Source organism: Hypanus sabinus, chromosome 27 (genome assembly GCF_030144855.1).
Source record: "Hypanus sabinus isolate sHypSab1 chromosome 27, sHypSab1.hap1, whole genome shotgun sequence".
Taxonomy (NCBI): domain Eukaryota; kingdom Metazoa; phylum Chordata; class Chondrichthyes; order Myliobatiformes; family Dasyatidae; genus Hypanus; species Hypanus sabinus.
The window spans coordinates 16322429-16458705 of NC_082732.1; the positions used below are offsets into that span (position 1 = coordinate 16322429).

The 136277-nt window shown below is 42.9% G+C and overlaps 3 protein-coding genes across 7 annotated transcripts; 1 reads left to right on the forward strand and 2 right to left on the reverse strand.

Annotated features, from left to right (window-relative positions):
• Window positions 1–33474: 33474 nt before the first annotated feature.
• On the reverse strand, window positions 33475–68737 carry p3h1 (prolyl 3-hydroxylase 1). The gene is made up of 15 exons (XM_059951807.1): window positions 68063–68737; window positions 60899–61051; window positions 57537–57726; window positions 55198–55329; window positions 53371–53510; window positions 52464–52553; window positions 50805–50857; window positions 49668–49789; window positions 48961–49088; window positions 47177–47272; window positions 43626–43776; window positions 40647–40764; window positions 39383–39458; window positions 37545–37685; window positions 33475–34506 (listed from the first exon to the last, which is right to left on the reverse strand). Exons 1-15 carry the CDS (start codon window positions 68504–68506, stop codon window positions 34177–34179), a joined length of 2364 nt encoding a protein of 787 aa, XP_059807790.1. The 5' UTR covers window positions 68507–68737; the 3' UTR covers window positions 33475–34176.
• A 10287-nt stretch (window positions 68738–79024) lies between these two features.
• On the forward strand, window positions 79025–99257 carry c27h1orf50 (chromosome 27 C1orf50 homolog). Of its 2 annotated transcripts, none has more exons than XM_059951808.1 (5): window positions 79025–79511; window positions 82768–82883; window positions 94527–94613; window positions 97521–97652; window positions 98415–99257. In XM_059951808.1, exons 1-5 carry the CDS (start codon window positions 79457–79459, stop codon window positions 98604–98606), a joined length of 582 nt encoding a protein of 193 aa, XP_059807791.1. In that variant the 5' UTR covers window positions 79025–79456; the 3' UTR covers window positions 98607–99257. The 2 variants fall into 2 exon arrangements, with proteins under 2 accessions (XP_059807791.1, XP_059807792.1); XM_059951809.1 differs by lacking the exon at window positions 79025–79511 and adding an exon at window positions 82435–82595.
• Window positions 99258–105476: 6219 nt separating this feature from the next.
• Window positions 105477–122764, reverse strand: ap5b1 (adaptor related protein complex 5 subunit beta 1). Of its 4 annotated transcripts, XM_059951804.1 has the most exons (4): window positions 122708–122740; window positions 113132–113185; window positions 112696–112857; window positions 105477–110059 (listed from the first exon to the last, which is right to left on the reverse strand). In XM_059951804.1, the coding sequence occupies exons 3-4, from the start codon at window positions 112843–112845 to the stop codon at window positions 107429–107431; spliced, it is 2781 nt and encodes a 926-aa protein (XP_059807787.1). In that variant the 5' UTR covers window positions 112846–112857; window positions 113132–113185; window positions 122708–122740; the 3' UTR covers window positions 105477–107428. The 4 variants fall into 4 exon arrangements, with proteins under 4 accessions (XP_059807787.1, XP_059807789.1, XP_059807786.1 ...); XM_059951806.1 differs by lacking the exon at window positions 113132–113185 and having other exon boundaries at window positions 122708–122764; XM_059951803.1 differs by lacking the exons at window positions 113132–113185; window positions 122708–122740 and adding an exon at window positions 116420–117286.
• Window positions 122765–136277: the final 13513 nt, after the last annotated feature.

The window sequence follows — 136277 nt, forward strand, 5'->3', positions numbered from 1 at the left end:
ATATTTCACTGCATGCTACCCTGAGATTCATTTTCTTGTGGGAATCCATTGTAGATGCAAAGAAGCATAATGGAATCAATGAATCTATGGTCTCGGGAGATAGGTACAGGTCACTCCTGCCCAAAAGAGGTCCCAATGTCCAGAAATCTGAATCTGGGTACAGATAAGCGGGTAACAGTCAGGAGAAGGAAGGGCAGGAGTCAGAGGCTGGAGAGCACCCCTATGGCTGTACCCCTTGACTATAAGTACCCTGCTTGAGTACTGTTGGGGGAGTGGCTAACTTGGGGGAAGCAACAGTGGCCACACCTCTGGCACAGAATCTGGCCCTGTGGCTCAGAAGGGTAGGGAAAGGAAGAGGATGGCAGCAGTGATAGGGAACTCTATAGTTAGAGGGTCAGACAGGCGATTCTGTGGCTGCAGGAAGGAAGCACGGATGTTAGATTGCCTCCCAGGTGCCAGGGTCCGGGATGTTTCTGATCATGTCCACAATATCCTGAAGTGGAAAGCAAAACAGCTAGAAGTCGTGGTACATATTGGTACCAATAACACAGGCAGGGAAAGGGAGGAGGTCCTAAAGCAGACTATAGGGAGTTAGGAAAGAAGTTGAGAAGCAGGACCACAAAGGTAGTCATCTCAGGATTACTGCCTGCGCAACATGACAGTGAGTATAGAAATAGAGTGAGGTGGAGGATAAATGTGTGGCTGAGGGATTGGAGCAGGGGGCAGGGATTCAGATTTCTGGATCATTGGGACCTCTTTTGGGCAGGAGTGAACTGTACAAAAAGGATGGTTGCACTTGAATTCCAGGGTGACCAATGTCCTGGCTGGGAGGTTTGCTAAGGCTGTTGGAGAGAGTGTAGACTAGGATTGCTGGGGGGTGGGAACCAAACTGAAGAGACGGAGGAAGAGGCGGTTGGCTCACAAATAGAGAAAGCTTGTAAACAGTGCGAGAGGGAGATTAGGCAGGTGATAGAGAAGGGAAGCACTCAGCACGATGGTTTGAAATGTGTCTGTTTTTATGCAAGGAGAATTATGAACAAAGCGAATGAGCTGAAAGCGTGGATCAGTACTTGGAGCTATGATGTTGTGGCCATTACAGAGACTTGGATGGCTCAGGTGCAGGAATGGTTACTCCGAGTGCCAGGCTTTAGATGTTTCAGAAAGGACAGGGAGGGAGGCAAAAGAGGTGGGGGCATGGCACTGTTGATCAGAGATAGTGTCACAGCTACAGAAAGGGAGGAAGACATGGAGGGATTGTCTATGGGTGGAAGTTAGGAGCAGGAAAGGTCAATAACTCTAATGGGTGTTTTTTATAGACCACCCAATTGCAACAGGGACATCGAGGAGCAGACAGGGAAATAGATTCTGGAAAGGTGTAATAATAACAGGGTTGCCGTGGTGGGTGATTTTAATTTCCCAAATATCAATTGGCATCTCTCTAGAGCGAGGGGTTTAGATGGGGTGGTGTTTGTTAGGTGTATTAAGGAAGGTTTCTTGACACAATATGTAGATAAGCCTATAAGAGGAGATGCTGTATTGGGAAATGAACCTGGTCAATCTCTCAGTGGGAGAGCATTTTGGAGATATAGATCACAATTTTATCTCCTTTAGTGTAGCATTGGAGAGGGATAGGAACAGACAAGTTAGGAAAGAGTTTAATTAGAGAAAAGGGGAAATATGAAGCTATCAGGCAGGAACTTGGAAGTGTAAATTGGGAACAGATGTTCTCAGGGAAAAGTACAGAAGAAATGTGCCAAATGTTCAGGGGATATTTGCATAGAGTTCTGCATAGGTTCATTCCAATGAGACAGGGAAAGGATGGTAGAGTACAGGAACTGTGGTGTACAAAGGCTATCGTAAATCTAGTCAAGAAACAAAGAAGAGCTTACAAAAGGTCCAAAAAATTATTTAATGTTAGATATCTAGAAGATTATAAGGTGAGCAGGAAGGAGCTTAAGAAAGAAATTAGGAGAGCCAGAAGAGGCCATAAGAAGGCCTTGGCAGACAGGATTAAGGAAACCCCCAAGGCATTCTACAAGTATAAGAAGAGCAAGAGGATAAGACGTGAGAGAATAGGACCATTCAAGCGTGTCAGTGGAAAAGTGTGTATGGAACCAGAGGATATAGCAGAGGTACTTAATGAATACTTTGCTTCAGTATTCACTATGGAAAAGGATCTTGGCGATTGTCGGGATGACTTCCAGCAGACTGAGAAGCTTCAGCATGTAGATATTAAGAAAGAGGGCATGGTGGAACTTTTGGAATGCATCAAGTTGGATAAGTCACTGGCACCAGACGAGATGTACCACAGGCTACTGTGGGAGGTGAGGGAGGAGATTGCTGAGCCTCTGGCAATGATCTTTGCTTCATCAGTAGGGATGGGAGAGGTTCTGGAGGATTGGAGGGATGCAGACATCGTTCCATTATTCAAGAAATGGAGTAGGGTTAGCCCAGGAAATTATAGACCAGTGTGTCTTCCTTCAGTGGTGGGTAAGGTGATGGAGAAGATCCTGAGAGGCAGGATTTATGAACATTTGGAGAGGCATAATACAATTAGGAATAGTCAGCATGGCTTTTTCAAAGGCAGGTTGTGGATGGGGGTTTGATTGCAACATTTAAGGGAATTTGGTATAGGTACATGGATGGTGGGGTGGGGGGGGCTACAGCCCTGGTGCAGGTCAATTGGACTAGGTAGGATAGAAGTTCATCATAGACTAGATGGGCAGAAGGGTCTGATCCTGTGCGGCAGTTCACTCTATAATGCAGCATATGAGCAAGGCTATCAGCACATAACTGCCATATTAGTGAACCAGCACCATAATGTATCAAAAAGAATTAACTGTGATTGTGTGCACCATATGACGAGATACGGCGGGAGCACAAGCTGGATAACAGAAGCTCCATAAGCAGCTGTTTCCCTCCACGTCTGGCTTCCCACTGGGATATCAGAACTCTGCCTTTCACTGCTTCTCCTGCTCTTAAAAATGGGTTAACATTACAATGACAGGCAAAATTATTTGTGAAAGCATATTCAGTATCCAGCAGTTAATATCACTGAATCATATTAAGCCTAATGTCATGGAAACAAATCACCCTGCTCATTAGATTGCCTGGTACTGACAGGTTGTTCGTAGGCTGAAGAATTAAGGCCCTTTCAAGAGTTAGCTCCTTCATTTTCCTCATTTGGATAGAACTGGGCACGGTTATAGAAACATAGAAAACCTACAGCACAATACAGGCCCTATTAGAAAAATAGAGGACTATGGGTAATCTTAGGTAATTTCTAAGTTCCTCGTACCTATTCCATAAGGATTATGCATTCATCCTCCCAAAAACATGTTGCTGACAGAAGAATGTATCATTATATTTGGTCCTTGAAAATCATCCACAAAATATTTCACAAATTTCTTTATTATCTGGTTGCTGGGAATCCAGGTCAGCCAGCATCTATGAAAATGAACAAACAGTCGACGTTTCATAATTGAGTGCTGTAATCACTATCATTTTAGAAATAAATATGACCTCTCAGCCTTCTGCAAGTCATTTTTATTTGGGTCCAGTCATTCTCCCCCCCACCTGGTTCCTTATTACAAAGACATAAGTGTTCCTTAAACTTCAGTTAAATTTCTTGCATGTATTAACAGGCAAAGGTGCAACTGGTAAGGCGAAGCTAAAGGTCGATAAAGTGGTTAGGAAGGCTTATGGAATGCTTGCTTTTACTTGTCGAGGCATTGAGTTCGAGAGTCAAGAGGTTATGTTGCGACTTTATAGAACTCCGGTTAAGCCACGTGTGGAGTATTGCATCCGTTTCTGGTCGCCCCACCACAGGGAGGGAGTGCAGAAGTGACTCACCAGGATGCTGCTTGGTTCAGAGGGCATTTGCTGTCATGAGAGGCTGGACAAACTTGGGTTGTTTTCTCTGGAGCGGCGGAGGCTGAGGGGAGATCTGACAGAGGTTTATCAGATTATGAGAGGCATGGACAGAGTAGACAGGGAGTATCTTTTTCCAAGAGTAGAAATGTCTAATACCATAGGGTGTGTGTTGAAGGTGGGGGAGGGGGGTAGGGAGACGTAAGGAGAAAGTTTTTTACTCAGAGAGTGGTGAATGCCTGGAATGTGCTACCTGGTATGGTGGAAGAGGCAAATACATTATAGGCCTTTAAAAGATGTTTAGACAGGCACATGAATATAAGAAGGATGGATGGATCTGGACATTGTGTAGATAGGAGGAATTAGTTTTGGGGTTTTTTAATTAACGTTTTAGCTGGTTTGGCACAAAATTGTGGGCTGAAGGGCCTATTCTTGTATTGTACTCTTCTATGCTCTATGTTTTAAGGATACATAAAACCTAACTTCTTCAGGACTATGAGTTCCCATAAGACCATAAGACATAGGGAGCAGAATTAGGCCATTCAGCCCATCAAGCCCATGGCTGATCTCAGATCCCACTCAACCCCATACACCTGCCTTCTCGCCATACCCAGTTATGGGATCTGGATGCTCTGTTTATAGTGAATGGGGTTGGGTGTGCAAGTTTTAATAGATAGGGATGTATTAAAGAGATTTTGATTATACTATCATCAGGTAGAGGTTAGCTATAGCAAAGGAGTGGAGCAATCCCAGCTGGGCTTTGGATTATGTAAGCCCCCAAGCCAATGATTGGTTTCAATAGCCTGAATGTTAAATTATGAACAGGATTTATTTCCTGAAGACTGGTTCTCATTTTAATTAATGCACTATAATGCTATCCATTATTTCATCAATCCATAATAATCCCTAACAAACTTTACCATCGGAGTCTCCATCTCTCATTGCAAAAAGTTAAGGCCTCAGCAGCACATTATACATTTACATTTTGCAAACCAGCAAATAACCTATTATACCCACACTGTTCCCTGCTAACCAACCAATAATCAATCTATGCAATATGGTCCCTCCTACAGCAGGGGTGGCAGGTGTGTCCCCAAATTGGCAGTAACCTTCTAAAAATTCTCTTGCAAGCCATGATAAGTTTGAGCAGAGATTATCACTGATTAATAAATTAGTATCAATATTTATGAACTTTTTTAAGGATAAAGAATTAGTCCTGCTGCTTTTTACATATATTCATTGTTTTACTATTCATTAAATTATAACAGAGACAGATGATAATAAATAAAGCATTTTATAAAATCCGTTTAAAAATTAATATTAATCATTTTAAAAGACAAATTGAAAATAATGTTATTTCTAAATAATATTATTATTGCAACCATTTACTATCCAAATACTGATTGGTACTGTACATCAGGTGTGCGGTGATTTTAAAACATTTCATCCAATGTCAAGTGATTCACAACCATCTAGCTGGTATCAAGCTGGTGTGAGATGTTTCCTGTGAACGTTTTTCACTGCTCTTGGGTTGTAAAAACAGATCTGCTGCTTCATTTGTCATTAAAGATAAGTCATTATGCATTTTTATAATGGGTTGGGTGAAAAAGGTGGGGATACTGCTGCATGCTATCAAAACTTTTACACGTGCCAACTTAGGCACATGTGCCATAGTTTCACCTACCCCGTACCATAACCTTTCATTTACTGTGATATACTTTGATGAGGCACCTCATCAAATGCCTTCTGGAAATCTGTTTATTACATCCACCAGCTCCAGTTTGACAATGACAAATACTATCTCTTCAAAAACCCTATAAAATTTGCAAGTATGACTTCTCTTTCACTCAACCATGTGATCTTTGTATTATTTGCTTGGATTTTTTTAAGAGTCCAGCCACAAGGTCTTCCAGCATTTTCTCCACAGCAGATGTTAAGCTACCAAGCCTGATATTTCCTGCTTCTTTTCTCTCCAACCTTGGAAATTCTCCTGACTCATAAATGTAAACCATCCTTTTGCTTCTACAGATGTTGTTTGATGCACTGAGTTCTTTCAGTAGATTATTTTTTCCTTGGATTTTTACTTCCGTTGGAAGTTATTTATCCTGGGTATTCCAAAAGATCCTCTTAAATGTCTGCCACAGTGCCTTGAATATCTGATTGTCTAACCTAATCTGCCAGGTCACTTTGGCTAAGTTTCCTTTCATATCGCATAGTTGTTTTATTTAAGATTAAAATATTAGTCTTGTACACATTCTCCTCTCCCACAAATGAAGGTAAAATTATATCATACTATAGTCTTCACTTCATTGGAGTTGTTTCATGATGAGGTAATTCTTTAGTCCTATCCTCACCTACTCATGAGTAACCTTGGTAAATAACCACTGAAGCCCAGCAAGAATGGCAGGAGTACCCCACCTGACCAGCTGATCACCTGGGACCCACCATGGCTCATGCATATCTTAAATGGAGTGTAAATAAGTCATCCTTGACCCCGACATCTTGCTTCAGAGAAAGGTAACCAAGGACTTGCGTTATTCCCACATTGAGCACGTAGTACCAGGAGCTCCAGGGGCATGTGAGAAATGCAATTTCTTCCTGAAATGAGATTTTCTTGGGATTTAACGGCAGCTGTGGCTTTGTTTACTTTGGTTGTTTAATCCTAATACCTAGGAAACATCCAGTTTAATGAACTACAGAGCCCTCAGCATTAATTGCTCGATGTCATCTGTAAAGTCTGAGTGTTTTGATAAAATGAAATGTGCACTAAGCTTGCACGTACATCAGTTAACTTGCTGTTGGGACCAGAAAAAGTGCTTCAGTACAGAATATCTGCCCTCGTGAGCAGATAGTAGTGATATTTCTGTTTAATTGCAACACTAGTGCATCCAGATAATCACTCTCTCTCTCTCAGCTCTGCTCACTAAAGAGAAGGACATTGTTATCGGAGATTTTAAGGAAGGGGACAGGGTTATTCTGGGAGGTTGGCAAGTTGGTGCAGTTGATCCAAGGTTGGTTTAGTGATAGGAGTTGATGGTGGAGAGTTGCTTTTGTGATTGGAAGCCTAATGTACCACGGGAATTAGTACTGGAACATTTCTTGTTTGTCATTGTACATTACCAATTTAAGCATGAATGTCAGAGGTACTATATGATTATTAAGTTTACAGTTGACATATAGTAATAAGCGTAAAGGTTGATAAATCCACAGAGCCGATAGAGGTGTATTCCAGACTGCTATGGGAGGTAAGGGAAGAGGTTGAAAGATGAAGGGGGACTGAAGTTCAGGGAAGGTGAATCCATTGCTCAAAAAGAGCAAAATGAATAAGTCCATTGATTCCAGGCCTGCGAGTCTAACATCTGTCAACTTACTGGAAAAAGTTCTCAGGGACTGGATAAATCTACACGAAAGGCAAGGATTGATTAGGGTGCGGTAAACCACGTCTATCTGTATGGACACGCCCCTCTGCTGACTGCTCTTGTGGCTCCTCCCACAGACCCCTGGATAAAGGTGATTGTGTCACTGCTCCTCCCACAGTCATCCAGCATGGACATGCTCCATTTTACTGCCTTTCCATGTTTACTCTACTTCCAGTCTTTTGGAGTTATTGATAGTGCATCATAGGGGTAGTCAGGATGGCTTTGTTGCTGAGAGATCCTTTGAGAATAATGTGATTGTATTTTTGAAGTAGTAATGAGGGCAGCATGTTTGATTGGTCTAGATGAACTTCAGGAAGGTCTTTGACTGGAGTCCCATGTGGAAAGCAGGTCCAAAAAGTCAGAGCGCAGAGGTTGGAAAAATGAATCTAAAGCTGCTTTGGTCATAGAAGACAGAAGGTGATGGTGGAGAGTTGCTTTTGTGACTGGAAGCTGTGACCAGTGGGGTATCACAGGGATTGGTACTGGAACATTTCTTGTTTGTCACTGTACAATAACAGTTTAAATATGAATGTAGGAGGTACTGTTTGATTGCTAAGTTTACAGATGACATGTAAATTTGTGGTGATGTTGAATTTTAAAGATGATGGTCTCAGGTAACCAAACAATATTAATAAACTTATATGTTGGGAGACTGAGATAGAACAAAAATTAAAATTGATAAATGCAGGATATTCCCATTTGGGAGGTCCAATAAGGGTGGGACGTGCATTGTGACTGGCGGGGCCCTGGGGAGTATTGAGAAACAGAGGTACCTTGGTGTGTAAATCTAGAGATCCTTAAATATGGCACAGGTGGAAAAGAAGGCAAATGGTATACTGACCTTCATTAGTTGGGGCATAGAACAGCAGAGCATGAAGATCATGGTGTAACATTATAAAATTCTGCTGATGATGCCTTTAAGTGTCTCCTGATGGGGCAAAGTTTAAAGAAGATTTGAGAGACAGGCATTTTACAGAGAGTGTCAGGTACATAGAAGGTTCTGCCACAGCTGGTGGTAGAAATAGCAAAATCTGAGGCTCTTTAATTCCTGGGATCATTCTCGTGAACCTTCTCTGGAACTTCTCCAATGCCACCACAACCTTTCTTATATAAAGAGTTCAAAACTCTTTGCTGAGGACGCAAAATTTGGAGGTGTTGTGGATAGTGTGGAGGGCTGTCAGAGGTTACAGCAGGACATTGATAAGATGCAAAACTGGGCTGAGAAGTGGCAGATGGAGTTCAACCCAGTTAAGTGTGAAGTGGTTCATTTTGGTAGGTCAAATATGATAGCAGAATATAGTATTAATGGTAAGACTCTTGGCAGTGTGGAGGATCAGAGGGATCTTGGGGTCCGAGTCCATAGGACACTCAAAGCAGCTGCGCAGGTTGACTCTGTGGTTAAGAAGGCATACGGTGTATTGGCCTTCATCAATCATGGAATTGAATTTAGGAGCCGAGAGGTAATGCTGCAGCTATATAGGACCCAGGTCAGACCCCACTTGGAGAACTGTGCTCAGTTTTGGTCACCTCACTACAGGAAGGATGTGGAAACTTTAGAAAGGGTGCAGAGGAGATTTACAAGGATGTTGCCTGGATTGGGGAGCATGTCTTATGAAAACAGGTTGAGTGAACTCGGCCTTTTCTCCTTGGAGCGACAGAGAATGAGAGGTGACCTGATAGAGGGGTGTAAGATGATGAGAGGCATTGATTGTGCGGATAGTCAGAGGCTTTTTCCAAGGGCTGAAATTGTTGCCACAAAAGGACACAAGATTAAGGTACTGGGGAACAGGTACAGAGGAGGTGCGTGTGTGTGTGTGTGGCATCCTTTGGTCTCAAGAGACCATGGATCTGTGCCTGGAGTTTCCAGGGTGCAGGCCTGGGCAGGGTTGTATGGGAGACCAGCAGTTGCCCAAGCTGCAGGCCTTCCCCTCTCCACGCCACCGATGTTGTCCAAGGGAAGGGCACTAGGACCCATGCAGCTTGGCACCGGTGACGTCACAGAGCAATGTGTTGTTCAGTGCCTTGCTCAAGGATACAAACACACTGCCTCAGCTGAGGCTCAAGCCAGTGACCTTCAGGTTACTAGTCTGATGCCTTGCCCACCAGGCCACGCGCCAACAGAGGAGATGTAAGGGGTAAGTTTTTTACGCAGAGAGTGGTGAATGCGTGGAATGGGCTGCCGGCAACGGTGGTGGAGGTGGATACGATAGGGTCTTTTAAGATAATTTTAGATTGGTACATGGAGCTTAGTAAAATAAAGGGCTATAGGTAAGCCTAGTAATTTCTAAGGTAGGGACATGTTCAGCACAACTTTGTGGGCCGAAGGGCCTGTACTGTGCTGTAGGTTTTCAATGTTTCTGTGTTTCTGTGTTTCTAACTCCTCTCCATATTCAAAATGTGTCTGACCAATGCCTCAGCATTACATCCTTGCTTTTGTATTCTAGTTCCCTCAAAATGAATGCTTACATTGCATTTGCCTCCCTTACCATTGACTCAACCTGCAAGTTCACCTTTAGAGAATCCTGCACTAGGACTCCCAAGCCCCTTTGCACCTCTGATTTCTGAACTTGCTCCCCATTTAGAAAACAGTCTATATCTTTATTCTGAAGGGCCTTTTCCTGTGTCACAGGCCTAACTTCCTCCAAAAACAAGGACATCTTCAAGAGGAGGTGCCTCAGGAAGGCAGCGTCCTTTATTAAGGAATCTCACTGTCAGGGAGGAGGTACAGGAGCTCAAAGAATGACACTTAATAGTTTTAGAACAGCTTCTTCCCCTCTATCATCAGATTTCTGAAAGGTCCATGAACCCATGAACTCTAGCTCACCATTCATCTTTCGCACTATCTATCTATCTATCTATCTATCTATCTATCTATCTATCTATCTATCTATCTATCTATCTATCTATCTATTTATTTATTTATTTATTTATTTATTTATAATTGTAACTGATAGTATTTTTATGTCTTGCAATGTACTTCTACCACAAAATGATAGATTTCATGACATATGTCAATGAAATTAAAATCTGATTCTGATGGTTAAACCTCCTGTCCATTATTCTGCTAGAGGTGCTGTTGTACAGTGTTGTATGGTTTTTTTTATGTCTTGCTCTGTACTGCTGCCACAAAACAACAGATTTCATGACACATCAGTGATAAAAATCTTATTCTGATTCTAAGAAGCTATTTCACCAGGAACTGACTGAGTGTGGAGAGTTGGCTGGCCTCTTGTGACTGCTGCGTTCTTGAATAAACTCGCTGGTGTGGCAGTTGACGTGTTGACTATGGTTGTTGGTCATAATCCTAAGGAGAAGCCAGGTTGTGCATGGTACAATGGAATAGTTAAAAGCTAATCCTGTCACTTTGTTCTAAATATTAAACAGTTCAGAGCAACTGAACTCGGAGCTTTGCAACACAATCCAATTTATGAGAGAGATATCCTGATAAGGTCTATTCAGGAAATTAATATTCAAGTCTTAAAGACCACTATGTCCAGAGGAAGTGGGCCGAAGTGATATAAATTATGATGGTGACTATCTTTCAGAGCCTTACTTACTAATGTTAGCACTGCAGAAGTAGGTGACTATCTTTGATGGACTGTATAAAGGCTTCAAAGTTCAAAGGATATTTAATATCAAAGTATTTACAAGCACATATGCACACTGTAAGTCACCATATACTACCCTGAGATTCATTTTCTTTTGGGCATTCAAATAGAAACACGATAGAATCTATGGAAAGCATGCTCACAATAAGATGGACAAATGACCAATGTGCAGTAGACAAAAAACTGTGCAAATACAAAAAAGCAAACAAAATAATAATAATAAATAAATAGACAAGATAAGGTGAAGAGTTCTAGACCTTGTCCATAGTTTCTTGAAACAGATTAATGTTGGGGTGAGTCAAGTTGAGTGAAGTTATTCCATCTGTTTCAAGAGCTTGGTGGTTGAGGGATAATAGCTGTTCCTGAACCTGGTGATGTGGGTCCTGAGGCTTCTGTACTTCCTTCCTGATGAAGAGAACATGGCCTGGATGCTGGGGGTCCTTGATGATGGATGCTGCTTTCGTGCGACAGCACCCTTTGTAGATGTACTCAGTGGTAAGGGGGGCTTTACTCGTGTTGGGCTGGGCTGTATCCATTGCTTTTTGTAGGCATTTTAGGCTTGTCCTTTGGGCTGAATCTTCCATTCGAGCCTCTGCTCACAGAGGTGCATAATGGACAATTTTCAGCACGCCTGATGCATGGTAATGCCTGATGTCGCTCGGTAAAGACTCATTACTCCCAAATTAAGTTTACAAATTAGAACATAAGAATGTTATGACCCCTTGCCCACTTAAATCCACATTGTTATTCAACAGATTATAAAAAATATTGGAATATTATAAAAAATATCAGCAGATCAGGTAGCAGTTGTGGAAAGAGAAACAAAGCAAATGCTTCAGATTCATGATCACAAGAGATCCTGGAGATGCTGGAAATCCAGAGCAACTCTCATAAAATGAAGGAGGAACTCAGGAGGTCAGCCAATCTCTACAGAGAGGAATAAATAGTTGACATTTCAGGCTGAGACCATTCGTCAGGACTGAAAACAAAGGGGAAGAGGCCAGAATGAGAAGTTGGGTGAGGGAGGGGAAGGAGTTCAAGCTGGGAGGTGATAGGTGAAACCAGATGAGGGGGAAGGGGTGTGGGTGAGCGAGGGGGAATAGAGTTAGAAGCCGGGAGGTTTTAAGTTGAAGAGGTAAGAGCTAAAGAAGGTGGAATCTGGTAAGAGAGGGCAGTGGACCATGGGTGAATGGGAAGGAGAGGGAGCATTAGAGGAAGATGATGGGCAGATTAGCAGAAGAGAAGGGGCAAGCAGGGAGTCAAAATGATGGTGCAGAAAGAGAGAAGGGGGAAGATTACAGAAGTTAGAGAAATCAAAGTTCATGCTGTCAGGTTGGAGGCTACCCAGACTGAATGTGTGGTGTTGCTCCTCCAACCTGAACATGGCCTCATTGTGACCATAGAGGACGCCAGTCTGACTGTTACAAGGAAGCAGATTCACGGGTTTGGTAACTGAGACAGAAGACAATGATTACGAGCAAGCACATCAATAATTTATTGACAGACAAACGGTAGAACATTTGATCAACATCTAAGCCATCTTAAGCTAAACAAACTACGACACTAAACATTCAGTAACTCTTCAAACTCAACAAGTATCTCTGTGGTGAACTACATATACCTGTCTGGATACGCCCCTCTGCTGACTGCTCCTGTAGCTCCTCCCACAGACCCCTGGATAAAGGCGATTGGAAGCACTGCTCCCCCCTCAGTCTCCAGGATGTCGTGCTCCCCTTTGCTGCTAATAAAAGCCTATCATTCACCACCCATCTCCGAGAGTTATTGATGGTGCATCAATCTCATTAAGTCTTCCCATGTTACACAGCTACAAAACTAAACATTCAATAAACAGATACTTAGCTAAGTGTGTGTGTGGGCTCTCCAATGGCTGCAGTTCACTTTCCCAATGGTTCTTCAGCACAGGCCGTGAGCTCAGTGTGAAGGCGAGTGCCTGGAGCTAAGGGAAAGCCCCTGCAGTGCCCAAAACTGGACACCGGTGTCATGGCAGCCAATGGGAAAGAGTTGCTGCATCCTTCAAACAGGCCAATCGATGACCGGCTTGATAGAAGCGGCTTTTGACCGCTTCCGGTCCTTCACATTACACTGACATGTCGATATGGGAAGTGCAATTAAAACGGGTGGCCACTAGAAATCCTGCCTTTTGTGGCAGATGCAGTGAATGTTTCAGGTATTTCAAGTATTTTTCCAAAGCAAGTTCTCTTACATTGAACATAAGCTTTGTTTCTTTTCACCTATGCTGCCTGATCTGCTGACTGTTTCCAATGTTTTCTACTTTTATCTCTGGTTTCCAACATTTTCAAAAGGTCATTGTTGATCCACACTCTCAATCTATTACCTCCTGATTTACAGAGATTGAAATCTATCAAGATCAGGTTTGAGGATTTTTACACATTGACCGAGCATCCATGGCCGTCTGAGTGAAGAACTGCAAAGATTAGCAACCCAAAGGACAAAGAAATTTCTCTTTATCTTATTCCTAAATGACATTATCCCCAGACACTAACTTCCAAGTCATAGACTCCAAAACCAAGGTGGAAAGGAATCCCACAATTCTATCCACCCGAGGCCTCGAAGAATCTTAGTGTACACCCTTAGACAGATGAGCATATTCCCCGGGCTGACATTTAGGTGAACCACTGAGGGCATGCTACACGACTAGAGGTGCTTTCTTTTGGACAAACTGAGGTACAATCCACCTTTGTAAGTAGAAAAAAAATGGATCTTGTTTCAGAGAAGAGCGCAGAGCTACCTTGGTAATATTTATTTTCTATCAACCCTTAGAACTGATCGGAAGCAGCCTGTGAGTTCCTGTCTTGTCTCCCACATCTACCTCACAAATTTTTAATTGGTTGTGAATACTTATCTCCTCAGACTTTGCAGCTCAACATGTTTATTTTGTTGGCAGGGATATTTACCTGACACATCTTCACAGAAGTAATCCCTCACTGAACTGTTGGTTGAAGATACCCTGTAAAGAACCCAGTGATTTGCTTAAATCTGGGGTCGCATTTATTTATTTAGTGATACAATGCGGAGTAGGCTATTGCAGTCCATCAAGCCATACCACCCCAGCAACCCCTAACGAACATGATTAACCCTCACCCAATAACAAGACAATTTACAATGACCAATTAATCTATCCAGTATGTCTTTGGAGTGTATGAGGGAGCATCAGGGGAAAGCCCATGGGGAGGATGTACAGACTACTTACAGAATGGTACCAGAATTGAACTCTAAACCCTAGAGCACCCCGAGCTGTAATAACATCACATAACAACTACGCTACCGATCCCAACTGATAAAAGATCAGTCCACTTCCCCTTGTGAATCAAAATTTAAACTTAAATATAGAAGAATCCTGTGTTACAGCTGTTTAGGTAATTGAAATTTGCCTTTGCAGAAGTCACAAATCACTACCCAAGATTCAGAGTTATTTATCCCATACAGTGAAATGGATCATTTTACACTAACAGCCAGAATGTTGTGCTGGGGTTGTCCCATACTTGCCAACACAGATTCTGGTGCCAACAATTTGTAGTGCAGAATAAATTTCACTCTGGTGGAAGTTATGTGAAATAAAGCAAATAAACACAAAGTTTCAAGTTGTGCTGCTTGGTGCATGTGCAAATGATGCAGGCCTGCTGTACAGAAGACCATGACATGAGCAAGTCAAAAGATTCAAAGTACATTTATTATCAAAATATGAAAGCAAGTTGTCTCAAGACTTATTCTTCAAATTGCCAGGATGAGTCTGAGTTTAGATGTCCAGTGAAGACAATTGGCCCAATTTAATTGTGCTGAGAATAAGATTATTTACATTCATTGAGCACCTTACAGATCCTATATATTTATTATCAACACCGCCACACTTCAAGGATGTGTGCTTAGCCCAGAGCTCTACTCTGACTATACCCATGAATATGTGGCTAGGCACAGCCCAGATGTCATCTATAAATATACTAATGGCAGAACTCTGGTTGTCAGAATTTCAGATGGTGACGAGGAGGCAGACAGTAGCAAGATAGATCAGCTGGTTGAGTCGTGTCACAGCAACAACCTTGCACTCAACATCAGTGAGACCAATGAATTGATTGTGGACTTAAGAAAGGGTAAGATGAGAAACCACATACCAGTCCCCATTGAGGGATCAGAAGTGGAAAGGGTGAGTAATTGCAAGTTCCTGGGTATCAACATCTCTGAGGATCTATCCTGGGCCCAACATATCAATGCAGTTACAAAGAAGGCATGATAGTGGCTATACTTCATGTGGAATTTTTGGAGATTTGGTGTGTCACCAAAGATGCTTGCAGATTTCTGCATATGTTCCATGGAGAGCATTCTAACTGGCTGGTATGGGGAGGGCAATGTACAAGATCAAAATAATCTGTAGAAAGTTGTGAGCTCGGTCACCTCCATCGTGTGCACTTGCCACCCCAGCATCCAGGACGTCATCAAGGCGCGGTGCCTCAAAAAGGTGACATCTATCATTACAGACCCCCATCATCCAGGACATGCCCTCTTCTCATTGCCACCATCAGGTAGGAGGTGCAGGAACCTGAAGGTACACACTCAGTGATTGACAAACAGCTTCTTCCCCTCTGCCATTAGATTTCTGATTGGACGTTGAATCCAGGATCACTACCTCACTATTTTTGTTTCTCTTTTTGCACTACTTATTCAATTTAACTATATATATATAGATATATATATATATATATTACTTCTTATTGTAATTTGCAGTTTTTATTATTCTGTATTGCTATGTACTACTGCCGCAAAACAACAGACTTTTTCACGGCATATCCCAGTGATGTTAAATCTGATTCTGAGCCTGCAAAATGCTTCCATTCCTTTCAAACCAAAATATTTGTTTTTCATCAAAGTAAAGGAAAATGCACCAGTAATACATATATAGCCTCATACATCATCTTTTCCAGATCATAACATAACATAAATCTGTGCTCAAAATCCATTTTCTGTTTTCTCAAAATAAAATGTATTGGATGTCCTGGGTGGGTCAGACAACATCGGTGAAACACACAAAAAATTTAGAGGAAAAACAAACATTAAAATGTAGAGGAAATGTGAAAGGTGGCGAGATTAAATGATCAAATTTTAAGAACTGCATTTTTATGTATATCAGTTTTGGTTTCCTACGATACAAGTGATAAAACATCGAGTACTGTGTGTCCACTCTCTATATATCCATTGTCTCGGGATACCCAGAGAGAGGCTAAGCTGCCTGTATTCCACAGTGCACTGATACATTCAGCAGAGGAAAGGAAAGTGTTAATAATGAATAAAATAACAGGTAAATCACAAAAAGAAAGAAAGTTCTGCAAAGGGAGAAGTAGGGGAAAGAGAAAGCTTCATGAAGGTGAAACAGGAAAATGAAAGCCTTGATCAAAGAGATTAAGTTATAGAGTCATAGAAAAGTACAGCACAAAAACAAGCTCTTTGGCCCATCTTGTCTGTGCCGAACCAAAACTATTCAAGTTTAATTGCCATTCAACCATACATACAACTTTACAAGTTAGTGTTCCTCAGGGGCCAAAGTGCAAAACACAGTACATGCAGCCACACACGGCACATGAAGTTACAAAAGCACATACGGTCACAAAGTAATATTAGCACACTGCACTAGTATGACATCGAGTAAGTATAAAGTAAGAGGGGAAACAATTGCTTCACTTCCAGTCTGATAAAACTGATTAAATCTATTGCAGAGTTAGCCTCCAGAAACTGCGAACTGTAGGCACTTTGCTCCAAACTGTTAAGAAGTCCCTTTTAAACAGCACAGATCCCAAGTATAGTTTGCCCTTGTGTTCTGCATTCCATATTAAAGAAATCTGAGGCCTGCTGAGCACTATGTAATCCTTGGGTAAGTGTAAGCACATGCTGAGCATATCACCATGGTAACTGCTAAGGGGCCCTTTCATCTGTAGGTTTTCTATGTATAATCAGCTCTCAGCCACCGTACTTTTCAAGAATCAGGATTGTTTGATATCATTCCTGCACACAAGTGTAAAGGAGAACGATAAAAAATTGTTACTCCAGATCTGATGCAGCACTAAAACGAAACAGCCTTCCTGCTTGAGGGAAGTAACCGTTTTTGAGTCTGGTGGTCCTGGCGTGGATGATATATAGCCTCCAATCAGATGGGATAACAAACAGTCCATGAGCAGGGTGGCTGGGATCCTTCTCGATGTTACTGGCCTTTTTGTGACACCTTTCCGGATATGTTCACTGACTCACTGATGGTCACTGATCAGGGTTCACTGATTGCCAGTTTTATATATAACCATATAACAATTACAGCACGGAAACAGGTCATTTTGGCCCTTCTAGTCCGTGCTGAACGCTTACTCTCACCTAGTCACATCAACCCGCATTCAGCCCATAACCGTCCATTCCTTTCCTGTCCATATATCTATCCAATTTTACTTTAAATGACAATACCGAACTGCCTCTACCACTTCTACTGGAAGCTCGTTCCACACAGCTACCACTCTGAGTAAAGAAATTCCCCCTCATGTTACCCTTAAACTTTTGCCCCCTAACTCTCAACCATGTATGTCCTATTTGGATTATTCCTATCAAAATGTAGCATCTCACACATATCAGCATTAAACTCTATCAGCCATCATTCAGCCCACTCTTCTAACTGGTCTAAATCTCTCTGCAAGCTTAAGTATTAATTCATCATTCTTTTTTTCCTGTTTATAATTGCCTCATAGATTTAGACATTGTCTTTAAAGGCACTGTGCTAGTTCTGCTAGTTTATGAGGAAGCTCATCCTATTCCTTTTTGAACCAAAACATTATAAATGAGTTTGCTAGTATCACAATTCACACGTTTCACAATTCTTTCAGGTCCAGCTAAGCAATGTCATCATTTTCTTCCATGCCAACAATGAGGATCAAACCAACTGTAGTCTGAATAACTGCAAGATCCTCGTCATTTTCTGAGTTAGGGTACCGCTTTTCAGAAAGCAGCTCACTGAAGCAAGCTGGATGTGAACAAGCTCTCTCCAAAGCAAGGCAATCCATTCACTGATTCCTCCTAGACTGATGCCTTAATAGCATTGATGTTGAGCGCAGATGAGCTCAACGACTCTCGTGCTCAATTTGAAAGGGGGAATAAAACTACACCTGTGTGAATCCCCGCAGCATCTGCTTGTTATGTTTTATAACTCCGGAAACTAATTGATAGCAAAATGCAGGAGCTGGCAGACTTGCCAGCTTAGATTTCTTTTCTCTTTTTTGTGGTGAGGTGCTCAGATATGATGTGGTAGTGTAATGCTGTATGCCATTCACCTACTTCTTACATATAACCCATAATGTAAACAAACAAAGAATGCTTAATCAAATAATATATTTACAGTATTAAATACTACTGAAATATTAAAAACACAACAAACTTCATGCTTAGCTATAAACTCCAACTCAATATAGAATGCATCTCAACTTAGATATGTAACGTATTACCCTCTTCATATCACATACTATACAGCTTTGTCCTTTTTCTGGGATAATGCCTTTCCTCTGCTTGTCAGGTGAGACTTGTAGCTGTGAAACAATCTCAGGTTCATTGGCCCCTCTGCGGTGGTTGAAAGAGTGACTCTGGATCTGCAGGAAGTGGTTCCGACGGCTCTGGACACATTTCTTCTCTAACAATTGACTCTGCTCTCCTCAACTGATTGATGTGTCACCTCTAGATGACATCAGATGCAATCTCCACCGTGTAGAAGAGTGGTCCAGCTCTGCCCTTAATCTTTCCAAGTATCGACTTTTAGCTACTTGGGCCGTCTCTTGCCAGGACTGCATGCCCAGAAAGAAATATTGAACCTCTTTGTTTGAGGAGCCCTCAATCTGTCTCAGCCGTTTGTCCTGCGTACTCCTTCTGGGACTGGGTTTGAGGAGATCCAAGCCTGAATGCAAGGTACGACCCAGGGACAGCTTGGCGAGTGAGTTGTTGGTTGTGGAGTGTGCTGCATTGCTATATTTAAGGAGGAAATTGGTGAGCTTCTGATTCGGTGTGAATGTAGTGTGTTCTGCTGACATTGCTTGCAGTGCATTCTTCAAACTCTGGACAAACCTTTCTGCCAAGTTATTTGTAGCTGGGTGGTACCGTAAAGATGTGCTATGTCTCATTCCCTTCATTTTAGGAGCGACTGAAACTGTCCCACGACAACTGTGGTCCATTTTCATGGACTAGGTGTTCTGGAACACCAGTCATTGAGAAGAAGCTTCTCACCACATCAGCAGTGTGCAGGGTTGTAGGGAAGACTGTTGTTAACACTTCTGGCCACTTTGTAGCTGGAGACACTACTATCAGGAAGTTTGTGCCCATGAATGGTCTGACAAAATTGACATGAATCTTCTGCCAGGGATTCCCAAGTGGAGATGCAGGCCATTCCCAGGAGGAGAAGTGCTGCTCTTGGCACCTTCTGGACATGTTGCCATCCTGAACAGTGCATGGCAAGCTGCTGGATCTGCTGATCTATTCCAAGCTACCAGACCAGGCTTTGAGCCAGTGCTTTCATCTTGACCATGCCTATATGACTGGCATGTAGCTCCTCAAACACTTTAGCTCTCAGCTTGGAAGGTACAACAACTCTTAATCCCCACATATCAATTCCTGTCAAGACAAGTTCAACCCAGGACTGGTAAAAATGGGGGGACTGGAATTTCTGCTCCACATTCCAGCCATTTTGGTTTGTCATGTAGACCTGATACAGCATGGAGTCATTTCTAGTTTCCCTTTGGATCATGTCTACGTATTAAGGAGAGTTTCATTTTGAATTGGGGGAGTATTTCAAGGGGAGTGTCCTCTTTTGTAAATTTTTCATACATTTCCTTTCACAAGGGTAAACGGGACAATACATCAGCACTTCCATGATTAGTTGTCCTCTTGAATTTGACCTTATAATTGTGTCCTCCAAGAAAAAGAGCCCATCTTGGCATTTGTGCTGCTGCTGTTAGTGGAACACTGTTCTGTGGATTGCAAATGGACACCAGTGGTTGATGATCAGTAATGAGAGTAAACTCTCTCCAATACAGATACTGGTTGAAATGTTTTACACCTCAGACCAGACTAAAGTCCCATCTGTCAATCTGTGTGGAATTCTTTTCTACAGCTGCAAGAAAACATGATGCAAAGGCTATGAAGTATTCACTCCTATCACTCATAACATGTGACATGACTGCACCAATACTGTAAGGCAAAGTATCACAGACAAGATTCAATGGTTGATATGAATCATAATGTGTGATATCACCATTTCTTTTGTCTTTTTGAAAACCACCTCACACTACTTTGTCCATTGCCACTTCTTCCTGATCTGTAGTAATTAGTTCAGGGGCTGAAGCACAGTAGTCAGGTTTGGCAGGAACTTGTGATAGTAATCGACAAATCCTAAAAGGACTGCAACTGTGACACATCCTTTGGCCTTCGGGCATCCACTACTGCTTGAATTTTCTCAGCACTCTTGTGTGTCAATGGTGTGACCACAGTAGGTGATGCTTGGTTTAAAGAATTAACATCTGTAGTGTCATGTTCTGAACCCATAATCATCTTATCTTTTTAACACTGTTTTGAGACATTGGCAATGTTCTTTGCCATCCACTCTGGTAACAATGATGTCATCCAGGTTAACACCGAGTCCCTAGGCAGTCTTAAAGCAGCTGGTGCATAGCTTTCTGCCAGAGAACTACTCCAAAAATAAGCCTATTATAGCAGTAAAGCTCTTGATAGTGTTTATGGTGAGAAACAATTTGCATTCTTCTTTCATCTCAACGTAGATAGGCCTCAGGAATGTCCATTCTGCTGTAGTGCTTCCCTCAGAAAATTTTGCAAGTATATCCTCTATCCTGGGCAGAGGGTATTGATCTACTTTCAGTGCTGGGCTGATAACGACCTTAAAATCACCACAGATCCTGACAGACCCATTCATCTTGATTACTGGGACAACTGCCATTGCCCATGGGCTCCACTCAACCTCGGAAAGAATTCCGAGCCCGCTCACCTTTAACTTCATCACAAGTAGTATAAGGAACTGGACAGGCTTTATAAAATGTGGCTATGGCATTTTCATTTAACACTATTTTATCCTTGATATGTTTGACTTTTTCAATGCCATCCTTGAACAGTGCTGTGCCAACGTCCAGAACCTTTCTTAATTCACGTTCAGTTGACTCTCTTGTAGGGGGTGTAGCATGCAGATGGTGGATGGATCTCCAATCAAGTTGTGATTGTCTCAACCAATCACACCCCTCAATGCTGGCCCTCCTGTTTTTTCCACGTTCAAGCCCAATATGGCTTGTTGGTTGTTGTATCTCTTTGTTACAAATGTCATTCCCACAGGAATTATTTTTTCTCCAGTTTAAGTTTTTAGTTGGATATCTGCAGGCTTCAGTTCGGCATCTTTGAAGTGTCGTTCAAACTTATTTAGTGGAATGACTGAAACAGCTGAGCCAGTGTACAAGTCCATTTTAATTAATTTGCGATTCACTTCTGGTGCAAGCCATATTGCTTGTCTCATGTTAGTTTTCACATTGTAAATTTCAAGGCTACCAAGTTCTGCATCACTCTCATCATTATCATATTTTTCATCAACAGCATGCTCGTTTTGAAACTGCAGCTTGATTTTTTTATCCTTTTCTCTTTCTTGTGCTGTCCATTTATTTTTGTCTGCACGACGTGCACTTTGTATGTGACCTACTTTGCGGCATTTTCTGCAAGTTTCGTCTTTAAACCTGTTTTGATCTGGTGTGTGTGAGCCCCCGCCACAACGGTAACACAATTTGTTCTGCCCATTAGGTTTCTGTTTAGATGTTGCAATTTTGTTCACGTTCACTTTCATTCCTGACTGCAGCTCAATTGTGCCTCTGGCTGCTGTTTCCATTGACATGGCAATTTCAACTGTTCCTTTATATGTGAGTTGTGCATCATTTAGGAGCAGCTTTTGAATGTTTTCTTGTAATATCCCACAAACGAAACAATCTCTCAGTGCCTCATCAAGCCAATCACTGAACTGATAATGTTTGGATAATTTCTTCAATTCAGCCAGGTAAGCTGAAATTTACTCCCTTTCCTTTGGATTCCACTTATGAAACCCAAGTGTTCTGCAATCAGCAATGGAATGGCATCAGTTCTAAATGTTCCTGCATTATGATCATGATAGCAGAAAAGCTCATTTCCGCTGGTTTGGTTGGAGCAGTCAAGCATCAAGCAAGCTGTACGCTTTTTCATCTATTACACTCAGCAACACTGCAACTTGTTTTCCATTGGCTATTTCATTTCCTTCAAAGTACTCTTCAATTTGTTCAGTATACATCATCCAGGTATTGGTTGTGCAATTGAAAATGTCTATCCTTCCGATGTAACCTGCCTTTTCTGCTTTTTAAGATTTTTTATTCTTATCACCCAGTACTCACTGTTTATGAATCAATGGTTGTGCTCATTGCTTGTTAATTTCGTCCTTTCTCTGGCTTTTTTAAAAAATCTCGAACATCTCTCTCCCCTTCCAAAGAAAACATACTCCTTTTCAACAGGTCGGTAGTCATCTTGGGTTCGTTTTAAAGTTTCCTTGTCACTGCTGTTCTGTTTTGTAGCTCTGCAAACTAATTGAATGCCAGGAGCCTTGCCTACTTAGTTTTCCATTTTTTTGGTGAGGCACTCACATGTGATTTGATGGCGTAATGACATATGCCATTCACATACTTCTTACATATAACCCATAAGGAATTACGTAAACAAACAAAGAATGTTTGATCAAACAATAGGTTTACAATATTACTTAAATATCTCTGTCTTGGAGGTAAACATCAGAACATCTTTGCAAGGCATTAGGCCCTGATGATGTCTCTGGTAGGGCACTGAGATCCTGTCCCTACCAACTGGTGGAAGTGTTCAAGGTCATCTTCAATCTCTCACTGTGCCAGCTGGAGATTCCTGCCTGCTTCAAAAGTGCAACATTCATACCAAGCGAAGGAAACGTGACCAGATATTGTGTAAAGCACCATGGGAAGGCTTCCTTGAATAATATTAGTGAACAGGATGAGTTTGTATAACAATGCAATTACTTGTCAGAAATCAATACCAGTGCCTTGAATTTAGCTTTCTCTGCTGTCGTGGTGGATCTCTGCTTCCATTTCTGGTGCTGCTCCAGTAAAATAGGCATCCGTTAGTCTCGAGGGACCATGGACTTGCACCTTGGAAAATTTCCAGGGTGCAGGGCCTGGGTAGGGTTGAATGGGAGACCAGCAGTTGCCTATGCTACAAGTCTCCCCTATCCACACCACCGCTGTTGTCCAAGGGAAGGGCAAGGGCCAAGACAGTTTGGCACCTGTGTCATCACAGAGCAATGTGTGGTTAAGTGCCTCGCTCAAGGACACAACATGCTATCTTAGCTGAGGCTCGAACTAGCGATCTTCAGATCACTAGACCAACGCCTTAACTTGGCCACGTGCCAACACACCAGTTATTCCCACACATCTGACAACATCTGGATACCACCTCTGCAAACTGTATACACATACCTGTGCTTGTAGATGGTAGAGCATTAAGCAACAACGAGAGACCTGATTCGTCAATAGCTACAGTGGACCAACCAGACCAGGCTCCAGGTTGTGGTGTTCTGCACAAGGAACCTGCTACTGTTGGGCACCCTGTAATGAAATTATGCCCAGTTCAGTCTGACCTGCAGGTGGTTCCTTCCTTTCACAACCTAACCCCCAAACTAAACACAAGGGATTCTTCAGATGCTGGAAATCCAGAGTAACAGACACAAAACGCTGGAGGAATGCAGCAGGTCAGACAGCAGCTATGGAAAGGAATAAGCAGTCGAGGTTTTGAGCTGAGACCTGATGAATTGTCTCAGACCGAAACATTAACTGTTTATTTCTTTCCAGTGATGCCGCCTGATACATTGAGTTCCTGCAGCATTTTGTGTGTGTGACTCCCAATCCCCATCCTGCCCGTTCCCTCCACCACAAGATGTACTTGTAACCCAGGTCCCCATCACAACCCCATTGAATAAACAGTAGCAATTGACAGCCATCTCTCACCCTCTTCCCCACCATACCTGTTCATCTAAGTATCACCTCAGCAGCCTCTGCCTTTGGTTCTGTGCAATATGGAATTATTCATGGGCGTTACAGCCATTGGAGAGTTGCCTGCACAATATACACAGTCCTCCCTGCCCATGGCCGATGGCTTTTCCAGTGCTTCTCTCCCAGTCCAGAAGGTGGCCTCAGATTCACAGACACCACCTATGATTCATTGTGCAGACATGGCAAGAATTTAGTTCAAGCATCTGACAGAATTGCTTGAAAGAACTCCCATTCAAATATTGAACACCAGAGTTTCTGCAGATGCTGGAAGCCTTGAGCAAAACACACAGAATGCTGGAGGAATTCAGCAGGTCAGGCAGCAGCTATGGAGGGGAATAAACGGTTGGCAGTTTGGGCTGAGACCATTCCTTAAGACTGGAAAGGAAGGGGGATATAAGCCAGGACAAGAATGTTCCTCTCCTCCTTCCAATTTCTTCCATGGTCCGCTGTCTCTCCTATTAGATTCCTTCTTCTTCAGCCCTTTACCTCTTCCACCTATCTCCTCCCAGCTTTGTACTTCACCCCCTTCCCTACCCATCCACTTTCCCTTTTATCTAATCTATCACCTGCCAGCTTCTACTCCTTCCCATCCTCCCACCTTCTTATTCTGGCATCTAATCCCTTACTTTCCAGTCCTGATGAAACATCGACTCTTTATTTCCCCCCATAAATGCTGACTGGCGTGTTGAGTTCCACCAGAATGCTGCGTGACTTTCCTGTTCAAATATTATCTCGTGATAGCTCTGGCTCACTTTTGCTGTTGTAACGTGGACCAATACAGCAATCAATCTGTGGGCAATAAATCCCAGAAACAGCAAGCGTTAACACAATTAGCCAATCGGTACTAAAGATTGAAGATGTCTTGGTATATTGGCCAAAACACTTGGAGACTACTTTCCTTTACAAGTGGGGACTTGACACCTTTGCATGTTCACCTTGTTGCTCCATCCAAAACACTCCTACCTCTGGGGAGACTCCCGTCTGTCCCTTTCGCCTCGTTCACCCTCAGTGGTTTCTCTTTCACTTCTGGTCTACAACAAGGTGTAGACCAAGACTCACTCCCATAGACACATCTCTCTCCTCAGCAAATATCCTTCACTCTAACTCGGCACGAGTCAATTTCTACCGACAATTCACCCGCACATTTGGAAAACCCAGGATCTCGAACACGTAACACCAAGCTGAAACGCAGCTTCTATCCTATTGTTATAAGACTCTTGAACGCATTTCTTGTACGATGAGGATTAACTCTCGATCCCTCTATCTACCTCATTGTGGTCCTTACACCTTATGGTCTAACCGTAGTGCGTTTTCTATGTAACTGTAACTCTATATTGTATGCTACATTCTGTTATCGATCTCTCAGTTGTGCATCTTCAATGTACTTATGTTTTCAAATGCTATGTATGGATAGCTTGCAAAACAAGTTTTTCTCTGTTTCTCAGTACTTAGAAGAAAATAAGCCTATTACCAATTATCAGCTATCCGGCATTTCCTGAGGCTGTGTTCTTATCACATTCCCTAGCACATGCATGCTCCTCATGTCTGCCTTCAACAGCACTGGCTCACTCTGTCTCCAGGGTATTATGATCAGCAGTTCTACTTTAATCTCAGACTATTTGGTGCTGCCACAGACATATTTCCCCTTCCTTGTTGACATCTAAGATCACAAGTATCAATAGATCTTGGACTCCAATAATCCTTCTAACCTTTCTCCCCCTGCCATTTCTTCTGACACCCATCTCTCTCCTCAGTTCCACCCCTTTGCTGTGTTTTCACCATCTTCTATCTGATGCTGAACAATCAGTCCTCAACAGAAACATTATCTTTTACCATCTTAATGAATTCCGACTTGGCATGAAATAGAACTCCTCTTCTGCTGCCTTTGCTTCCATGCCTACTGTGACCAGAAATCTTCAGCCCAAAATGTGGACCTTTTCTCCCACCTCAACGATTCCCAATCCATCTGGACCCCTCCCCCTGGCCTCGTACCTTCTCTACATCTATTTGTTGCTAGGTACTTGCCGTCTATTTAGAGTTTCAGTAATATTTGAGAAATCTTGGCTACTTATTGTTTGATTAAGCATTCTTGTTCATTTAAATAATTACTTACGGGTGATATGTAAAAATCATTAATTGCATTCGTGATCATGCTACCATGTTATATGTGCACACTTAGCTTGAAGTAGAGAATGAACTAGACCTGCATTCCCGGACTCCCATCTTCTTTTGAATTAGGTTAATGTTTTGAAGATGCAAACCATAACACTGTTGAAAGGACATTCACCATCAAATGTGCTAATGAGAGGTCCCAGACCTGAAATGTTAACAGTTTCTCTTTATCTTAGATAGTGCCTGTCCCATTGACTGTTTTTAGCATCTTCTGTTTTTATTTCAGATTTCCAGCATCTGCATTTTTTTTTGTTTTCCGTTCCTCTGCTGCATGACAATGTCAGGACTTTCATGGGCAGTCCCAACAGAAAGTCCACTCTCCTAGTTTAGTAATGTGGGCATTGCCATCATTTGTAATGAGAGAGGCACAGTGTCCAGTTTAAAGAAAAATGGTAATCAATACGCCTTAACTAAAAACAGAATGGAACCTCCTGAATGATATCAGCACCATGGTGTGAAAGGACATAATTTTCTACCAAGGTGTAATTGGCAAGGAAAGAATAAGGAAGACAAACTCCAACAGGGTCTGTCTTCTGATGATATCCCTCTTACAATACTGCATACTTCTAATGGCATGGCCAAGTGGTTAAGGCGTTGGACTAGTGATCTGAAGGTCGCTAGTTCGAGCCTCAGCCAAGGCAGCATATGTGTCCTTGAGCAAGGCACTTAGCCACACACTGCTCCACATGTTTATAGCACAGTGGCAGTGGCTAGTGCAGTATAAAGAAAAAAAAAGAAAAACAAATGGCGTAGCAAACTCGATGGGCTCAATTGCCTAATTCTGCTCCTATGTCTTATGGTCTAACAGTATGCCCCTCTGTTACACCGGAAAAAAGTTAGTCCAACCTATCCTTATAGCTAATACACTTCAATGCAGACAACACACATATGAATGGCTTTGCACCCTTTCTAAAGCTTGCACATCCTTCCTGTGGTCTGGTGATCAAAACAACATATAATGTTTTGTGCAGGGCTTTCAACAGTTTGCTAATCATGATACTAAGGAAGTAGGAGTACAACAGATCCATTCTAAGAGTCAAATAAGGCTGTTTCTTGCCCCCAACATGTCTCTCTATCTTACTCACCAGAATATTATAACTCATCTCCAACAAACTTCCTGGAGAAGTGGTGCTAATTTTCAGAACTTATGGGAAACTGTTCAACCAATCACGACTAAACTCCAGAACCAGTCACCTGAACTCCGGCATATGGACAAGGCCTGTTTTGTTCATGCTTCAGGCGATGGTTGAGACTTTCGATAAAATAATAGAGAGGAAGGGCTTTGCACAGAACATCTGTGGACTAAAGGTGATCTGGGCCACACTGGTGAGAGTTTGGAAAATGGGAACCACCTCCCATAAGTTAAGAGCCAGATTTTGGCAAGGCAGCCACCAATGATGAAATCTGATGAAGGGTCTCGGCCTGAAATGTCAACTGTTTACTCCCCTCCATAGATGCTGCCTGACTTGCTGAGTTCCTCCAAGATCTTGCGTGTGTTGCTCTAGATTCCAGCATCTACAAATCTCTTGTGTTTATGAAATTTGCCATTTCCTTCTATGCCCCAGGATAGCCTTTGGCTGACTGAGAAAAAGATTTTGTGGAGATGATTCCCTCAGTCCTGGCCTAATGAGTAGCAGTGATCCTTTTTGCTTCCAAGACTTGGATCACTTACACTAGGCACATTGAGGAACTGGAAGCATCTGTCACTGCAAAATTCACCATATGAGCAGGAAGGCTTGGTGCACCAAAATCATTGGTTCTCCCTGACCAACCTTTCCGGCACTGGGTCCATAGTTACCCTCCATCAGCTTCAGTGGGCTGACTAAGCCACTTGCAGCCTTGTCCCAAACAGAACCCCTATTCTGAGATTTGTAATAGGAAGAGATTCACAGGTGAAGATAGGAAATGGAATTGGAGTTGAGATTCCAAAGTACATTTATTATAGAAGTATTTATGCAGTTAAAGAACCCCGAGGTTCTTCTTCCCGCAGGCAGCCACTAAACAAAGAGACACCATGGAAAACGTTCAAAGAAAAAGATCAAACACACAATAAAAAAGAAGAAACTGAGCAAGTGACAAGAAAATGAGCAGAAAAAACACAGAACGTACAGCATCAAAACCCAGACTCTTCCAAACAGTCTAGGTATGGTCAATTTAGCTCCGTTCCATTATTCGTGGCAGCAGAGCAAGTCTGTCCCGATCAAAATTGCACAAAATAACAATAAGAAAGGAGTGACCAGAAACCAGAAACACTTAAGTGGACTGCAGAGTCCAATCCATAACCATGTCAATTAAACCTTGCCCGGGATCCAAGACTCCGGCACCATCCTCTGCCAAGAGGGAGCAAGAGACTGATCGAACGCAGGGAGACAGTAACACCGGCTCACCCTCCGCTCTTGTCCTCACTGATTTCCAATTTTGTTCAGTGAAACCAGCAAGAAATTCAGTCAATCATGGGCTCGCACCCCGTCTCCAGGCTCCTTGGCCTCAAGGCCACACACTGCACTCCAAACCTTACCGAACCTCCCTCAGAGACAGCAAAATGTCTGATCGCTCAGTCGGCACACCAACAAAATGTAAATCACAAGTTCTGATCACAGTAGAATCATATTTGAAAGACGAGGTAAAAGAAGTAGTTTTGTGAACTGTCTGAAGGACGTCACTGTTGGTCGCATTGTTTGCTGGGGCTTTCTTCAGTTTATTATTGTCATTTGTACCAAGGCACACACAGTGAGAAGATTCCACCCAGACAGAGCATTCCATACACTGAGGTTGTAAAAGGGAAAATGGAATGGAGAATGTAGTGTTAGAGTTACAGATCAATAGAAATGCAGGCAGACAAGTTAAGTGTTAGGGTCACAAAGAAGGAGATTGGGAGATTAAGAGTTCACGTTTTAGTGCATGAGAGGTCCAAGGTTCAAGGATGTGTTCAAACCTTCCTTAAAGGAAATGCAGAACCTTTTACTGACTCTTAGGAACCTTGGTCCATGACTTCTCAAACTCAAGAAGGATCATTCATTGAGAATTTTGAGGCCGTGCGTTGAGAGCACAGAAGTCATAGTCATACACTACAGCACAGAAAATGACCCTTTGCCCTACCTAATCAATGCCAAACTATTAATCTGCCTAGACCCATCGACATGCGCCCAGACCTCAGCCTCCGTACCCCTCCCATCCATGTACCTATCCAAATTTCTCTTCAATGTTGAAACTGATCCCACACCCACCACTTCCGCTGGCAGCTCATTCCCCACTCTCACTACCCTCTTGAGTGAAGAAACTCCCCCTCATAGTCCCCTTAAACAATTCACCTTTCATCCATAACCCATGACCTTCAGTCCTAGTCTCACCCAACCTTAGTGGAAATAACTTGTTTGCATTTACTCTATCTATACCCCTCATAATTTTGCATACCTCTATCAAATCTCCTCTCATTCTTCTGTGCTCTAGGGAATAAAATCCTAGTGTATTCAATCAACCTTTCCCTACAACTCAGGTCTGCAAGTCCTGACAGCACCCTTTTAATTTTTGTCTGTGCCCTTTCAATCCTATTGACATCTTTCCTGTAGGTAGGTGACCAAAACTGCACACGATACTCTAAACTGGGCTTCAACGATGTCTTATACAACTTCAACAGAGCATCCCAACTCCTGTACTCAATACATTGATTTATGAAGGCCAATGTGCCAAAAGCTTTTTTTTAATGACCCTATCTATCTGTGATGCCACTTTCAAGGAATTACGGATTCCCAGGTCCCTCTGTTCTACCGCACTCTTCAGTGCCCTACTGTGTAAGTCCTGCACTGGTTTGCCCTCCCAAATTGCAACAACTCACACTGCATGAAATTCCATCTGCCATTTTAGCTCGTTTTTCCAGATTATCCAGATCTCACTGAAAGCTCTCATTGTCTTTCTTGCTGCCCACTACACCCCCATGTCCTATGTGAGTAGTAGAAGGAGTGTCTTACCGCACAAGTTGTCCACCCACTGCCCCATCTCTGACCTCAACAGTGACACCTCAGACCTCAGAATGGAAGCAAGTAACCTCACACCCTGAGGGACTGCCTGAGAAGGAAAGTGGTAGGAATCACGCTGATAAAAACAGCAAAAAAGTACCATTTATTTGTGAATAAAACTCCACAAGAGCTCAATACAGAAACAATGACAAATTACACCCCTGAACACGTTTGGGCGTTTAGACAAACTACAGCTAGGCTTCTGCTGGACTGTAATACAGTAGATGTGTTACTGAAAATAGTACAATGCATAGATCACAAATTCTAGGCCCATCAAGGGGAAACAAGGCAGAGTGGTCAAGTAAAAGTATACCTGTAACTGCATTCTCCTGAGACAGTGAGTGTGATGAATATTCTCGATTACTTAATGTTTCAAAGCCTGATAGCTATGCAGAAAGGGCATCCTGTCAGATTGTATTTGACTTGGAACTTCGTTGGTTGAGTTTAAAATTAAGAATGAGTAAAACCAATGAGTAAAAATAACATACCAAGTTTTTCCTTCTCATCTCTGCAAGGCTTTACGCTTCTGCATCCAAACCCTCACGTGAAGCCTAGATACTAGGTAGTGATCAGGAGCAAAAGCCTCAGGAGGAGTTATTTCTTCTTCCATAACATTTGAAATTAAACGAGCCACTGTGGCTTGCTTGTCTTAGAGGGCTCCGGGCACAGAGAGCAGCAAAACTGAGGGACGCTGAGGGAGGGGAATAAAGACACCAATTCACACAGCAACAAACAGTAGCCACACAAAATAATTTGCCAGTCTTTGTGGTTCAGTGCCACTGTGGGTAATACTTTTGAACATAGAACAGTTCAGCACAGTATAGGCCCTTCAGCCCTCAATGTTGTGCTGACTTACATAAATCCCTCTCTCCTATACAGTAGGTTCAATAGATACGTTTACTTTCAGAAAAATGTATACAGTATACATCCTGACAGTCCATAACCCTCTATTTTGTTGGTTCTTTTTGCGTTTTGTGATGCATTGGGCAGCATATGTGCACTTGACTGTTTTTTTGCGAGGCTGAGTTACTAGCTTGATGTTCAACCAAATGCAGGTGGAAAGCGTGCAAAGAGCCGGCTGGATTTGAACTCGGGACCATTCATCTCAAAGTCCAGTGCTGATGCCACTACACCATCAGCTAGCCTGGCCCTCTATTTTGCTGCCTTATTATTGAGATGTATATAAACAAGTGCGAGGAAAGACGTGCCTTTGTAGATCACAGTCAGACATTGATTGGTGATGAGAATGTGGGCAATGAAAAATGGCAGGCACCTAAACAACATGTCAGAGCAAGGTGAGGTAAAACAGAACTGACAGGATTCACCTGCATGACACACCGCTTTGTCATGTTCTTTAGCAAGTAACCTGGAGGAGTTCAACACACAGCTCAGAAGCTCCAAAGTCTCCAGTACTCCAGCACTCAGAAGCTAGGCCTCTCGGCCCACTTTGGACTGACTGTCCTTATCCACCAGTTGGTCTGTTTGCCTGATACGGGCATGAACATTTGGAAAAGTCTGAATTTAACATTGCTTTTATATTAGCGGGTAATTCCTACCTCAAAGGTCTGTCAGTAGTTGAAATGAATTCACACAAGTAAGTGGAAGTAGGGTTTGTATTGGATCTTCTTGATGTCACGGTATCCATTTTCCATTGGCGTCAGTGGTGGGGGGGGTGGGGGACAGAGGCCGATGCCCGATGCCGATTCCTGAGGCTGATGCTCGGTCACTGTTACTTGTCCATTTAGCCAATCTCTCCAGGAAAGTTGAACTTATTCTGGTTTCTCCTTGGTGACCACTACTGAGCAATTCCTACTGGAAAAGATTGTGCAGTTGGGAATGGGTGCAATTGTGTTGGCATATTGGTGCAAGTAAGTGTGTGCATACACTCAGGTTCATATGAGTCAGAAAGTGACTACGTATGTAATGTGTAGAAGTAAGAGAAATTAAAGAAGGAAGTTTAATTATATAATGAGGTACACAACCTTTGAGCATTGTAAAGTATTTAGTAGAGTAGGTACTTATTATAGACACTGCTGTAATGAAGAATTGTGCATACATGACTGTGTGTGTGTGTGTGTGTGTGTGTGTGTGTGTTGGGGAATGAGAGAGAGAGAATTGAGTTCTTTAAGAACTTAAAGAATTGAGAGCTCATACATTTAAAAGGAGTGGGATGGGATGTGGGTAACGTCACCACAACTGATTAAGTGTAGGAGGTTTTAGGGAATGTAAACATGGATGGATGTGCATCAATAACAAAATGCTGGCAAGCTGCAACACACTGGCCTCTCTAGGATAATCCAGCTCCATGCACGCAAACACAAACTCTCATTTGAAAATATAAACATTTATGGAAGTTGAAAATCAGAAATGTGGGCAGTAAGTTTTGGAGCCGCCTGATTTGCGGATGATTTCCAGTATTTTCTGTTTATATTTTAGATAAAAAGTGACCAAATGTTTAAAGACCCTACCCTTCATTGCCCGTACTAGGCCTCCATTAGCAGCTGCACTGTATAGCACCCCAAAAGACCAGCGGAGATCCTTATTGCTACAGTTGTCCTATGTTTGCAGAAGTTCAGAACTATTGCTTGACTGCCACCGTGACCCTCCCCCCGTGTTAAAAATCAGATAAAGGCAGCACTGGGAGGGTTTTGGTCTCTCTCTCTCTCTCACAGACACAGACACAGACACACACACACACACACACACACATTTGAGGCCTAAGGTAGAAGGAGTCATCTTTAGAAAACCTAGCACATTTATTTTTCAACATAGTCCCTTCCTGCATTTACACACTTAGTCCAGCGGTCGTGGAGCATACGGATCTTGGACCTCCAGAAAGTGTCCACAGCATGGGTGATTGATAAGTTCGTGGCCTAAGGTAGAAGCAGATGAGTTATACAGCTCTCGTTACATACACATGCAGTTTCTACCTTAGGCCACAAACTTATCAATCACCCGATGAGTTATTAACTTCAAACTTTCTGCATAATCACTCAAAGAGTTGAACTGCATGTGCATGTAACTAGAGCTGTATAACATCTCCTTCTACCCTAGGCCACAAACTTATCAATCACCCCTGCTGTGGACTCCTTCTGGAGGTCCGAGATCCGTATGCTCCATGACTGCTGGACCAAGTGTGTAAATGTAGGAGGGGACTATGTTGAAAAATAAATGCGCTAGGTTTTCTAAAATTGATTCCTCCTAACTTAGGCCACGAACATATCAATCAGCCCTTGTGTAACACATCACTATGCAGTGAGTTGCGAGCAAAGAACAAGGACAGAGACTCAAAAGACTACAGATACTGGAATTTGTAGGCTTCTGTGGAGGATTAGGGAACAATGGAGCAAAGAAATGGACAAGAAAGTGGCTGAGAGACACTGAGCAGGAAGCAGGAGTGTATCAGACAAGGACGAGTCAATGCGGCAGAAGTTTAACCCTCTTCTAAATACATTGACTGCAAATACTGACAGAAACTCCACCTTCACTTCAAAAGACTGGGGTCCCAATCCATGCAGATGGAAGTCATCTGGAACTGCTCCAGCACCTGCTCAGGTGGATCTGGGGCTTTGCTGCTAGACAAGGTTGCACATCAGTGACTGGCAGCTCTGACCACTTGCGTCTGACCGTCACACCCTCCGCGAGAGCTAATGTGCTTGGGGGCAACTCTGCACACTACTGACGACCCACATATAGGGGTTCGGGTCATGTGCTGAATGGATATCACCTGAGGCAACAGATTATGAGAGAAGTTCAGTGAATAAGATGCTCGGCCTGGTCTATCAGTACCATCAAACCGGATGGGGATATCAGCAGAGGGAGAAAGGGAGATCCACATTTTTGAGCTCCTAATTTGGGAGACAATTACCAGGAATAATTACACAGCAAAACCAACAGCCCTTGTGTCAGGTTGCAAAGCACCAAGTGGCCCTATTGTGAGTAGCTGTACGCAGTATTACAGTTCCTGCTTTGCAGAGGGCATATTCAGAGATGCTGTGGTTCTCTGATCTGCTAGCTCCTGATTGGAGTCCATTGTTTTTACTGTAGGCTTGGGGTCTCCGTTGTTTTCTGCCTTTGGTCCTTCCACCTTGGTCTGTTCCCCTGGAGCGACCTCGTTGGGTTTCACTTCTCCTTGAGCGTGCGGCTTGCTGGCGGGCACAGCGGCTGGGGCTTCGGTTGGCTGCTGGTCATCGGGCTCGGGCTCCTTGATGTCGCCCTCATCCTGCTGCAGCTCCTCCTCCATCCCAAACAGCATCTTCACCAACTCATCGGCCTCGATCCTCTCCTGAGGGCAGGGAGAGCCACAGAGCAGTTAGCACATCAAACACCTGGCAAGTACGAAAAGCAAGACTCGCAGCACGTCTGCAACATCACAGTCGGGTCTTTACTGCTCATCCCAAGTGTCTGCTCCTGCCTTTCCTGTGCTGACTGCTTAATCTCAACCTCTCTCTCTGACTATTGGCCATCTCTCGGTTGCATTCAGTCAATAGCCAAGGCAGCTTACAAAGATTCAAAGCAAAATATATATGTAGTGTGCAACCCTGAGATTTGTCTTCTCACAGTCAGTCTGCCTCAAAGCAAAGAAAGAAAACCACGGGACCTGTTCAAAGAAAGACATTAAAGCCCCAATGCACAAAAAAAGAACAAATCGCACCAATGGCAAAAAGAAACTGAGTGATAAAACACAGAGCATAGAACACCAACCCACAAAACATGGTAATGGTCCAGGCATATTCAGTTCAGTTCAATCTAGCGCTGTGTTGTCCGTTAACTTCAGACCGCAGAGCCAGTCTGTCCTGATCAAAACTCGCACAAAATAGCAATAAAAAAGGGGTGACCAGAAACCAGAAACAAGTCATGACATGAACTATAGAATCCAATCCACAAACCTCACTGGGAAGATACTATTACTTTTACAACACTTACACACCGTGGCCGCTTTCTTAGATACACCTAGACACCTGCTTGTAAATGCAAATATCTAATCAGCCAATCATGTGAAGCAACTCAATGCATAAAAGCATGCAGACGTGGTCAAGAGGTTCAGTTGTTAGAAAGCAAAAATAAGCCATAAAGAGAGCAAGGATGAAATATGAAGGTGCTAGCCAATAATATCAAAGAGGATACCAGAAGTTTTACTGATAAACAGAGTAAAAGACGTGAGTGGATATGGAGAGATATTAATGGGGGACAATGAAATGGCAGATGAACTTAGTAAGTATTTTGCATCATTCTCCACTGCAGAATATGCTAGCAGTATGCTAGAAATTCAAGGGTGTCAGGGGGCAGAAGCGAGTGTAGTTGCTATTACTAAGAAAGTGCTTGGTCAGCTCAAAGGTCTGAAGTTAAATTGAAGGTAGATCAGTCACCTGGACCAGATGGACTACACCCCAGGACACAGAAAGAGACAGCTGAAGAGATTGTGGAGGCATTAGTAATGATCTTACGTGAATCACTAGATTCTGGAATCATTCTGGGGGTCTGGAACATTGAAAGTGCCACTCCCCTCTTTAAGAAGGAAGGGAGACAGAAGAACATAAATTTTTGGCCGGTTAGCATGACTTAAGTGGTTGGCAAGGTGTTGGAGTTCATTATTAAGGATGAAGTTTCGGGATACATGGAGGCACATGATAAAAAAGGCCAAAATCAACATAGTTTCATTAAGGGGTAAATTTTGTCTGACAAATCTATTGCAATTCTTTGAGGAAACAACAAGCAAGATAGACAAAGGAGTGTTAGTGAACTTTGTATACTTGGATTTTCAGAAGGATTTTGGCAAGGTGCTGCTAAACAAGAGCCCATAGTATTACGTGAAAGATACTAGCATGGATAGAAGATTGGCTGACTGGCAGGAGGCAGAGTGGGACTAAAGGAGGCCCTTTCTAGTTGGCTGCCAGTGGCTAGTGGTGTTCTGCCAGGGTCCATGTTGGGACCGCATCTTTTCTCGTTATATATCAATAACTTGGGTGACAGAATTGTAGTCAAGTTTGCAGATGATATGAAGATAGGTTGAAGGGCTGGTGATATTGAGGAAGCAGGAAGTCTGTAGAAAGTTAGATAGATTGGGCGAATGGGCAAAGAAGTGGCAGATAGAATATAGTGTACACAATGTATGGTCATGCACTTTAGCAGAAGGAATAAAGACATAGATTATTTTCTAAGCAGGGAGAAAATTCAAAAATCAGAGGTGCAAAGGGACTTGCAGGATTCCCTAAACATAACTTGCAAGTTGAGTTGGTGTTGAGGAAGGTAAACACAATCAATATTAGCACCCATTTCGAGAAGACGAGAATACAAAAGCAAGGATTTTATGCTGAGATTTTATCAGGCATTGCACTTGGGGTATTGTGAGCGGTTTTGGGCCCCTTATTGAAAAAAAATATGCTTGCATTTTCAGTGTCCAGAGGAGATCCAGCGGAATGATTCCAGGAATAAAAGAGAGTGTTTGATGCTCTGGGCCTGTACTTATTGAAGTTCATGAGAATGAGAGGGGGATCTCATTTAAACCTATCAAATATTGGAAAGTCTGGATAAAGTGGATGTTTCCTATAGTGGGGGAGTCTAGGACCAGAGGGAATAGCCTCAGAGTACAGGGAAGTTAATTTAGAACAGATGAAGAGGAATTTCTTTAGCTAGAAGGATGTGAATCTGTGGAATTCATTGCCACAGGCAGCTGTGGAGGCCAAATCATGGGTATATTTAAAGCGGACGTAGCTAGTTTCTTGAACAGTCAAGGTGTCAAAAGTTATGAGGAGAAGGCAAGAGAATGGGGTAAAAGGAGTTATAATGGAAGTTCCCATCAACAGGATCTGGTCCTGCCAAAACCAAATAGCAGCCCATCATCACTGACCACTGGAAACCAAGAATATCAAGGACTTGATGAAAGGGTTGGGAAGAAGAACAGATACTTGAGCCTGGAATTGGGAGGGTTACTTCATACTTTATCAGATTGCTACCACTTAAAGTCATCAGTGCGAGGCACATCAGGATGTTTAAGATGGTAACTTTAGTTAAACAACAGTGCTGAGGATTGATGCAGAAGTTGGATATGATCACCATATTTTCCAAACCTTCACCGCTGTGCTGCCTTGCATCCTACTACAAACCATACCCTCTACTGCGAACCAGACTCTCTACAACACACCAGACCCTCTGACACATACCATGTACCACAACCCCTCCCACTACATTGTACCACAGTGTCACTCCCCATTATTGCTCTCCCACACCACACCACCCCCCCCCCCCCGCTCCCAGCCTTCCCACCAGTGCATCCGTTTCTGCCGGTTAGTCTGCTGGAATTTGACAGTAACTCTGCCATACCCGTTCCTTCTGCCGGGGGTCCAGGGTGAACCAGAGTGCCACTCCACACCTCTGCCCCTTGGTCACGGCCTGGACTCCATGGGGGTTCTCTTCTCCCGAGGAGAAGCCCACCACACGGCCACACTTTGGTTGCACCGTTGCCTGGACAAAGAGAGATCATTAGAAACTGTCTCAATAACATGCTTCCATTAAGATGAAGAGTCAGGAATCACAGAGTGCAGTTCCAAATCAAAACTGAATTAATTAGTATTAATAGTTAATACCAAATGTTTTCCAAAATTAGCCAATTGTAGGGGGAAAGAACTATTCATCCTCAGAGAGAAGGGGTTGAAATGGGAGACAGTTCGTTGAACCTTCCTTTCGAGATGTATTGTAAAGTGCTACTGCTACGTAAAAAGACAACTTTCATGCCATGTAGACCCCGGACACACATGCCTATGATAATAAACTGAAACTTAAAAAGTGAAAGATGTAATGTCACAAGTAGCTTGCATAAATTTGCAATTAAAAAGCAATAATCTAAAGAGAACATTGCCAGGAGTCAAAGGTAAAAGAGGTATTCATGGTGTCCTGTTGGAGACACTCACAAGGGCTGAGCTTTGCTAAGAATTAAGAGTTAGTGGAAGAGATTATTAAGAAAGAGGCAGTTAATAATGGAGAGGGTGTGAGAATTCCAGCTCGGACTAGATGAAATAACGAGAAGTTGATTAACATGACTTCATTGCCTCATGTGGACAAACATAAAACACACAGTAGAATTGGAACAGTAAAGCATTCCCCTCAACCCACACAATGTCTATTTTCTTCTTTTTTTCCCTCACAATCATGAGCCTATCTAAAAGTCTCTAATGTGTCTGCCTCTACCACTACCCCAGGCAGCATACTCCAGGAAACCACTGATAAAAGCAAGCATGGAATATGCCTTTAAATCATCCTGTAAACCTGTGTAGCCACTTACAGGGAGCTATGAATTTAGACCACAAGATCCCTCTGCTCCTCAACAGGTGTCATCATATTGAATTTAATTTGATTTCTTTTGATAGTTCCAGATAATGAAGCTCTGCCAACCCTGTCAATATTGCTGGACGTTGATCCAAACTGCCTTTAGTGGAATATTCAGGGTAGATACCACACATATCAACATATGTGTAACAGGTGCTTGTCTCACAATGCTGTTCAAATCTCAGTGTAGAATTAGAATATTGCAGGTTGAAGAGCAAAGTGAGTTAAGAATAAACAGCTTAAGCCAATATTTTAAAGGAAGTGATCCCTCTGCCTTGAGCCACAACAAAACTCCTCCTTGCATGCAGTATGTTTACGAGGAACCTGCATGGAAAGAAAAGGGAAGTGGAACTGCTCCCAGAAATTCACTAGGAATTCAATTGACTGAATGGGAGATGGGAAGCCTATGGAACTGGATCCTCCAAGATCCCAAACTTTTTCCCAGTTTCACTTCCACCTACTGGAGATTAGAGATCTTCCTGCTGATTATACAAAGCACACAATTCATACGTTCTTGCATAATAAACTAGTTGGAGCTAGCTGGCCCAGGGTTTTTGATGTTCACTTTTGTGTCTTGCCCTCTCTCCGTCATTTGAAATGACATGGTATGGGACTCGTACAAGACACTGAATTACCATGTCAATCAGAGAGTAGGGTTTGGGTAAGTTGACTGGAAATGGAAAATCATAAGGGGAAATGTTTTGATGTAGATCTGAGACATGATTTAATCCACAGGGTAATCATCGCCTTGATAATGACAGAAGAGATGTAAGTTTCATCTCCAGAGTTAATACTCCACTCTTGATTACCAAAAACAAGAGAAACTAGAAACTTACTGTAATAACTTTAGCATCAATTTCCGTGAATATGAAGTTTCCACCTTCAAAATCATGGTTCAAGTAAAGGATTGCACTAGAATAAAATGCAGTTACGATTATTGATAATCTATAACAAGCTACATAGAGTTTTCAGACAAAAGGTGACAGTCTTCCACTGGTTCCTGTAAAGGCCTATGGTGGAAGTGCCAAGTCAGATATCACTTCTAGGGTGCTGAAACCAAATATTGAACGTTTCTGAGGGCAGCTAACTCAGGAAAAAACAATGCCCAGATCGCTAGTCTTCATGAGCCACACCACTGGAGACCAGTGAACGTGAAGGGTTGGCACTTGGCAAGTTTACACAAGAGGGGTTATTATGTCATGGTGCCACACATTGGACTTACTATAGAATCACTCAGTGATGTCACATAATGGATTTGTTACAATATCACGTTGTGAATTTAATGCTGGAGCATTAGATACCTGCCATCCAAAATGATCAAACTGTGTAGAGTTAATTGATGATGGTTAACAAGTTATTCTCAGGGAATAGTGGAGTCCTACTTTCAGCATATCTGGGACAGGACAGTAAAATTAATCCGGAACAACTTCCTTTCCTGTAGTATTTTTTAGACAGCAAAACGTCATGAGAATACATGAGAACAGGAGCAGGAGAGGTTCCCTAGGTCTTCAAGCCTGGCCTTTCTTTTATTATGATTGTGACTAATCTAAGCCAGTCTCAATCCTTCATCTATCCCCCACTAAGTGGGGAATTGGTTTATGATTTTCACTCAGATTCAGTGAAAAATTTGTGTTTACTTATCATCTGATGTATCATTCCATACAAAAGTGGGTCAAGGTATAACCTTCTCAGTTACAAAGGCTTTTGCCCTTGAGCTAGGACACTTTGGATTTAACTCCCACCATAGAGTATTGACATAAAAACTTAGGTAACATTCGCTGAATTAGTACGGAGTGTAACATAGTCAAAGACACTGCCTTTACACTGATAGGTTGAATTAAGGTTCTGACTTTAATGAATTTGAGCACTGAACTTACCTTGGAATCCTGAGTCAGCTACTACTCAATAACTAGTAAAGCCAAATTCTATTTATTAACATCTCAATCTTTGTGGGAGCTTTCTGTGCACACTACAGCAGTTGGAATTGCCAAAAAAAATATGTTGTTAACTCTGAATACTTTGGTTGTGAAAGACATTATGTGAAGATTTCTCTTCACCTTAATACGAAGGGTACTTTTGAACAGATTGGTTCACTTTTACCTGTAATCTCGCTCGGTGTAAGCTGGATGCTCCTTTCGACACACCAGAGCTTCGGAGTTTAAAATGCAGTTGTCCACATGAATAGAGTGGCTCAGGTCTTTCCTGTTCTCCTGTGTTCCTAATACGGAGAAGAAGACCAAAGGATTCAACAGCAGTGTGCTGCAGCTGGCCAGATGTGTGCATTGCTAGAACCTGGCTGGTGTTTCTGAAGCTAATCTGAGAAACAAGTCAAAGGCAATGTGAGGAGAGCAAACAGAAGAGTGCAAAAGTGGGTGTGATCAACCAACAGAAATCTATAGTGAACACAGTCCAACTAGACGTATCCATTGGGAGCTGGAGGTCAGCTGGTGAGTTCCCTGTAATCCTCTGGTACCTCAGCAGTGTACAATGTTGAGGAACAGAGGCATCCTGTTATCCTCTGCTCGGGGTAGATTTCCCTCAGTATTCCTATCTTTAACATTGTTCAAAAAAGATAATTAGGAAAACCCTGGGAATTGTAAACCAGTGAGTCATACTGGTGAAGGACGCCAGAGATGGAGGACCTTCACTGCTGCCCTAGGTGCCAGCAGCACAACGGAACGAAGAGTCTTACATTAGTGGTGGGCAAACTACTGGAGAGAATTCTTACAGAGAGGAATTACGACCATTTAGAGAGGAATAGTCTGATTAGGAATAGCCAAAATGGCTTTTGAGGGGCAGGCCATGCCTCACGAGCCTGATTGACCTTTTCGAGGAAGTAGAAAAACAAATTGATGAAAAGTGTGATGAGCATGGATTTTGACAAGGTGTTGGACAAAGTTCTCCCTGTTAAGCTCATTAAGAAATTCAGAAGGCATGGGGTCCAGTGAAACTGGACTGTGTGGATTTGGAATTAAGTTTGCCCCCAGAAAGCAGGGTGTGGTCGTAGACAGAGCATACTCTGCCCGGAGGTCAGTGACCAGAGGAGTTCTACAGGGGTCTGTTCTCCAATCCCTGTTCTTTGTGACTTTTATAAATGTCTTGGATGAGGAAGTGGAAGGGTGTGTTATTCAGTCTGCAGAAAACATGAAGATTGGTGTTGTGGTTGTGATAGGCTACAACAGAACATTGATAGGATGCAGGACTGGGCTGAGTAGTGGCAGATGCAGTGCAATCAGGAAATGTATAAAGTGATACATTTTGGAATGTTGAACTTGAACGCAGAGTATAGGGTTAGTTGCAGGATTCTTAGCATCTGGAGGAACAGATGTGTGGTCCATGTCCACAGACCCTCGAAGTTGCCTTGCAAGTTGAGAGGGTGGTGAAGAAGGTACATAGTGTGTTGGCACTCACTGGGCGATTGAGTTCAAGAACTGTGAGAAAATGTTGCAGCTCTAAGGTACTGGAAGGATGCTACACTTGGAAGTTTTGTGTTCAGTTTTGGTCGTCTCATTATAAGAAGGATGTGGAGGCTTTAGAGAGGGTGCAGAGGAGATTTACCAGGATGCTGCCTGAATTAGAGAGCATGCCTTATGAGGATAGGTTAAGCGAGTTAGTGCTTTTTTCTTCAGAGTGAATGAGGATGAGAATTGACTTGATGGAGGTGTATAAAACAATACAAGGCATAGACAGAGTGGAGAGCCAGAGCCTTTTTCCCAGCTTATGACAAAAATGACAATACGAGAAGACATACTTTTAATGTGATAGGAGGAAATTAAAGGGGGGGATGTCAGAGGTGATTTTTCACATAGAGTGCTATGAGCAAGCAACAAACTGCTAGGGGCAACGGTAGAGACAGATACATTAGGGACATTCAAATGACTTAGATAGGCACATGGATTAAAGAAAAATGAAGAGCTATATGGAAGAGAAGGGTTAGAAGGTAAGTTAAAGAGGTGATAGGCCTGTCCTATGCTGTAACTTTCTGTGCTCTATGTTCTACCTGATAAAAACCTGAAACGTTGACGGTTATTGCTTTCCTCAGACGCTGCCTGACTTGCTAATTTCCTCCAGCATTTTGTGAATATAGTGCATGGAATGAATTACTGAGATAGCATGGGGAGCCTGCAGTCTGGTTGAGCTTAGGGTGCCTTTACATACTCAGATGAATATGAAAGGAAAGGAGGCACTTGAATGATATATAGGGGGGGGACATTTAGTGCAAATTAGCACCAGGATGAGCACAACATTATGGGCTGAATGGCCAATGCAGTACTGTGCTGTTCTATGTCCTGGGTGATACCATGCAAACATTCTCCTGTGTACCCATCTCTTCATTGGTCACTGGTCATTAGGCCAGCAGGGACACAGTGGGCTAAAATGGTGTCCATTTATGCTGAAGATAGAGGGAAGTAGGAAAGTCTGAATGACTTGGTATTCCTTCACCCTCAAGAAGGCAGCATCCACCATGATCCTCAACATCTGGAACATGTTGAGTTCTTGTTACTACCATCAGGGAAAAGGTACAGGAGCCTGAAGACCCACATTCACTGTTTTAGGAACAGCTTGTCCCCCTCGGCCATAATTTTTTGAATGGCCCATGAACCCATCAATATCACCTTGCTATTCCTCTTTTGCGTTATTGATTTATTTTCATTGTAACATAGTCATTTTTTTACATCTTGCTCTGTATTGCTGGCACAAAAGAACAAATTCCACAATATATGTCAGTATTGATAAACCTGATTCCGATTCTGCAGATTAAATCCCTCTTCCGTTGTTCTGCTAGAGGCCGCGGTGCACAGTGTAAAGTTGTTCCTGCATATTTATTCCTTTTATTTTATTTACCAGGATGTGGGCATTGTTGGCAATCCAACGTTAATGCCCATACCTGACTGCTCTTGGGAAGCTGGTGCTGTACCACCTTCTCCATCAACTTCAGCTTCTTAGTTGAAGGGACTCGCACAGTAGAGAGTTCAGCATTGATTGACATGTGGTATGAAACATAATGAACTAACAGCAAACACGGACAGCTGTCACTACTCAGTCTAGTAACTCTAGAGTTAAGTCAAATGTTGCTACCTTCCACCGCAGTCCGACAGACAAGATGCGAGTAGGCAAAGTAGAGTGGGTTTTCCAGCCGGAAGTAAGACTCGATGATCCTTCGAACTTTCTCACTGATGTCATAAAATAGCTTGGATGTTTTAAGTGGGATCCTACCCTCCTGACTGAGCTGCCAGGAAGGCAGATTTGTACATGTTAGAGAAAACCAGAAAAGAGAAATCATCACCCTTCGATTCATTCAGAATAAGAACACAGACCTCATGAATTACTTACAACAAATAAATAATGCAGTGATTTAAAGTGTCGGAAACTGAAAGAGTAAAAAGCTTGCAATGGCTAAAGTTACAAAAATATATTTGATAAAGGGCTTCTATTTGATAGCTGAAGTTTATTCCCTCAACTATTCAAGACTTTATCATTCCTAGTACTTCTGTTCTTCCAAAACTACTGAGTTAATGTTCTGATAGGTTACTTAGTTTGATCTAGAGTGTTCTGAAACCAGGAAACACTTAAGGATGGATGTGTCAAACTACAATAGTGTGTTGCACTTGCCCAGGTCCGCGTTCGGAAGGTCATGGACGTAAGAATGGAAAGTGGACTTCAATGTCTGCCAGATATTAATCAGGCAATAAGTGGAAACTAAGGAAAATCAATATAATTTTAGACATTGCATTGTGCTCCAGTTTAAGTATTGAGGCAAGATAAATATTGTATGACTAGTTGAAAAGCAAAACAAAATGCAGAAACTGTAAACTTCAAATAGTAACGGAAAATACTGGAAATAATCAACAGGACAAGCAGCATCCTTGGAGAGAAAATCAAAGTTAACATTTCAAGTTAATGACCAGACGTGCACAATTGGTCTTTCAGTTCTAAGGGCCTCAGTCTTGAAACATTGGACTCTTTTCTCATTCCAAAAATGCTATTTGATTCACTAAACTTTTCTAGCATTTTCTGTTTATAAGGCACCAACTGGTTATTCAGTTATCTATTTTACTTCTGTTTAATTATTGTTCTTCTAAATTAATTTGATTCTCCACCTTAGTCAGAATGAAACAGTTGATATGATGTTTACTTTTAGCTTAGCATGGAAAGGACAGTGGATGTGAAATTTCAGTGCCTGAGAGTGTGATAAAATGAAAATTTCTGCTTTAAGGGCATTTTACCATTCACAACTGCACACGGACAGAGCTCAAACTGGTCACTCCGTGTTTGAACTAAAACGCTGAAAGTGAACAAAGCTCACAGGCACAGAGAAGGCCACCAGCCGGTGGTGTAGTGGCATCAGCACCAGATTTCGAGGCGGGTGGTCCCGGGTTCGAATCCGGCCGGCTCCTTGCACACTTCCCATCCGTGCTGGGTTGAGAGTTGAGCTAGCAACTCAGCCTCATAAAAACAGACAGAACGCTGAAGTAATGGCAAGGCTGCCACCTGATGTGCCGCAAGGCACGGAGAGGAAAACTAACTAACAGAGCAGGCTGGCTTTCAGTGAGGCTGTGGCCTGCTCCAGCTGCAGTGATGCCTGGCTCCGCATCTGAGGTCTCACAACATTTAGCTGCCTTTGTGATGAACTGAGGCTGTGGCCTGCTCCAGCTGAATTAATGCCTGACTTCCTATTTTTTGTAAAACTTCAGTTCTGTAGGTACCTGCTTACTTTTATTGCTTGCCCAATTTGTTTTTTTTCTCCCTCTCTGCGCATATATTTGTGTGATCGTCTTTTTTAAAATGGGTTCTCTTGTGGGTTTCTTTGATTTGTAAGGAGAGGAATTTCAAGGCTGTATAATGTGTAGAGAATTTGATAATAAATCTACTTTGAACTTCGAAGTGCATAAAGTCTGAAATGGTGTTACAGGTGGAAATTGAAGGAGGCATGCCAGGGCAAGGCAAATACACACTAAGTGTGGTGGGGTCCAGCAAGCGAACATCTGGGGCCCAGGCCAATAGCTCCCTGAAAGGGGCCGTGCAAGCAGATAGGGTGCTAAAGAAAGCATATGACACGCTTACTTTTTTTTTGTTTGTGGCAATGAGCATGAGATTAGGGAAGTCATATTGCAGCGATGTCAAACTTTGTTTTGGCTGCACTTGGACTGTCGTGTGCAGCTCTGGTCCCCGTTACATGAAGGACGTGGAAGTTTCGGAAAGGGTGTAAAACAGCTTTACCAGGATGCTGCTGGGAATAGAGGGGATGAGCTATGAGGAGAGGCTGGACAAATTTGGGTTGTTTTTTTCCTGGTGCATCGGAGGCAGACAGGAGAGATGAATGAAAATGATGAAAAACATCGACAGGGTTCATTCGTTCGGTATGCGCCATATCGTGTGATCATTCAAGTCTTATCACTGACTATGACTGTTCTTGACAATTTTTTCTACAGAAGTGGCTTGCCATTGCCTTTTTCTGGGCAGTGCCTTTACAAGACGGGTATTATCAATCCTCTTCGGAGACTGTCTACCTGGAGACAGTGGTTGCATATCCAGCATTTGTGATCTGCACCAGCTGCTTGTACAACTGCCCACCTGATCCCATGGGTTCACGTGACCCTGATCGGGGGGACTAAGTAGGGGATATACCTTGCTCAAGAGTGACCTCCAGGCTAGCAGAGGAAAGGAGCACCCTACTCCTCCCTTGTTGGAGACATACCTATACCCTGCCACCTGCATTTGATAGATAGAATCTTTCTCCTACAGCAACAGATATAAAATGCTGGAGGAACTCGGCAAGTCAGGCAGCATCTATAGAAATGAATAAACAGTCAAAGTTTTGGGCCAAGATCCTTCTTCAGGACTGGAAACGAAGAGGAAAGATGCCAAAATAAAGTTGGGGGGGGGGGAAGGAAGAGGCACTAGCTAGCAGGTGATGAGTGAAGCCAGGAGAGGTAAAAGGCTGGAGATGAAGGAATCTAGTTGGAGAGAAGAGTGGACACTAGGAGAAAGGGAAGGAGGAATAGCACTAGGGGGAGTCCCGGGGTTGAAACATCAAACACTAGAGGACAATCATTTAAGGTGAGAGAGGGATAATTTAAGGGAGATGTGTGTGCAAGTTTTTACAGAAAGTGGTAGGTACTAGGATTGGGCAGCCAGGGCAATGGTGGAAGCAGATCCAATGGTAGAAATTAAGAAGCTGCTGGGTAAGCAAATGAATATGCAGGGAATGGAAAAAACATAGAAACATAGAAAATAGGTGCAAGAGTAGGCCATTCGGCCCTTCGAGCCTGCACCACCATTCAGTATGATCATGGCTGATCATCCAACTCAGAACCCTGTACCTGCTTTCTCTCCATACCCCCGATCCCTTTAGCCATATCTAACTTCCTCTTAAATATAGCCAATGAACCGGCCTCAACAGTTTCCTGTAGCAGAGAATTCCACAGATTCACCACTCTCTGTGTGAAGAAGTCTTTCCTCATAGGATATGAGGAAGGATATGCACCATTTGCAAGCAGAGAAGATTTAGTTTCATTTTACCTTGTGTTTAGCACAGGCAACACGGACAGGAGTGTCTGTTCCTGTGCCATACTGTTCTATGTTCTATGATCTATAGAAGCAGTCTATAGCAGCGCAGACTCACTCACCTTTAATGCTTTGAGTACTGTCACTCCCTGGAATTGCTCATTGGGTGTGTGAGGAGAAGGCTTTCCATAGTAACCATCGCCCACTGAGGCTGCAGCCTAGCGTCCAGCATGAGGAAGTGAAGGAGTTAAGCATTGTTAGAAGAAATGTTACACTTCTCGGTTCAGTAGACTATCATATCATGATCATCCTAATGTATTAAACTACCCTTGATCTTAGCTCCTTCAGTCAGTGGAATCTCTGTTACCTGGCTGAAAGCTTTCGATGGTGCTCCTCTACTGTCTAAGAAATCCCTTCATTTGCTGAGCTAAGCATTGCGAATATTGAGTCATTGGTGGAGAGCAATAGACTGTGATCCTCATGCTTCACAATGTGTAAGCTCACCAACACCACTCAACACCCGGAAAACCAGCAGAAAGGGGTAAAAATAGACGCAGACACCACACACTGCTGTGCTGGGAAATAAGACTGTAAGATATAGGAGCAGAATTAGGCTACTTGGCTCATAAAGTCTGCTCCGCAATTTCAACATAGCTGATCCATTTCCCTTTCAGCCCCGGTCTCTTCCCTTCTCTGTATCCCCCTATGTCCTGACTGATCAAGAATCTATCAACCTCTGCAAAGGGTCTCGGCCCAAATTGTCATCAACTGTATTCTCTTCCATCGTTGCTGCCTGCACTGCTGAGTTCCTCTAGCATTTTGTGTGTGTGCCTTAAAAACACCCAAAGACCTGCCCTCCACAGCCACCTGTGGCAACAAATTCCACAGATTCACCACTTCCTGGCTAAAGAAATTCTTCCTCATCTCCATTCTAAATGGACGTCCCACTATTCTGAGGCTGTGTCTTCTGGTTTTAGACTCCCCCATCAAAGGGAACATCCTCTCCACATCCACTCTATCATGGTCTTTCAACATAAGATAGGTTTCAATGAGATTTCCCCCCCCCCCCCATCCATTCTTCTGAACTCCAGAGAATACAAGGCCAGAGCCATCAAATGCTCCTCATATGATAAATCTTTCAATCCCAGAATCATTTTTGTGAACCTCCTTTGAACTCTTTCCCATGCTGGGTACTTTCTGTCCAACAATTTCGTTTCATCCCCGGCCTGGAGTGGGCACGCGGGCAGTGAGGCTTTTGGAAAGCCTTGCCCTCAAGGTGGGCCCCTCTTGTGTCTGCCTTTGGATGCTCTACGTCAGAGCCTTGCAGTTACTGTTCACTGTTAGATCCTGATGGTGGGTGTACTTAAATATTCAACTACTTGAATATTCTTCTTTAACTTCTTTAGAAGTAGGCTTCTTTAACTCCACTGTAACCAGTAATCTTGAAGTACGAAATGTTATATGGCATTTAATAATGCAGTCTTTTCTTACTGAACTCTTGAATGTTTGTAGGTGATAAGGTCTAAACCAACATTAATTACCCTTTCAATCTCCCACATACCTTTGTGAACTTGCTCACATATAGTCACTGGACTCTACAGCATGGAAGTTTGCCCTTTAGTCCATTTACACAAACCCTAGGCTAATCCCTGTTTATATTCCTTCCACATTCTCATCAATCCCCTTCAGATTCTCCCATCCACCTGCACATTATAGGCAACTTGTGCTGGTCAAATTAACCTGCTAACATTCCCGTCTTTGGGATGTAGGAAGAAATGGGAGCATCACCAAAAATCCACATGGTCACAGAAAGAACATTGGATTTGTCACAGTCAACACCGGAGGTCAGCGTCAGTCCTGGGTCATTGGATCCGCTAGTTGTGCCACAGTGGACGGAAATACTCACGTTGGAGAGGAAGCGCATCTCCTCGCACTCCTTGTCCGTGATCACACCGTCAAGCAGCACCCTCTGAGTTCCATTCAGCAGCCGCGCGTTCATGACAACCTGGACATTGTCATACAACAATGGACCCCCTAGAACAGAAGCACAGGAGGTTGGGAATAGTTAGGCGGCTCATCATTGGGAGGTGTGGGAGGAGGTTTTGCTGATAGCAGCCATCTGCAAGATGAATTTTGTAGCCATGAAATAGAGAATGTGGGGAAGAATATCTCATGCGGAAGCAACTGGAATGTAGACCATGGGTAGCAAGCAGTGGAAGATAGTATCAAAGGCAAGAAAAAGCTTCAGTGTGCATGATATCTTTAAAAGGATCATTGACAAAAATGAGGAGGCTACAGAAACTGAAAATAAGAGATAAAAACAGAAAATACTAGAAATAGCCAACATCCGGAGAGGGAAAGGAACAGAGTTAATAGCTTTGATTAAACCATCTTCAACTTGAGGCATTAATTCTGCTTCTTTTACCACAGATGGCCTGTGGACATGAAAACGGATTGAGATCATTTAAAGGAAAGTTGTGTAACTTAGTTTATTTAAGGGTAGATAGGTCAATAACACCCATGTTACACAACTAACCAAATTTAGTACGAGTCCCCATTCACTCCCACCCAAGATCAGCAAGTAACCAGACATTACCGATGACTGATGCTTACCCTCTCTCACCATCTTCACAAGCTCAGATGATTCCTTGGTTTTCTCATCCACCAAGTTCTCAATCTCTTTCATCAAGTTCCCAATTTCTTCGGAGATCCGGGCAGCAGTTTCCCTTTCTGCCCTGTTACAAGATTCCGTTAAGTTTTTTGAAAAGATCCGATAACTTCCATGAAACTTTGGTTAGGCTGCATTGGAGTACTGTGTGCAGCTTTGGCCGGCCCAGTGCAGCGGGGATGCGGAAACTTTGGAAAGGGATCAGAAGAGGTTCACAAATACGCTGCTTGGCTTATAGAGAATGAACTATAAGGAGAGGTTGGACAGATTTGGTTGCTTTTCTGGAGTATCAGTGGTTGGTGGAAAATCTGATAGAAGTTTATACGGTTATGAGGTATAAATAAGGTAGATGGTCAGATTTTTTTCCCAGGAGAGAAACATAAAATACTGTTTGTTTATTTATTGTTATACAATGCAAAACAAACCTTTCTGGCTCTTTGAACCATTCCACCCAGCAAGATTTAACCCGAATCTAATCACAGGATAATTTATAATGATCAATTAATCTATCAACCGATTTGTCTTTGGACTGTAAGAGGAAAGTGGAACACCCAGAAGGAACACAGTCACGGGGAGAACGTACAAACTCCTTACAGGCAGCAGTGGGAACATGTATTTAAACTTTAAAGAGATTTAGTTTGATTTGGTTTTGTGTTCAGCTCAGACATGGTGGACTGGGAGGCCTGTTTCTGTGCTCCACATGCTCTACGTAAAACATCATAATGCTCTCTGAGTCTATCTCCAGGAGTAAGTGAGCAGTACAACATGCCATTCTGCAGAGTGCTTGATAATAGAGTGTCTCAGTGGTGTCCTCAGTCCATTTGATCCTTCTGTTATCAGCCAAGTAAATCTAAATCTTTCAAGATGTCACTGCCCACGGATCTGCCAGCAATGAGCAGAATAGGCCACTGAACTTTCACTCCAAGTTGGTTGTGGAGGGACACAAGTGGATCAGGACAAACTGTCAAAGCAGGACCAAGTTCACCGTGTGTAAAGTGCAATTGTCATGATCAGGCTCAGTGATAGGGTCAGGGTTAAAAGGTAAGCACATTATGGAAACATAGCGAGGTTTTGAATCTTACTTTTGTTTTTCTTTGAGTTTAACTGGTATCACATTCTCTGGAGTCCACTTATCCTAAAAATGCAGGAAAAAAATTAATAATTCTTTACTGGAGACCTTGGTATCATTATGCTCTTTTGAGATAATTGAAAAAAGACAAAAATCTCTCCTAATTTCAATGAATAAATTTTTTTTTAAAAAGGAAACTGCAGATGCTTGAAATCAGAAACAAAAAGAAAGAAAATGCTGAAAACAGTCTGTTAACTCTGTTTCCTTCTCTACAGATGCTGACAGACCTGCTGAGTGTTTCCACCATGTTCTGTTTTTTGTCTTCCATTTTCTGGTTGGTTGATTTTAACAAATAGCCAGATCAGTTTCACATGTTTCACTGGATTGGCTGAAGCCATTCCACCCCAACCCACCACAACTGATTTCTTTTAAGTACTTGCAGAATATTGTCCCCAGCTCACACAATGATCAGCCCCTCTCAACCTTAGAGTCAGTTCTTGTGACCAGTCACAAAGGGACGACAGTAGGTTCAGACAGTCTGGATATCCATTAATTGCAACCTTGCTCAAAAGCCACTTTGACTTTTATATGAAGGAATCCACAGGTAAGGGATCCATGCTTCTTTCTCCGCTAGTTATCTTTCTCGCCTTTGCTGCCTCCTTCATGGCCAGGTACAGGTAGAAAGCAGTTACAATAGGGGAGGGGAAAATGCCTTTTTGCATTTAGTTACGCGTCCAGCCTGAACAGCAGCTTATGAGATCTACAAGTTCAGAGTCCACCTCAGAAAGGGGTTGATGATAATAAAATGTGTGGTAAAGAAATGTGAGGTGACACACAGCGTCCTGCTGCTAAAAACGGAAGTCCCCTACTATGATGACCACTTGATTGTATTATTTCACACATCCAACTGATTAGATAATTATATGTACTTCATTTAAGGTTGTTATAGCCAGGGGTGGTAAGCTCCCAATACCTATTAAATGCTCCCAACGGCGGGCACCTCAAATAGCCTCTGACAACCAATTCCAAATCCTGGCTTTTACTTGTGGCTTGGCTGCTAATCTGGCAGTGGCTGGCAGCTCATCTAGGAGAAGGAAAACTCTAATCTCAAACCTCCACTGTCTAACGGCTATACCAATTTTTCGGGAAGGCTTTAGTAATAAACCCTGAAGGAAAGCCCTGAGTTAGTCCTACATAGAGCTCAACGGTGACCGGCAACTCCTGCGGTGCTGCGGGCGCCAAAGAGTATCGGTCTCTGCCGTTCCTTTGGATTCATCAGCTGCATGGAGAGGGTGAGTCTGTTGCCTGGGCAACACCCTGGCTTGCAGATCAGGTGGGCATCCATGGTTGGCCCCGACCAGCAGAGGGCCCGAAGAGTTCATGGCTTGTGTGGGTGTATTACTTTTTGCAGCAGAGAAGCAGCACAGCGTTTTGTGTTAAGTGCATCTGCAACAACTAAGCGCACCGTGTGGTGTGAGTTTCTTGCTTTTGATGGAGGGTGTCTGTGATCGCTCGACCTCTGTCACTTGCCTTTGCAAATAGCAAAACTAAAGAGCCCGCGAGCACAACGAAAACCATGAGTCTCATTGATCAGTGCAGCTATTCAAAACGAAAGGAGAACTATTTGTGAAGCAAACCTTGGTGATGTGCAAGCAATGGAATGGACACTTACCGGGTCAATAAAAGTGATTCCAAAGATTTCATTGGCAAAGTACAGCAGCTCTTTCTCCAGCAGTGAGTTGTTGATGTAGGTCTGAATACACTGTGGGAAGTGATTGGGAATTATCACAGGTGAATAAACCACGATAACCTGTAGTATTCAACCAGGAACATGAAGTAACTCACTATACAGTGGATACAAGGGATCCTTTGTGATCACGGCAACCCTGATCCTAAGCTCAGAGCTGGCTGGGTCAAGAGAAGGGGCACCACTACAGTAACTGGGCAATGCCAGCTTTGTCAGCAACAGGCAGATGAGTTAAAATGTTAAAAAGTGCTTAATCTTATCATTTGCAAAATTTATTACTAAATGGTTGTGATGAAAATCCACAAGGGATGGAGGAGGAACATTTCCAATAGGATGGAAGAAGACATTTCTAGTGGTTTTTAAGATATTGTGTAACAGCCTTTGAATCTGAAGGAGAGAAAGAAACTACAATCCTTGTGTTTCCTCAGAAACCTGTCACATTGTTCAGAAACATCTCTGAGAGCTTTCAATTTCATAACCAAAAGCTCAGCAGCCAAAATTGGGAACAGAAATAGCCCTAAGTATTGGCAAGCTCTTTGGTGATATAGGGTAGAACATTGTCCAAGCGACTGGGGAGGATCTGTTTTCATATGATTTTTACACTGACTGGTTTCCTGTGCTCTGCATTATGCTCGGAGCAAGAGAATAAACCACCAGGTCTTACAACAAAGGAGGAATACATGTAACTCATGATCTCCTCAACTTTATCCTGGGGCTGACACACCCTGGCATAATCGTAAGGAAGTGGAGGAGTGTCCGCGAAATGGATCCTCTGAATATTCCTTCGTTATTAAGGGTTAGATGAGCTGCACCGTATTTGGAGTCTATCTACCTCTCTGTGCGTGAGATCTTCAGACAACTCTTCTCCCAGCACAGCCTGGTAGTACTGAAGGTTCTGATTCATTACTTCATCATTTGGATAGAAAAGGAGGTAGGTCTTGGCGCATTCAATGGCCTGGGAGTAATTCTCAGCTGAAATAAGAAAAGAGAGAAGTAATTAACTGCTAAGTTCCCAGAATGTGGGTAAGCTCTTTTACAAAACAGAAGCCTTTTTTTTAACTTAATAGTCCAACTGAAAGCAGGAAAGACCAGTTTTATCATTTTTCCTCCCATAGACGATTATGGCAAACTTTATTCAAAATGCACCTGTGTTTAACTGAAAGATTAACCAAAATCAAAGGTTCAAGGTACATTTACTATCAAAGCATGGATGCAATAGACAGCCCTGAGATTTGTCTCGTCACGAACAGCCATGAAACTAAGAAAACCATGGAACCCGTTCAAAGAAAAATAATCAGCCCCTCCCTCCCCCACCTCACCAGATGTGATATAAAAACAAACTGTGCAAACGAAAACAAAAAAAAAAGTAGTGAAAATCCTAGAACATAAAACGCAAAGTCAAAAGAGTCCAGGCATATTCAGTTCAGCTCAGTGTTCGTTATCTACGGGCCGCCCCGATTCAAAGTCACCCAAAATTGCAACACAGAACAAAAAGGAGCAACCAGTGACCAGAAACACATCATAACGTTCATTACTGTAATTTCAAATCTGTGCGAATCATTTAATCATATTTCACAGAGGGCCATTCAGCCCCTTGTGGTTGTACTAGTCTTTGGGAATTGTGATCTAATTAGTCTTGTACTCTTTTGCCATAGTCCTTTTTCAAGTATACCTCGATATCCACGAAAGAGTGCAAACCACGTGTATATATGGCTTTAGAGGACATTTGAAAATGGATCCTCTTGCTTCACCAAAGAGCTGCTTAATTCAGACACCTGGATTAATGGCTGAAGGTGATGGGTGGGAGCATAATCACCACCCTGCTCGGTCCATTTCACAAGGCTGCTCGAGGGATGGCACAGCCATGGAGTACCAGAGCAACTAAATATGTTGAGGGGATTCACACTGCAGGTCACACGTGTGGTAAGGCAGGGGTATGCACAAGGGTCAAGGCTCAAAAACCCTCCCCCACCCTCCTAATAAACACACAATAAATACCTTGAACTTTGTGGCGCAGTAATGCAGCTGTAAAACTGCTATCTCATAACCCCAGAGACCCGAGTTCACTCCTGTTGTCTGTTTGAAGTTAGCTCCTTTCCCCTACGACTACAGTGGGTTTTCAGTCCGGGTGCTCTAGGTTCCTCTCACATCCCAATGGTACGCTGCTCAGTAGGTTAATTAACCAGCGCATACAGTCCCTGGAGGGTAGACAACTGGTAGATCTGGGGGAAAGTTGATGGAAACTTGGGGTATTCTTCTTAAATGGAGTCTGAATAAATGGTTGGTTGTTAATCAGCACACACTCAGTGAGCCAACAGGCCTATCTCTCTAAGAGTCCATGGGCCTAGTACTCCAGCATGGACCCAAAGGATATGTGTTATTATACATTAAAATATAAAGTGATGTTGGAAATGTGTTAACGAAAGTTTGCCCCATGATATTCAGGACCTGTCCACGTGCCCCTGCAAATTCCCGCCCACGCTTTGGGTCTTAGTAACCGTGGGATCCTTTCTCAGTGCCAACTGAGGGAAGAGAAGAAAACAACTGAGAGAACACCTTTACGGGATCTGCCACCGCGATGTCGTCCGCTGAAGAGGCGAACCATTCCCAGCAAAATGAGAAAACGAGGTGAGGGTGTCACGGACACCAGGGCACTTACAGTTGTAATAAGCGAATTGAAGGTAGTCAAAATGGGTGGGGAGGAAGTCTTCAACGGGGGCTTCTCTGTCAGGCCGGGTGGCCAGCTCAGTCACGCAGTTCTGTTTGCAGTTCAGCACTTGAATATAGTGATCTGAAGACAGACAGCAGAAGGTGGAATTCATTGCTCAATTACACATCCAATCTATGTCATACCAATGTAAAAAACTTACCTGCTGTGGAGACATTTACACAATTTTGTACAGCTCCAGTGAGATTTGGTATAGTTTATGCAAAGATCTGTGCCCAATTCCCTGAATATTGGTGCTAACATTGCATGATGTCCAGGGCAGGGGCAATGATTTCCAGTGTTTCCAGTCATGCCAGGAGAGATATTCCATATGGCCATATACGTAGGAGCAGAATTAGGCCATTTGGCCCATCAAGCCTGATCCATCATTTCATCATGGCTGATTACCATCCCTCTCAACCCCATTTTCCTGCTTTCTCCCCGCAGTCTTTAATGCCCTTACTAATCAAGAAGCTATTGATCTCTGATCCTGCCCTCCAGAGCCGTGTGTGGTAATGAACTCCACAAGGCCACATTTTACTAACCGTACAGCAAGGGGTGGGAATATCTGCACTAATTCTGTAGAAGTTAAAGTGGCTGTAGGAGTGAGTATTTGGGGCTGCTCAGTGGCTTGTTTGGCTGGGATACAGAGCTCTGATGAAGATATCAAGAGAGGCATCCAACTTGCTGAACCCAAGGCCAAGGGATATTTCATCGTTCCGCAACAGAACTGAACACTGAGCAGAACTGAACAGATTCCTATCTTGTGCATTGTGTTTGTTGGGTGGGCGGTCACTCAGCCAGGACAAAGTTTATGGCAGAATGCTCAGTAATGAGGCATTATTTTAGCCTTGGGCAAACTCATTGCAACACATCATGGCAACCATTCTCCCCTCCCTCCATGGACTCTGTCTACACTTCTCAATGCCTCGATAAAGCATCTCGCATAATCAAAACTCACTGCCAGATTTTCTCTCTTTTCCCTTCTCCCATCAGGCAAAAGACATAAAAACCTAATAGCATGTACACTCAGGTTTGAGGATAGCTTCTACCCTGCTGTAATAAGACTATCGAACGGCTCCCTACAATGGCAAGATGGACTCTTGACCTCACAATCGACCTTGTCATGATCTTGCACCTTGTTTCACTGCACTGCATTTTCTCACTTTATTCTGCACTCTGTTATTGTTTTACCTTGTTCTACCTCAATGCTCTGTGTAACGTTTGTAGGAAAGGTACGAACGACAAGCGTCTCACTGTATCTTGGTACATGCTGCAGTAATAAGCCAACACCAAAGCCACTTCTGCTACCGACTCCATGTGAGAGCCTCTCACCTTTCATTCAGAGAAAGGCAGCAGGAACAGTGACTCACAGGATGATGGTAGAGTCATGTAGTTGAGGAGTAGCTTCTCCACCGGCAAGAGGATCAGCAATGTACTCATTGCAATACATCACAGAAACCAGGGCCCCCATCCTCCATGGACTCTGTCTACACTTCTCACTGCCTCAGTAAAGCAGCCACAATAATCAAAACCCCACCTCGGACATTCGCTCTTTGCCCCTCTCCCATCAGCAGAAGAAGATCCCATTGAGCGGCACAGTGGCGTAACGCTATCATGCCCTCAGCTGTAACATTGGGGGTTCAAATCCTGCGGCTGTCTGTAAGGAGTTTGCACTTCCCCCCGTGACCGCGTAGATTTCCTCCGAGTGCTCCGGTTTCCTCCCACGATCCAAAGTCGTATGGTTAGGGTTAGCGAGTTGTGGGCATGCTGGGTTGGCGGCGGCACTTGAGGGCTGCCCAGCTCAGTCCTCACTGACGCAAACGCCGCATTTCACTGTGTATTTCGACGTACGTGTGACAAATAAAGCTAATCTTATAAATCTGATGTTAAGGTACAATTATAAAGTAGGAAGCATGGAACCAGTGTGTGCACAGCTAGATCCCACAAAGAGCAATGTGAGAAGGGGTGGACAATCTGTGCTCTGTAATGATGCTGGAAGGATGAGTACTGGCCAGGATTCTTCAGGCAGTATCTTCAAGATGGATCCATGGGAGGTTGTTGGTTCTCGTGTATGAATCTACATTAATGACCTGCAATCTTGTCTGAAAAGTGCCACTGCTGTCACTGAAGCATTCCCATAGTGGTGTTTCATTGGGGCAAGTGCATTCAAGTCCCTGGAGAGGGACAGGAACCCACAGCCTTCCTACCTGCCGACAACCGAGGCTAATGAAACATCCTTGGACCACAGTGGATTTAGAAGGAAAAGGAGACAAGAAGAATGGAGGTACCTGTAATAGCCTGGAAGAGGTCTGCATTGTACTCCATGTAATTATACCCATCAAAGTTGTATGGGCCCTCACAAAGGGCTCGGCACTCAGCATTCGCTTTGAAGTACTCCACCAACGCGCTTTCTAAAAAACTGATTGAATCCTTAAACTGCTCGTCCGTATAAAGCCGAACTCCTTTACGGAAAGCTTCCTGAAGAACAAGAAAACAGAAATGTGATCATATAATTTCTCCACATTGTCAACTACACACAATACAGACCTGCCTTAAATACCTCGTTCGATGATCTGTGTTTATGCCCCCACCATCTGGGTGATGCTATCTTCTCACAACTACCATCCGGCAAGAGGTACGGAGCCTTTAAGTCCTTGGCCAGCTTAAGAACAGCTGCAAGCCTTTTAACTTTCAGTTCTTGAGCCATGGCACAACCCTAATCACTACAGTTTAGCAACACTGCGGCCATTTCCATCACTTTGCAGTAAAATGGACTTAGTTTTCATACAATTAGTTTAAAAATTGTGTATAATTGATGTTTAATTTACATTTTTTGTGTGAATACTGTTTATATGTTGCTACTGTATGTGCCTGTGAGTAAGATTTCCATTGCTCCTATGCATACATGTACTGTGAATAGTCAGAGGCATTTCCCCAGGGCTGAAATGGCTAGCACAAGAGGGCATAGCTTTACGGTGCTTGGAAGCAGGTACAGAGGAGATGTCAGGGGTAAGTGTTTTACTCAGAGAGTGGTGAGCGCATGGAATGGGCTGCCAGCGGCAGTGGTGGAGGCGGAAATGATAGGGTCTTTTAAGAGACTCCTGGATGGCTACATGGAACTTAGAAAAATCGAGGGCTATGGGTAAAAGTTCTAAGGTAGGGACATGTTCGGCACAGCTTTGTGGACCGAAGGGCCTGTATTGGGCTATATGTTTTCTATGTTGCTATGTTTCTATGTACTTGTGTGTGTGATAATTAACTTGACTTTGACTTTGACTTTAACTTGTACACCCCAGGATAGAACTCAGAACACCAAGTGTGGTGCTGAAAGGGCAGTGACAGGAGTTTCCAAATCACATTGGATCTAAATGCTAAATATCTATCCCCAAGGTCCACATCCCAAATTTATCAGACAATCTGCTGCCATCTTCAATCACCTACCGCCACAGCAGGTCTACAGCGGATACCATCTCACTGACTCTCCACTCTGCTTTGGAACACCTAGACAACAGGAAAATAAACACCAGGCTGCCGTGCGTCGATGGCAGCTCAGTGTTCAACAACACCTTCCCCTTGGTATTAACCATCAAGCTTCAAAACCTGGCCGAGCGCAATTGAAAAGCCATCCATGCGTCTGCAGGTGATATCATTGTTGGTAAGGTCTCAGATGACAACGAGGAGGCGTGGAGGAGTGTCATCAACTGGTTAAGCGGTGTTGCAATAACAACCTTGTCCTCCAAGTCAGCAAGACCAAGGACTTCCAGAAGGGGATGTCGTGAGAACACACACCAGTTCTCCTTGAGGGGTCGGTGGTGGACAGGATGAGCAGCTTCACGTTACTGGGTGTCAACCTCTTGGAGATCTGTCCTTGGTCCAACACATCTGTGCAATCATGAAGAGGGCACTCTGCGTTGTTAGGAGTTTGAGGTGATTTGGTATGCAGACTTCCATAGCATTCTCATTGGTTGCATCACAACCTAGTATGGAGGTTGCATCACAACCTAGTATGGAGGTTGCATCACAACCTAGTATGGAGGTTGCATCACAACCTAGTATGGAGGTTGCGATACACAAGATTGCAGAGGATTGTATACTCAGCCTGCTGCACAACAGGCACAAGATTCCCCACCGGCAAGGACATCTTAAACAGGCGGAATCTGTCATTAATGACCCTCACCATCCGGGACGTGCCCCCTTCTCATTACTACCGTCAGGGAGGAGGTACAGGAGTCTGATGACTCACACGCAATAATGATTCAGGAACAGCTTCTTCCCCTCTGCCTTCAGATTTATGAATGGTCTGTGAACCCATGAACTGGTCGAGGCCCACTGTTGGTCGGGGTCAACCATGGATGTTGCGTGCTAGCTCTTGGTGTTAGCACTGTCTTGCAAGCCAGGGCAGTATGATATGGAGTGAAAGCTGTTGCCCATGCAGCAGTCTCCCCCTCTCCACACAGCTGATGAATCCGAGGGAGCAGCGGGGACTGATACAGTCTGGCGTCGGCAGCATTGCGGGAGTTTCCAGTCAGCGTTGAACTCAGTATAGGTCTGCCTTAGGGACTCCAGCTCTGGATTTTTCCTTGGGGATCACTCTCGAAACCTTCCACATGAGTGGGTACAGCTGCAAGGCAGCGGAGGTTTGAGATCAGAGTTTTCCTTCTCCTAGATGAACAGCCAAACGTGGCTGACAAGCCCCATCTGCCCGAAGTGACTGGTTTTAAAGCGCCAGTAACCTGCCTTTGCCGTTTCTTCTCTGGAACCGTTTCTACCCATGAACACTGCCTCATTATTCCTCATTCCTCCTCAACTCTTTGTAGCCTCCACCCACCACCTCCCAGCTTCTGTCACTATTCCTCCTCCATCTACCTATCACCCTCCATCACCTGGATCCACCTGTCTCCTGTCAGCTGTAGCTTCACCCTTTCCCTCACCTTTTTATACCAGCTATCTTCCCTCTATGTTTCAGATGAAGGGTCTCAATCTGAAATGCCGACTGTCCAGCTCCCTTCACAGATGCTGCCTAACCTGCTTAATTCCTCCATGTTTGTATGTTTTTTTCCAGATTTTAGTGTCTGTCATCTCATGAGTTTCTCTGCCAAGTCCTCACAGAAACGTCCTATTTTCTTGGCATGTAGAACAAGACTATTTGGCCCATCCTGTCTCTGCTGGCTCTCAGAGCAAACTCATTGAAACGATTCACTCACTTATTTCCCTGTATTCTGCGCATGGTGGGGTGGGGGGAGTTGATGTTCTTGTTGCTCTTTGCATGATTTTTTATGTGTTGGGGGGGGGGGGGTTGTTGATGTACCTGTTGCTATTTGTGTTATTTGTTAATTTTGTGCATGAGAGGGGGTGATGAGAGATGGTACCATCAGGGAGAAGGTACAGGAACCTGCTTCCATGGTTTTCTTTGTTTCATGACTGTCTGGAGAAGACAAATCTCAGAGATATATACTGTATACATACTTTGATAATAAATGAACCTTGTAAACTATTCTCTCTCACATGTCCAATACCTTCACCCTCTTTTCCTGCTGTCCGTCTCCACTAAGTGCTACTATATTGCTGCTCCCTTCCTGGGATATAGCTAACAGTCAGAATCTTGCACTATTAGACCTGTTAGTTCAGTAGAACAGTAGTGAGTCATTACCATATGGGGTTTGGCTTCAAGATCCTTGAAATCAGTATCCTTCACACCAGCCATCATCTTGTAATACTCCAGGTTTTGTCGCATCTCCAGGTGATCTGGGTTCGTTACGTAGAAAGTGTGAGCTGCAGCCACCGCCTTGTCCAACATCTTAATCTGTAACGCAGGCATAAGGGAACACATTTTAAGCAGTCTCCTGGTGGATAAAGGAAATACAGAGCCCAGAGGGGGCAGTCAAGCACTGAAAGAGAGGCAAGAGGGCATTGTTCGGGGAAAGCCCTTTCAGAGGCTGCTCGAAAGGCTGAGATGATAAATGTGATACTGAACTGGGATAACTGCCCTTGGATTTCAGAGTTAAAGTTCTCAGTAGTGCCCAAGCTGCCATGCACCAGTGAGCAGAAATATCCTTCGGGATTCTGACTCTTGATTTCTTAGGGTGGCACAGTGGTGCCACCCATCTAGAAACCTGGGTTCGATCCTGACCTCTGGCACTGGCTGCAAGGTGTTTGTACATTCTCCCTGTGACCCCACTGCTTTCCTCCGGGTGCTCTGGATTCCTCCCGTGTCCCAAAGATGTGCAAGTGGCCACACTGCATTGCCCATAATGTACATGGATGGCACATGCTGATGCTTCATAAACAAGAGATAACCTGCAGACGCTGGAAATCTGAGCAACACACACAAAATGCTGGAGGGACGCAGCAGGCCAGGCAGCATCTAAGGAAAACAGTACCGTCTACATCGGGTTTCTGCCTGAAACGTAGATTGTACTTTTTTCCTTTGGTGCTGCCTGGCGTGCTGCGTTCCTCCAGCATTTCTGTGTGTTGTTGATGCTTCGTATTTGGATTGGCGATCATTAAATTAGTGGGGTGCTGTGCCGACAACTATTTACAATTTACATGACTGACCTGGACAAGGACTGTACTGCTGCATTAGCGAACTGTGAGAAGGGCTCAGGAGTCAGCAAAGGGACATAAGGTTATGTGAGTAGGAAGAAACTCAATAGACTGTACATTGTGACAAAATCTCCCATCTATTGCCACCAAGCTCAGTTCCTACCTGAGGGCAACTGCTCATTACTACCTCCTAACTGACTGTCCATTGTGTCTGTCTACTCCTGCTCTACTGAACTCATGTTTGTGTACTCCGACTCCATTCTACCCCCTTGGTTCAGTCCGTTCCCACATTTCATTTGCTCTCGATCTCCTCCGTACCTCTTAATTCCCTGGCCCTGACTGCTTTATTTTTGTCATAGATGTCCAGTCCCAATACACTTCTATACCCCTTTAAGAAGGCCTTATAGCTCTTCACTTCTTTTCCAACCACCACCCTCTTCCGTCTGACAGAACTGGTCATCACTCTCAATAATTCCTCGTTCAGCACCTCCCACTTTCTCCAAACCCAAGGAGTAGTCATTGCACCCAGCTATGCCTGCCTTCTTGTTGACTATGTAGAACAGTCCATGTTCCAAGCCTCCCTCGGTAATGCACCCCAACTCCTCCTGCACTACTACATTTACGACTGCATTGGTGCTGCTTCATGCATCCATGCTGAGCTCCTCAGTTTCTGCAACTTTGACTCCAACATCTGCCCTTCCCTTGCATTCTTTTAGTCCATTTCTAACATATCTCTTCCCTTTCTTGATCTGCCTGTCTCCAACTCTGGAGACAAACTGCCTACTGACATCTTTTATAAACCTACCCATTCCCACGGCTATTTTGACTATATCCCTTCCCACACAGTACCCTGTGAAAATGCTGTTCCCTATTCTCAGCTCCTTTGTTTCTGCTGCTTCTGTTTCCAGGATGAGGTTTCCCTTTCCTGGACATCAGAGATATCTTCATCTTCCTCCACAACTAATGCTGTCCTCACCCATCTCCTCAATTTTCCAGACATCTACACTCACCCCATCTTCCTGGCACCTTAACAGGGATAGAGTTCCATTTGTCCTCACAGACCACTCCATGAGCCTTCTCATCCAACACTTTATTCTACACAAACTCCACCTTCAATGGGATCCTACCACCGAACACATCTCTACCTTCCCCCATTCTTCACTTTCTGCAGGGATTCCATTGTCCGTTCATTCCTCCTGGCACATATCCCTGCAAGCAACAGAAATGCTACACCTCCTCCCTTACCTCCTTTCAGGGCCCCAAATGGTCCAACGCTGACGCCAGCTGTGAATCTATTGGAGCTGTCTTTAGTATCCAGTGTGGCTGATGCAGCCTTCTCTACACTGCTGAGAAAAATGTAAATTGGGGGAGGGGCGCAGCTTTCCACTTTAATTCCTATCCCCAACCTCCATTCTCTTTTGCCTTACTGAAGCCACTCTTGGATGGAGGAGCAACACCTCGTATGCTGTCCAGGTAGCCTTCTATCTGATTACATGAACGTTGATTTAAACTTTTGGTAATTTATTTCACTCCACTCTTCCCTCTTCTTCTTCTCCCCACTCTGGCCTCTTGCCTCTTCTCCTCAACTGCCCATCACTTTCCCCGGGTGCCCCTCCTTCTTCCCTTTCTCCTACTGTCCACCCTCTTCCCTACCAGATTCCTTCTTCTCCAGCCCTTTACCTTTCTCATCCACCTGGCTTCACCTATCACTTTCTAGCAAGTTCTTCTTCCCCTCCCCTCATCTTTTTTATTTTGGGGTCTTCCCTTTTCTTTTTCAGTCTCAAAGAAGAGTCTTGGCCTGAAACGTTGACTATTTATTCATTTTCATAGATGCAGCCTGACCTGTTGAATTCCTCCAGCATTTTGAGTGTGTTGCTCTGGATTTCCAGAATTTGCATAATCTCTTGTGTTCTGGGTTCCCTAAATTTATTTGGGATGCTATGCCATTTAATTGGGACAGGAGCATGTGCCAAACATTTTCTAATTAGTGTCAGTCATATGCAGATCGTATGGCCAATAGACACTACGCAGTGCTTAGAGCGAACAGTTTTTAAATAGGCAAACATGAGGAAATCTGCAGGTGCTGGAAATTCATGCAACACACACAAAATGCTGTTGGAACGCAGCAGGCCAGGCAGCATCTATAGGAAGAAGTACAGTCGACGTTTCGGGCCGAAATCCTTAGTCAGAACTGAAAGAAGAGATAGTAAGAAATTTGAAAGTGGGAGGGAGAGGGGGAGGGGAGTACTAGAGGGAGATGGAGAGCAGGCAAGGAGTGATTGTGAGAGGGGCAGAGACAAAAAGAAAGAGAGGAAAAAAGGGGGAGAATAATAAATAAACAAACAAACAGATAGATAGATAAGTAAGTACGTAAGTGATGGGGGTAAGAAAGGGAGGAGGGGCATTAACAGAAATTAGAGAAATCAATGTTCATGCTATCAGCTTGGAGGATACCCAAACAGAATATAAGGTGTTTTTCCTCCAACTTGAGTGTGGCTTCACCTTGACAGTAGAGGAGGCCATGAATTGACATCAGAATGGGAATGGGATGTGGAATTAAAATGTGTGATCATTGGGAGATCCTGCTTTCTCTGATGGACAGAGCGTAGGTGTTCAGCAAACCAGTCTCCCAGTCTGCGTCGGGCAGCAAAACGGTCTCCCAGTCTGCGTCGGGCAGCAAAACGGTCTCCCAGTCTGCGTCGGGCGCGAAACGGTCTCCCAGTCTGCGTCGGGCAGCAAAACGGTCTCCCAGTCTGCGTCGGGCAGCAAAACGGTCTCCCAGTCTGCGTCGGGCAGCAGAACGGTCTCCCAGTCTGCGTCGGGCAGCAGAACGGTCTCCCAGTCTGCATCGGGAGCGAAATGGTCTCCCAGTTTTTAAATAGTGTCACTTATGTGTTTTGTGTTCAAAAAGCAAGGATTTTTGTCACTGATAGTTGACAAGTAAGACAATTCAGAACAGTTTTGCTCACTGCGGTTTCAAGCACTCAGGCTTGGAGACGCCAGAAACAGCCAAGAGTGAAAAGGAACTGATTCCACTACTTCAACAATTTAGGAACTACAAAGAATTTGAAGGTATCAACAATCATCTTGAATATTACAATGAAAGTGAAGAGCTGGTGGATGCAATCATTGAAAGCATTGTGTGGGCAGTTCAATATCCGCACTAATTTTGTTCATTTACTGTCTATCAAAAGAACATGGCAGATTACACAGGATGAATTCCTCCATCGACAACAATTTGGAAATAATACACAATTTTCTAGTACTGCAGTAGTTTTGGTAGTATTCAAATTTGTCCTGTATTTCATTTAATGTGTTACTCAATTAAACAGTAGTTTGTCTTTCTTATACCTTCTTAAGCATTTCCATGAAACTTAAACTAATTGGGCCAAAATGTACTGGTACTGATGTGTCCAAATTAACTGGAATGCACTGTATTGAGATTCAGAGATCATGGTTCAGACTGTGGAGTCACCCTTTTAGCTCTGGCCTGAAACACTGACCCTGTTTCTCTTTCTACAGATGCTATGCTACCTGCTGATTTCAGATTTCCAGCATCTGCAGTTGTTTTTAATAATTTCCTTTTACAGTACTGCATTGACAAAGGAATTATCAGAACGGTGGATTTAGGACAAGTGAAAGCTTGGATGAGAGTGCAGAGTTTGAGAAGGGTCTTCAAGGTGGGGGGACATATAGAAGGAAAGGAATATTCAGAGGGAGGGTGTATTTAGTGAGAGGACTGAGAAAATCTCGGTGAATTTTTGCATGCCACCTACAACTGAAAATTCTGCTTTGTAAAATTCATTACAAAAAAGGAGGCTAAGGTTTGTGCTAGTCGTGTTTATACATGAACCTTGTTATCTGTAGATGCCAGACTGATTACAGAGTGCGATGTACAGCAGTCTGGAATTCCATGTGAATAGACTTCAAACTTCTGTAAAAACGTTTTTGTTAGTTCCAGCCCTAAGGCTTCTGCTGATGGTCGTCCTAGCCTGCCACCCGTACAAAATCTGTAATGGACATCAGCACTTCGGTTCTTGAGTTGAAAAGTGAGAAGGTAGGTTGGATTTAAGTACTGGTCCTCCCTGGGATAAAACAGGATTCTATCCCTGAGAACTACTCATAATCTGCACAGGCCCGTAAGTTACCAGTAGTCAAATCACAGTGTTTAACTCAACCGTTCAGATACTGCCACAGAACAAGTTCACACACAGAAGCTGCCTGCGCACTCCCCCCCACAACCCCTTCCCCCCTCCCCCGGCCAGCTGGCAAATCCATCCCACCAATCTATCAAATGTTTTCTCGCATGTGAAGGCTGTGTTTAAATTGGGCGTCCGTTACCTAGGGAGAACCTGTGATTTCTATGACAGATAGTGAATGGCCTAAGAAAACAGTCTCAATGTCTGCTTCATCACAAATCTGAAGGTCACACATTTGAAAGAATGTACGTCCTATAGTTTGGACACAATCGCCTCAAGATGGGAAGTTAACCTTCCCAAATGGATAGCATAATACTTCCCAGCAACAATATCTTTAGAGATCTCTGAATCAGGTCAGAATGCAGCACTGAGAGAGGAAGGGTCCTCTGTTGGAGGTGACTCAGATTGGACTGAGATTTTAAATTAATATTCCTCTGTCTGCTTTGAATAAATTCTCTCCAGCAGGTCAAGGTGAGGGATTTGCAGGAGTACTGGTCCTGCAATTAACTGTCCAAAGGGGAACCTTGTTCATAAGGGGCCCCATCTACATGGCTACTATAACACGAAGGATGAGCACAGTTGCCCATCGGAAGCCAACAGGTTTAAATTCCAGGGCGATCCTTTCTCTCCTGTGCCCCAGACAGATAACTTTACTGATAGAGATGATTTGTTTATCTCTTGCTTCATGTTGAGTGCTTATTAGCTCCTTGATTTTCTTTATATTAAAACATTTGCTACATTTCAAAGCTAGCTTGCTGCTCATCCTAGGCAGCCAGAGGTTGTGGAAGTGACTGCACAGACACATAACCTACTTAATATAATAAGTAATATGTAGTTGATGCTAATCTTACAGGGAAGATTAAAAGAGTTAAAAGTTAAGGGAGTTAAAATTATTGAAAGTTAAAAGATTATGGGAGAAAACTACGTCATACAGTATTGAGAATTGGCAAAAACTCACAGTTTAACACAAGTTACAACAATTGATGTCCCTACTGTCTGAAACAAGTTTCTCTGAAAAAAATCACTTAAGTCAGACATTATCTTGGGGCATTTGTTCTGTGGGATGGATAGGCAGATTTTTAAAACTTGATTTTAAGGCACAAAAGCCCAACTGTCCGAACCGTTACAGGAGTTTTCAGCCTCCTTGCTGCAGCATGCAGTAGCAGGGAGGGAGGGAGAGAGAGAGAGAACTTCAGCCGACACTGGATTCCTACGTGGCACTTAGGAGGCAGGGGGTTTGGCTGGGGGAGGGGTGTTGTGGCCCAGCTCCGTCTCTTCAGGTTGTGTGAACATAATGCAGCAGTAAAGGCCCAAGGCAAACCAAAATCGAGTGAACTTGTCGGTAGAGGATTGTAGAAAGTACCTTTGCGTCTAACTTAAGAAAACATTAGTCAAAAGAGACTAACTGTCTGCAAGGACCCAGGCATAACAGTCGATGTTCAAATCTGACTCCTGAATAGTTTGCAACATGGCAGAAGTCAGTGCTGTGTGTTCCGTGGGGTGGAGGGTGGGTGTCCGGGGGGGGGGGGGGGGTTCTCATTGTTGGAATAGAAAGGAAAAGCAGGAGGACTTCTTAGAACCAGCATTTTTGTTAAACTACTGGGCTCAAGTTGTTAAGAGATTTTCTTTATCTGTAGCCTGCAGGACCTTTTCGCTTGTTTGCCATGTTAAAAGGGTGAGCTGGTTGCAATCCTGACTTTCTCCATTTCAACCCAAACATTTTTAACATCAACATCTGCTGCTGACAAAGAAGGCAGGCAATTCAGAAAGAGATTGCTTAAATGGTACCCCACCCTATCTCCCCCAACCAAAGTAAGCACATAAAATTACTGCCTTTTACTCAAAGTGCTTGGAAAAACACAAAGCAGGGGATAAAACTGATAACATTCAGTTTTAGTGACATTTTATAGATAAAATATTATTTAACCCATTAATCAAGCAGACTTGTAGTTTTCTTGGATTCAATTAACAAGGAATGTTTTTGTTGATGACAACCCAGCCTAGATGAAACAAATTTGAATATTGATGAGTTCTATCCGGATGAAGTTGCAAGCGATAGTGATTAACGTTACCTTGAAGTATGCCACTTGCAAGTAGTTATAGGGCGTCCTCTTCTGAAACTCCAGTTGTAGCTCCTCAGAGATTTGGTACATGGAGTAGGGTCCGAGTTTCTCCTTCTCACACTCCTTCAGGCAGTTGGCTTTCTTCAGCACTGTGTCGAAGAAGTTTGCATCGAAGAACAAGTCCCGGCTGCTGTTGGAGATGCTGAACTTTGCGTCCTCACTGCAGTGCATCTGACAGTGGACCTTTGCCTGCCGCAGGGCCGCCTTGTTTTGCAGAGCCCGCTCCATGTTGAGGATCACCCCTTGCCAGTCATTGCGGTAATAGGCCTCCACTGCTGTGTTGAACAGGCGGTCGTAGGGCTCCAGTGGGGATCTGTCTACTCGCAGTTCAGCCCTGCTCCCTCTGGCTGAGGTAAGAGCAAGAAAGACGGGCCAAAAGAGCCCAAGAGCCATGCTGGCTGAGAGCAGGAGGAAGGAGGCACCACTGCTTTGTATGGAGACAGGGTCAGGATGAAATCTGAACAGGAGAGAGTGCTTCCTCTCTGAGGGAGGAGCTGGAGCCTGTCACTTCCCTGCGGCCCGTTAGTGGAGAGCAGGCCAGGAAATGAAGCTCACAACCCTTAAACGCAGGGCTACTTTGTAATTATGTCTTAAATCTTAAACCAAAAAACAGGAAGAAAGCTCGGGAGTAACGATTTCTGGAAAGTGTAAGAGTTTTGGAGGCAGTCCTTCTGTTCCCTGGGGCTGAGTGGGTGTGTTCAACACACTGCTTTTCAGTTTTGAAAACTTCTTAAAAATCTTAATTTCCCTGATCTGCCTCCCAGTCTGCTCCTTGGCGTCTGATTCCCTCTTTCACTTTACACTATCTTAAATGGAATGGAATGCCCTGATCATTCCACTATTGTTGAGGTGGAGAAAGGTGAAAGCTCTCTCTGAAAATCTTCTCCTGAAAACTTTTTTATTTGCTACCTTTACTTGAGTGAGCAATCACACTCACTGCTTGTCCTTTCAAGTTCACGGGGAAACAGCCTTGACATTTGCACTGAAAATGAGTTCACACAGGCCAGGAATTTATCCGAATGCAACCGACTTTTTGCTGCTCCAGGAATTCAAATCCTCTTATCCCATTTTATTTACTGAGCATGAACGTCTCATGCACACCCATCACAGGAAGTTTGCATGGATTCTTTCACACTGAGAACATTGGATCTTTTTACTTAAACATTTAACTAGCTTTCTTTCTCCTTTGTAGTTTATCTTATGGTGATTCATAAAACTTCGAATGGAAGTGGAGGAGGGGTAGCAGTGCCTTGGTAAGGTAACCCTTTCATTACCAGCCTAAACCACTAATGATTAAAAAAGATTAGTTTTATTTCAAAGTTCAACGTATACATTATACAACCTTGAGGTTCATCTTACAGGCAGCCACATAACAAAGAAACTCAAAAGAACCCATTAAAAAAAGACAGTCAAAGAACCAATGTGCAGAGAAGGAAAAAATCATGCAAATAATAAAAGCAAGTACGCTTGTCACTTGCACATCAAACTGTACAGTGAAATGCATCGTTTTGCATTAAATCAAATCAACAAGGATTCTGCTGGGCAGGCGTAGGTGTTGCCAGCTTTCCAGTTCTCATGTAGCATGCCCAAAGCTCACTAACCCTAACCGTTTGTCTGTGGAATGCAGAAGAAACCAGAGCACCTGGAGGAAACCTCACGCGGTCACAGGGAGAATGTACAAACTCCTCACAGACAGCGGCAGAAATTGAATCCCCAGCTGCCACCGTAAAGCGTTGTGCAAACTTCTACGCCACCCTGCTGCCTCTAGGATTTTGATCGGTGCCATTAAAGTCTCCAACATTCCAGAAGTTTCTAATTCAGGGGTAGCAAACCTATGGCATGCGTGCCCAAGATGACACATGCAAAAATTTTGTTGACATTGCCACCCCTCAATTCTTTAAACCCCCACCCATGATAAAAAAGCTACATAATGATTATTTTTACTGCCAAGGGAAGCAATAAATTATTTTTTTACCACTCAAATTATCCATAATTCAAGCAACACACACAAAATGCTGGTGGAACACAGCAGGCCAGGCAGCATCTATAGGAAGAAGCACTGTCGATGTTTCGGGCCGAGACCCTTCGTTAGGGCATTACTCATATGGATGAGTTGGATGATAAAAAAATAAGTCCATAATTATTGTTACTAATTCAATAATCAATGATAATCTCTACTTGAGACAACTATGACATATAAGAGAATTATTTATAAGATTATTGCCAATTGAGGCATACGTTCTCAGAAAGGTTTGCCGCCTCTGGTCTACATGAATGGATACAGGCTGTATGTTACTGGTCTATTATGAAGTAACGCACAGAATATATACACAGGAAACAGTGCATGCTCAAAGAGGCAGGCTTAGCTTACTTAAGATTCTTGCACACAACACAAAAGATTAAATAGGTCATGCAAAAACCTCACACTATTTTTACATACACTACACTGCTTTCTTTTGAATAAAAAGAATGAAATGAGTTGAAACAGTTAAACAATTGGCTGGGCTTTGACTCAGTTACTGTACTGATGCTGATCCTGGAGATGCTACCGATGTTGTTGCAATTTCCATCTCTGAACTCATTAAGGATACTATTTTTTGATTCTGTTTGGTCACGTCTTGTGCCAGCTCCTAAATAACTCATTGCGAGATGTAACTCACGGTCTTCTGCTAGGCTCTTTGCACTGAGATTAAGTGAACCATTTGAATCTTTCCCCAACTCTTTGAAGATACTTTTTGAATCATGAACTTCCACCATCTTTCCTAAGTCCATTTTCATCTCCTTTCTGCCTGCTGGTGATACTATGGAAACTATATCATGTAATTTGAACCTTTTCCTCTTTTGGTAAGGGTGATGTTTGTTTGACTTTGATTAATTTTCTTGTACCTTGCTGCATTTCAGCAGCAGCAGCATATCCTGTTGTGGAATGAGGTAATAATCTGTAGTTTGAAAGGCAACATAAAACAGAAAACAGTAGAGTACAGTAAGTAACAAGCCTTTTGGCTCACTGTGTCTGTGCGGAACATAATGACACATTACACTAAATCTCCTCTGCCTTTACGTGGATTGTAGATTTGGAGTGTACAGTAATTCAAGTCTATGATGTGTTCTAGTTCTGGTCACTTTTTTTTAAACTACTTTTTGGGCAATTTTTTAATTGGGGCTGCCTGTAGATAATGTACGCTGAGGTGAATTGAACTGAAATACACCTTTTGATTTTGTGTTTTATATTTTGTACTTCTGCTCAATTTTTTGATGCTGTTTGTGTGATTTTTTTTGTGCGTGGGGGGAGAGGGGTTTGATGTTTTCATTGAACGAGTTGGTTCCATGGTTCTTCTTTGTTTCGTGGGGAACACAAATTTCAGGGCTGTACATACCAGAATAATAAATATACTTTGATTCTTTGAGTCCTATACAGGACCCATATCCTTCCATTCCCTGCCTGTTCATGTGCATTCAGAGGCCCTGTTGAAGGTTCTTAAACACCACTTTCTGTTTCCACTGCTACCCATGTCAGCCCATTCCAAGCACCTATTACGCTCCATGTGAACAAAATTAGCTTTCACATCTCCCTGAAGTTTAGTCCCTCTAACCTCTGGTAATACATATCCTCTAGTATTTGACATTTCGACCCTAGCAAAGAGACTCTTTCTATGCTTCTCGTCATTTTATAAACTTATATCAGGTCTCCCCTCAGCCTCAAACAATCCCAGTCTATCCAACCTCTCCTTATAGCTAATCCAGGCAGTGTCCTTGTGAACCTCCTCTTCACCCTCCCCAAAGCCTTCATGTAATGGTCAACCAGAACTGAACACAATACTCCAAACAAGTTGTGAAGTGATGTTCGATCACATTTTGTTCGCAAACCACTCACGTTGACCAAGTCTGCAGCTCTATTTCTGATTCAATCTCCTTGGGGAGATTATGTGTCATAAAAATGGATTTGAGTATGGCAAAATGGAAATGAATGGAGCATCTCTGTTTCCACCACCAAAAGCAGAATTCCTAGTGGCCAAACATTTTAATTCCCATTCCCATTCCCGTTCCAACACGTCAGTCCAGGGCCTCCTCGTGCAAAGATGAGGTCACCTTCAGGGTGGAAGAGCAACACCTTATATTCCATCTGGGCAGTCTCCAACCTGAAGGCATGAATATAGGTTTCTCCTCCCAGAAAAATGTTTTCCCTCCTTCTCCCCTCTTCTTCTATTCTCATATCTGACCTCTTAACTCTTCACACCTGCCTATCACTTCCCCCTAAGTCCCCTCTTCCTTCCCTTTATCCTATTGTCCACTCTCCTTCTGCAGCCCTTTATCTTTCCCTCCCACCTGGTTTCACCTATCAACTTCCAACTAGCCTCTTCCCCTCCCCCCTTGCATTTTATTTGTTTGCTTTGGTAATCACGGCAACACCATGTTCTGCATTTTGTTTTATTTTAACAAAAATAAATGGATGGCACAAAAGCAAAGATTTTCACTGTTTTTTAAAATTTTATTGCGACACAGTGCAGAATAGGCTCTTCCAGCTCCACCGCCCAGCAACTCCTGATTTAACCAGCTAAATCATGGGGCAATTTACAATGACCAATTAACCTACCAACTGGTAAGTCTTTGGACTGTAGGAGGAAACCAGAGCACCCAGAGGAAACCTACATGGATACTGTGAGAAAGTACAGACTCCTTATAGGCATCAGCAGGAATTGAACCTGGGTCACCGGTACTGTAGAGCGTTTTGCTAACCACTATGCTACCACGCCCCCCCCCCCTTACCTTGAAACACATGACAATAAACCAATAACAACTGCCTTAATACCAGATCTGGAGACATCATATATCAGCTTCAGTGCGTGGGTGACTCCAAGATACTTCAGGAGTTTCCTCTCACCAAGCTCACACATCTTCTGCATTGCCTTTCCCTGCAGTCTTGGTTCAAATTCCTTTGACAATTGATGCAGCAGTGTCAGTACATTGTGGGATCTGGCAAGGACCCAGCATGACATGGCCGTGGCTAAGAAAGAAGCAAAAGTTAGGGATAAATGAAATAGTCTTCTGTTGTAAAGCAAGTGACACAGCTAGAAGAGCCGCAGCTAATGTAAGGCTTAAAGGGATGGCTCTGTTGGGGGCTGGCATAGACCAAGTGGGATGAAAGGTCTCCTCCTGTGATGTAGTAAACAAGTAATAAACCCTCCACCAATTACAGATTCAGTTAGCTCCCATCCTCTCCTAGGTCTGTGACTGAATGTGGCCCTCTCTCCAACTCTAAACCCCAGACTAAAACCTGGACACCATTTTACCACACTTACTGAGCAGCAGATGAAGGTGTAGGGTTCAACTGGTGTTGAACAAACTCCTAGATCCCTGGTACTGATGGGGTTAGTGACTGGTGCTCTAGGTGACCATCCCTTTCCACCACACCAATACTATCGATCTTCAGAAGGGCAGAGAGGTCCTGCAAAATTGGACCTGGAACGTAAGTAGAGAAATCTGACAAATGACATTAACCATTACATATTACACAGGAGATAGAATAGTACAAGAAATGGCCATTTGGCCCACTAACCCTGTGCTGAACATGACGCCAAATTAAAGTAAATCTCTTCAGCCTGTACATTATACATATTCTTTCTTTCCCAGCATATGAATGTGTCTATCTAAAAGCCTCTTAAATACCTCAATCATATTTACTTCCACGGGCAGGCTGTTCAAGGTATCTATCACTCATTTTTGACATTTAAGAAAAACTTGGACAGGTACATGGATGATAGGGGTTTGGAGGGATATGGCCCAGGTGCAGGTCAGTGGGACTAGGCAGAAGGGCCAGAAGGCCTGTTTCTGTGCTGTAATGTTCTATGGTTCTCTCTGTGTTAAAAAAAACATGTTTTGCATATCTCACTTAAAATTTACCTCTTAACATTAAGTACGTGTCTTTTAGGATTTTCTATCTCTACCCTGGGAAAAATGATTTTGACCGTCTATCTATGCTTCCTAATTTTTTATAAACTTCTATTAGGTCTACCCTCGGCCTCTGATGCGCCAAAGAAAGTGACCCAACTATGTCCAGCCTCTCCTCATAGCTCATACCTTCTAACCCACGTAAATATTTTCTGCCCCTTTCCAAAGTTTCCACATCCTTCCTGTAATGGGACAACCACAAATGCACACAATACGCCAGCTGCAGCCTAACCAAAGTTTTGTTTAGCTAGAACATGACTTCCATACTGTTAGAGAGCCGATCGATAAGCCAAGCAAGCTGTATGTCTTCCTTACCATCCTGTCAACCTGCAGGGCCACATTCAGAGACCTATGGAGTTCTAACGTCAGCCATACATATTGATGTCTTCACGAAGAAGGAAGATCAGTGGTTCTACTTGTCAGGAGCTTGAGGAGATTTGTTATGTCACCAAACACTCTTGCAAATGTTATTGGTGTACAGTGGAGAGCATCCTGACTGGATACATCAAAGCCTGTAATGGAGGCTGCAAAGCACAGGATCACAAGAGGCTGCAGCTGAAGCAACCCCATCAAGGGGACAACCTTCCCCACTATCGAGGACATCTTCAAAAGATAGCGCCTCAAGAAGGCAGCATCTCTTCACTAAGTAACCTCACCATCTGGGTCACACCCTCTTCTCGATACTACCATCAATGAGGAGGGACAGCAGACATCCCACCTCTCCCGGAAGTTCCGAGAGTCTCCCACATATTGATAGCGGCTCCCTGACGCCCGCAAATTATATACAATATTCCGGAAATTGATTTTTTTGAGAGGGAGAGGAAGAGCGAGAGGGAGTGGGAGTGTCCTGATTGGTCTCTCTTTGTGCTAAGTAGGCCTATCAGTTTTCTCTGTGGGTGGGCTTTACAGTCGACCTCTCTCTCTCTCTTTCTTTGTCTATCAGTTCAGTTTAGTGTCCTACAGAGTGTTCCAAAAAAAGAAAATATAAAACGTACTTCACCCCAGACTACACGAAAGTGTACCCCTGCCTAATAGGGGTCAAAAATAATGACAGTGTGCTCGCTGCACTGTTTCCAACAGTGACTTTTCTATTGTCCATGGTGGGTTAAATGACTGTAAAAGACATGTTGAGGTGAGTTTGACAGGTGTCATTCATTCATTAGCATATCTAACGTTATTTAAACTAGCTGGCTAGCTGCTAAGGAGCCACTCTATTGATGTCCTAAACTCCCTGTAGACTTGCTTAAAGTTGTAATAGAATAAAAAAAAGACTCCATGATAATATAAATACATATTTTAATGTCACATTTTCTGCATATACCCAACGTAGTTTACAGGTGAGACAAAATCACTAAACAAAGTATTATATTACAAAGTATTACCTTGGAGGTCGACAGTGGCGGGAAAATACGGGGTTGCGGGGGGCGGGGGTGCTTCCTCCCTGAAATGAGATTTTGGAGGGTGGGATGTCTGAGACAGGAGCCTGAAGACCCACGTTCAATGACTCAGATGCAGCTGAGATATATCTGTAGTAAATGAGAAAAGCCCACTGGGGAAGTCGGAGGCCCATTGTCAGTGAGTCTGCGAGTCCACTGGAGGCTTGAGGCCTGTCCTGGGGTTGGGGATCTGAGTGTGTGGGTGGGAGGGAGGAAAGGATCTTACTTGATGGTTTTGGTTTCGTTGCTTGCTGTGTTTTGATTTGTTGTGTTCTGTATTGTTCTGTTGAGCACTGTGGACACCGGAACGTGTGGTAACACTTGCAGGCTGCCCCCAGCATATCCTTAAGATGTGCTGGTTGTTAACGCAAATGATACATTTATTTATACATGTGATAAATAATGGTTGATGTACTCAGGAATGTTACCTCATTATTCTTCTTTTGCAATATTAATTAATAATAATTTCATGTCTTTGCACTCTACTGCTGCTTCAAAACAACAAATTTCACATCATATAGAATCTGATTCTGTGGACTTGGATTCCAAGAGCCCTCTGTTGTTATTGTTAGGTGTCCCGCAATTAACTGTAGGCTTTCCCCGAAAATAAATCTCCAAGGTGTAATAGCTCAAATTAAAATCCATCCACCATTTTTCCACCCATATCTGTAAAGGCTCTAAATTATTCTGTATCGTTTGACAAGCTTCTTCACTGCCCACAATTTTGTGTCGACTGCAAAATTCTACATCTAGATCTTCGTCCAAATCATCAGAATCAGGTTAACTATCACTGGCAGATGTCATGAAATTTGTTTTGTGGTGGCAGCAGCACATTGCAATGCATAATAATTTAAAATCTGTAAATAACATTAAGAAATACATATATGTAATTAAATTAAGTAAATAGTGCAAAAGGAGTCATCTGCTTAAGGCTAGATCTGTGGCATTTTAGTCTGGAGACCTAGGTCTATAGCAGGAAACCAGGTATGATTTGCAAGAGATCTGTTTCAAGGGTGAAGAGACAATTTCGAATAAGGTTGGAGGCAACATCGGATGTACAGTACAACTCTGGCAGGGCTTGCAAGACATTACTTCCTACAAAGCAAAACCCAATAGCATGAATTGCAGTGATGCTTCACTACTATTGGAGTATAAAAGTTGCATTGTTTGCTGCGTAACCAAAACTATGTAGTCAGCTTTGAACTTGCTATTTGCTATGCATGTATCCAATTTAGTAGGAGAATGAAATCTTAAGATTGTAGAAGACAATGGTGTGTTAATGAGAGGTAGCTAAGAGATGTAGATTAGAACATGATTAAGTCAATGGGTAGAAACAATAGTGGTGGATGTACTTGTGGTACACAACTATAGACCGATTAGATATGCTAATACAACTAAACCAGGAGATTGCTATAAAAAATGCTATGTACAAGGATCGGTGGGCAATTGGCGACTAGCTCAATGACAGTCTCAGCTTTGATTTGCAAATTAAAGTTTAACCCTTCTTGAAGAATCTTCTGCGTCTCCTGGTCGTTTGTGGGGCACGAGAAACCACGACACTACCAGATGAACTCATCGCCTTTGAAAGGGAGAACGTAACTACAGTTATGAAATTCCTGCTACACCTGCTGACCCTGTGATCTCTGTCTCAGAGGCCGATGCTAGGCTGTCTTTAAAGGGGGTGAACTCTCGGAAGGCGGAAGGTCCCAATGGAGTACCTGGTAAGGCTCTGTAGACCTGTGCCAACCAACTGGTGGGTATTCAAGGACATTTTCAACCTCTTACTTCTATGGGTGGAAGTTCCCACTTGCTTCAAAAAGGCAACAATTATACCAGTGCCTAAGAAGAATAATGTGAGCTGCCTTAATGACTATCATCCGGTAGCACTCACATCAACAGTGATGAAATGCTTTGAGAGGTTGGTTATGACTAGACCGAATTCGTGCCTCAGCAAGGACCTGGACCCATTGCAATTTGCTTATCACCACAATAGGTCAACAGCAGATGCAATCTCAATGGCTCTCCATGCTGCTTTAAACCACCTGGACAACACACACGCTACGTCAGGATGCTGTTCATTGACTATAGGTCAGCATTCAATACCATCGTTCCCACAATCCTGATTGAGAAGTTTCAGAACCTGGGCCTCTGTACCTCCCTCTGCAACTGGATTCTCAACTACCTAACTGGAAAACCACAATCTGCGCGGATTGGTGATAACACATCCTCCTCGCTGACGATCAACACTTGTGCACCTCAGGGGTGTGTGCTTAACCCACTGCTCTACTCTCTCTCTATACCCATGGCTGTGTGGTTCGGCATAGCACAAATACAATCTATAAATTTGCTGATGATAATACAACCATTATTGGTAGAATTTCAGATGATGACGAGAGGGAATACAGGAGCGGGATATGCCAACTAGTGGAGTGGTGTTGCAGCAACAACCTGGCACGCAACATCAGTAAGACGAAAGATCTGTTTGTGGACTTCAGGAAGGGTAAGATGAAGGAACACATACCAATCCTCATAGAGGGATCAGAAGTGGAGAGAGTGAGCAGCTTTAAGCTCCTGGGTGTCAAGATCTCTGAGGACCTAACCTGGTCCCAACATAACAATACAGTTATAAAGAAGGCAAGGCAATGACTATACTTCATTAGGAGTTTGAAAAGATTTGGTATGTCAAGAAATACACTTGAAAACTTCTAAAGATGTACTGTAGAGAGCATTCTGACAGGCTGCATCACTGTCTGGTAAGGCGGTGGGCGGGGGGTGGGGCTACTGCACAGGACCCAAAGAAGCTGCAGAAGGTTGTAAATCTAGTCAGCTCCATCTTGGGTACTAGCCTACAAAGTACCCAGGACATCTCCAGGGAGCGGTGTCTCAGAAAGACAGCGTCCATTATTAAGGACCTCCAGCACCCAAGGTATACCCTTTTCATACTGTTACCATAAGGTAGGAGGTACAGAAGCTTGAAGGCGCACACTCAGCAATTCAGGAACAGCTTCTTCCCTTCTGCTGTCCGATTCCTAAAAGGACATTAAACCTTTGCACACTATCTCACATTCTTAACATTTATTATTTCTGGTTTTTTTTCATGATTTTTAATCTATTCAATATTCATATATTGTAATTGATTTACTTATTATTTTTCTTCTATGTTGTCTATTGCATTGAACTGCTGAGGCTATATTAACAAATTTCATGACACACGCCGGTGATGATAAACCTGATTTTGATAGTGGAGAGGGAAGGTGGCCAGTACAAAGAGGAGGAAGGGATTGTCTTTATATTGACCATCTCCCCTCTTTTGAGCCAAAGCGTTAACAATTCCTTTCCCTCCTCAGACGCTGCTCGACCCACTGAGCTCTTCCAGCAGATTGTTTGTTGAGCCCAATGTCAACTCAGCCATTCATTTAGTGCGTGGGTGAAATGTTAATGCAGAGACCACCCACCATCTCTGGCGGGTGTAACAGTCAAACCAATGAAAGAGCTGACAAATTCTCCCCACGGCTTTAAGCCAACCCTGTCCCCCTCAAGCAACATTACGGGGGTTGGAACTGCTTTGGCTGGATCTTACTGTGCGGCCGTCACCTCCCCTCCGTCTTTCGTGCACAATAAGCAGCGGTGGGCTGTCCTAATAGGGGTTTGAACCCGGCTGCCCTCGTATTGTGAGCCCCGGGCGCAGTTCCTGCCCTGACAAGCAGGCGCTGTTACACAAGCCGGCCTTGCCAGCCAGCTGCCGCGGCACTTGCCCGATCGCAACGCCCGCCCTCCCCCAGCCCTTTCGGCCCCCCGGAATTTCTCAGCTCGGCCTCGGCGACTCGCCCTGGGAACCGCAGCCGAGCGGGCGGCCCGGGCCCTTGCGGAGGCCCCGTTGTCCGGGGAGATCGGAGGACAGTCGCGCTGGAAGGCCCCCGGGATAGAAACGCAGTGTACTGAGAGGGTGCGAGGCTCCATGAACATCATGAGTGACTGCGATCCTGAAAATGACAACTCGCCCAGCACTGCTGGTAAGGAGGAGACTGACTAACTGATACTTAGTTGTTACTGCTAGTGACCTGAAGCCCAGGCAACGTAAACGGGCAGCAGGAAGGTATCTTACTGTGGGTACATAACATCAGACTGTGGTTACATAAAATGTGTACACTCAGAAGAGGGTCTGAGTTACAGGGAGAGGAGGTTGGGCACGCTAGGACCTTAGTTGTTGGAGGGGTGACCGTTTAGAGATTTACAAAATCATAAGCGGCATATCTAGGATGAATACATTCAGGCCTTTCACACAGGGCAAGGAAATCAGGAATAGATTTAAGGTGAGACAGGTATAAAAATAACTTCTAAAAGACGGCTGGATAGGTATGTGAATAGGAAATGTTCAGAGGGATCTGGATGATATGTGGGCATATGGAACTAGCTTAGATGGCCACTGAAGAGTTATATAGAGTATGGGACCAGGACCTTTGGCCAACTTAGAGAATTATAAGTAGTACTCCTGGGTCCCTCTGTTTGTACAGCACTCCCTGGCACCCCACTGTTCACTGTGAAAATCCTACCAAGGTTTGACTGACTGAAGTACAAAACCTTGCACTTATCTGAGTGGAATGCTATTTGCCACCCCTCCGTCCACTTGCCCGGCTGATTGCGATCCTGTCATTTTTTGAGAACCTTTTTCAATGTCTATGGTACTAACTAGTTTGGTGTCATCTGCAAATTAACCATTTTGTGTGCATTCTCAACAATGAGCCTAGTGTGATCCTTGTGGCACTCCATTAGTAACAGCCTTCCAGTCTTCAACTATCATCCTCTTCTTCCTATTGTCGAGCCACAGTGACCTCTTGCTGGATTGCAGGCAATCTAACCTTGCAGACTAGTACAGAGAAAATTTACAAGGATGTTGCCGGGTCTAGAGGACCTGAGTTAAAAGGAAAAAAATGAATAGGTTAGGATTTTATTTCCTTGGAATGTAGAAGCTTGAGGGGAGATTTAATAGAGATATACAAAATTGAGGGTACAGATGAGGTAAATACAAGCAGGCTTTCTCTACTGAGGTTGGGTGGAACTACAACCGGAGGTCATGCATTAAGTGTCAAAGATAGAAAGTTTAAGCGGAACATGAGGGGAAACTTCTTCACTAATGGGGGTCATGAGATTGTGGAATGAGCGGCCAGTGCATGTGAGCTCGATTTCAACATTTAAGGGAAGTTTGGTTAGGTATATGGATGGTAGGGGTATGGAGGGCGAGGGTGCAGGTTGAGTTTTGATGAAAGCATAGAAAACATTTAAAACATGAGAAGTAAACATAGCAGTCCATTCTATCCCTTCTGCCTGTCCTGTAAGATCATGGCTTATTATCGACCTGGGCATGAACTTCTTGCACTGACCCCATGTACTCTGATTTCTTTTAACATCCAAAAGTCTATCAGCCTTGGTGACCAACCCTCCACAGCCCTGTTGGTTGAAAAGTTCAAAGACCTATTCCTTCTCGTCTGAGAAAGAGTGGCCAACCCTACAGTTTGAGACTGTAAACACAAAGTACACTGCAGATGCTGTAGTCAAATCAATACGTACAAACAAGCTGGGTGAACTCAGCAGGTCGGGCAGCATCCATTGAAAGGAACGAAGGGTCTCGGCCTGAAATGTTGACTGCTCCTTTCAACGGATGCTGCCCGACCATTTTGAGACTCTGACCCCCAGTTCTGGACATGCCAGTCAGTTCAATCCTCACCGTTACACACGCTCCATCAGGCACTTGTGAGAATTTGTGCCATTTAGTGAGACCTGGCTGTTCAAAATGCTGGAGGCTTTGAGACGAGTCTGGTTATTCTCTCTTTATAATATAAAACCCTGGTCTCAGGAATCAGATGGTGAACTATCACTGTTCATGCTATACGACAGATATATCCCTCTCTCGGTCATGAGACCATATAGAAGGATAAGCATCAAAACATACCCTTCATCCAACTGAGTCCACGTTGACCGTCTGAACACAATATTCCATATGCAGCTTCACCAGAGCTCCATATAATTGTATTTATACGTCTTTATTTTTCAACTTAAACTACATTGGGCAAAATGTCAGCGTGCCATTAGGCTTCTAAATTGTCTGTAAAATTTTAGTAAATCATTAATCATTGTCATCATTATGTGCTGCGTTCATGGTCAGGATCAGCTTCTTCCCCTCTGCCGTCCGATTCCTAAATGGACATTGAACTCTTGGACACTACCTCACTTTTTTTTAAAATATATATCGTATTTCTGTTTTTTGCATGATTTTTAATCTATTCAATATACGTATACTGTGTAAAGTATACTGAATAAGATTTAGTTGTTGTTATAATTTTTCTTCAATATTATGTGTTGCATTGAACTGCTGCTGCTAAGTTAACAAATTTCATGTTACATGCCGGTGGTGATAATTCTGATTCTGATTGTTCTTAGTAAATTTTGCTACAGAAATGGTTGGCTATTGCCTTCTTCCCGGGCAGTGTCTTTACAAGACGGATGGCCCCAGCCATTATCAATACTCTTCAGAGATTGTCTGGTGTTGGTGGTTGCATAACCAAAACGTGATATGCACCGGCTACTCATGCTGCCATCCACCACCTCCGTCCATTGCTTCACATGACCCCGATCGGGGACTAAGCAGGTGCTACACCTTGCCCAAGGGGCACCTGCAGGCTGGTGGAGGGAAGGTGCACCTTACACCTCCTTTGGTAGAGATGTATCTCCACCCCACCACCCAACTAAATAATTATATAAACATAATTCAATCCCTTTAAAAACAAATGCCTTTTAATTTCTCACCATTTCAGAAATATTCTGCTTTTATATTTTGGATGATCTCACATTTTTCTGCATTATATTTCCTCTTTTTTTTTAACCAAATGTGATGAAGAGTCTTGGCCCAAAATGTTGACTGTTCATTTCCCTTCGTAGATGCTGCCTGACCTGAATTCCTCCAGCATCTTGCGTGTGTTGCTTTGGACTTCCAGCATCTGCAGTATAGTGAGCTGGTGTTCATGGATGTTCAGAAATATGTTGAATAATTCCCGGCAGGTGTTAAGCACCCATGCACTGTCTGCTAGTAGAGATCAAAGGTGAGAAGTGAGGCTAACTTGATACACCTCCAAAATCACTGGATGCCAAGGCTAATTGGAACATTAATTTGCTACCCCAAAGAGATTGACAGTGGCAGTGCATTTGTCTTGGTTCCAGTGCAGTTGGCAAAGGGTGATTGTGTCTTCTCATTGTTTATCGTCTCGTTTACAGTGGCACTGGTGGAAAGCAATACCAAACCTGCAGGCCTGCAGCTGGTCAGCTCCTACAAGACTAATCGGCTTGGAGACCCTCTTGATCTTGTAGTTCTGGCAGAACAAATCCAAAAGGTGTGTATTTTCTCTGATAATGCAGAGCTCCTCTCTCATCCAGACCTCTGGTTATTCTGCACGGATGATGTAAGTCATTCACAAGAGTAGAGTTTCAGGCAGGAACTGTGGCACTTAGTGGCAATGGCCTACTCAACTGTAGAGGGCATCATTGACCAGATGAATCCTATTCCCTGCTAAATGAACCCAATAGACCTTCAGCCAATCTTCATACAAGCACAGTTCTAGTCAATGTTGTGGAACAGAATGAGGAATGGGAACCCAGCTCCCAGGACTGGACACCATCTATTCCAGCAGACTCAGGAGGAAAGCAATCAGCATAACCGGAGACACCACACACCCCGACCACTCCCTGTTTGATCCACTGCCGTCCAGCAAAAGGTTCAGGGCACTAAAAGCCAGAACAAGTAGACTGAGGAACAGCTTCTATCCCAGATACTTTGTGCATTACTGTGATAATCTGGCGCTGCTGCAACTCAACTTATTTTCTGCTACTTATCTATTTAATACTGTTTTTCTATTACTGTCTTGTTTTTATCTATCGCTTTATTTAATTGCCTGAGAGGAAGCCAAAGAGAGTTTCATTGTATCTAGCAAACACAAGTAAATGTGCAGATGCTGGAAATTCAAACAACACACACAAAATGCTGATGGAACACAGCAGTCCAGGCAGCATCTACAAGGAGAAGCACTGTCGACGTTTCGGGCTGAGACCCTTCATCAGGACTAACTGAAAGGAAAGATAGTAAGAGATTTGAAAGTAGTGGGGGGGGGGGGAGGGGAAAATGCGAAATGATAGGAGAAGACCGGAGGGGGTGGGATGAAGCTAAGAGCTGGAAAGGTGATACAGAGCTGGAGAAGGGAAAGGATCATGGGATGGGAGGCCTCGGGAGAAAGAAAGTGGGGGTGGGGGGAAGCACCAGAGGGAGATGGAGAACAGGCAAACAACTAAATATGTCAGGGATGGGTTAAGAAGGGGAGGAGGGGCATTAACGGAAGTTAGAGAAGTCGATGTTCATGCCATCAGGTTGGAGGCTACCCAGCCGGTATATAAGGTGTTGTTCCTCCAACCTGAGTTTGGATTCATTTTGACAGTAGAGGAGGCCATGGATAGACATATCAGAATGGGAATCGGACATGGAATTAAAATGTGTGTCCATTGGAAGACAGTGACTGAAAACAGGATTTTCCGAGTCCTCCAACGACTCATGGGTCTCCTGCCATGACACCGACCCTCGATCCACCCGTCCTGATATCTTAGGCTTCTGAATTCGAGCTGGACTCTCAGGCTGAACTCTTGGCGTGCGGAACAGTGGCCAGTCCTGAAACCCCGAGAACGGGTCCCATTCCCGCAAAGAACCAAAGTCAGCATGTAACTCCAGGTCTGGGTCTTCAAAAGAACCCTGAAAGGGAAAAATAAAGATATTAAAGATGGAAATAGGACTGTTTCTGAAGATGCAAGCAAACAAGCCGCTGTTTAGCGCCATTTTAACTTTGCTCCGCCTCCCTGTAATTCAATTACAAAGTGTCTCTCTACTGTAGGAAATCACCTTCCTTCTGCTCAATCCACCCACTCCCTGAGGCTCTGTTTCTAAAGTAACCGTCCTCCTACCCTTCACCCATTGAGACGTGCCAATTCACCACTTGAGGCACCAGTGCTTGCTAGTGCAAGCAGGTTCAAAATACTCCTGTGTACTAAGTACAACCAGAGAGACTCCTTGACCTTCCACCTTAGTTTTTACCTGCACTGCATTTTCTCTGCAGCTGTTGAACTTTATTTAGCATTGTTATTGATTTACCTTGTCTACCTCAGTGCACTGTGATTTGATTTCTATAAACAGTGTGCAAGACAAGCTTTTCGCTGTATCTCGTACCTGTGACAATAATAAACCTGTAAGGAGCTTGTATGTTCTCTCCATGATCACATGGGTTTCCTCCGGGTGCTCCAGTTTCCTCCCACAGTCCAAGGATATACTGGTTGGTAGGTTAATTGCTAATTGGCTCGAAGGGCCAGAAACTGCTACTCTGTGCTATGTCTCAATAAAATAAAATAAAGAGTAGGGTTATTATAATTTTATTATTAATCTGAGTGTTAGTGTTGTGGGGAATCAGAAGTGAAAATATTGGATGGTTATACTTAGGGAACAAGAGGCTGGTGTGCGTGGTTAATTTGATGGAATTGGCCAAAGCATCAGGGTATATCATTAATCAGTGGTAGACCACTGAAGTATTACTGTCTTCATTATCACACAGCATTCTTCTGTTCTCCTTCATTGGCATTTCCACCTTTGTCTCTCCAACCTCCCCTCCCCGTCACCTTATTCAAATTTGCCTGCATTTTTGAAGGGTGCCGTAGCTCTTGTGTGTAATACTCCAGCAGTTTCAGTGACAGAATTCAGGTATGTTCTGCCAACACCAATCAGATGGGGGCAGTTAAGAGTTTGGCAGTTTTTTCAGCATGGAAAGAGTTTATTTGGAGCATCAAGCCAGCTCCCTGTAAGACCATTTGGTCAATCCTATCCACCAGCTCTTTGCCTAGAGCCTCACAAGTTTTTGTCCCTCTAACATGCTCCTGAACTTCAGGAATAGGAAGTCAGAGTCCTCATTAGAGGTGAAGAGGGTCAGCGACTTTAAAGTCCTCAGTGCTATTTCCAAGGACCCGTACTGTGCCCAGCATGTAAGTGCAATTATTTAGAAAGCACAGCAGTGCCTCTACTTTCTTCGGAGTGTGCAAAGATTTGTCATGACATCTAAAACTTTGACAAACTTCTATAGATGTGTAGTGGAGAGTATATTGACTGGATACATCATAGCCTGGTATGGAAACCAATTCCCTTGAACAGAAAATCCTACAAAAAGTATTGGATATCGCTCAGATCATCACAGGTAACGCCGCTGTTGGGCACATCTACACAAAACACTGTTGCAGGAAAACAGTATCCATCATCAGGGACCCTCCACCACCCAGGACATGCTCTCTTCGTGCTCTTAACCAAAGAGGATAATTCCACTCAACTTCACTTGTCCATCATTGAACTGTTGCCACAACCTACGGACTCACTTTCAAGGACTCTTTACTTCATGTTCTCGCTATTTCTGGCTTATTTATCTGTTATTATCATTTATTTCTTTTTGTATTTGCGCAGTTTGTTGTCTTTTCCACACTGGTTGAATGCCCAAGTGGGTGCAGTCTTACATAGAAAGAAACATAGAAAACCTATAGCACGATACAGGCCCTTCAGCCCACAATGTTGTGCCAAACATGTACTTACTTACATCGATTCTGTGTTGGGTATTATTCAATGAATTTATTGAGTATGGCCACAGGAAATGAATCTCAGGGTTGTATTTGACATATAGGTACTTTGATAATAAATTTACTTGAACTTGGAAAACAGTGGGTATCCAGACTGCCTGTAACCTGAAAATACATGGAATTTGATCAGCAAGTCTGCACATACACAATAATTAGTGGAGCTGTAGTAATGAAGAGAATTTAAGGATAAAGTTGCACATTAGTGAGTTGAAATATTGGATGGAATTTAATCCAGGTGGGTGTGAGGTAATTCACTTTGAGAGGTCAAATTCAGGCAGGATGTATAAAGTAAACACAGGGACCTTAGAAAGTGCTGATGTACAGAGGGACCTTGTGATCCATGTCCATAGTTCTCTGAATGTGACAATACAACTGGGTAGTGGAGTGAAATGGTTACTTAGTTTGCTTACGTAGAATTAGTGGGCATACATAGGATAGGTCATCAGAATCTTTTATCCCAGGAAGGGGAAGTTTAGAACGAGGAGGAAGTTGAGAAGCAGGACCACAAAGGTAGTAATCTCGGGATTACTGCCTGTGCCACGTAGCTGTGAGTATAGGAGTAGAATGAGGTGGAGGATAAACGCGTGGATGAGGGATTGGAGCGGGGGCAGGGATTCAGATTTCTGGATCATTGGGACCTCTTTTGGAGCAGCTGAGACCTGTACAAAAAGGACAGGTTGCACTTGAATCCCAGGGTGACCAATATCCTGGCAGGGAGGTTTGCTAAGGCTATTGGGAAGAGTGTAGACTAGGATTGCTGGGGGGTGAGAACCAAACTGAAGAGACGGAGGAAGAGGCGGTGGGCTCACAAATAGAGAAATCTTGGAGACAATGTAAGAGGAAGGAGAGGCAGGTGATAGAGAAGGGACGCGCTCAGACCAATGGTCTGAGATGTGTCTATTTTAATGCAAGGAGTATCATGAACAAAGCGGATGAGCTTTGAGCATGAATCAGTACTTGGAACTATGATGTTGTGGCCATTGCAGAGACTTGGATGGCTCAGGGGCAGGAATGGTTACTTCTAGTGCCAGGCTTCAGATGTTTTGGAAAAGACAGGGAGGGAGGCAAAAGTGGTGGGAGCATGGCATTACTGATCAGAGATGATGTCATGGCTGCAGAAAAGGAGAAGACATGGAGGGATTGTCTACGGAGTCCCTGTGGGTGGAAGTTAGGAACAGGAAGGGGTCAATAACACTACTGTGTGTATTTTTTTTATAGACCACCCAATGATAACAGGGACATCGAGGAGCAGATAAGGAAACAGATTCTGGAAAAGTGTAAATAACAGGGTTGTCATGGTGGGAGATCTTAATTTCCCAAATATTGATTGGCAGGTCCAAAGAGTGAGGGGTTTAGATGGGGTGGAGTTTATTAGGTGTGTTCAGGAAGGTTTCTTGACACAATATGTAGATAAGCCTACAAAAGCAGAGGCTGTACTTAATCTGTTATTGGGAAATGAACCTGGTCAGGTGTCAGATCTCTCAGTGGGAGAGCATTTTGGAGATAGTGATCACAACTCTATCTCCTTTACCATAGTATTGGAGAGGGATAGGAACAGACAAGTTAGGAAAACATTTAATTGGAGTAAGGGGAAATATGAGGCTATCAGGCAAAAACTTGGAAGCATAAATTGGGAACAGATGTTCTTGGAAATATACAGAAGAAATGTGGCAAATGTTCAGGGGATATTTGCATGGAGTTCTGCATAGGTATGTTCCAATGAGACAGGGAAAGGATGGTAGGATACAGGAACCGTGGTGTACAAAGGCTACTGTAAATCTAGTCAAGAAGAGCTTACGAAAGGTTCAAAAAACTAGGTAATGATAGAGATCTGGAAGATTATAAGTCTAGCAGGAAGGAGCTTAAGAAAGAAATTCAGAGAGCCATAAGGGGCAATGAAAAGCCTTGGTGAGCAGGATTAAGGAAAACCCCAAGGCATTCCACAAGTATGTGAAGAGCAAGAGGATAAGATGTAGAGTATAGGACCAATCAAATATGACAGTGGAAAAGTGTGTATGGAACCGGAGGAGATAGCAGAGGTACTTAATGAGTACTTTTCTTCAGTATTCACTATGGAAAAGGATCTTGGCGATTGGAGGGATAACTTACAGCGGACTGAAAAGCTTGAGCATGTAGGTATCAAGAAAGGGGATGTGCTGGAGCTTTTGGAAAGCACCTAGTTGGATAAATCACCGGGACCGAACGATATATGTCCCCCAGGCAACTGTGGGAGGCGAGGGAGGAGATTGCTGAGCCTCTGGCGATGATCTTTGCATCATCAATTGGGAGAGGAGAGGCTCTGGAGGATTGGAGGGTTGCAGATGTCGTTCCATTATTCAAGAAAGAAAGTAGAGATAGCCGAGGAAATTATGGACCAGTGAGTCTTACTTCAGTGGTTAACAAGTTGATGGAAAAGATCTTGAAAGGCAGGATTTATGAACATTTGGGGAGGCATAATATGATTCGGAATAGTCAGCATGGCTTTGAGAAAGGCAGGTCATGCCTTATGAGCCTGATTGAATTTTTTGAGGGTGTGACTAAATACATTGATGAAGGTAGAGCAGTGTGTTGTAGTGTATATGGATTTTAGCAAGGTATTTGACAAGGTACCCCCATGCAAGGCTTATTGAGAAAGTAAGGAGGCATGGTATTCAGAACTGGCTTGCCCACAGAAGGCAGAGTGGTTGTAGACGGGTCATATTCTGCATGGAGGTTGGTCACCAGTGGGGTGCCTCAGGGGTCTGCTCTCGGACCCTTACTCTTCGTGATTTTTATATATGACCTGGATGAGGAAGTGGAGGGATGGGTTAGTAAATTTGCTGATGACACAAAGGTTGGGGGTGTTGTGGTTAGTGTGCAGGGCTGTTGGAGGTTACAGTGGGATGTGGGTAGGATGTAAAACTGGGCAGAGATGTGGCAGATGGAGTTCAGCCCAGATAAGTGTGAGGTGGTTCATTTTGGTAGGTCACATATGATGGCAGAATATAGTATTAATGGTAAGAATCTTGGTAGTGTGGAGGATCAGAGGGATCTTGGGGTCGGAGTTCATAGGACACCCAAAGCTGCTGCGCAGGTTGACTCTGTGGTTAAGAAACCAAACAATGCATTGGCTTTCATCAATCATGGGATTGAGTTTAGGAGCTGAGAAGTAATGTTGCAGCTATATAGGATCTCGGTCAGACCCCACTTGATGTACTGTGCTCAGTTCTGGTCGCCTCACTACAGGGAGGATGTGGAAACCATAGAAAGGGTGCAATTAGATTTACAGGAATGTTGCCTGGATTGGGGAGCATGCCTTATGAGAATAGGTTGAGTGAACTCAGCCTTTTTTCCTTGGAGTGACAGAGGATGAGAGGTGACCTGATGGAGGTGTATAAGATGATGACAGGCATTGATCGTGTGGATAGTCAGAGGCTTTTTCCCAGGGCTGAAATGGCTAGCACGAGAAGGCACAGTTTTAAGGTCATCTACAGAGGAGATGTCGGCGGTAAGTTTTTTTACGCAGAGAGTGGTGAGTGCGTGGTACGGGCTGCCGGCAACGGTGGTGGAGACAGATATGATAGGGTCTTTTAAGAGACTCATGTACGGGTACAAGGAACTCAGGAAAATAGAGGGCTATGGGTAACTCTGGGTAATTTCTAACGTAAGGACATGTTTGGCACAGTTTTTTGAGCTTAGGGCCTGTATTGTGCTGCAGGTTTTCTATGTTTAACGTGAGAGGAGAAATTTAAAGGAGAGCTGAACGGCAAATCTTTCACACAATATTTGAAGCAAGCTGACAGAAGAGACAGTGGAGGCAGATGCAATGACGATATTTAAAAGGCTATTGAATTGGTACTTGGTGGAGGGGTAAGTGCTTAAAGCAGGTAAATGGGATTAACAGAGATAGGCAGATTGGTTAGTATGGATGCAGTGGAAAGAATGGAAGGGACGGCTGGGGAAGAGCAGGGAGTCTGCTGAAAGACTTAAACTGTGAAGGGACAGATAGCAGGTGGCTCTCTAGTCGGGTAAAACTCATAGCTGGTTAGTTTGGAAGAAGAATAAAAAATGGATGATTGATACCAGAAGACACTGGAGCAGACTTGAGCTATTTGGCCCATCGTGTTTGCTCCGCCATTTCATCATGGCTGATGCACTTTTCCTCTCAACCCAAATTCCTGCCTGGAGAGGGGCTTTCACTTGGTTTGATCAGATTGTATGGGGTAAACACTTGGTTGGTATAGGTGCTGTGGGGCAGACAGCTGGTGCAGTGGGAGAGGTGGCTGGACTGGGAAGTGGCAGTGATTGGTGAAGACTGGTTGGTGTGGTGGGAAGTGGGGCAGAGGGCTGGTTGGTAGGAAATAAACTGGGGTAGAAACCAGTTTAGTATGGGGTAAACTGAAGTAGGTGCCAGTTTGTTGGGGTGGGGGGGGAGGACAGAAATTAGTTGATAATGGATGAAGTGAACTAGTCAACTTGTTGTCATGGAGTGAAGCCAGTAATTAGTCTATATGGGGCAGAGTGGAGTAAGTGTTAGGTGGGTGTGTGATGTAGTAAACTGGCTGGCTGAGAATGAATCTGCTCATTGACAAGCTGCTGAAGGCTTAGAAGGGGTCGCGTTTGTTTTGGTGCATTCGGGAGGGTTTCTTGATGCCGAGTATATAGATAAACCAACTAGGGAGGGATGGATTGGGATAAACTGTTGAATGATCTGAATAATAAATTCAGAATAATAAATAGGTTGTGGTGGGGTGGCCACGTGGCACAAGTTGAAGTAAATAGTTTGGTTCGTGTGTATCATAGGCAGAAAGGGAGCGAAGTTTTGTGGGTGGAGATGGGCAGATGGCTGGTTGGCATATCCTGGGTGTGCAGACTGCCCTGGGGCGGTGGTTGATTGGGATGAGTTGTAGCGATGCAGACAGCCTGTTCAGTACAATTCCGTGTAGTGAAGCAGATGCTTGGTTTGTTCAAACTGGACTGGGGGAGACAGCTTGTTGCAAGTGGGTGGAATCCAAGCATCTTGCCAGAAAAAGCAGTAGAAGTTCTCTTTGGCCAAAAGTCTGCTGAGAGAATTGGGAAATTGCGATTTGCCTGTGAGCTACTGATGGACCATGGAAATAAAAGCACTATCTCAGCCCCTTGGTTTCTTGTGGTTTTCAAGGTCTAAGTTCTAAATAAAAAGATCTAAGTACACTTCCGTTGGAAGTGAGGGGAGAGCATCTGTCTGGCTGGGCGGATGCTGAACTGAAACATCATCTTAACGAGAAGTGAAACTATTTTTTATTTACACTTATGATGTGTGAATCAGGACTGACAGTTGAGAGAAAAATCAGAATAAAAATATTTTCTTTCTCGTGTTCAGGATGTTGCTAAGTGCAACACGTTACATATCAAGTGAGTTGGCAACACATCATCTATCTGTGTCCCATACCAGTAAGTTAGATATGAAGATATCCATTTATGTAACCTCAGAATGATGTTGCAAAGGGTTTCACAGTAAATTGACCACATTTGTGTAGAACATGTTCAAGTCTTTGCCAAAATTTTTGAATGTTAAAGCTGCAAAGATCATTTAAGGAAATAATGGTTAGCATCTCACTTACAGTCGAGTGCCAGTGGAAATATTCTTTCTCTGTACCCCAAACCTCAAACTAGATTGGAGATTTAAGGCCTGGAGAACAGCTGTCAGTCCCATTTTGTTTTTGGAGAAGATCAATAGTTAACACGAGATTCAGCAGATGCTGGAAAACTTGAATGCTGGAGGAACTGATGAATCTTTCATTTTGTGAATGTGACTGGTCTAGAGAATACAGTAGTGGACTGTCTCCTTAAAGCACTGAGTGTTGACACCACTGATTCAGGGGACTTTTAAATCAATCTCATCATATCTGAGTATTTCTGTCATTTTTGAAAAACACAAATAATCACATGCTATACAAGTAAATACTGTACAGACAGTAGGCAGGGTCGGGATTGAATTCCTCAGGTCATTGCACTACCACCAGTTTGTAACATTTCAGTTCTTGCACTGATTTAAATAAATTAATTCAAGGCAACTGAGGAACTGAAACTAGTATTGCTTGGTTGGACCTGCTGTCCATTCAGTCCGCACAATATCAAAAAGCAGCTGAGAGCTAATCTAACCATTAAGTGCATGAAAGCAGATGCTGTCTGTAACACGGAAGATGTCCACCTTAGCACTGGCCATGCCTCTGGCCAAGCTGCAAGTTGTGCTAGCACAATTACAACAGCAGGAGAAAGCCAGGCCCAAGAGCGGAAGAAGATGGCGCCAGCAAACAATGTGACCAAAGGTGACGTCCTTCAGACAGTTCATTTAACTGCTTCTTTTACTACTACTTTCAAATATGATCCTGCTACAAACAAGAGCAAATCTGCAGATGCTGGAAATCTGAGCAACACACACAAAATGCTGGAGGAGCTCAGCAGGCCAGGCAGCATCTATGGAAAAGAGTACAGTCGACGTTTCATCAGGTCTGGAGAAAGAAAAAGTGAGAAGTCAGAGTAAGAAGGTGGGGGAGGCGAGAGAGAAACACTAGGTGATAGGTGAAACTTGGAGGGGGAGGGATGAAGTAAAGAGCTGGGAAGTTGATTGGTGAAAGAGGCAGAAGGCCATGGAAGAAAGAAAAAGGAGTGAGGAGCACCAGAGGGAGCTGATGGGTGGGTAAGGAGATTAAGTGAGAGAGGGAAAAGAGGATGGGAAATCGTGGATTGGGTGGGGGGCATTACTGGAAATTTGAGAAATCGATGTTCATGCCATTAGGTTGGGGGCGACGGAAATGGAATATAAGGTGTAACATATCTGAACGGGAATAGGAAGTAGAATTAAAGTGGGTGGTTATGGCTGTCACGATGAGGCCAGACTTGGGTTGGAGGAACAATACCTTGTATTCTGTATGACCGTCACATGTATGTGTGGGTTTCCTCCAGGTGCTCCGGTTTCCTCCCACAGTCCAAAGATATGCCGGTTAGTAGGTTGATTGATCATGGTAACTTGTCCTATGGTTCGGCTATTGTTAAGTTGGTGGGTTGCTGGCAGCTCATCTCAAAGGGCCAGGAGGACCTATTCTGCATGGTATCTATAAATACATAAAAAACAAACTCATTGGGCACAGAAGCAGATAAGAGGATTGATATGTTGTGGCAAGTCGCTTATTCCTGACTTACCAAAGCTTTTCCATCATCTACAAGACGCAAGTGAATTGAAATGATCTCCACTTGTCTGGGTGAATGTAGATCCAGCAACACTCAAGAACCTCAACACTATCCACGAGAACGCAGTCCAGTTCATCGGCATCCCTTCCTTCACTTCAAACATCCATTGCATGTACACAGTTACTGCAGTGTGTGCTGTTCATAAAGTGCACTGCAGTTCCTCCTCCTTTGGTGTCTCTCAAATGTGTGATGACATCTATCACCAAGAACATACGTAGTGAATGGAAGGATATGGACCATGTGGAAGCAGAAGGGATTAGTTTAGTTTGGCACTCCTTGAACTTCCTACCAACTGCTTTGTGAGTAAATTCACCAAAAGCACCACAGTGGTTCAAGAAATGGTTCACCACTCCCTTCTCGAGGGCCATCAGTGCTCGTCTGACCAGCAATCCTACATTCAAAATAGTGAATTAATTTTAAAATGAACTTTCCCACTTCGCAGTGTGTTTCCCTATTGACTCATCGGGGGAATGGTACCAGTATTTTTTATATATGTTTACTGTTAAACACGTTTGAAACCAAGAAGGGAATTTACTGATACTTCCAGTGCACAGCTAAATGTTTCACTTCATAAGCTTTAAAATTACATAAAAGCTGAAGCTAGTAGATGGGGTGATACATGGAAACACTTCCTTGGTCAATTTGGAAATGTCTCCCCATAAAACTCCTGAGGGCAACTGAAAGTTTAGGCGAGAGAATGGGGATGTGGAACTAAAGACGTTAGGTGAAGTTGGGTTTTAGATTCACATGCTGTACGGTCTACTGATCTGATTGATAGATTCACAGCTGCAGTGTCACAGGCTGAATCCTAATCTCTGTTTCCCCTCCTGATCTCTGGGTTTCCTCCCACATTACAAACAAACGAGGGCTGGTAAGTTAATTGGATGGTTTAAATTGCATCTGGTGTGTGGATAAGTGGTAGAATGTATGGAGAGTTGATGGGGACATGGAGAGAATGACAAAATGTGATCGGTATAGCCTGGGATCTCAGTAGCCAATCTGAATTTGGTTGGCCACAAGATCAGTTTCCATGCTGTTTAAATTCTGTGAAGCCTTGAAGTCTCGCCCACTTTGTGATTTTTGCTGCACTAAATAAGAAATTTCTTTTATTCCAGGCAGATGACTTCGTTCGTGCCAATGCTACTAATAAACTGACCATGATAGCCGAGCAAATCCAGTATCTCCAAGACAAAGCTCGAAAGGTACAAACAAGAGAAAATCTGCAGATGCTAGAAAACCAGGCAGCATCTGTGGAAAATGTTTTGGGCTAATATCCTTCAGCAGGACTGGAGGAAGAAAAAGAGTAGATTTAAAAGGTGGGGGGAGGCGAGGGAAAAATACTAGGTGATAGGCCATCCATTTTAATTCCACTTCCCATTCCCATTCCAATATGTCAATCCATGGCCTCCTCTGCTGTCGTGATGGGGCCACACTCCGGTTGGAGGAACAACACCTTGTATTCCATCTGGGTAGCCTCCAACCTGATGGCATGAACATCAATTTCTCGAAATTCTGGTAGTGTGTCCCCCGCCCACTCCTTCACCATTCCCCATCCCCTTTTCCCTCTGTCACCTTATCTCCTTGCCTGCCCATCACTCCCTCTGGTGCTCCTCCCCCTTTTCTTTCTTCCATGGCCTTGTCTTCTTCTATCAGATTCCCCATTCTCCAGTCCTGTATCTCTTTCACCAATCAACTTCCCAGCTCTTTACTTCACCCTTCCCTCTCCCAGTTTAATTTCACCTATCACCTTGTGTTTCTCTTTCCCCTTCCCCACCTTTAAAATCTACTCCTCGTCTTTTTTTCTCCAGTCCTGCAGAAGGTTCTCAGCCTGAAACATTGACTGTACTTTTTTCCCATAGATGCTGTCTAGCCTGCTGACTTCCTCCAGCGGTCTGTGTATGTCAAAAGGTGCAAGCAGCCTTAAAGTTATGCAATACCTTTGCACTGCTTCCTCATTGTTTTGAACTCACCCTAGTTTTCCATGGCCACAGACTTGCTCTGAAAAATACAGATAGCTGATTTGGTTGACAAAGCCCCTTTCCAGCTTTCCAAACCCCCAAATCGAGAGAATGTCACTGAGATCTGCTAACATGGCTGCTTCTGCATTGGAAGTTCCTGCTTACTTACAATTCCTTTGTCCACTGGTGAAGAAAACTTACTTTGCAGAGATCAATGCGATTAACTATGACTGAATTTCAAACTAGGAACCTTCCTGATTTCAGCACAAGTTCCACAAATACTGGGTTCAGGGCAAAGAATGGATTTGAGTTCTCAGGCTGTCTGTGACCAGAATAGAATAGGATAGGAGTGCCAGAGTGGTAAAGCTAGTAGAGCTGTCTCACAACTCCACTGACCTGGGTGATCTCCTGACCTGTGGCTTTGTTTGTGTGGAGTTTGCGTATCATCCCTGTAATCATGTGAGCTTCCCGTCAGTATTTCAGTTTCACCCACATCCTAAAGACATACCACTGATCTCGGGCTGGAGAGCGTGGGTGCAAATGATGTACGGGAATGCAGAGGGAATAGGTTAGATAGAAACCTAGTTGGCGAATGGGATTGCACTATGACCGGGCATGGATTTTCTACAACAAAATAAATACAGAAATATCAGGGAGTTATTGAGCACAGGAACAGGTCCTTCAACCTGCTGTGTCTATGCTTCCTGTGCACCTATCCACATTAGATCCATCTATCGCAGGAGTTTCCAACCTGGGGTCCACAGACCCCTCGCATAATGGTATTCATCCATGGCTTAAAAAAGGTTGGGAATCCCTGAACTATAGTCTCCTATGCCGTGGTGATTCAAATAGATGCAGAGCGTATCTGCCTCCAGCACCTCTTCAAGCAGTGTGTTCTAGACCTCGTGAAAAATTTCCTCCTCAGATCCCCTTTAAAGCCTTCTATCTCACACCTTCAACCTATTCTGTCTTGTCCTAGCCATCCCCTAATATGGGAAAAACATCCTTTTGCGAGTTTACATCCCTCTATCAGGTCACGCCCTCGCCTTTCTCCATTCCTTAAGTGTCGACTGTATGAGTCAGAGGCATTTTGTGTTCCTTCTCCTTCAATGGTGGTTGTATTAGACACCTAGAATCTGAAATTCATCACTGTTACTTGCTTTGAAAAGTAGCTGCAAACCAAATTATTTGATTGAGCATGTAGCCTGCTCTCTGGTTACATAAAAGCTGTGAACTTTATCTCCAGAGGCAGTTTTAGAGACCTACTTTAGAGTGGTTTTTAGCTTGTCCTGTAGTCATTGCCTTGTGCTCTGATCACATGACAGGAAATAGGCCACTTAAGAGCATCCTTTTCTAGATTGTAATCATTGTCGAGATGTCAGGCACCCTAGATCTAACTTCCTCCACCATCTGAGCTACAGTGTATGTACACCACCAATAAGATGTGCAACAGTGACAAAGATTTACCAGCAATTTTCATTACTTAGGAAAGTCTGGCTCCATTGACCATAACATGACCATCTTAAGGCCCCTTTCAATGTGGATGCTATCCTGATTTGCTGCATTTTCACTGGATAATGATCCATTCTAAAGGAAAACTGTAGTACCTTCATCACTGACTCTACAACAGATCAAAGGAGTAGCTTATCACCAGCTGCTTATGGACAATGATGACAGCCACTATCTTCAACTCGAGAATTGAATTTAAAACACTGGTGTTTAAGCCAATGTCTGCACAGCTTGCTCAACCCCTGCTTCAGTGGGTTATGAATGATTTCAGAACTCAAGTAAATTACTTAATTTGCATCTCTGAAAATCTGCTTTGTGTCAGTATCTGTTCGACTGTTGAATTCACCTGGCAGAAGGGGAATTAATAATTAAGTGTTGAGAACCTGTATTAAAATCTGTGTGTGTATATATATATTCTCAATTTTACACAAATTACAATTCAGTCAGTATTTATAGTAGAAAAAGTTCTGTCCATTTAGAGTCTAAATCCATTATTGTCAATCATACAGCCCTGAAACAGACCTTTCAGCCCACTTTGTCTATGCTGGCCACCAAATACCAATCTGTCAATATTGTGCTTTTTTAAAAATTCAGTCCTGTGTCCTTTCCTCATCGGTACGTTTGCTGGATCTTTTTGCGCAGGTTCTGGAAGAGGCCAGGAAAGATGCCGATTTCCATCACGTTGCCTGTAACATTGTGAAGAAGCCTGGAACAGTTTATTTCATGTACAGACGTGATTCTGGACAGCGATATTTCTCCATCCTTTCCCCAAAGGTTAGCAAGTTCAGATATTTAAGAATCCTCAGAGAATGAAAGGCAGCTATATTTAACTACTTCACAGTGATGCTACCATTGTGATGTGGTTGTGAAAAAGGTCAGGGACTTAATTCGGCCACTGAGAAGTTTCATCATGCATCAGCCAGCAGCACTCTTGCCTCTGCATCAGACCCCACTCCAGAGCCATAAATAATAATCCACCCTGCCATTTAGAGCTGGATTTAGGGATTGAAACACTGTCTTTCAGTTGTTAAGCTGAATCCCAGCTCATCCTCTCTGGTGGGCATAAAACATTCCATGTAAAATGGAATGGATTTACATCTACTGTACATGTACAGTAGATTCTGCTCTGTTTTGTTCTGGACAATATTTGTACCTCAGCCAACATTGCCATGACTAACATTCCATCAATATCTCAGCTAAAAGAATGTGCTGTATGCAATTGGTCCCTGTTTCCAAAGTTATTCATGAGTTTTTCATAAAGCTCCCAAATCTATGTATGTAAGCTATCTATGTATTTGTATTGGTTGTTTTTATTTTGTTCTTTATCTTGTTTTTTTTGTGCTGCATCAGATCTAGAGTAACAATTATTTCATTCTCCTTTACAGTCAAGTACTGGAAATGACATTAAACAATCTTGAATCTTAGTTATACACTGAAGTATACAATTGTCCAAGAGGTACTTTGGGATATCTTGGGGTGTTGAACTCTATGTTGGCCTATTATTTTAAACCTATTATTTCTGGCTGTTCATCATAGGAGTGGGGGCCAAGCTGCCCACACGAGTTCCTCGGGGCCTACAAGTTGCAACAGGACCATTCGTGGACAGAATACAAAGAAATCAGCAAAAGAGATGCGGAAATTGGTCTTATTGACAAGTTGTTGACTCAAAACCAGACACATTCAGAGCTCATGGCAGAAATTACAGGGACTAACCCACTGATGAGCTAATGTCTCCTATCAAGAACAGTCCTGAATATTCAACAGGTCCTGACAAAGACCTTTGGTTAAGAAATACTGTGCTTTCTCGCCACCTTTTTGAAATGTTTCTTTCGTGTTCAGGTTTTCACACACTACCTTAGAGCTAAGAAATGGCTGTCCGTGACTTGTTCGTTTGCCTTTTTTTAATGCAAATAGCATTCTCTAAATTAATTACAGATCACATAAAATAGCACAAGACAAAATAACGAAAGAACATAATTCAGTAATCATTAACAGCTAACATCAGGCCACAAATAAAAGATTTCCTTAACCAGTAGCTATCAGCACTCATATTTGAAATCAGCATATAATCTCATCTTCCTGGATAGAACCAAAGAATGAGATTAAGTGATTCTTGAGACACCATATTTAGTGGCCTATTCAATATTCCAATTTGTGACTGAGTTCATGAATTTCTTACGTCTACGATGGTAACTGGGATTATTTACAATTAGAAATGGACTTCAGTGATTCATAATGTACTTTCTTTAATCCATCACTGGGACAGTATCAGGCTATTTGCACTTTCAAGCTCATTCTATAATTTGGCTCTGTACAATTCTGTCTTCATTTCACAGGTTTTAACATCTTTGATGAATAAAAATTGATTTTACCTCAAAATTTTGATTTGGAAAATAACATTTCTGTTGAAGGAAGTGTTCTCCACTTAAATCATTAGTATTTCAGACTACTGTTTTCCTATTTTCTTTCAAATCAAAATTATCCCTCTTCCCCTATTGTCGCCACACTGTGAGTTTCACCTGGCCATTGGATTACAGAAATCCTTAAGACAATAAAAATAAACTTTGTGTTAAAGATTGACAATATATAAGAGAACTTGTGTTTGTGAGTGAAAGACAGAGACAATAGATCTGATAGTTATGAAGCAAAGGCTGATTCTCTAAAGGTAGAGCCACGTTCAATGTAAAATGTTGGAGCAGGTCTTAGTCAACACTGGCACAGAATCGGCCTGTGATTTATCACAGAAGTGGCAATATAGAGTGGGCTGCAGATCTTCAAGCTCTTTCCTGGTCTTCCTGGGGAAAAAATCCTGGTGCATAGTGCTTCCCTAGGGTCACAGGTGACTCAATACAAAACAGAGCAGAGCCTTACAGAGCAAGCCTGAAGCTGACGATGGGGGCATGAAATGGCAAGTTCCAACCCCGGCACAAGCATCCTATAGCCCAATGAGCACAGAGCACTGACCAAACATTTGCTCTAATGTTAAAAAGGAGCATTTAAACGTCATTTATATCCTGTAATTACTTGTTCAATTCTGAAGAAAATAGGCCCTACTACTTCCTTCATCCCAGTAATCTTTCCAGTTGTCTGTGATCCTTTTCATTGTATTCCCATCCAGATGTTGCCCTTCCCATCTTATGTCTACTATTTTGCACAGACTTCAAAAAACCCTATCTGGATAATTGCAGTAACATCAACTGTTCTGTGTACAGTAGGCCTTTCCACCATTCTGGAAACAGATGTCCCCTGTGTAACCAAAGCAACTCAGCTTTGATGTGACAGTTGCCAGGCTCAGCAATGTATCAGCATAGATCTAGGGCTTGGAGCCTGGTGGATCACAGCTGAGTATTTGTTGTCAATATTTCAAATCTGGTTGTTGTCAAAGCAATGTGTTTATCCACCCAGTCAGTTGCAGGGTAGCAGTGCACCCGCGTCCAGTGATCACAATATGCTTGAGTTCAACTTGAAATTTGATAGGGAGAAAGTAAAGTCTTGACGTAGCAGTATTTCAGTGGAGTAAAGGAAATTATAGTGGCATGAGAAAAGAGTTGGCCAAAGTAAATTGGAATGATCTGCTGGCAGGGATGATAGCAGAGCAGTAATGGCGTGAGTTTCTGGGAAAAATGAGGAAGGTGCAGCATAGATGTATTCCAAAAATTAAGAAGTACTCAAATGGCAAGGGAAGTCAAAGCTAACGTAAAAGCAAAAGAGAGGGCATACAACAAAGCAAAAATTAGTAAGAAGAGGATTGGGAAACTTTTTAAACCTTACAGAGTGCAACTAAAAGAATCATTAGGAGGGAAACGAAATATGAAACCAAGCTAGCACACAGTATCAAAGTGGACAGTGAAAGCTTTTTCAAGTTAAAATAAAAGAGAGATAAGGGTGGATATAGGTCCATTAGAAAATGAGTCAGAGAAATAATAAAGCGGGGAACAAGGAGATGAACTAAATGAGTATCCTGCATCAGTCTTCACTGTGGAAAATACTAGCAGTGTGCCAGATGTTGAAGGGTGTGAGGGAAGAGAAGTGAGTGCAGTTACTATTACAAGGGAGAAGGTGCTCAAAAAGCTGAAAGACCTAAGGTTACATAAGTCACCTGGACCAGGTAAACTGCACCCAAGATTTTTGAAAGGTAACAGTAGAGATTGTGTTCTTTCAAAAATCATTGTTCTCTGGCGTAGTGCCAGAGGACTGGAAAATTGGAAATGTCACTCCACTCTTTAAGAAAGGAGGAAAGCAGTAGAAAGGAAATTATAAAACAGTAAACCTGCCCTCAGTGGTTGGGAAGATGTTGGAGTCAATTGCTAAGGATGAAGACACAGGACAAGATAGGACAAAGTTAGCATGGATTCCTCAAGGGAAAATCTTGCCTGATGAATCTGTTGGAATTCTTTGAGATTACAAGTTGGATAGATAAAGGGGATGCAGTGGATGTTGTATATTTGGACTTTCAAAAGGCCTTTGACAAATGCAAATTAAGCCCATGGTATTACAGGAAAGTTACTGGTATTGTTAGAGCATTGGCTGATTGGTAGGAGGCAGCAAATAAAAGGATCCTTTTCTGGTTGGCTGTCAGTGACTCCAGTGGTGTTCCGTGGGGGTTCTTTTTATGCCGTATATCAATAATTTCGATGACGGAATAGATGGCCTTGTTGCCAAGTTTGCAGATGATATGAAGATTGGTGGAGGGGCAGGTAGTATTGAGGAAACAGGTAGGCTGCAGAAGGACTTAGACAGATTTGGAGATTGACAAATGAAATACAATGTTGGAAAATGCATGGTCATGCACTTCGGTAGTAGAAACAGGTGGGCAGACTATTTTCTAAATGGAGAGAAAATCCAAAAATCTGAGATGCAAAGGGATTTGGGAATCATTGTGCAGAACACACTAAAGGTTAAGTTGCAGAGGAATTGGTGATGAGGAAGGCAAATGCAATGTTAGCATTCATTTCAAGATGTCTAGAATACAAGAGCAGGGATGTAATGCTGAGGCTTTATAAGGAACTGGTGAGGCCTCAGCTTGAGTATTATCAACAGTTTTGGGCTCCTCATCTAAGAAGTGCTGGTATTGGAGAGGCTTTAAGGATGATTCTGGGAATGAAAAAGTTATCATATGAGGAACATTTGATAGCTCTGATTCTGTACTTGTTGGAATTTAGTCCTGAGGGGGGATCTCATTGAAACTTTACGAATGCTGAAAGACCTAGACAGAGTAGATGTGGAAAGGTTGTTTCCCATGGTGGGGGAGTCTAGGACAAGAGGGCATAGCCTCAGTATGGAGGGCCATCCATATAAAACACGTGGAGAAATTTCTTCAGTCAGAGGCTGGTGAAATTGTGGAATTTATTACCCACAGGCAGCTGTGGAGGCCAGGTAATTGGGTGCATTTAAGGCAGAGCTTTAAATTTAAGAGCATTTAAGAGGTTCTTGATTGGACATGGTATCAAAGGTTAGAGGGAGAAGGCCAGGGAGTGGGGCTGAGGAGGGGGAAAATAATCAACCATAACTGAATGGTGCAACAGACCTGATGAGCCAAATGGCCTAATTCTGCTCCTGTGTCTTATGGTTCTGGATAGTCTCATGCCACTTCTGAGCTTACTGTCCATTCAGTGAGTAGTGAACAGGTACAATCACATGTAATGCATGACATTCTTTAATGTTTATCAACATCACCTGCACAGCCTGTACTTTTTTGGAAAATTAAGTTAGAATGTGGTGATGCACCAAACCAATTCAGAGCGGAAGTTCAGAGTCAAAGGCGTAGGAGGTCTGGTGGGAGTGCTCAGAGGGTCAAGACACATCTGAGGGAAGAAGGCAATTGACGACACTTCAGGTTGAAACCCAGAGTTCAATCCCAGCATCCTCCGTAAGGAGTTTGTGCATTCTCCGGGTGCTCTGGTTTCCTCCCACAGCCCAAAGACCTACCGGTTAGGAGGTTAATTGTAAATTGCCCGCTGATTAGGTTAGAGTTAAATCGTGGGGGTTGCCTGGTGGCGGGATGGCCTAGTTTGCGCGGGATCTCCAAATAAATAAATAAATCATGCAACTGTCATTACCTTCACTCCAGCTTTAGCCAGTGAGCTGCAGATGATATATGTGAACATGTGTATTCTCAGTCCATGTTCAAGTCAGAGCTGAGGCATACAAAGCATAAATCATTTCTCTCTGGGTAGAGATATCGAATACTAGAGGGCATACATTTAAGGTAGAAGGGGGAAGGTTTAAAGGAGATGTGCAAAGCAAGTATTTTTCTAAAACAAGAGAGCACATTAGGTGCCTGAAATGGGTTGCCATGATCAGCGGTGGAAGCAGACATGATAATGACATTTAAGAGTTAAATGGACGCATAGATATGCAGGGATACAGATCATGTAGTGGCGGAAGAGTTAGGCATTGTGGGCTGAAGGGTCTGTTCTTGTGCTGTACAGTTCTATGCTCTATACGCAATGCAAGGTGCTTCCCTACCACTGCAAAATCCCGGCCGTCCTACAGTCAAGATCCAGCCAAAGCTCTAGCGAATGTGGACTATCTTCCATGCCTTGGGAGCAACCTCTCAGTGAGGGGTTTTCATTAATTATGGAAGTTACCTGTCTCCAGTGCGCCAACATAGTATTTGGCCTTCTAGATTTGTGTCAGAGGCACTTCTCTGCCAAGTTTTCAAACTTCATCAGGAATACCATCTTGTTCCAAGAAAAGATTGTCAGCCTAGACTGTAATTCATGATCTTCTGGGGAGTGATCTCTTCCCTCTTATCTGCAGACTCACGTACTATCAAGAGTTGGCACTGGACACACCAATAATATCCTTCAAATCCACCAGCAGGATAAGTGAAATAACAAGTTGTCCTCTTCCAGCTTCGAGACTCGGATTACACTCAGCCAGCTCGAATGGGCAGGTTTTATCATCTGTTGCCCAACACCAGATGCTCAGAATCGGCACTGTACTCTGATCTCCCTCATGGCAACAGATTTACAAGAGGAGTACCAGAAATAACAGATTACCTGAACCCTCTGCAAAGGTCTCAACTCCTCCTAGAAAGAAAATTGCAGCATCCTTCCTGATTTATGGCAAGCGGGTCCATGATTGATCCCAATGAATGACGAACCCTGGATGCTCTGAGATTCTTATCAAATGAGGCTTAAATAGATTGAAATGACAACCAAATGGGGGCAACCACACAGTTGGAGAGGGAAATTTATAAGGAGGTAGGACGGAATGGTTGAAGGGCATTTATGTGACTGAAAATAAATTTCATTTGGGGGAGGGTTGTGGGAGTCTGGAAGCAATGGTAGACACAGAAGTACATACTTAATGGTAATTGGGTGTGTACTTGGAAAACCAGGAACTACAAAGCTATAGATCCAGTGCTTGGGGGTGGAATTAGGCTGAACAGCTCATTTTTGATCAGTGTGTGTGCAGTGGTCCCAACCACCTCCTTCCATTTCATAAATGATTTCTATGATTCTAAGGATCTTTATTGGAAACATTCAGAAGACCAGAAAGATACAGGGGTAGAAATACATTACCTCCTACACTACCCATCACTGCTACCACCTCCTGCCCAGCCATTAAGCAGCCTGCACATCTCATGCTGGTCTCATTATCCCACACAGAACTGAAGTGGAAGCACATCACCCTCAATCCCAAGAAACAGCTGAAAAATATTAAGACTGTATCCACAGTTCATAAGGTACTTTCTGTGCATTGAGACATCCCCAGACCAAAATGATGCCTAAATGCAAGGTTTCTTTTCCTTTATGTGTAAAACTCTACACTCCATCTACTATTGCAAATATAGGGTTAAAATCTTCTGCAAATTTCATTCAACAAAGCTGTTGTCAAGTCTGTGCAGAATGGTAAACAGAAAAGTTTTCTCCACTATCAAACAGCTGGGGGGAGGGTTTAGAGGGGTACCGTTGGCCGGAAGTTAAATTGGAGTAACCACAATCACAATGTGGCTATGGGAATAGCCCAGAGGCTAGGAACTGTATGGTGCGAATCTCACTTTCTAACTTCCCAAAGCTTGTACTCCCCATCTATAAGACTCAAGGAGTGTGGTGGAACACTGCCCACTTATATGGATGAGTACAACACGTAAGAACGAATAAACTCCTCTTGGGCTTTGTTTTTAATGCTTAGGAAGCTCAACAACATGCAGGACACAGAAGTCCACTTGAGATACACCCCACCTACAACCGGTCACTCGCTTTGCCACTGGTTCCTCTACAGTAGCAGCAGTAGGTATCGTCTACAGGATGCACTACAGCAACTCACAGAGACTCCTGAAACAACCCATCCCAAGCCCATGGCCTCCATTAGACCAAAGGACAAGGGCAGCAAAAGGACGGGAATACCGTCACTTGGACGTTGCCCTCCAACCCGCACACTATTCCACCTTTTGAGGTACATTATTGTTCCTTCACCATTCCTGGTCAAAATTCTGCAACTCCATCCCTAACAGCATTGTCAGTATCACCACACCGTAAGGTCTGCAGCAGTTTAAAGAGGGCAGCTCACCACCACCTTCTCAAGGGCAACAAGGGATGGGTAATTAATTGCTGGTTCAGACTACAAAGCACAGATCCCTTGAAGGAATTAAAAATTATATATATATAAAATAAAAATAACAAACCACAATCACAATCAGAATAGCTACATGTCTTAACATTAGCAATACAGATTTCACTGAAAAATATACATTTTGCTTCCCGAATACTTTTGGGCATATCATATGGATTTTGAAAATCATGAAAATTACCATGAAATTTCCCTATCACCCACCATTAAAAAAAAATCACCTAGTTTCAATTCACAATTCAAGTCAGTATATCCGTTGCTGAGATTAAGGAAGGCATTTTTGTTGGTCCATAAATCAAGCCACTCATCAATGACAGGCAATTTGAAGAACTTCTAGTGGGACCGGAAAAAAAAAATTGCATGGAAGACATTCAAGGAAGTTGCTGAAATTTTCTTTTCGCAACTGTAGAGCACCAAGCTACATGCAGCTGGTTGACAACATCCTTCAAGCATGCAAAACCATTAAATACAATGTATCACGGATGACTCATTTTCTGCATTTCCATTCAGACTTCTTCCCTGCAAAGCTCAGCGCTGTCAGTTACGAGGATGGTGAAAGGTTTCACCGTGAGATTGTGGTCATGGAGAAACGGTATCAAGACAACTGTTGGGACACTTAAGTGAGAATCCACAGACACTGAGTACAAATGAAAATCATCAACAAAACATTTTCAGTTTAGTTGAACTATTGCAAAGTGTCAGCACTGTTATACAATTGAACACATTATATTCAATAAAAATTAATTACTTGCTTCTCCAAATTCTTACGTGATATAAGTAGACTGAAACTATATCTGTGTCAAGTTTCAAGCGGTCTATCATAAAGAAAAAAACAATTCTGAGGAAGCAACACTTTTGAAAAAATTTGTTGTCCAGTGCTATCAGCATTCATTTATCTCCTTCAGAAAGGCCCGAGCGTCAAGTTTACATTGAACTGTCAGTTCTTATTTTTTCTACACTGTGAATTCCAGTTTTAAACATATTTAGTAGCAGCCCCTCAGAAACTGCTGATTTGCCATTCCTTCCATTCAGAGTCTATAAAGTAAGAGTCTGAAATTTCAAAGGAAATCCAGTTAGGATTTAAGGAGCATATGAGAGTGAAAAGGTTATGGGAATTGGCACTGTTGGGAATGCTTTGAGGGACAGTGATGGGCCAAATGGTCTGCCTTATGTCATATGAAAACATTAAATCCTTTTCAATGTTGGGAGAGTACATTGAGCCCCGTATAAAAATAATTTATTTTTACTCCTTATGTGCAATACTGAATCAGTTAAGTTAAAAAGAAAGCCTAATATATTGATCAGTGTTAATTGCCAGCACATAATGATTTTGAGCCAACTATTTTTCACACATCATTTCCTTCCTCCTTTCCTGAAATTAATTTCTTCTCCACAGTCCATTTGCATGGGCATCAGCGCCAAGACTGATTATATAACCTGCTGGTATCTCGGAATATTCAGAAGGAATTGCTGTACAGCTGGGATTCCCACCCTGGGGTCCATCAGTAACCTCTCAGTTAACTGTAGGGGTCCATGGCATAAAAAATGTTGGGAACCCCTGCAATACAGGGATAAGGAACTGAAACAATGGACAGTGAAACTTAAAGTGCATCTGTCAGCATAAAGCATGTCTATCATTACCTGAGTTACGATTAACAAACCAGATAAAGGACTAAAATAGCAATAGTTCTGGTCTGAAAAATAAAAATTTCCAGCATTTTTAGTAGTCTATCCTTAGTGGTAGACCTTTATAGATGTTCCTTTGTAATAACCAAGACAGAACTGCAATAATGTTGAATGTTCCATTTGAAAATGTCTCTCCTACAGTGCCTTTTAACAGATAGCTCTCACTCAGCAATAGTTCAGTTATTTTTATACTTTGAATAAAAATGTTTGCACCCAGAATAGCACTAAAACTAGTTTACTGCAATGCCTAACTCAGATGACCAGTTTTGCAGCAAGCCTCCGTGCTATTTTTCAGACGTCATGTCCAGAAAGTAAGAATTAATGAATGGTAAAAGTTTCCAGTTATTTGTGACTATATCAACCTTCACAATATCATCCATTTGTTCTAGTTGGAATAAAATATTGACACGCGGGGGCAGGAAGAGAAAAACTTGGTAAGATTCCGGTTCTGAATGTTGTGAGACCACGTACTTCTGAAAATGTGACTGTACAAGATCACACAGAGATCTTTGGACCATTTTAAAGCAGAAACGACTGAGAGCAGATTGGGTGGATTCAGTTTGGATCAGTGACGCCCACAGCTTGTTAAAAAGGCTAGCCTTGACATCCGATGGCCAACTGAGAGGCACTGGGAAGGGCAGGAAGAGCCGTGGGAAATCAATGTCAACAGGCTTGAGCTGACTGCAGTAGGTGTCACCGTCCTCTGTGGTAAAGATGGCATTGGTGTGTAAAGTGAAAGGGAAGGGTAGCCGAGGCTTGAACACCAGGGAGAAAACATGAGGCTCTTTGTTGAAAAGAAGACAGGGTACATGAAGATCACTCAGTGATTCATAGTGGGAGTTCTGCAAGTCAAAGTGTACAAGTATGGTAAAGAGCTTGTGAAAATGAGAATCGACTTCCTCTGTAAAGCTCAAATAAAATTTCTGTTCAATTGTAGAAACAAATCCAGGATCATGAAACTGCTCCAAGTACTGCTCAAAGTAATCTATTTCGAGGTTCTGGTCACTGGTTTCTCCAGGAGGACTGACAGTGGGAGAATCGTCTTTTGGAAATGGAGTCAGCTGCAGTATTGGATGCTTAATTGGAAGAACAGAGATCGAGGACCCTGCGCTTTCTGCCATCAGGGAAAGGGAGCGCATCTTGGCCTGACTACAGTTGCCTGGTCCTGCCGCCACAACTCTTGCCAGCTTCTCGCCAGAGAGACAAGTGAGTAGCACGTAATATAAGTGAGCGTGGTCCTGGATGTCGATATCTTGGAACCAGAGGTGGATGTGCTGCAAGAGGTCTGCCAGGGCCCTGAAGGTGGGCTCCAGATTCTGACAATGCAAGATGTTCCTGCAGACGGACAGGATGGCATTCCCCATTCGCCAGTCCCCCCTCTCACACAAGTCGGATGACTGAATGGCACTCAGCAAGAACTGAATGGTTGCCTTCTGGGCTATTGTGCTTTCTTTGGCCACTCTAGCCAGGATCTTAAGGTGCCACATGAGATTAGAAGAAGTCAAGTGCTGAAATGGCAGTTCCACTACCAGCTTCTGCAGGGCCCCTGCTAGTGAAACAGACCACTTACAATCTTCCAATAGGTTTTGGGTGCTATCTAGAAGGTTTATCATATGTGGAGCTAAGCTGCAATGTTTTTTGTACAACTGGACTATATGGTTAGTCAACTGTGACATGCACTCTTCATTAGAATAGAAGTGTCCCACAAATATGTACATAGCTTGGAAAAACGTTACTATTCTCTCCCTGTTTCCACTAACGTCCACCAGTTTGTACAAAGACATCAGATAGTCAAAGAGCTCGGTGACCCCTCTTTCTTCCTCTGTGTTCTCAAGACACACAAGACTCAACAGATTGAGACGAGCCAGCATTGTACTGCTGTCGTTAAAGAGGGTGGGGAACAGGCAATTCGCCATCCTTGGGGTGAATGTAACCGGAAGGTTCTCCTCCAGGTTAGAGTTAATGGGACGGTTTTCAGGAAAGTGGAGCAGACAGTCCAGGTAGAAGAGTCTGAGAGGAACGTTGAGCAGTGGGTGTTGGGCCATTACGACCAGTCGTTTCAAAAGGAGGTTCTCGTCCTCAGCTGTGAAAAGGCTGTCAGTGAAGGTTGTTTTCATGTACAATATGGTGTGCAGTAAGGATATATCCATTGTCCCAAACAGACGCAATATCTGTGACCTGAAAATCGCTGGAGAAAGTGAGTGCACCATAATTATGATCTGGGCCAATTCTCGAAGCAAGACAGCTTGAGATACCGGAGTCAGGAGGAAGCATTCCTCCAGCAGTAACGATACACAAGACTTCAACTCCTTTGTCTCATCAGCAGAAGTCATCAACGAGAAATTAGTTGTCATAGTGACAGCTGCCAAATCGCGTTGTTTCTCCATCACCTTCCACTTGATCCCCTCATTCCGTACCAGCATCTCACGAATGGCCCCCTCAGAAGCATTATGCACCTGTGAGATGGTGTGAATTGCATTTTTCAATGCCTGGCTGTACAGCAGCGTGTAGGCCTGGTGCAATGGAGTCACCTCTTCTTTCCGCAGGGTAGACAGAAGCTCCAGTTTCCCCGACAGCAGACCTGGATAGCAAGTTTCAAATTCTTGAAGGCAGTTGCACGCCATGGCCCTGAGAGGCCTAAAGTTCACACCATTTTTGTGATCGTTTGAGTCACCCACCACATCCAACAGCTGCTTCATCAAGTTCTTCAATACCTTCTGATCACTAATCAGATGGTCGGTGGAAATTACCACGGTGGTTACTGACAGCAGTAGTTGGCACTTCAGAGTAAGTAACTTAAGTACCAGTGGCAGCTGCAAATAGATATTGAAGATCGATTCCACCGCCCTTTCTGCTGACTGCGAGCTGGTGAACAACGAAGTCGGAAACTCCTGAAGAACGGCCAGAACCTGCACCTGAAATGGAAATAAACACATCAACACAAGAGATTCTGCAATGCACAAATCCAGAGCAACACACACGAAATGCTGAGTCCCGAGGAAGGGTCTTGCCCCAATACACTGACTGCTTATTCCACTCCATAGTGGCTGCCCGATCTGCTGAGTTCCTCCAGCATTTTTTGTGTGTTGCAAATATACACAGTTACCTTAGAAATCACAAGTTTAAGTGCAGACACAAGTACTTATAAAGGCTATTGGAATGTTGACCTCTTACAGAGCACTAATGAGACCTCACCCACAATACTCTGTGCACATTTGGTCTCCATACACAAGGGGATATAAAAGCATTGGAAGTTTTCAATGTTGATTTCTGCAATGAAGTGATCGATGCAAGAAGCCTGCGTGGGATGGGCCAAAGCTTACTGGAGTACAAAAGAATTTTTTATTGATTAATTGATTGATTGATTGAGATGACGCAGAATAGGCCTTTGAGCTGCAATGCCCAGCAATCTCCCAATTTAATCCGAGCCTAATCATGGGACAATTTGCAATGGCAAAATAACCCACAAACTGGTACATCTTTGTCTGTGGGAGGAAACTCACACGGTCACGGGGAGAATGTACAAACTCCTTACAGGCAATGGTGTGACTGACCCGGGTCACTGGGACTGTAAAGCGCTGCGCTAACCACTACGCTACAGTACGGGAGGTGATCATATCAAAACATAAAAATTTGAATGGGTTGGGCTGGATGGTTGTTGAGAGGCTGTTCTCCTTATGGAGTTATCTGGAAGTAAGAGGCACAGCTTCAGAATAAAGGACTGTCGCTCTCAAAGGGAGATGAGGAGGTTTTTTTCTTTCTATCTCGGGAATTCCCTACTTCAGAACTGTGAAGGTGGATTCATCAAATAATTCAAGATGCGAACGACAGATACCTAAGGGAGGTAGAAGCTATGAGAGAGCACGGGGAAATGGTGCTGAGCCCAAGATTGGATCATCTGTCAATCCACTAAATTCACAAAAAAAGTTCAAAGGCAGAATAGCTTATTTCAGCTTGTTTCTTGTATTGATATGTTCTGTTGTATCTTTCATAAAATTCTACTGTTTTTTTTAACAAGTCCATTGAACATTTCTATCCATAACCATCAAGAAGCATAACTAAAAGTCTAGGACCTTGGAAAAAGGGAACAGTCTTGTATAGGATATAAATTAGGTAAATCAGGAGTCATCAACTGGATGTGAAAAACTTGTATTTCAAAAGGCTGTATACTGTAAAAGTAAGGAGTGACGGCTGGTGCTATTAAGAGATTCTGCGGGGATAAGCAAGCGTGAAATGTTGCTAGGCATCTTGATTTCAACATGTTGAGGATGCGGGGAGATGGGTCAACACTTAGGGCAGCAGATTAAGATGTGCAGGGAAAAAAACACAAATAGCCTGTGTTTAAAAACTACAAAAGGGTAGATGGAAGTTAACTATAGGACAATGGTTCACCCATTTCTAGATTCTGAATTCCTCGTGTTTGCAACACTGAAAGACAACAGAGATAATGATGTGGTTAATTTTACATTGCTGCTGTTTATTTTCTGGATTCATATCTTCTGTGGGTGGCAGCTCTGAGAAAATCTGAACTTGAACAGACTGCAAAGTGTTGACCTTTGGTGAAAATATATTGCATCCTGTTTTCCTGGAGTGATAACTTATGAACAAGTGTCTTTCCTTAAAAAGTTATGAACAACAAAGTCAAACCAATAAAGCTCTGGGATTAATCCTTGACTGCTGCTAAATTAACAGGAATTATTAAATAGGAGATCCTCCAAGACGATTGTTTAGAGGCTTGCATGTCTCAGTGAACCAAAGAGCTATGTTGGCTGGAGTCAAGATCTTGTGCTTTGGGTCTTGGTAGGGTCACCCATGCCAAAAAGATTAAAGGGTAGAGGCCACACTAAGAATGATCCACTGGTCCTCCAGGTTCAGGGGATCAGCTCACGGCCAACAATCCCAACTGTTCAAAAAAATTGTTACAGATACAGCAATGAAAAATGCCATATCTGTGTGCAATGGTATTCCTGGGATCTGCATGACTGATCGTAGTGAAAACTGTGAGGAAGCACAATGAAGGAAGCCCTGAACACCACCTAGACCAAGACCAAAATCAGTTTTTGGAATGTACAACCCCCTGAAGGGTGGAAGAAACCGCAGGAGACCAAAGACAACTCGGCACCATACCGTAGAGGCTGAAATGAGGACCCCGAACCACACACTAGGGCACAATAGAGAAGATGGCCAAGGACAGACAAACAGGAGGACCTTCATTGCTGTCCTGAATGCCAGCATTGTAACAGACAGTAACTAACCAACTAATTATTAAATCAGGGATAAAGTTGACCTCACTTCCCTTTACCCCAAAAATTGTCCAGCTGCAGTTTCCACAAGGGTGGACATCAGATGACATCTCAACCTGCCGAATCTGCAGAGGAGTTACCATTAGCCACTTGGGTGACGTTTCAGAATTCAGACCGTGATGGTCAAACTGCAATAATGATTAATATCTTAAGGAAAAAAATAAATGCATTAGTAAATATTATAATTTAAAAGTCCATATACATTTGATATATGAGCCTTTCTGGTTTAGGACAGAATTATGTTGTACCTTTATATTTTCGCCCATTTTCTCATCTGTGAGGATTCTCAGTAGATCTTGCACAAAGTTCTCAGCCGTTGTACTGGCAAGGAAACGTGTTGGGCTGGCACGGAATGCAGTGACCTTCTGGGCCCATTCGGAATGAGGTGACACAGCCATGGCACCAAATAGCTACAACAGGGAGGAAGTTATAGATGACAAACACACTTTAAATCCTCCTTCTCAATGTCCTCAGCCCCGCCCAATATCAGATCTTCAGTAGGTCAACAGTGAAGTGATACCGCACAATTATCTCCAGGGAAAGAGAGGGTTGGGGGGGGGGGTGGGTTAGTAATTTTAATAGTTTGGGAAGTTATCTTTAAGTGCTCAGTCTGCTTAAGTGCCTAATATGACCAATCTAAGGTGCGACTATGTTCAAAGAAAAATTTATGATTAGAGTACATACATGTCACCGCATACAAGCCTGAGATTCTTTCTCCTGTGGGCAAGCTCAGCAAATCTATTGAATACAGGATCAAGAAAGAGCAAGAGCACAGAAGACAACAAACTGTATAAGTGCAAGGAATAATAAATAGCAATAAATAACAAGATCATGAACTAACAAGATAAAGAGTCCTTAAAGCGAGGACTTGTTTGTGCAAACATCTCAATAGATGAGTGTAATTATCTTCTTTTTTCCCCAAGAGCCTGATAATTGAGGGGTAGTAACTGTTCTTGAACCTGGTGGGGCAAGTCCTGAGGCTTCTGTACCTTCTTTTCTGATGGCAGCAGCGAGGAGAGAGCATGTCCTGGGTGGAGGTGTCCCTGATGGCGGATGCTGCTTTCCTACGACAGTGTTTCATGTACGTGCGCTCAGTGGTTGGGGGGGGGGGGGAGGCTTTACTCGTGATGTACTGGGCCATCTATCATTATTCTCACTCATTCTCAGCTGAGTATCGTGGAATAACATTCACAGGAGGTCTGCAACATTATCCAAGGGGAACCAAGTTTTAAGAACGTAAGAAACAGTAGGAAAAAATTGCTTGTCACCTCTCCACCCTATCTACTCCATCCATTGAACAAAGTGATGTCTGAATTTACCATCAGTACGTCTTTCAGTGACAAAGATCTAGTGCTTAAAAAGTGATCCAGTGACTGACCCTCCGTAGCCCAATTGGGCAGTAAATTCCAAAGACAATCACCCATGGTTCTTGTCCCAAACGTCTGATCCTTTACTTTGAGACAGTGACCCTAGGCCTAGGCAATCAAGCCAGCAAAAATACTAACTCCGCATCTACCCCGCCAAGCTTCACGTGAGGCATGTTTCTAAACTCAAGTGTTGTCTTTGTGGAACACAAGTTCCGTTCTCCCTTGGGTCCTCAAGTACAGTGAAAACACATAATCCCTGCAGAATTCACACAATTCAAAGCGATGAGAGCAACAGCACCCATGTAGAGCTTGCTTTCCAGAGGAGGAACAGCAGTAAACCAGCCCCCTTTTTACATGCGCACTTAATTAAAGCTACGCAAACAGGCATTGAATTTTCAGACCGCCAGCATCTGATTATGCAATGTTAAAGCAGTGAGAAAAGGTTTTTTTAAAAAAGCGCAATTCAAAGGAAACAGTTTGGCCACATTGTAATCCCTGCTACACAGACTAGCAATTTGTTGTTGGAAATACCTTATCATTCTTCTGAGAAACTGTGGTAATAGGTTGGGCAACAGATTACACTACGTTGAGTGAACAGAGACAGTTACAAGTGGTTTTAACAGATAATGCAATTTTCTCTAAGAATTTGTATTTATTATGCTCCAAATATTTTTTTTAAAAATTGAGATACAGCGTGGAATAGGCCCTTCGAGGCACGCTGCCCCGCAACCCCCGATTTAATCCTACCCTAATCACAGGACAACGATCTACCTACCACCTGCATATCTTTGAACTGTGCAATGCCAGTCACGGGGAAAACATACAAAATCCCTTACAGGCAGCAGCGGGAATTTAACCTGGGTTGCTGGTACCATAAACCGTTGTGCTGTTGTATACTACCGTGCTGCCCCAATACCCTGGTCGACTCCCACTTGCATTCTGAAGACTAATTTCTGTTTTTATCAAGCCCACCCCATCCTGATGCAGATAATTCGACTCGAAACTTCGACTATGTCTCTCTCCACAGATACAAAATGTTCACAGCTTTTTCTGTTTTTGCTTCCAATTTGTTGCATTTGTTTTGTTTTCAGAAGATCATTGTTTCATTTTGGCAACACTCATTGATCGTTGAAGGTGTTAACACAGGAACGCAAAGGTTGGAAGGATACTGGCCTTCATTTCTCAGGGCAATGGATACAAGAAGCAGGGAGAGGTTTCTGCTCTAACTTTATAAAACATTGCCCAGAGCTCTGCAACACTGTGTGCAGTTTTGGTCACATTACAGGAAGTCGTGATCAAGTGGAGAAGGTGCAGAAGAGATTGATCAGGATGTTCCCTGGAATGATGCAATTCGGTCACCAGGAGAAAAGGGGACATGGTTGAGGTAAATAAAATTATGTGGGCTTAGGTAGGGTAGACTGCAGGAAACCTTTCGCTGTATCAGAGACAGATAAACCTAAAAGGACTTAAATTTACAACGTAAAAGGGAAGAGATCTGAGGGGTCCTTCTTCCCCCAGAGAGTGGAAAGAACCTGGAATAACATTTCTGACTCATTGGTTGAAGTTGGGTCATTTACAACATTTAAGAAGCAACTGAATGAGTACTTGAATCACCAAGGCAGAGAAAGCCTAGTACTGGGAGATGGGATTAAATACAGAGACTGCCTGCTGGTCGGCAGGACGAGGTCGACAGAATGACCCATTTCCATGCTGTATGTTTCTATAACTTAATGACTTGGCTTACAGGGTCTGCCGCAGAAACAAGCAAGTATGGGCTCTGTGATTGATCAAGGAGGGATATCAGACACTATATTAGGCTACTTCCAGTTTTACATTGGGTAATCTGCAATATTACATGTCCATTAATGCCTCAAACTGCTTGTAATTTAGATATGAATTTTGGTTCTAAAGGATCCTATCCACACCACTAGCATTCCTCCTCTTTTTCCAGATGCTGCCTGACCCATGTCTGTCTAACTCCATCAATTACTGTTTAATGTATAAAAGACCATCATAGGAGCAATTAACTACAATATTTTATCATTTTCCCAAATGTGTGTGTATATATTGTTTCTGTGTGTGTGTGTTTTTTTAAAGGCAATTTGTTATATGTCCTTTAGGTGTTTCAGAAATCTAAGGAGGTGTCTGTCATATAAAAGTATTATTTTTAAATGCAGTATATTGTTGAATTTAATCAAATTATCATGGGTGCTCTGGTTTCTAAGTACATTTATCATCAAAGTATGTATACATTATACAACCTTGAGATTCATCTTCTTGCTGAGAGCCACAAGACAAAGAAACCCCAAAAGAACCATTAAAAAAAAGTCAGCAGAGAGAAAGGAAATCGTGCTAGCACTGAGGACTGAGGTTTTACGAAAGACAGGAAGCCCAGGCATCCCTGCAGCCGGAGCAGGCCACAGCCTCAGCTCAGCTCAGAGCACACGTTGCGGAGAACAAGCAGAACCAAGAAGATCGTCCAAACACTGGGTTGTTCTTCGTTCTTGGACAGCTCTGGGACGTGAACACCGCCACCATGATTCAGCTCCTACCTGACCTTTCCAATTCAGCCAGCTGTTCAAATCAATCGGACGTCCAGACTTACCTCGCTCCTGCCTCTGCTTGCCTCTCCATTGTTAGCGGTGATCGTTACTAATAACGCGTTTAATAGTTTGGAATTTGCCGTCGATAAGTAGTCACTGGGCATCACCAGCACCATCTTACTCCAGAATTTGTGTAGCTGGGTGGCAGGAGAACTGGGAGGAATTGACAGGCACTTGAGAGAGAATAGGTTACAAGATGATGAGCAAAGGAAAGAGACTGATGAGAGCGCAGAGACTACCAGAAAAAAATGACAGCATAGCAATGCAGCTAGAAGAGCCACTACTCTAGAGATCCAGGTTCAACCCTGTTGTCTATATGGAGTTCACACGTTCTCCATAAGGTAGTGTGGGTTGAGCTCATGTGCTCTGTTTTCCTCCCACTATCCAAAGATGTGTAGGTTGAAAGGTTAAGTGACCTCTGTAAATTAACCCTAGTGTGATGGTAGATGGCAGAATCTATTGGCTTAGTGATGTTAGTTAAATTCAGCACTGCAGTGTTAAGGACAACTACAGAGTGAATCTAATAAAGGATTAATGTAGGGTTAGTTTAATTAGATAATTGACACTTTACACTTCGACTGTGAGATTAAGCACAGATCCAATATCATATTTAAATTTGCTGACGACACCACTGTTGTAGGCCGAATCAAAGGTGGCGATGAATCAACAAAGAGGAGGGAGATTGAAAATCTGGCTGAATGATGCCATAACCACACCCTCTTACTCAAAGTCAACAAAACCAAGAAGCTGATTATAGACTTTAAGAGGAGGAAACCAGAGGTCCATGAGCCAGTCCTCATCGGAGGATCAGAGGTGGAGAGGGTAAGCAACTTTAGATTCTTGGGTGTTATCATTTTGGGGGACCTGCCCTGGGCCTAGCATATAAATGCAATTACGAAGAAAGCATGGTAGTACATCTACTTAGGAATTTGTGGAGCTTCAGGATGACATGTAAAAACTTTGACAAATTTCTATAGATGTGTAGTGGAGAGTATACTGACTGATGCATCATAGTTTGGTATAGAAATTTCAATGCCCTTCAGTGGAAAATCCTACGCAAATTTCTTATGGCCCAATCCATCATGGGTAAAGCCCTCCCAACCATTGAGCACATCTACATGAAACACTGCCGCAGGAAAGTAACATCCATCATCAGGGATCTCACCACCCAGGACATGCTTTCTTCTCACTGCTGCCATCAGGAAGATACAGCAGCCTCAGGACTCACAGCACCAGGTTCAGGAACAGTTACCATTCTTCAACTATCAGGTTCTTGAACCAAAGCAAGTAACCTCACTCAGCTTCACTTGCCCCATCATTGAGATGTACCTACAGCCAATGGACTCACTTTCAAGGACTCTTCATCTCATGTTTACAATATTTATTGCTTAATTATTTATTATTATTTCTTCTTTTACATTTGCACTGCATGTTGTCTTCTGCACTCTGGCTGAACACTCTAGTTGGCCAGTCTTTTATTGATTCTGTTGTGGTTATTATTCTGTGGATTTATTGAGCATGCCCACCAAAAGAGAATCTCAGGGTTGCATATGATGACTTGTAAGTATCTAATAATAAATTTGCTTTGAACTTTGATGGTGAATGGGTCAAAGAGCCTGTTTCTGTGCTATATGACTTTATGAGCTGGCATAGACTTGATGGATCAAATGATATGTCATGAGATTATAAAGACCGTAAGACATTGTTTATGTTACTGGAAGCATGAGGAAAAATGCACGACCAATGAATAATTTGACATTTCTAACAAGCCATTTCAATTATGATCATAACTGAAAATACAACTGAAAAGCGCCCCAAAACTTTAATCAGACAATAGCACTTTCACAGACCAAGGACACGAAATATGGGATCCTTCAATGCTCATACAATAATCCTATGAATATCTTGTAACTCAAGATGATTGCGCGAGTTCCACTATCCCTCTATCAATAAATACACTCTTGTTGTAACTCTGGACAAGGTTAAAATAAATGATGCAGATTTCACCGTGGACTTACTAATGATAGTTGATTTCAAGCAGTACAGTGTTAAAAACAACTACAATTAACCACAGACTAAATCCAACCAACTTCTATTGATGACTAAAGATGATGTTATGTTTTGTAACTCCAAAACATAAAACTAATTGAAAGAAAAACATGGGGCGGGGAGATGTGTGTGCTTAGTTTTGTTTTTACTTTAAGCGAGACACGCACTTATGACCTGGTGGCATGATGATGTATGTCATTCACATACTCTTATATATTTATTGACATTCGAGCCATGCCAGCCAGCAATCTCCGGATTTAATCCTGGCATAATCGTGGCACAATTTACAAAGACCAACTAAATCTACCAACCGATATGTCTTTGGAATGTGTGAGGAAACTGGAGCTGCCAGAGGAAGCCCACGTGGTCACGGGGAGAACGTGCAAACACCTTACAGGCAGCGGCGGGAATGGAACCCAGGTCACTGGTACCGTAAAGCATTGTGCTAACCAGTACACTACCATGCCTTCCTGTCCTATACCAGTAATGAATTATGTAAACAACAAATACTATCAAATAATATATTTACAGTATTATTCAAATATGACTGAAATATTAAATACACAACACTCCTCCATGCTTAGCAATAAACTCCAACTCAATACAGAATGCATCTCAACTGAAATATGGAATGTTTTGCTCTCTAGTCATTATATACATCTCCACAATACACTACATATACCATATTTCCACAAAGTAGATTTTTTATTATCTCTAAAGATCAATGACTAAGGATTTTTTTATACTTGCCGATGAACACTTTTCATGACGGGGGTGGGATCACTCTACTTGCCAGATGAGACTTGTGGCTGCAAAAAAATCTTGGGTTCTAGGGCCTCCTCCATGCTGATTGTAGGAGTTGACTCTAGGGCTGCAGGAAATGGAGCTGACGGCTCTGGACACCTTTCATCTGGGCGTGCTGGCATCCCAAACAGCGCCTGGCAAGCCGCTTGATCTGCTGATTTATCCCACGGCTACCAAAGCTTTGTGCTAATGCTTTCATTTTGAACACACCACAATGACCGGCACATAGCTCCACACGCCTCTCAGCTCAGATGGTACAACAATGCTCAAACCCCTGTCAAGTGCAAGTTCACTGCAATGCTGGTAAAAAAGGGGAAACTGGAATTTCTACTGCACATTTTGGTCATTCTGGGTCGTCATGTAGACCTAAGGCAGTGTGGGGACTTTTCTGGTTTCCCTTTTGATCATCTCTGCCGTAACAGGGATACTTTCAATTTGCATTAGGGAGAACACATCAAGATGAGTGTCCTCTTTTATAAACTTTTCAGGCATTTCCTTTACCAAGGGTAAACAGGACAATCCATTAGCAATTCCATGATTAGCTGTCCTCTTGAATTTGATCTTGGAATTGTGTCCTCCAAGAAACAGAGCCCATCTCTGCAATTGTGCTACTGCTGTTAGACAAACGCCCTTCTTGGATTTAAAATGGCCACTCGTAGTTGATGATCAATAGAGAGTGAACTCTCCCTCATGCAAGCACTGGTCGAAACATTTTACACCCCAAACCAGATTCAGGGCCTCTCTGTAAAGCTGTGTGTGTTTTTTCCTCTGCAGTGGTAAGGACTATGGGGCATCACAGGCAAGATTCACAGGACAATGTGGATCAATACATGAGAGTGCAGTGTCTGACATCACCATTTCATTTGTCTTTTGGAAAGCCATCTCACACTACTTTGCCCACTGCCATTTCTTTCTGACCTGTAGTGATCAGTTCAAGGGGTGGAGCAAGAATCTGTTATAGTAATTAACAAATCCTAGAAAGGACCACAACTGTGACACAACCTGAGAGCTTGGGGCATCCACCACTGCTTGAATTTTCTCAGCACTCTTGTGTAATGCTGGTGCATCAATGGTGTTACCACAGTAAGCTTGTTAAAAGAATTCACACTTGTTGCTTTGGGCTCTGAGCCCATAATCTTCTAATACTTTTAACACTGTCTTGAGATTTTGGATATGTTCCCTGTCATCCTTACCAATAACAAGGATGTCAATCCAGGTAACACTGAGCGCCTGGGCAACTTTACAGCAAGCTGGTCTATAGCTTTCTGCCAGAGTGCAGTTGCAGAAGCTACTCCAAAAATAAGCCTATTATAACGATAAAGTCCTTTTGTGAGTGCTTATAGTCCTCCTTCCATCTGTAGGTAGACTCTACTGAAGTGTTTTCCTCCAGAAAGATTTGCAAAGATATCTTCTATCCTGAGCAGAAGGTATTGATCTACTTTCAGTACTGGCTTGACGGTGACCACTCACCGCAGATCCTGACAGTCCTTTTCCGCTTGGATACTGGGACCACTGGTGTTGCCCATGGGCTACACTCAACCTCAGGAAGAATTCCTTCAGCTTCCAGGTGATCTAGCTCACTGGCTACTTTATCACAGATACTATAAGAAACCAGATGCGTTCTATAAAACTTGGACGTGGCATTTTAACTTTTTTTCCCCCCCTTGATATGTTTGAGTTTTCCAATGCAATCCTTGAGCTGTTCTTTGGCATCATCCAATACCTTTCTTAATTCACTTTCAGAAGACTCTCTTGCAGGGGTTGTGGCCTGCAACTGGTGGATGGATCTCAAGGTTCAAAGTTCAAAGTAAATGTTATTATCAGAGTACATATGTCACCACCTACAACCCTGAAATTCATTTTCCTGCGGTATACTCAGCAAATCTATATAACAGGATCAATGAAAGATCAACTGGAGCATAGAAGCCAACCAACTGTGCAAATGTAAATATAATTAAATAGCAACAAATAACGATAGCATGATATAACCAGTCCTTAAAGTGAGATCATTGGTTGTGGGAACATTCCAACCTATGAGTGTAGTTACCCTCTTTTGTTCAAAAGCCTGATGGCTGAATCTGGCTTTATCTGTGATGTACTGGGCTGAATCCATCACCTTTTCCCTTCAAAGGTATTGATGTTCCCATACCAGGCCATGTAACAGCCAGTCAATACACTTTCCACTACACATCTGTAGAAGTTTGACTAAGTTTTTGATGTAATTCCAAATCTCTGCAGACTCCTAGTGAAGTAAAGGTACTGTCGTGCTTTCTTTGCAATTACATTTATATAATGGGTCTAGGACACATCCTCTGAGATAGTGACACCCAGGAATTTAGTTACTGACCCTCTCCACCTCTGATAATGACTGGCTCATGGACCTCTGGCTGGTTTCCCCCTCCTGAAGTCTTTAATCATTTCCTTGGTCTTCCTGACATTGATTGAGAGGTTGTTGTTAGGATACCACTCAGCCAAATTTTGTTTTCCTCTTGAATGCTGATTCATCACTACCTTTGATACAGCCCACAACAGAGGCATCACAGCAAACTTGAATACATTGTTGGAGCTGTACTTAGTCACACAGTCACAAAAACACATCAGAATTTATCTTTCTGCAACAAGAATCTGCATTTCCTTATGTACTTCACCTCCCTCCCATCCCCTCAGCAGGGACCTCTGTCTTAATTAAAGGCTCCATAATGGCTTTATCAATGTTATTGAATAAGCCAAACGGATATTTGTCAGAATGTGGATCCATTCGATACACTCCACCTCCCAAGGTGTAAAACTCAAAACACTTAACAAGAAAACTAACCTCCTGCAAAAATGCAACACAGCAACCTGTCACTGAAGGATCAACATAACTGAAATCTAGCTGGGAATAATCTGTATAAACTCTTTAATGATCGATACCATCCACTCTATCAACTCACTCCACCACGAGCTGCGAGCAGAAATGACGGATGGGGTTCAACCACAACATTTCAGAGAAGTCTGGATAGGTGAGAGGGGTAAGCGGGTAGATGGGGCTAGGCAAAAATCAGGTCGGCATGGGCCAGATGGGCCGAAGGGCTTGTCCCTGCGGGTCAGTGCTCAATGACTCGATGGCTATGCTATAACCGACTAACACACACAAAATGCTGGAGGAAGTCAGCAGGCCAGGGAGCATCTATGCAAAAAGAGTACAGACGACGTTTCGGACCGAGACCCTTCAGCAGGGACTTAACCAACTTTCTCTTCTGATCACCTCAAGAGCCCCAACACAAGTGACCCCATGACCATGGACGAGAACTCGTTTCCCCAGGACCTCCCAAACATAATACAGAATGATTACAGCCCCTGACTCTACTTATCACCGCTGCCCGGTTTTGGCAACCTGAAAACGATTCCCTTTACCCCTTCCCTCCAAATTTATCTCCCAAATCTTCTTTGCTCACCCGGAAAACAGCTCAAGGTAGACCCGAATCACGTGACCCAGCTGCAGTCACATGACACGAAGGCGGTTACCGGAAATGATGTAATCAGGGCCAGTTGCTCCCTCGGTATCCCGGGGATACCGCTACATCTTCAGAGTGGTGATATTAAGTGAGCACTTAATTTAGAATTATCTTCTCTAGTGGAGTTATTTGCCGAGAGTTTAATATGATACGAACTCCCACCGGTCTTTCTTGGTAGTCAGAATTATCGTGAGTTTTAAAAATCTTAATCGGTCTGAGTTGCGAGCAGAAATGGTGGATGGGTTCAACTGCAACATTTAAGAGAAGTTTGAATAGGTACATGGACGAGACGGGTATCGCCCGGTTGCCGTAGATGGGGGCTAGGCAAAAATCAGGACGGCATCGGCGAGATGGGCCGAAGGGCTTGTTTCTGTAGTGCATTACCATTTCCATTTGATGAGAAATTTAGAATGTCCGATGCAGTTGTTGGTCACACATTGCAGAAACAGGCCCTTTGACCCATCAAGTCTGTGCCGGCTATTGGCATGCTAAATTTGGCTGTGCCTGCCTTGATGCTAGCATTACGTCTGCCTCCAAATCTGAAAGCTGCATACATCCAATGTAGACCACTTCTTGTAGGTTCTTAAGCCAATGCTCAAGATTTCCAGCATCAGCAGAATCTCTGGAATTTATGATTTGTCTTGTATAGCCCTTTGGGTCCCCTTTTGTGCCTGGAGTATGATTTCCTAACTCCAGATTTCCCCAATTCTGCCAATAGCACCTACTCTCACACACTTAACCCTCTCCCTAGTAGTACACATGCACACACACAATGCTGGAGTAACTCAGCAGGCCAGGCAGCATCTATGGAAAAGTGTACAGTTAATGTTTTGGGCCAGGAACTTTCACCTTCATCTCTTGTTACTGTGACTTTGGAGATTTTATCAGTTAAATTCTAACACCATCCTTTACTAACCATATACTCCTCACTGATAAGTACTGCGGTTTTGTTAACCAGTTGTACTAACAAGTACTCCTGTCAGTAAATTGCTACTGTTAATCCATCTATACTAATCACATTTACATTGATATGTTCCCTTTTCTGCCTTGGCATTTCAGGTATTTAAATATTGAGAGAATACTTGCTTGAACAATTCACTCAAATACTTGGATCCAGATTCCAACATCCTCTGGATGAAAAAATATTTTTCTCAGATCCCCTTCCTTGGCTAAAAATGTACCTCTGGTTTTTGACACCTCTTTTATGGAGAAAGGTTTTCTACTATCTCTTCTGTCCATGTCCCTCATAATTTTGTATATCTCAATCAGATCTTCCCTCTCTCTCTGTTACTCCAAGAAAAACAAATCTAGTTTATCCAGTCTTTTTCATAAGTACTCCATCCAGACAACATCCAGGTCAATCTATGCACCATTTCTAATGCAATCATGTGTTTTTGTATAAAGTGGTTACCAGAACTGTACACAGTACTGCAACTGTGGCCTAATCATTCTTTTATAACCTCTCTGCTCTTGCAGACATTTAATGAGGGCTAGTATTCTATACACCAGCTTCACTACTTTATCTACCTGTGCTGCCACTTTAGGAACCTGAAGCTCCCTGTGTTCCTCAGTGTTCTATAGTGGTCTCCAGCTTATTGTTTTTGTCCTGCCCTTATTAGCATTTGGTGGCTTTGGTCCTGTACTCACTGGAGTTTAGAAGAATGGGGGGGGAGGGGGGAATCTCATCGAAACCTACTGAATATTGAAATACCTATGTAGAGTGGAAATGGAGGAGATGTTTCCAATGGTGGTAGAGTCTAGGACCAGAGGACAAAGCCTCAGACTAAAATGACATCCCTTTAGAACAGAGAGTAGGAGGAATTGCTTTAGCCGGAGGTGGTGAATCTGGAATTCATTGCCGCAGATGGCTCTGGAGGCTTGGTCAGTGAGTATGTTTGAAGGAGAAGTTGATGGGTTCCTGATAAGTAAGGGTGTCAAAGATTATGTGGAGAAGGCAGAAGAATGGAGTTGAGAGGGAAAATAAATCAGGCATGATTGAATGGTGGAGCAGACACAATGGGCCAAATGGTCTATTTCTGCTCCTGTGGCCTTATGGTCTTAATAGTCTTACCAAAGTACACTATCTTGCACTTATCAGGGTTAAATTCCATCTGCCACTGCTCTACCCTTTTTACCAACTGATCAATCTGTAATCTAAGACTGTCCTTCTCACATCAACACCAACAGTAGTTTAAACATTAAACCACAGCTGAGTTCTTGATTCTGGCCTTTAGTGCATGCACCTCGATGTCCGTCCAACCTTTCAATATTTGTACTTCACTTTATTACACTCTCTAATTGAATTGCTATTTTCAAAAGTTTCCTCAAGCTATTTCTTCATGACTATAGTTACTGCACCTTTGAGAGCCTGAAAATAGTTTCTGTGTTGACATACTCTTATTCCCAGCACTCTCTGAGTATGACTGTATGTCATTTACTTGTCTAATTTGTGAGACACCTCCCCCAGTACTGGCACCAATTTCCCCAGATGTTAATGAGCAGGACTTTTTGTGACTGATTGGGCTGTGTGTGCCTTTATTGTGCTTTAGGCCAGAGCCTGGTGGTCCGTTTGCTTTTATTCCAACTGACTTTTCACTGATTCTGGTACAATTGAGTGGCCTATGATAGTAATTGAGGCAGAAACGTATCAGAGAACTCTGCAACTAAAACAAAGTTCTGGAAATACTCAATGGGTTTACTGCATCTGCAGGAAGAGCAACATTTAAATCAATACTAACTACAGTATTAGTGGAGGTGTTTAATGAGAAGAGGGCATGGCGCAGATGGTGGGATGGTTAGTTATGGTGGAGGCGGATACAATAGTGTTTCTTAAGAGACTCCTGGATAGGTACATGGACCTTAGAAAAATAGAGGGTAACCCCAGGTAGTTTCTAAAGTAAGTACATGTTCGGCACAGCATTGTGGGCTGAAGGGCCTGTATTGTGCTGTAAGTTTTCTATGCTTCTATGTTACATCCTGTTTTAGGGATCAGAGTTCAAGGTCATTATACAGCAGAGTAAATGCAATTAATTGTCAACAAAGTCTTAATAATAAAGTACTAAAAATCGTGGTAACATCCTATTTGGTTCACTGGTGATCTCCATGGGGGTGGAAATCTGCTGTTCTATATGTAACTCCAGGCACGTCAGTAGCTTACTGTATATATACTCTGATATGATCCAGTAGGGGTCACAAAAGGGAAATTAGGATTGGCAGTAAACCCTGTCCTTACCAGTGATGTTGGCAATCTGAAATACAAATCCCTTCCTTACCATTCTTGATAAATATGGACTGTTTAATCCCCTTGATAGATGCTGCCTGACTTGCTGAGTTCCTACAGCAGTTTTTGTGTGTTGCTCAAGGTTTCCAGTATCTACAAGATCTTTGGTGTTTATAGCAAAGCAGTTTCAGAACACAAGATCTTTGAATCAGTGTGTTGATTATAAGTGAAACAATAAGGTATTTGCCACACGTAGTATGCACTACCTTTTTTATGCTGATGAGGATTATTGCTGTGCTAATTGTTCCTTATTTACATAAATATCAACACTAAGTTGATTTTTCTCTTTGAAGGAATTATATGTAAACACTTACTTTGGTTATATACGACGTCATAGATTTGGTCTTTTTATTGGGTTTCGTAGCTGGCTGGTGGTGTAATGTATTGGCATCCGCGCCGCATTTTGAGAAGAGAGGTCCCAGATTTGAATCCAGCCAGCTCCTTGCACACTTTCCATCCATGTTGGTTGAGCGCAGAGTGAGCAACTCTGCCTCGTAAAAAAACAGACAAAAAAATGCTAAAGAAACAGCAAGGTTGCCGGCTGATGCACTGCAAGGAACAACAATTAGGTTCCTTAATTGATTTGACCCAAATTCCATACTTGTTGAAATCATTGTACCCACTCCTGGTACAGAAGAACCTCTTAACTCGCCGCTATTCTGTGACTCTTGAACAATAGTAGATGACACCACATTGATATCAGGAATAGCCTAATCATGGTTGACATCGCTCTTTACAGATATTTCTTTTAATGTGATCATTTAATTTCAGTGGACTTTTCTCATTTGATTTCTAATGCAAATTATTACAAATTAATGTATTTTCAGGCTAAACATTGTACTACTTACCATTGCAACGTTTCATATTTGCAAATTGATCTGATTACTTCAGCTTTTCGCTTTATTCACATTGCTGTGTTTTCCCTTGAACTATTTCCCTCTGGTTAAGTTGCAGCCTAAGTTAGTCCATTATCAAGCTCAATTGCCCACAAAGATAATGATCCATTAACAGTTCAGCCGGAAAAAACAGATAACAGAGAATGCAGTCATATATTTAAACGCGAAGTTAACCAGTTGATAGTTCATAATTGTAAAGCTAAACTAACGTAGAAACATTTGCTTCTTCAATCAATTTAAAACAATACTAACCCATTGGAAGAATGATGATGAATGTTTAATCTCATTGCAAATTAATTCAAATAAATACAAAGTTGCACACTAACTTTGCTGGAATTTCATCTAAGCATTGATTCATTTCAACTTTAATAGTACATTCTGTAATTCTACAAGTACTTACATGTCTGACCGTTCGAGTGTGTGCCGACAAGAACAAGAAAATTATTGTAACTCATTCGATAAGAGCACTGTGAACTTGTTTTAGTGGTGGACATGGCCATAATATTGTCTTAGGTGGGATTACTACCATTTTGTGCACATGTACGCAACTCACTTCAGTTCTCTTTCAATATTCAGCAACACATAAATTCGCTGACGACGAACTTCAGACTAATGCTTACAGGATCGCATGTTTATCCAAACTCGTTCAACCTTGCCCTGAATAAACCTTGAGACACACACACTGTCTGACTGAACTGTTGGTCATGTGTATCACATGCCTCCTGGAACAGTATCAACTTACATCTCTAACGTTTTCCATCAAAGTTCAAAGTAAATTTATTATCTAAGTGAGATATATGTCACCCTGAGATTTGTTTTCTTGTGGGCATACATAGTGAATCTAAGAAACGCAATAGAATCAATGAAAGACAGCACCCAATAGGATGGACAACCAATATGCAAATACAAAAAAAATATCAAGAACAAGAGATGAGAGTCCTTGAAAGTGAGTCTAAAGGTTGTGGGAACAGTTCAGTGATGATTAGAGTGAAGGTTCAAGATGCCTTGTTATTCAGGCCCAAACTGCCTATGAAGTCTGCTTGTGGTTTGAACAGCCATCATCCTTCTTTGCCTGATGTAAGAGTTTCACAGCAAAAGCATGTGCACTCTCACTTTCAGTTTCTTCCTCATATTTTGCAGATTTGCATTGTTCTCCTTCCTTAATTTTTGCCTTAAAGATGATTGGGACGACTTTAAAAAATGAGTGTTGCTGGTCCATTGTGAGAAACAGCTAATTGGAATGCCCCTTACCTGGTTTGATCAGACCCTTGGATTGGCACGTAATACATTTATCCAGCCTACATTTACAAACATTTTTTGCCAATTCTACTCCATAAATGTTGAAAACATTTTCAGTTATTAATTGTAATATTACCAAAGCTGAACTTGGGATACTGCTGTTTGTTAAATTCTTACATTGACAGGGGAGCTTCATCGAAGCATACCTCATTGTCTGCACTTGAAAAGTATCTTTACAGTTGCAATTAACAAATAGATGGAGAAACTCAGTGGGTTGAGCAGCTTCTTTGGAGGGCTGTTTCAGATCAGGACCCCTCAGTTTGATTTTTGCTCCAGATTCCAGCATTTTCAGATACTTGCAAGCTGCTTTAAAAACACCCTGCAAAGACTACTAAATGAATACAAACTTTTCCACTTTTCTGTCGTAATATTAAAATTGAAATTAAAAGTTAAATCTCAAGAGTTTCTTCCACTCAAAGATAACTCCGATAAATCAATCAGGAAAAAGAATGAAAAATTGGATTTTACCACCGGTGATAAAAGGTTCAATGCATTTTCCAAAGCTCTAGAGTGATCATTTTAAAGGAAAATAAAATCTATTTTATTATATTATAATATCTTGCTGATATTTGGTGGTTTTTCATCGTGTCCTACGATGACAGGGAACCTGTGGGGGAGAGTTTTTAAAGTGGAAGAGACTTGCACTGGGGCAGTTCCACTCTCTCAACATCAGAAGTCCGGGTCCACTGGTACGAACAAGTGTCACAAATTAGGGTCTTCCTTGGTTTCAGTAGATGACCGTGATGTCTTCCGTGTCACGTCATGCCCTTCACTCTCCACGGAGTGCTGCAGTGCTGCCTTCCTAGCCATTGGATCTCACTGTAGATTTCAGTCCACCGAGCTGACTTTGCAGGCTAGGACAGGCATGTGCCTATCTCACGGGGTATGAGGCTGCCAACTACCCTCACCTGGTTTAGCTCGCCTGTTGAAACAATGTACTGAGGTGGCCGCCATCGCATGCAAACAGCTACTTGGAGCCACAGGTGAGAGCTGAGTGTCCAGTGGGGAGTGACATGACAAGCCCCTTCACCAGAGTTACTACCCCTCCCAAGATACCCCAGTTGTCCCAACACTAACATTTACTTGCTAAATATTCATTTGTCTCTGCCATTAGTGCACTGTGACTAAAATATGTACCATCATTAATGCTATGCTCAGTCACCAAATTATTCAGATAGTATTTCCCAAACCCATGACCTCCGTCACCAAGAAAAACAGGATAGGGAGCACCATCACCTACAGTATAGAGTCACCTACAAGTGACTCATTGTATTGGCATTTCTTCATTATGTTGAAAGTCTCTACCAATGCTACTGTGGAGTACATTCTTTACAAGTCCTTTACTGGTTGAGATGGCAACTTGCCAAAACCTCATTAGGTGGAGCAGTAAATAACGCCAGAGGTGCCCATATTATGTAAGCTTGAAAAGAAAAACATGCTGAAGTATGTTATACCGGGTTATAATTTTGCCAGTGAAGTTGCATTTACTGAAGCAGTAAAAAAGAATTCTGTTCTTGTACTCATGCCAATATGCTCACCAGGCCAATGAAATCAGTAGTTTCATAATGCTTCACTTTTGGTGATATTCCTTTTGGTTGGGCAATCAATCCCTTACTTCAGTGTCAACAGTGTTTTGAAAATGGAAACATAACGCTGCCCTGTAACTTACTGTAAGTTTTCAGAATTTGAATGATTTTTGAAAGACGTCAGTGCTAGCAGTTCTTACCATTAGCATCTCTTACTGCTGCACCACAGGTAATGCTTAACCACAAAGGTCAAAGATGATGAGTTCATACTTATAGTTGAGCCAATTTATTTAAGTTGCTGAGCAGAGAGATTGCTGTCATGTAATCTGTCATTAAAAGGGACTGTTAAACTAAGGGATTTTGCTTCTGGAAATAGGAAACTTTATACTTTCGTCTTTATTCGTTTTTGTGAGGAGTCACTAGCAATGCCAGCCTTTATTGCTCATCGCTAATTGCCCTTGAAAACATGGTGGCAAGCAATTTCTGGACCCCTGTGGTACTTTTGGTGAAGATACTTCAACAGTATTTGATAGGGATTTCCAACGGTGCTGAAGGAATATCAATATATTTCCAAGAGAGGATGGAGTGTAGCTTAGAGAGGAAACTGATGGTGGTAATGTTGCCTTGTGCTGCTGTCCTTGCCCTTCCTGGTTGGAGAGTTTGTTGGTTTGAAGATGCTTTCAGAGTAGCATAAGGTGAGTAATTTGCAGGAGATTTGGCCTCTTAGTTACAAAATGTAAATTGCTGGTTCTACTAAATTTCTGGACAATGGTGAACGCCAGAATTATGATGGTGGGAAGTTTATCAATAGTTATGTCACTGAATGTTAAACTGGGCAACTTTTCTTTTGTTGAGATAATTATTGCCTGCCAGCTTTGTGGCAAGAATTTCCCACACATCAATACATGCCTAAATGTCGTCCAGATCTTACTACGTCCAGTTAAAGACTGCTTTATCTGCTGAGGAGTTGCAAGTGGAAGTGTAAGTATCAGAAAACATTATCACTTCTAACCTCATGACAAGGAGAAAATCATTGATGTAGCTGAGGATTGTTAGGCCAAGGACACTGCCCTGATGACCTCTTGCAGTCGTGCTAGAGCTTCAGCAACCACAGCTATCTTCTCTCATGTAAGGTATGACTCCAAACTTTGGAAATGCCCTTTGATGCAAATTTACCAGCCACTGTGATGGCATAGTACTTCAATTCCCCCATGGAATTCAGTTTTTTTATTGCTGTTCCTGAATTCTGGAGCTGAGGGGTCCTGGTGAAGTTGACTCCAGCCATCTGTGAACAGGCTATTAGAGAAGCAATACAGTTTGAAAACACCATCAATGATATCTTTCTGTCGATGACTGAACAGATCGGTATCGGTTTATTATTATCTTGCTCCAAGACAGAGTGAAAAGCTTGTCTTGCTTGTACAGATTGAATCATTTTACAGTGCATCGAGCCAGAATAGGGTAAAACAAAATAAAGAATAAAGTGTAAAAGCTATTGAAAAAAAGTACAGTGCAGATAAACAAAATTCAAGATCATAAAGATGTAAATTGATTGTGCTGGATTGAATCTGTCTTACCTTTTGTAAATGGGCTAAACCCAGGAAGTTTTCTACACTGTTGGGGCGCTGCCCATGTTGTAAGTGAACTGAAGTATCTGGGCTAAGGCACAGCTGATTCTGGGGTTCAAGACTGAATGTTGTCCAATTCCATTCTGATGCAATATCCTGTACTTGTGGCCATTTCTTGAAATTGTCTGAAGATTGCTTTCTGTGCTGGTGGAGATTTAACAAGGAAGATAAGCAGAGGATTTCCTCATTCAATTAATGTTATACAATGGATCAAAATGTTGGCTATTTGGTTGGTGTACAGGAAACATGGAATAAATGGGCCTTCTTAGGGTGTCACATGGTAAGCAGTAAAGTGCTGCATGGATTAGCGTTTTAGTTTCCACTTTCAAACAGTTTAAAGTAAATTTTAATATCAAAGTACATATATCTTACCATATACAACCTTGAGATTTGTTTTCTTGCGGGCATTCTCAGCAAATCTATACCTTCTACCTGATGGCAGCAGCGAGAAAAGAGCATGATTTGGGTGGTGATAGGTATTCATAATAAATATCAATGATTTGATTGAAGGAACATAATGTAATAATTCAAAGTTACTATCATAGTAAACTGGATGAGATTGTGAATTGTGAAGAGCAAGTAAAATGACTTCAAGGCAAATGAGTGAACAAAGCCATGGTAGTTGTGGTATAATGTAGACAATTATTCACTTCAGCTAGAAAAACAGACAGGGAGGATATTACTTAAAAGGTGTAAATGTTATTCTTCTGCACAGTTACTGAAAGCAAATCTATAGTATAGTAAGTGAAAAACTGAAAATGCTGGAACTTCATTATTTCAATGTTTAAGGTTTTATTCTAAATACAGAGGACAGTTGGTTTAATTTCTAAAACCCCCATTCCACTAATAGAAAACTCTTGACAAGCGGATTCTAAAACTGAAGTGCAAGTCACTGTGTTTGTTTACATTTCCAGAAATAAATAGTAACAATGTCAAACATATTGTTGGTTTTGAAATTTGTACTGATAACTTCTGGCCCTCTCTTGAAGAGAATACTGGTGAGCACCCTCTGATACCTTCTACAAAGCATATGTCCTTGAAACAAATAACAACTAAGCTTACAGTCCTATTCTCACCCATTGAATCTGGCTACACGTACTTATTGGTGAAATCATTATGTACCATTTGATTAGTAATCCTGGCTGAATTTCTCACTCTGTCTTCTCTGAGCAGTTCTGGATCAGTAGAGTTAGTGATGAGCTTGCGTTTAGAAGGCTGGTATTGTGTTGGAGAAATGAGGACATGCAGGCAACAAAGACATGATGACCTTTATAGTGGCAATAGAAATGAAGTAAAGCAGAGATGGGCAGAGATGTCTCAAAATAGATTTTGATGCATGTTAATGGATAGGTTGTGGTTTGAATGAGTGAACCACATTACTGATGTTAACACCACTGAACCCAACTCAAATCCAACCGGATCTGATAGATGTTTATAAAATTCTGAGAGGCATAGAGAATGTATATAGTCAGAGTTGATATCCCAGAATGGAGATGTCAAGTATGAGAGGATAAAGCTCTAAGGTAAGAGGGGGAAAGTTTAAAGGAGATTTGTGAGGCATTTTTTTTACACAGAAGGGAGGGGGGGGGGGATGCCTGGGGCACCCTGACAGGCAAAGTGGAGGAAACAAATACAATAGTAATGTTTTTGAGGTGTTTGGACAGGCATGTGAACAGCAAGGGGATGGAGGGATGTAGATCGTGTGCAGGCAACTGGAATTAGTTTAGATTGGCATCAAGGGGTGGACAGACATGGAGGGCTGACAGCCTGTTTCTGTGCTATACTGTTGAATGTTCCAGAAATGTGTATGAGGATTGGGATGGAACATGCAATCCTGGGCTGAAGGTAACCAGTTGCTTTTGTACTTTTCTGATGTTAAGTGGTGACCTGTTCTTGTTTATCTGTTATTTGATATTAGAAAATGAACAGATTGTTGTAAATATCAGAATCAGGTTTACTATCACTTGCATATATCATGAAATTTGTTGTCACGTGGCAGAAGGACATTGCGATACATAATAACAACTGTGAATCACAGTAAGAAATATATATGTTAAAAAGTTACACTAAATGAGCTGTGCACAAAAAATAGTGAGGTAGTTTTCATGGGTTCAATGTCCATTCAGAAATCACAGATGGCAGTTGGGAGAAAGCTGCTCCTAAATCATTGAGTGTGTGTCTTCAGATTCCTGTATCTCCTCCCTGATGGTAACAATGAGAACAAGGCATGCCTGGGTGATGGAGGTCCCTAATAATGGATGCCCTCTTTTTGAGGTATCACTCCTTGAAGATGTCCTGGATGCTGTGGAGTCTAGTGCCCATGATGGAGCTGACTGAGTTTACAACTTTCTGCAGCTTATTTCAATCCTCTGCATGTTCCCCCCACTCCACTGACCAGACCTATGCAAATTAGATTTGGTGTCTTTTGGTCTGTGCATTTTAAGGCATCAAGGTTTAAAATTATATAGAATGGCATTTTAGTTATAATGCCTTGATGAATGTTACTAAAACACATTCTTTTCAGTGCTGATATAGCTACTCTGCATTATTTGATTTTTGGTTTTATTTCACAATTTTATTATTTATGCCTTTTCACATATTGATGCTTCACGTTTTATTAATGATCTTGTTATTTATTATAGATCACTCAGCTTGATGATGCAGAGCAAAATGCTGAGCACGTTCAGCTCCAGTGGAAGTTCCCATGATAATTTAATCGTGGTCTAGCGGTTTAAAGGTGTGCAGTAAACCCCATACAGTTGCCAAAGTTCAGTGCAGTCAGCAGCTTGTTGAAGTGGCAGATGGGGGGGGGGGGGGGGGGATGGGTTGTTTTGGGTTATGGTCATAGTACCTTCTGTCTAGTAGAGAGTTCCAAAGATTTACTGCCTAGGACAAACTTCTATCTCTATCCTAACTGGCCAGACCACTGCTGTGTTCCTGGTCCCAGACACCCCAGGGAGGGGACATATCAACTCTGATTCTACTCTCTCAACTACCATATGTGATTGAAGGTAGAAAGCAAAAGCTCAACAACCTTTTTGACCCCCTGTTATCAGGCAGAAAGTACTGTACCATAGCATTAGGACAAAAACTGTTAGGATGGAAACACCTTTGTCCCCCAGGCTCTAAGACTACTGAACTGCCTGCCACACCCAGCTTTCATTACGTATGAAGTGTCAGTAGTGTTACACTGTTTACTTTTTAGCTTGTTTATGTACCTTATTATTTGTGGTGATATTACTTAATGTGTGTGAGTTATATGTACTGCGTTGTGTACCTTGGTCCAGAGGAAGGTTGTCTCATTTGACACTACACACGTGTACAGTTGAATGAGTGACAATAAACTTGAACTTGAATACTGAAGTTGCTGTAAATCCGAAATAAAAATGGAAAATGCCATGGGTACTCAGCAAATCAGGTAGCCTTTGTGAAAGTTGTGGACTGATAACATTTCATCTGAACTGGAAAACTGAGAAATATCTTTGAAGTAGCAGGGAGGTGGTGGGGTGCATTGGGAATGATATCATTCCACATTATGCATGTTCTTCAGGATGGAAACTAGCCTTTCTCATACCTGAAAGCTTGGAAGCATTTCCAAACATACCACGATACCAGAATGAAGTGACCTCATGTTAGGTGTGACTCTGTTGGTAGGCCTCTGGTCTAGGTCAGAATGTTGTGGCACTCCAGAGACCCAAACACAACAAATCCAGGTTAATGCCACTGTGTATTACCGTGGGGGTAGTATAACATCAGAAATACAGTAGACTATTTGACAAAACATAAATCTAAGATCCTTTCTGCTCTCTCAGTTGCGCACAAGAGCTTCCATGGCATTGTTCTATATAAGAAAGTCCCATTATTTTTAGTAGCTTGATGACTATTCATTCCTCCTAATTAGAAGATCCTGCTATTATTTAATTAATACATATGGGAACTGTTGTGAATAAATTAGTTCCCACATTTCTTACCACAACAGAAAATGAATTTTAGAAGTATTTCATTGACTAAAAGCAACTAACTTTTAAACCTGGGCCATTGTATCTTTCTCTACTACTGGATTCTCGATTTATTAGGAAACCATGGTCAGTGTGGATCAGTATTAACATCTCCTCGCTGACAGACAACACGGTTGTACTTCTAGGATGTGTGCTTAGCCCACTCCTCTACTCTCTCTACGCTCGTGACTGCATGGCTAGGCACAGTTAAAATACCAGTTAAATTTGCTAATGACACCACCGTTGTGGGCAGAATCTCAGATGGTAATGAGGGGTACAGGAGTGAGATAGATTGGTTGGTCGAGTGATGTCTCAACAACTTTCAGTGTCAGCAAGACAAAGGAATTGATTGTGGACTTCAGAAAGAGAACACACACACACACACATGTGTCCTCATTGAGGGCTGAGCGAAAAGAGTAAGTCCCAGTGTGTCAACAACGCAGAGATCTGTCCTGAACCCAACACATTGATGCAACTATGAAGAAAGCACAGCAGTAGCTCTACTTCATTAAGAGTTTGAAGAGATTTGGCATGTCACCAAACATTTTATTGAACATATACAGATGTAATGTGGAGACCATTCTGACTGGTCGAATGACAGACCGATGTGGAGGCTGCAGTGCACAGGATCACAAGAGGATGCAGAGCATTCTGGACTCAGCCAGGCATAACCCTCCCACCAACAAGGACGTCTTAAGGAGGCATTGTTTCAAGAAGGATATGGATCATTAAGGATCCCTACTATCCGGGACATCCCCTCTTTGTTTTACAACTATTGGAAAGGAAGTACAGGAGTCTGAAGACCCAGATTTAATGTTTAAGGAACAGGTTCTTTCCCCCTACCATCTGGTTTCTGAACAGTCCATGCACCCATGAACACCTT

What these genes read in the sequence shown, in the direction of transcription:
- c27h1orf50 (XM_059951808.1), top strand. Translation starts at nt 79,457, where the DNA reads ATGAACATCATGAGTGACTGCGATCCTGAAAATGACAACTCGCCCAGC. An exon ending in CAACTCGCCCAGCACTGCTG is followed by an intron (nt 79,512 to 82,767) that starts GTAAGGAGGAGA and finishes TCTCGTTTACAG; the next exon opens with TGGCACTGGTGGAAAGCAAT. An exon ending in TCTCCATCCTTTCCCCAAAG is followed by an intron (nt 97,653 to 98,414) that starts GTTAGCAAGTTC and finishes TGTTCATCATAG; the next exon opens with GAGTGGGGGCCAAGCTGCCC.
- p3h1 (XM_059951807.1), bottom strand. Translation starts at nt 68,506, where the DNA reads ATGGCTCTTGGGCTCTTTTGGCCCGTCTTTCTTGCTCTTACCTCAGCC. An exon ending in GAATCACTTTTATTGACCCG is followed by an intron (nt 50,858 to 52,463) that starts GTAAGTGTCCAT and finishes CTGCATTTTTAG; the next exon opens with GATAAGTGGACTCCAGAGAA. An exon ending in ACCCCCGGCAGAAGGAACGG is followed by an intron (nt 34,507 to 37,544) that starts GTATGGCAGAGT and finishes CCCTGCCCTCAG; the next exon opens with GAGAGGATCGAGGCCGATGA.
- ap5b1 (XM_059951803.1), bottom strand. Translation starts at nt 116,533, where the DNA reads ATGGTGCTGGTGATGCCCAGTGACTACTTATCGACGGCAAATTCCAAA. An exon ending in CAAGCAGAGGCAGGAGCGAG is followed by an intron (nt 112,858 to 116,419) that starts GTAAGTCTGGAC and finishes TCCCTGTTGTAG; the next exon opens with CTATTTGGTGCCATGGCTGT. An exon ending in AAATGGGCGAAAATATAAAG is followed by an intron (nt 110,060 to 112,695) that starts GTACAACATAAT and finishes TTTCCATTTCAG; the next exon opens with GTGCAGGTTCTGGCCGTTCT.